Genomic DNA, 121,896 nt, shown 5'->3' with positions numbered 1-121,896 from the left:
TGCTGCAAGCACAAACAGCTAGTGAAAAGAGCTTTGTGCATAATCCAAGCCAGGTTTCTCTTAGCAGCTTCATTTTCACCAGGACATCACATATGTACGAATAGTGCAGTAAGCCCTGGGAGAACTGTTTCTTGCTCTACTGCATTCTTGGTAGCTACGAGTTAAATCTCAGCTCAGTCACTTTCATCTGTGCAAAAGAAACAGTACTTCATTACTGTTGGGAATAAAATGCTTAAATACTATAAGGAAGCCACAGGAAAACTTCAATAGTGCACACTTGCTTTGTTAAGGATGTTTCATACTAAACTTAAACATATGGTTGTGCTGTGGAAAAATCTGCCCGAGCCACAAGTCTGAACCTCAACATCCATCAAAGGTGCCTTTTAGCAGCCCTGCCTCAGCTTTATGATAGCGTGTGCTCAAACAGAGCCATCCAGGCTTTAGATTTGCGATGGTCTGCTAAGCATCACATGCTCCTAACCAGGTCTGTCTGCCTTCAAAGAAGCAGAAGTCTGACTCTTGAGGAAGACCAGCAGAGTCAAAGCCTTTCCGTCTCAAACTGTCATTCTCTCCAAAGCCTCTACCAGGTATGCTCCCCCTTCCAATTACGCCTTTGATCAAATACTTCTGCCGATACGCAAGGTCCTCAGGAAAACACAAACTCAGAATTCAGGAACTCTCAAAGCTTCCCATGCAAGGCACATTGTGGCTGCTCACTCTGCACCATGGAATGCTCTTCCATTTTTGTTTTCACTCCCACATCAGATGCTGAACACAATCTGACTGCTAGCACATTAATCATGCCAGCCTGCCTGCTGTTCATACAGGCAGAGTTAAAATAATATCAGCCAAGCAGTTACAACACTTCTATTTTCCTACCTGTGCCCTAGCTATGTGTTGCTCCAGCCAGCATTCCAGCTCCGCAGACAGGTGGGGCTGTAGGAGGCGAATTCATTTAATTGCAAGGGTTGCCAGAAAAGGCAGAGATGTGTTTTAATGTCCCACGACTCTAGGCTGTTTCATGACTACTTTGAGGCTCACAGCTGCGATCACGATGACTCTGCCTACTGTCCTTTTTAAACATCTTCTGCTTTGACTAGTTTGATTAGGCTCATTCTTGGCTGGCTTTCCATCAATAAAACCCCATTCAAAAGGTGGCCCCATCGCTTTTGCAGAATACAGCCTAAAATAGAACATTAACAAAAGGAAATGTAATATACAATGGAAAATTAAACAGAAATGTGTACTTTATTCTTAATACTCTTGAACCTCTCCAATCATTTATTAACACTTATTTAGTTTTACACTACCTTCCTCCCAACAACAGCTTCAGCAACTGTGAGCTCCCCGCATACTCAACTATTTTGAGACTGTTTATAAGCAAAAGTTATACGGAAACGTGGCTCTAGCAAGGGTTGCACCCTCTTACACGAGGTTAAAGCTGGACTTTTAAACTGTAAGACACTCCGTTACAGTTAAATAACGACACAAAGCAAAGATATACTCCATAAAACATTAATATTTTAATGAAAAATCTTAGCTTCATGTTTCTATCCAAAGACACTCAAAACTAGTTTTTCTCCCCCCTTAATTTTGACCTATAATGGGACCAGTTTGGAGATTATTTTTTTTTGTATTTTAGAACATTTTTTTTTAAAGATTAAACAACCAGGCTAGCAAAAAGGTACCCAATACATACTTTTCTTATATCAAACAAGCTAGTATTTCAATACAATGTAACTATACAGAATATATACATTACACATATGATCACAAAGCAAACACTACAGGCTCAGAACAGATTTGAAAAAACATGGTATTCACATTGATTACAATAACTCTAAAAATGATTGTAACGTTGAAACGGCACTTAGTTTACAAAAAAAGTCACAAAAATATATATAGCCACCAAGAACTATGCTTCCTGAAAAATACTAATAGCCAGATAGTATTATATAAAATGTGAAGTGTATTTAAACATCGTATACATTAAAAAACAAAACCAAAACCAAAAACCAATTCTGTTAAGTCAATAAACATGCCAAGTAATCTAGCTGTGGCCAGCATCAACAAGAGAAGCTGTACTGTGGATGAGATGACAACTGGATATACGGCTGGTGACCGGAGACTGGCACAGTTAAGGGGGTTTCACTGTTACTAAAATGCACAAAGAAGCCCAACAATAATTTAATTCACATTTTTTTTCCTCCAGCTTACTCTTTTCCCTCTGCAGGGTGTCACCACAGGGCAGCACCTAGAGCGAAGGCACTGCAGGAACAGGGCAAAGAAGCTGCTCAAGAACTTTGTGTAGCCAGGGCGAGAAGTCAGAATATCAAAAGCATGCATCAGCTAAACAAATGGTGAAACGAAATCACTCCTCTGGGGACTTCAGGAACCCTCAAGGAAGACTGTAGGTACAGTTGCCACACAGGCTGGCAGCACCAGAAACTGATTCGGTTTTTTTTTAGTGCAACCAGGTTTGTAGTTGAGATCTGCGGGACATTGAATTATCGTGATAGCCCACATCGAGTTAACAAAAGTCCAGAGCAGAAGTACTGGTGCAGTAAAAGTATTCACATTTGGTTTTTTATGGTATATTTCCTCAAGCAGTTGGAACCAACTCTATTTACTGGAGACCTCTGATGTGGCCGAGGCACTCTCCGGCCTTGAACCCGCTTATCTGTCATCGAGATGCTATGGAATTATAGTATGTCCATAACTAGAGATGAGAACCCTCCAAAACCGGGTTTTACCTTGTAAGCAAAACTCAAACTTAATTGATCTGAATGAAAATTAGCTGTTTTCCATATTCTGATGGTGTGGAAGTTGCAGTGGATGTAGGAGCAACAGGTGCTCCTGCATCTGCATTTTCTCCATCCCTGCAGGGCGTGCAAAACTCCCGCTCTATTTGCATATAAAATGCTTCACGGTTTGTCTCAGAGAGAGACCAGCGATAGTCTCAGTGCTCTTACGTCCTGGGGCTGGAGGGGAACGCCGACAACCAAGAAGCGACTGAAGCCCTCATACAAAAACTTTAAACCATAGCTTAAAAACAATAAAATTTTATCCCGTAAGGGACATATAGGGATCATAGTCTTACAAAATATATTTTACTGCATTGGCAGCTATTACTTTTTAAAAAAGTTTAAATTCACACCTTTTAGACTCAAGATACACATGAACCCAGAACCATTTTCAATAACCTAGTCTACTAATCTCTCAGTATGAGAGACTTAACCATAGTATCTGCGAGCCTGACAACTGAACTCAAACTGTAGTAAGACAGACAAACCCATCAGGAACACACATCTTTTTGTAACGTGGTGTAAGAACAGTGACAACCAGTTCTGACAGGGAGCTAAATTTGCTGAGTGTGTAGGCATCCCCATGGATTTCCAGGGGCGTTGTGCTATGTGTCTGCACCAAAAAACAGAACAAACTCCTACAACTTGGCCAAATCTCCCACAAAGCTAAAACTTCACTTCTTTTTCTCTGCAGGGAAATAGGAAGCTGCCAATTTTTTCCCCTCTCCCAAAACACCATGTTAAGTCAGAAAACCCCCTGTGCTCTACACGACATGCAAGGAGTAAAGACGCTGCACAGACTCTGAGAATCCAGGTCCCTTGCACCTGGCAGAATCTTGCAAGTCCTGTGGCAGTGAAGGCACTCTGCTTGCAAAATAAATGGGTGAGGAAAGGATTTTCCACTGAGTGCAAAGATTGGTGCCAAATGGGAGAAGGATATGCAAAAGCAACACTCAAATAACTTTCTGAATGAATTTAGAGAGTACTCATCGATGCAAGAACTGCTGCAAGGGGTTGTACAGGTACATGTAGCTATTTGAAAGAAATTCTGAACAACTAACCTAGAAGGTGATGGAAGGACCAGAGCATCTGCCAGACCAGCAGAGAGAGGTCAAACTGTTTTGCCGAGAGAAGAGAAGGCTTATAGGGACCTTATCAACATTAGAACTACCAGATAGAAGGGTGTAAAGAAGATGGAGTCAGACTTTTGTCAGTGGGCACAAAAAGAAATACAAGAAGTCCCATCTTAACATACTAAAACCTTTTCTACAGTGATGGCAATCAAACACTGGAACAAGTTTCCCAGAGAAGTTGGGGATTCTCCATCTTTGCAGATACTCAAAATCTGACTGGACTGAGCAGCCTGTTCTTGCTGGCTCTGCTTAGAGTATGGGGGCTGAAGAGATCACCCCCAGAGCTCTCTCCAACCTCAATTATTCTGTGCTCCTTGTCAAGTAGAAATTTAAATCCTAACGAAATAATTGAAGGGGGAGGGGAAAAGAAAGAAAAGATGAAATGCAGTCCAGAGCTCAAACCCCTGTGATAATGTATTGAAAGAAACTTATTTAAGTTTAATCCCAATAGTACTTTAAAGTTTCTTCCATCTTACTTAGATTTCTATCTAGCTCAATTTGGAATCTAAACACACTAGCAACAGAGATTGTTTTAAGATGTCTTATGTTTTTACGTCCCTCCTGTGAAGAACACTAGTGTTTCAAAGAACTGAACACTTCCAACAAGTTAGGGAGCAGATATAAAATCATATTTGTATTTAATCTGTGCTCACTTCCACAGAGAAAAGAGATACTAACAAGAAACAATTACCAACAGGAAAATTAACAAGTAAACCAAATAAACACAAAAAAATCCTGTAAGAACTCTATTATTCCTGCAGCTGAATCAAACTGAAAAGTAAGAACTAAAAGATGTTACAGAGAGATTACAGGGTTGAAAGGATAACGTGTAATAGTGCACTGAACAAAGAAACTCAGGACTTGCCTTGTGCCAAGGTGTTAGCAGTTAATGACACTTTCTTTTTCAAGGAAGAACAGACTAGAGTTACAAAGGCTTTTTAACTTTTCTTCCCCCTTCTCTTTGGCATTCAGAACACAGTTTGCCTTCTGACACAAAATTTTAAGTCTTAAAAATCTAAAATCCAGATATGTCTATTCTGTATTTGCACATCCCCATACTGATAAACTGCTTAGCAAAATAGCCAACGGGTGAAAATTATCAGGTTCTAACAGAAGATTGTGCCCAATTCTATTTAACCACCTTTTATTGTTACAGTCTGAAAATATGTTTCTGTGAAGTACCTTTTTCTACATGAATCACAGAGGATTCTAATAAACCTGCAAAGTGGAGTAACACTTATCAGGAAAAAAAGAAAATAATGTATTTGAGTTCAGTGTCATAGCCCTATAATTCAGGACAAAAGTCAGCAAAATGCATTTTCTTCTCTCACTGACTTCCCAGTTATAGAAATTGGAAGTGGAAGAGAACTGGTCTTTAAATTCAGCCCATCAGCAGACACTGGACTAATTCACAGTACAGCATCTCAAAGCAAGAACCTCTCCTTCAAGCCCTTTTAAGACAACTTACAAAGGTAGACATACAAGACTGAATTGCAGCAGAAAACTAATTTGCAGCATGATTCTAGAACACCCTTTGGATATGGAGGAGAAACTTCATACCAGTAACTTGGAAAGGACTTAGTTCTCAACTGTTTTAGTTCTCTTTAACTATAATCTGTCTTTTTTTTTTTTACTTAAAACACAGCAGAGAAAAATTGTTAAAGTCACTGAAACCCTTTAAGCTCTTTCCAAAGGGCAATAAACTTTTTTTCCTAAAAAAGCTGGCTCTTAGTAGAAACAACTCAGACCCACAGACTATCAAGGCTGCCTAAGCTAACCGAATACAAATGGATCTTGCAATATAATACAACTTTTGTGTCTTCTGTTCCTTCTGGAGCAACCTTTCTCTATTGGTTTCATTTCCTCCTCACGTTTGCATAAAACAAATCCGGCCAAAACCCAACAGTTTAAAAAAAAACAAGATTCAAAACTAAGGGAGCATATCATGCCTTCGGAATACTAAGATCAAGTAATACCTACTCGCTCAGCATGTCATCTGTAGGCAATAGGCATTTGGCATCAAACACTGAGTTAACTTCAGAAGCAATAAGAAATATCACAAACCTCCTAATGGATTTCCTAATTTAGGTTTCAAAGCAGTGCTATAGCCCAAACAGCCTTGACAAAACAAGACTCACTGCTCTGAAAATCCCACACCCTAAGTTTGCAGCTTTTTCTAAATACGGAAAAATGAAATTGCAGACCTTTCCATTTATTGCTTACTTGAGCTGTGTACGTAGCTGGAGTAATGGCCTTTAATAAACCGAGTTGGCAAGGATTTAAAATGTTTTGAACAGGAAAAATTCATCATTGCTATATAGGCTTTTTGTAAACAACCCCCTGTTGGGTTAGAAAGTTGGCCTCTGAAGAGAATAAATTGCTTATTTTGTCCAAAACAGACTAATAAAAATCTCAGAAACTATACATGCATATGTATAAACAAAAAAATGTGCAATAATGCACAAAAGAGCTCATTTTTCCCCATCTGTAAACTCCCTCTAGCTAGCTTTTGGAGATCAGTAAAAATACAGTATATACGATAGGGGGAGGTGACCAGAACTGCAAACAATCTGGCCGTGATTTAAGAATTTCAGCTTGGGAAATCCTTCATTTTCATATGTCGTTCCCCTTCTACAGCAAGACACAGTCATGAGATGTTTGTCAGGCTTGCATGGGTATCCCTATCACTCTTAATTCATTATGCACCATAAAGCTGTAGCATTTCCATGTCTAACCTCAGATGAGCAAATCTGGACCGGCTATTTGATCAAGCGGTTTCTAAAAGGACTGGACTATAATAAGTAGGAATACCTGGCATGACATCACTCGGTTTGTCCAAACGGATTCATCTGAGATGAAAAGGGACAATGTGTTTTTAAAAAGCGTGTGACTGTTAGTTTCAAAAATGCTTACAGTCTCCAAGAAAAGGGTTACAGTAAGCGCTTTGAAAAACAGCAGGCACAGAGATAGGAAGTGTCATTTTTGTATGCAGAAGATTAAAGCATCCACTCAAAACTAGTCACAACTGTTCAATAACGACTTCCAATGCATCCTTTTGTTTGTCCTTTTAAAAAGGTTTCCTCTGATTTCTTTTCCTTAACCAGAGGGTCTGCAGAAGCAAGAGAACCTTAATGAGCTGCTCTAACTGTGGAAGAAGAAACAGTTAAAAGTGATCTGAATCAGTTGTTCTTCTTTAGAAGTGTATCACAGCTTCCATGATGTTCTGACAAGATCTTTTTGTGCATTCAGTCTTAAATATTTTCACAGAAGTGATCATTCAGTCATGAAAAATAATGTAACATCTGTTGCAGTTTTCTGTTTAAAGCATAGCTTACAAAGTAAAAAGGGAAAATCTCCCCACTTTTGTTTAAAAAAATTAAATTAAAATGTACAGGACCAAACACAGGCACTTTCCAAAGAACAAAAATTAAACCAAACCATGAATTATTCAATAGTAATCGATGACAGCTCCGGTTTCGGAGGGTCACCTGCGGCTGCCTCAGCAGTGGCGTTAGTCTTTGGCTGCTCTGGCACATCTTCTTCCTTCTCTGCCAACCCACCCAGAGACCCCAAGGGGAAAGTGCTTTCACAATTCTGAGTTGACGAGACCTGCGAAATGACAGGCATTTGGACAGAAGAGTTGCTTTCAAAGCCATGCTCCCCTAGCTCATACTGCCCGAGGGTCTCCTCTTGTTCCTGGTTTAAGTAGTCCGGTACTAGGAAGTCACTAGAAGAGGGGCAAAGGACAGAAGAGAAATGTCATTTCTCACACAAACATCAGCGGTATCAGTTTCTTTCTATCAGTTACATCACACAAGCTACATATGCATCGCATAGAGAGCAAAGACACTCATTTCACATTGCTCCAAGACCATCATGGTGACATACTTCACGTAGCACTATAGCCTGATGCTCATTTAAACACAGAGAATTTATCCAAAAGCATCTACTTTGCATTGTTGTGCAATCGTATTTCCTACACAGCAACTTATTATTATTTAGATTGGATCACCTTGATGAGAATGAAAGTTAATGTCTGGAACGTCATATGGCACTGAAAACCTCACTGAAAAAAGGGAGCACTCAACCTTTAAAACCAGAAACAGACATGAGTTCGTGGGCCTTTTCCACCAGTGAGACAAGACCCAAGGACCAGCAGCAGCACTCCTCCGAGCAGACAGGCTGTAAACAGAAGCACGAGGGGAGAAGGCAAGGGTTCTGCTGAGGCTGCCAACCGCAGTGGTGTTTTGTGATGTTGATGTGTATCACACTGCCGTGAAAAGACTGGAATTGCATTTCCTTCCTGTGCCAGTCCTTTCTGGACAACAGTTCTGTAACTCACTCTGACCAACTGATGGCTGAGCGTATCCAAAGAAAATCTACCAAACCCTCCAACAGTTCTTCAGAGCATGAGCACATCGGCAAAATAACACTTCTTTACAAACTTTCAGCACAAGATGTGAGTTTGTACTTGAAACAAGATTAGGTATTGTGCTTGTAATCCATTTAAAAGCAGTAATTTTCTTTAATGACAGGAGCATTCACTGCTTCAAATCCAAATTTGCAATCAACTACGCTAAGCCTAGGGTGTATCAAGTCAAACTAAAGGAGGGGCTATAGACAACAGGAATCATATACTTCAATCTGACTTTAATTTGATGACCACAATCACAGCATCATCCCTTAAAGAGTTTTCGCTCTACTTTTGGCACAAGTGCTAAGAACAAGAACTGCGTAAACCCACAGATACGAAGCACTTGTACTTTTAAACAATATTCTGTTGGAAAAACAGTGACTGGCTTTCCTGGTTTGTTTTGCAATTTTTTCATCCTACGTCACTTCTGAGATAATCACAGAGAGTGCAAAATGCTGAAACGTTTTGTAGTGAAAAACAATGTCTAGAAATCATGAGGGACGGTACTGTAGATGCTGTAACATTTACAATACATTTCTTCTGCATTTCTCAAGACAGATGACTTGTATGCACCAACCAGCACCCTCTATAGATTTAAGAGCTGACAGACCTATCTCCCTCCAATTTCCCTCAGCCACTTTTGTATTTTTCTATCTCAAGTTCCAACACTTACAAACATTTCTTTCAAAATGAGAGCACAGTGCTAGCCTAATGCCTCTGAACCCTTTTAATAGTCTTTAGTGAAGTGCATTTGTGAGATTTGCCAAGTCCCTTGTGCCCCGACAGACCAGGAATGTCCAACTGGCCCTTACTATTTCAACCCTATTGAGTCTGATCATTTAGTAAATTTATTACCTAGAAAATGAAAACAGAAGGTATGGAGTTATGCAATCTTCCCACAATATCCACCATCCAGCAAGTACGTAAAACAAAGTCACAGATCTATTCTCTGTGTAAGTGAACAGGCTACGTACAAGGTTTGGATAACAAACTCCACAGACACTACGGCACAGAACGCTATGGCTTAACACCACCAGCCTGTCCACAGATACTACAGAAAAAAGAAATTTAGTAGCCCAGAAGCAGCATCTGCATATCACTCGATTCTTCAGTGCCCTCCTGTATAGCTTACATGCTGTAAGACAGACCAGATACAACAGATAGTGGCACAAGAATGAATTTGTCTGGAATTAGCTGGCAACCTGATAAGAGGCACAGCAGGCTGCCCTGAAAGCAGGAAAAGATGATTTAGGAAAAAAAAAAAAAAAGCAAGTTTCCCTGTTAAGTTTTTGCTGTGCACCTCACCTGCTCTGGAAGTAGTTTGCTAGCTCTGACGCTTCATGGTTCAAGCTCCTCAGGTGAACGATTAAATTTCCAGAGTTGGTGAACATGGCGCCACATGTTTTGCACTCGTAAATCCGAGGCTTGCGGATAATATGCCGGGAAACCCGCATGTGGTGTTTATATTCCCCGAAGGAAGTGAAAGTGGCACTACATATCTGGCACCGGAAACAGCGTTTACCTTCGTGCTTCAGGCGATGCATCTTTAGCGAGTAAGCTCGGGTGAACTTTTTCCCACAGCGGTCACACTGAAATGGTTTAATGCCTGCAGAAAAGAGAGCAAAAACATTCACCTTTTGTAATGAGAGATCACTGGCAAAACCCTTCCAGATTTCTAAGAGCAGAAGGACAGCAGCTGCAGCCATTCACAGCAAGGCACTGCTCTAGGAAGAAATTCTCCAGTTAACTGTAGAACGGCAGGAACAATTAGAACAGAGCTACACTTTCTCAGAACCAACGGCCAACAAATTTCATAATAACGTGACCTGTCCGTAATGCTTACACGTCTTCCTCCCCACAGTTTGAAATGAACATAAGCCTCCATGGATTATACTACGGTTAAGATCCTAAGCCACAGCCAAAAAGTATCCGATGCAGCAGTCATCTCTAAACATCTTTGAACTCCTTTGATCTCAGGAGATTCTTGTACCAGACTGGTTCCCAACAATGCAATTATCAGACTACCCTTAATTGCAATGGGTTTTTCTGGCTGCCTTTCGCCTCAGAGCAGTGGTCTGGCAGGGGGACTGTGTTCACAAGGATGCCCCTGTAATGCAGCAGGAATGGTGATAAAAGGGTGAAGTAGCAGCCTTTATGCTGTGTGGGAACCTTTCTATACAAGGATTGTTGGCAACTTTGCAGGACAGATACCTCTCTAAGACATTTAAGTTCATGCCTCTCATATTTTTCTTGTATTAATTTAGATATTCTGTTGCTAGTTTATTTTTCATTTATTACAGGCACTAATAAAACCCTTAAAGCATAGGAACTCTGCAAGAGTCGCACTGGCTGAGAGTACGCAATCACACCCAAACAGAACTATTACAACATAAAAGACTGGATCATCAAAAAGCGAAGATTTAATAAAAAGTCTGAACTCCACAAAGTGTGGAAATGCAAACACGAGGCCAAGAATCTGGAATATGGAGCTCTATTCATAATGGGGCTGTCAAGGAATAAAAAAGGTTTTTTTCAAAAGGCTGAATGTGCATCAGTCCAGGCTGTTAATTCCATCGTCTTTCACTCTGCTTTCCTTATGTTCAAAGCAGGAGCTGAACTCTTAATTGGGGCTTTTATACAGAGAAAGCTGTAGTTAAGGTTACACTGAAACTCCTCGTTAGGCATGTGAAAACAAGTTAACACCCTAGAATATCGTCTGGTGGACCTAAAACTTTTCACACTTTCATACTGTCCAAGGGCATCTATTTCCTCTGATAGTTTGAGGAAAACCTCTTCAGACATTTTGCTTATGTGAAAACATTTTCAACATTTACAAGTTTTGAGAGTTTCTCCTCTGGGCTGATTACGTTAGAACAGCGATTCAAACCTCTCCCAACTTTGCTCTAGGGTTACCAGTCAACAGGTCAGCCCTAGATGCTTTGGTGAAGCCAGTTTCCTGTCAATTCACGCTTTAGCAACCAGCTAGGGATAACTTCATGCCAAATATGCCCACCAAGTTTGCTGTTTGAAGCATTAAACACAGATTATTACTGCTGGCCTAAACACAGTATGGTCATTTTGCTAGAAGGGATTTGAGAAATAATTGTTGACATCTTGACAATTGTGGTTGCTCTGCCCAAATCCAGTGCAGCGTTTGCCTGAGGTAGGAGTCAAGCTCAGACCAGGGGATGCCAAACCATTAGTCTCAGGGCTCAACTGCAACAGCCCTTCAGCACTCCTTTCATTCACTCAACTGCCAATGCTAGTGCCAGGCAGCGCTGACAAGTCTTCAAAAACACCGATAGCAAAGATACTAGGAGTTCATACTTCAGTTACAAATCAAAATGAATGCAACAGCTTGGGGACTGAGACTCAGAGGAGGCATTCAACAAACCTTTTGCTACATGTACTATCTGTGTTAGCTAAACTGATTATCAAACCAATTCAGTTGTCCTGCAATCCCTTCAAAACTGGCTGCGAGTCTCCTCTAAAACACAGCAGAAAATTACAACATGCAAGAGGAAAAATTTCAATCTAAATTACTTCTTTTGTATAATAAAAAAGCCAAGTATACGTTATTTCATATCCAATCTTTATCATGAAAGTGGTTTATTCTGATGAGTTAAGCAATCAGATTTGTTTCAGTCCACACAAATGCTAATCACCCACGAGTAGAGCTCTCAATCAGATCTGAGGTATCAAAACAAGCATTCAATGAGACATACCTCTACCCAATCTCTCTGAAATCGTTACACAAGCACTTGGCAGGTGATTAAAAAAGAACCGCATTATTACATTTGAGCACAGTGAGCAAACCTCTGCGAGTCTAGAAATTAGTAATTCTTGGATGCAGTAAGGTGTCTTACCTGAGTGGATAAGCATGTGTTGTTTTAAGTTCTGAATGCGAGTGAACCGGACCCCACAGGTTGGACACTGAAAAGGTCTGTCTGGACCGTTTGGGCTGGGTCTCTCTGTGCTGCTGGTAGAAGGAGCAATGTAGAGTTGGTAGGGATACTGAACGTTCTCCAAACTACAAAGAAAAAATTCACTGATTTACAAGCAAGCTAGAGGGAAAAAATAAGAAGTCTTGCCCATGGAAATCAGAATCTTGAACACGTTTGTCTAAGAAGAAAAAGTGATTTTCGCATTTCTGTTAAGATCTGTGTCTACAGCAACCTGCACCTGAAAACTTAGAGCCACTAACTTTGCCCTCTGAACAGAACCAGAGAATAACCTCCCGCTTCTGTTTCTTTGGGCAACAGGTCTGAGCACTAGCTGCAAACTGAACTTTATTTTGCAAGCGTGGGCATTTTCTCAAGCGTATCGATGATTTACAATCAGCAAACAGGCCCTGAGGAGGAATTTAAAGAACTGAGCAAATTGGAAAGCAAAAAGAGTAGTTTGCGGCTTCAGTGATATTTACAAATGAAATTCAAGCTGATTCATTTTCACTTCAGTCCAAGTTCAATGAAAAATCATTAGTATCTACAATTACACATTTCTATGTTTAAAATATTAATCTAATTTATCAATACTTGCTCCTTGTCTGATTCAATTGACTCTACGAGAATAGCTCAAGCGCTGTATTTAAAAAGCAGCTCACAGACTGTAATAAAGCAACAATTTAACTTTCAAAGCAATTTATTTAAAACTGACTAATTGCTCCTACATAGCCTCTAGCTGCAAACTGTTTAAGGGAACTACAGTGTTATAATCCAAGTCCTCTGGCAAGGAACTCGCTTCACTAAAGGGCAGAGTGAAATAAAAACAAATCTGCTGGTACAAAATAATAATGATGGGAGTTTGTACTTACCCGAGGCTCCCCTTTTCTGAGCATTAAAGTTTCTATTTTTTGTTGAAATAGACATTTCAGCTTGCTCACAGCCTGATGGCAGATCAGACGTCACTGGCAGCAGGGGACTGCTCTGACCCTGACTATTCCATGGTCTGAACAATGCAATTATAGTTCTACTGAACTGTAATGCCTGAAACGTATTGAGGAAAAAAACGATGACTCCCATTATACATAGAAAGCCTCCCTAACTGAACAAATCCTTTTGCTGATCTGCTTCTATCTCCAGCCCAGATGGTTGGTTTCATGGTTAGGCTGAATTTGGGGACTTCTAATATGCACTTTGCACAAATACATTTTCTTATGCATCATACAAAAGATCCAGACCAGATTAGCACAGGAGGACAAGAACTAGAATCATATCTTCAAAATCAATATCTTTATTGTCTTTCTATGCTCTGGAAATGGACATCAACACAACTATGAGAGCTGGGGATCTGAATACTGAGTACAGAGATAGGTCTCAGTGGCAACAGTTTCAGGAATAAAATTTATCTGGAGAGATAGCACTAGGCATCTCTCGATATACATGAGACGAGTCTACAGGCACTTAGTATCAATCAGTCACAAAACTAATACGGATTTCTGGTCTCACATGGAACTGGAATAATATTTGCTCTAAGGAAGAGGTTTTATTGTCATTCACTTCTTTTTGTACACAGTAGGGTCCTAGGGAGGTGTGGAGAAGACAGATGCTGACAGATTTGTTGATTTTCACATGAGAGAAGTTACTAGCTCATGTCCCAGGCCTGGCAAAATCTAGACTCACTTATGGGTCTACAAAAGCCTGCAGCTGGTTTACCAAATGCATCTGACATAAATGAGGGCATTTTTAAACATAGGCCCTGATTTGTCTAACCAAATTCCTGATGAACTGGCACTCCCATTCCTCTTTGTGAGCAGATTACTATTGTAAAGAACAGATTTGACTCTACTCAGGTGTGGAAACATTGGTTTTATCTCTGAAGTTGGTATGGTCATGCAATTTCCAGTTTACCAGTGAAAACTCCCTCAACCCAGACGAACAGACAGGTCTGTCATCCAAAAGCAAAGAAGCATAGAGCATAGAAGTCCCAGTGCTTTAGCAGCCTAATACACAAACAGCCAAACTGGTTTAAGCCCAGGATGGACAACCTGCCCCTTACCTGCTACCTGGCAAATGTCACGCAGTCTGGCTAAGGGGCAAACCTGCAGAAAAGGTTTCCTTGTGCTCAGCTGACTGGAGAATTCACAATTTCAGTTTTCACAGCTATGTGCAGCCAAGGAGACAGCTGCAGTGCAGGATGACAACAGTCCTCCTGTTCTTGGATATACAAATGTAGTGTGCTCAAGGAAGAATTACATTTGTGTTTTGCAACAACATTTAACTTCCTTTACAGAGAACTTCATCTTCTAGTAAGATGTTTCTTAGGTCCTCGTTCCCTCATTCCTGTGTTAGGGGATTGTGAAGAAGCAAAAATGCATTCTGTTCCTAAAGCTTTCTAAAAATACTTAAAATTTCCTACATAAAAACTTCACAATGAGAAAGGCTGGTTAAAGCAGATAAAATGAGGCTCTCCAGCTACCAGCATGTCCTTCTCCATTCTTACACTGCAAGCAGGCTGAAATGCATATTGGTGACAACTGAGGGCCAGGGCACAATGAAGAAATTACATGTGAAACAACCATACGTTCTCTCATTTGCTTCTTTTTCCCACATATACTAGATTTTTCAATTTCACTAGATTTGGCAATTTGTGATAAGTGGCATCACAGCTGAGATTCGTCTAACATCTCAGAGAATTTCTGTAATGACTAGGTAAAGAGATAGGCTTAAAATGTTTTCAACTGTAGCGCTAAAATATTCTACTTGCAATTTTTTCACCAAGAGCTCATATATACTTAACTATGTAGAACTAAACTCCGATAAATGGGAATGCCAAAATGCTCAGTGAGCCTGGAAATGTTCTCTATTTACAAATAACAATTAGTTTAGAAAAATGGAGGTTCTCATTATAATGGATTAGAGAAATCCTTTATAACTGAGCCTTCGCAACTCCTTTTTAAACACAGCCACAGGCTGACACCGACATCATTAAACCAGCCAAGGCTGAATGACAGATTCACGTTAGCAAAGTTAGTACAATCCACATGTGAAATACAGAGAAAGAATACATCAGACTTCTCACAGTGAAACAGTAGTTCCAATACTTAACAGACTCCTGTGTGTCTATTAAACTGACAATTACCTGTGACCTGCTGATTGTGAAACACTGATTATGGAGGAGGACCAATTAATGATGTTAATTATTTAACACACAAACTCAACACAAGACATTTTAAATTTTGAAATATTTATGCTTGTTTCCACAGGGCTAAGGATATAATACTGACAGACCCTTAGATGGACTCATCTCTTGCTTTATTTTAAGAACATAAATATAATATATACTTACTAAAAAGTATATTTTTTTAAATATACATTTGCACTGTCCACTCAACTGATTCCGACAATTTGAGAATCGCTATTAATAAATTGATGTACAACCTGGACTTAAACTAATGGTGCACTAAAAAAAAAAAAAGTGAACAAAAAGCAAAAGAAGTTTTCTGTATCTGTATGACTTATTGATCATGTTTTCATTTGGTTCAGTTAGAGATAGATGTTTTAAATTATTTGGAGTTCTGTGCACCCAGAGCTCTTGTGCGTAAATTGCTGCACAGTGAATGACAGGCCAGACTTTTTTTGCGATGTGCCCATCCAGTGCTTGAAATGGGAATTTAAAAGTTCAGTGCTCAAAGGGCTGTCACAGCGTATCTGAATGCACCGTCCCCTCCTGACAGGCATAATCACGCATAAATGTAAATGAAAACTTCTTAGGACTTGAATGCATCTTACACATTGAACTGATTCACAGAGTAAGTGCAGTCTTGGCACTTCCATTTTAATTTATAAAATAAATCACCTGTTGAAAATTTTAGTTCTTAAGTCTAAAATTCTCATAAACTCCCATAACTATTAATTCCCTTATTGTTACGTAAACAATGTGCAAATTCTTGCTCATTTTGCTGATGCTTCTGTTACTCTGAGACTAATTATTTTCAAACTTGGGCATAAACTAAGGCAAATATTCTTCCCTTCTCTGCACGGAAGAGATGTTTTAGTGTGAATTTTCAGTGTGTTTAAAGGGGTTTATGTATTTTCAATTTTCTATGCAGTTTGTACCGAGGCTCTGCAATTTTATAGGAAATCTCTGAAATAATCCACTGCTGAAAATGCCACTTGACTTTAGAATTATAGCTTTAAAGACCTGGATTAGTTCGAATGCAACATGTGTTCCTACTATCAATTCAAACTGCAAGTGCTGGGTATTATTTTTATACTGAGGTTTGTTAGTGTATAGATAAAATCTTCTGTCATACACAAAGTCTTATCTAGGCAGTTATTTTCCCTTCAGATCTAATCCCACAATGGGATAGATTTTAGATGGAAATGGCAGGGAAGATTTCAAGAGCTATGAAAATGCAGCTTTTGATGGTTATCTCTACAGGGAGTTTCACTTGACACAGTTTCTGGAATGACTCCCAAAGGTTCACACTTCTTCCTCAGACCTGCTTGTCTAACAAAACAGTGTGCAAAAGCTACCTTGCCAATAATTTTGCTTGGAAAGGGACGGAGCATCTTGGTAAGAAGCTCCATGCAGGAAGTTTGGGAGACAAAATGTAAGGCTGCTCTGTGGTTTATGTTAGTAGCAAAGTCTGCTGAAGACAAGACCGGATACCTCCTTTTCAGTTTGCTGCTTTTGCAGCTTTACCACGCATAAAACTACCACCTTTGTTTCACAGTGAAGATTAATTTTGAGCTATTAATAAAGAGCTGTGATGAAGAAACAGCAAAAAAATCAGTATCTTTCTTCAGCAGCCTTGTCTGGAAATAGACAGTAAACGAAAGGCAACAAGGTAAGCAACTTTCATCACCTACATTCTTCTAAAGCTTCTGAACCCTCAGGCACTGATTGTACTTCGATCAACAGAGAGAAGGAGATGTAGGAACAGCTCAGCATTCCGGGATTAAGGCTGGGTAGGTTAATTACAGCACAGCATTTGCTGCAGAAGAGTTTGCACACTACATTGGTACGTACCGATCGTCATCATCTGCGTGAGCGTTAGTGCTGGAGGTACTTTGGAGTGTGGGTAATCCCTCCGTAACCCCCTCATCTATAGAGCCTAGGCAGAGAAAAAGGGCAGTTTAATGCAAATAAGTGTTCAAAAAGGGTTTGGGGGACAGGTAAATACACATAAAGCTCTCTTTCTCAAATCTGGTTCCTGGGTGAGAAGATACTAGAATTGTCATAGGAAAAACATTTAGAAAACTCAGAAGCAACGTGTTCCAAATCGGCTTCTCCTCTGCACACTATTTAGCAAAAGGACAACTCAAAGGGCAAATACTTGGCACACCTGGAAAATGGAAAGAATCTGTGTTAAACAGAGTTCTCAAAACACATCCAGTACTGACATTACAAGACAGAAACGTTACCTTCACCCAAAAGGACTGTTTTTATCAATTCTCAAGACATCTTGAGCAATAAAGAGTTCAATGCTGCTACACTACGTTACATCCATATATATACATTCCTTGATAATGCCTTTGTTTATTGATAAGATGTTGATACAGAAAAAGCCCTCTGAGAAATCGGAAATGCAACCCAAAAGATACCAAACATCTGTTTGCAAGAGAAACTTACACACAAAACCATTCCACAGCTTTGTTCAGTGCACCAACGTTAAAGCAAATGTAGCTCAAGTAGGGTTTGGAAACAGAATCAAAGATAAATGCAGCACTAAAACAAAGCCATGACTTCATTCACCTGACGTGGCTGTTGCTCAGATGGGCCTCCCTCATCACCACTTGGAGCATGGTGTTCAATCCCTGTTCAGGCACATTAGGCAAGGTTATTCTGGCCTGATGTCACTGTACTGGGGGGGAATTGGCAGTGCGGTGCTGAAATAAATTGAAGAGCTAGTACCCACCCACTGCCAACCACAGCCCGTGATAAACATCCTATGGTGTGGTTAAGTCTGACCATTTAGATAGGCCATGCTTCATTCCCTCTTTAAGCTGTGTGTAGGGAGCAGACTGAATCTCCTTGCACACCTCCTTTTCCTTTGATGGTTATGGATGCAATGGGAGACGATAAAGATGAACAAATGAACTCTGCCAAGTTTCAAAAGGACCAGAATTGCTGTCATTCCTCTCCAAAACAGGGGCTTCCAAACCAGGACATATGTGTGATCAGTAGCATGAAAAGTCATTGGGAAGTGGTGCAGAAGTCATTCTGTTTTGCCTCCTTTTCCTTCTGTTGAGACTGAACACTAAGCATCACTTGAACTTCTCTGGACAGTCAAGCAGCCTGTGGGTCTCTACCACTGAATCCATCTGACACAGGAACAGAGGAGCAAATGAAGTTTCTCCCCCTCCACTTGCACCTTGAGAACAAACAAAGCTTAGGACATTGCTAGGAGTTGTTCTTGCCCCTGTCATAAAAATAATTCTGCTTTCTAAGAGCACGGCATGTGAGCAATCTGAATTTGGGACCCCTTCTCCAAAGCACACTAGGAAAATCCAGTATCGTTCGGTCTGCCGTGACAAGTGTCAGACAAAATGGAAAACAAAAAAGAAGGAACCAAGACATGGAAAGAGAAGAAGAAAATGTGCTTATTTTATCAAACGGATTGAGAGTCCTGGTTCCAAAGGAGGCTGTCCCCATAAAGGACAGCATGTTCTACAAAACCATACTGAAGTGAAAGATGATTGTCTTAATGTGACCTTACATTATGGGGCAGCGGTGGGAGGAAACTCTCATGTCCAGCAGTTTCACAGTAACACCATGGCAATCACAATTCTTTTGTTGCGAGCTAACAAACTCTGTTCGTGAAATTCAGCAACTGTGCAATCTATAACATTACGGAAGTTAATCCCGTTTTGATTTCTTTCTTTCATAGGAAATACTTAACCATAAGTCTACTGATAAGTAAGTCCAATTGCTCTGCGGTTTAATTTTCTGCCTTCACCTCTCAAATGAAAACGGTGTTGAGTTATGAAAACCTCTTCTCAGACACAGCTACTGTTGTGACCATAATGACTTATTTATCAAGGCCCTGTTTCATGCCTCCTTCCGTATTACAAAGTGCTTCCAAATATAATAAATTGCAAATGAACAATTTTTGAAATTGCTCAATGAATGAATAAGAGCTATTTGCAATATCAGAAAGAGAGGCAGGAACGATTTTATAAATGCACTATAAAACACTGAGATAAATATATGCAATTATATGAGGAAAACGCATTCAGGGAAGAGGAAGCTGTACTCTAACATATTTTGCTGTCTCCATCTACAATAGGCTATATTACTGCAAAAGGAAATACAGCTTTGGGATGTAAAAAGTGTGTTCTACCTACAAAGCCTGCCTTATCACATATTAGGTACCTGTGAACTGTGCTAGGAAGCACGAGCACTATTTCTCTTTATAGCAAAACGTGAATAAAATCTATTATGAGTTCAGCTAATAATGTTATGCAAAGACTACTAAATATTAATTCAAACCTAACCTAATCAAGGACAAAGAACAGTTTTGTACTTTGCAGGTTCAAGGCAAGTGTATTTTTCTTCCTCTCTGTAGCCGCCTTAAGGAAGAACATGCTGTACAAATATCCTCAATTACAGACATTAATTTTAATCATTATTATCACTGAAGCCTAGGATCCCCTGCCCTCATGCCATACAAGCAGTCAGGTATGTGATCTCAGGGATACAAAACCTAGAATAGGAAACATAAAATGGAAAGCTTTCCCAAAACATCACACGGCTTCAAAGCAGAGAGGTTTCTGAGAGGGATGTGCAAAGTTGCCTGTTAAAAGAAATCATTTCACGCAACTGGCTAAAGCAAGAGCAGGATTCAGCAAGGTGGTTGACTATTGGAGTATGTTTTGAGGTGATTTTTTGATTAACACTCAGACTGTCCTAGAAAAGGAAATTTTATAGCACGCAGTGGCACCTCCCTCTACGATTCAGTCACAGGCTCACATTCCCATGTCCCAATTCATTCAAGTCTCTTTTGAGGATGCAATTTTTCTGATATTTCCAGCTCTAAGAGATGTCCTCTGAAACCTCTCAGATGCTTCTCATCTGCAGCCTGGAGTTTATCCCCAGTTTGTCCTTTTACACTGCTTGGGAATGATATTTATAGTTGGTAAAACTCCCTTTCACTTGATATGCTATTTTTAACTTTTCCTAACTTTTCATTACTTCTACTTATTCTATTTTGTCTATGATGGGACAATGATGCTGATGAAATAAATCACATTTCCTGCGACCTGGCAAGGCCTTTCCAAAGTTCCGACTATGAGTTAAAAACTGAGCCAAACTAAACCTGTCTTGAACAGGACCACTTTTCCTGGAGTCTACTCAGCAAGCAAATTGATTCTTTTATTTTTTTAATCTACGCATCACTTTGGCAAACTACATTTCAAGATTTATATTTAAACTCATATTAAGCCTGCTTCTCAGAAAAGCTAAACAGCCTTGTCTCCAGTAAATAAAGCATTTTCATTCGGAAAAAGCATCATGATCTAAAATATCAACGCACGAGCTACACAAAGCAACAAACAAAAATAATAACAAAGTCTTGAAGCATGGGAATGGAAAATATTTTTGTTTCACTTTAGTGAGCATAACCTGAATGGTTTAACAACACTGACTATAAACTGCAATCCTGGAATGGTCAGGCTGATCTCTCGCTCACTTTCTTCAGAGAATGGACAGTGTTGTGCTGACCAAACAAAACAAATAATGCAGGCTACTAGACTACTTTTATTTACTTTATTGTAGTTTATTTAAGTAACCAAAGCAGCCTTTCACATATACATTACTTGAATGAAGCAGGCCAGCACATTCACCGTTCTTATAGTCTTCAAACAAAACAGGCTTTATTAAAAATCTTTCAGTAAACAAACTCTGTTGAGCACAGGTCAAGCCAGTTAACTAAAAGAAAAAGAGCTGACTTTGGCAAAAATTTGGTAATTAAACTAGAAATATTGCAACCCTGCTATCTTCTGACTTACTAAAAGCCATTCAATGCAAAGAGGATTGCTTCAGTACCCTTCAAGTATTAGCTATTAATAAACCACAGACTGCTAGAAGAACCCAAAACTGGCTTCAAATTCTCTTTCACGGAAAAAAGGTTTCTCTCAGCATCTGGCAGTATTTGAAGAAGCAATTCAAGAACCAGATCCCACAGAAATGGAAAGATTCGCAATATTATGACTGTGTGGTTTTGTTTGCGTCTGGGGCATTAAGATGACAGTGCTGCACCTCTTATTTTGTAAATCTTCTTACAAAGGCTGTCATGATTGTACAAGATTTTGTATCTGATGCAAAGTATCATTCTATCCCTCTGTGGCCACAGACAAGTCTTAAATTTGGCATGGCAGCTCAGCTGAGATCATGCATTTTGGCACTACTGAAACCACAATTATTTTCCCCAGTCAAGCAACTGGAGATAAAAAGGGGTTATCGATCTCTCCCTTACCTTTCTTAGCTCCCTATGCACAGTTGTTTAAAGAGCTCCAAGTCTTATCTCCCCACCAGGAGTTTATAGGTGGCACTTCATAAAACAAGAAACAAAATGCAGTTTTTTCACAAAAGTAATGCATGAGAAAACACAAAGCAGACTTCCTCCAACAAAATCGCAAGTGCACACATCCTATCTGTACAGAGATCTAAACCCAGAAATGGCCATACCTATAGAGGAAGACTGTGGGCTGATCAAGAGATCTTCCTGCACTTGCTCGCTTCCTGGGACCGTCTGTTGGTCGCTCAGAGAGCTCTGGGATGCGCTAACAGGCTGCGACACTTCCTCGTGAACTTCCTCGTCGCTTAACCTTTCCACTTTGACACGCACGTCTTCTTCAATCACGAGAGGAGAATTGGCTTTTGTGCTCTCACAAGTCACGTAATCTGCAATTCGTCTGTTGGACTCAGAGGGCCCAGGCATTTCCAAAGTCCTAGAGTTCTCAGCCTGCTTCACTTTCTCAGACTGAAGTCTTCGATCAATTCCAAAAGGAAAAGTCCAGGGAAAAGCTAAGGACGAGTCCACAGGCTGATTTCTGGACTCAGGGTAAGAGGTTGAAGGATTCAGCACTTGGGGGGAACTGGTTTGTGTGTTACATTTAAGAGGGCTCTCTGGAGACATCACGATGTAGCTTTTGCGCTTTCGTCGCGACTCTCGGCACACGGGAATGGTTCTTTCCACTACGCTGCACTCGGAAGAAACTGGAGAAAGGCTGCCGTCTCGAGAAGTAAAGTTGCAGTTTGCATTGTTCTCCTGTCCCGCATCCAGCACCTTCTCCTGCTGGCTGTTGGGCGTATTCCACAAAATGCTGGACTTCATGAATTCCGAGCACGTGCTAGCAACGCTGAACATCTGCATGTAGCTGGCAGCAGCTAACACATCAATAATGTTTTCTGTATTAATAGACAGCGTTGCTGTGTAAGCGTATTCCAGGAGAGGTATAAACCCAGTCACTGTCACATGGTGCAGGTCTAACACGCTCTTGCTCTCGTCTTCTGCTTGGCCAACGAGTTTGGAGCGGAAGAAGTCGCTGCAGGCTGCCAAAACCACCTTGTGCGCCCTGAAGATTTTGTCCTGGACGCGGATGGTGATATCACAAAAATGTCCGTCGTTGCGGAGCATGTTCAGCTTTCCCAGCATCTCCTGACTGTGAGCAGGAGAATTATGAGTGAATGTTTTAACACCCATTTTTTCACCTTTCTGCTTTCTTTCCACATACGAGAGATGACAGATATCCTAAAAAAAAAGAAAAAAAAAAAAGAGGAAAACTGTCATTTCCATCTCTGAAAGCAGAAGTGTAGTGGCTTCACGATTAAAAGCCTCTGTATGACCATCAGGATTCTCCAGGATCATTTTTTCTAGGATCCAGACTAAGCAATGGACTAACTCTTAACAGAAACTCAATAACCTACCTGTGATTTTCAAAAACACAGACCAAACAATTTGCAGTCTATCACTGATACCACCTTCCACATTTCTACTACTGCCCACTCAAAACAAATTCCTAACACAGTGTAGAGATGCCTGTAACACTAAAAAGAAAGCATTTTTTAAACTATTATCTGTGTAAGAAACCTGTAATTTTTCTTTCTGGCCTCAGGAAACTAATGCTCATGGTTCTTCAACCTGACAGACTTTGTCCAACGTTTCCTTTAAGCGGAAGAGACATTACCGTGGGTCCACTTACAAGTGTGCAGGAGCAATCAGAACTTCCAGAGAAGGTATTTAATATCAGAAAAGCTTTAGAGAATTTACTGCCTGAGTTTTAAGAGTTCAAGCTAGTAAACATAAAACAAAAGTTGGCAATAGCTCTGCTCTCCTGCTATAGCACAGGTTCAGTTCGCCTAAAGCTGCTTTTAATAATAGTTTAGGACTAGGATGAGAAGTTACTGAAAATTTCTTCAAAAACTCAATGGATTATAAACCTCCAGGGAAAGTTTAGGTTTAAAGAAAACACATAAAAATTGATTTTATATGCATGATAAATAACACAAGGAGGGCAACTTCTTTCTTCTGAGAAAGAGCGAATTGCCTTCTTGGGGAAGGGTTCTCTACTATGCATGGGAGCAAATCATGTTTTCAGTGCAGGGTGCTGAAGCAGAAGGGGGTGCGTGGCCCACACTCTGTGCACGGGTTAAGGCTGCAGCAATATCTAGATACTAAATGCCTCTGACATGTGGGAGACGAAGATGATTGACGATTCCCTCCCTCTGCAGCATGGAGGGGAAGAGACACTGCGTCAGGCTAGGTGCGGGTAGCCTGGGCATTCTCTGTCTCTGCAGAGAAGCTTCAGTGGCCACCAAGGTTGCCTCTACTCACAGAGACTGGAGCATCTCCAAACAAGGAAAATCAGTTCCTGGGTTTGCTCCAGTTATTTCAATTATTTAATTGTAAAGGAAACCTAAGCCACCATGTTTCACCCTCTCAAACTTCAATGAAAAGTCTTCTGTGCTCCACATGACCTGGAATTAACACAATACGGAAATATAACCACCAGCTTTACTAGGGCGAAACACCAACAACGTAATTGGGTTTGATTATTTCCCAGAGTCAGGCAGCTTTCTTCACATCACCCTTCTCTTTTCCCTTACGCATATGCAAAAACACACCACGCTTGCAAATTGCTCATGTGGAGCTTCACAGATCCAGAGAGCACTGCATGTTTGGAACAACTCACCACAAATCTCCTCAGTCTCAGCACATATTGATATGGCAGCTGTCAGAGCCTACCTTCTTCCACAGACATTTACACTTGGCTGCTCCTTGTTCTTACGATTTCACTTTTGATACTGCAAACCCTTTCAGACAGAAGAAAAACCTCTATTTGAGAGAACAGATTAACTAACACTTAACAATATATATATATAAAGTCTGAGTGAAACTATAAGGGCCATTTGGGTTTAAAATGAAATTTCACACTGCTGCAGAGGAAGAAGTTAAGTGCAAGCAAAACACTCCCTTCAGTGAAAGAAAACACATTGACCTCCAGAGGGATCTGAAGTTCCAGACTCTTTGTTCTCCAGCAGGAATCAAATGAAAAGCATCTTTAATTGATCTCAGACCAAAACACTACAGTAAAATCTTGTAACAGCATATTCTAAAATGGCCTTGGGATACCCTTCCTTCTGAATTCCCAGTCGCTGCAGCAATTCCTTGGCACATCAGAAGTCCAGAAGTACTTCTGTTCAGCAACTGGCTACAAAAAGAATAATTCATTTACAAGGACTATCAACAGTATATCTGGCATTTAGAAATAGTATCAATACTTAATTATAAACAAGGAAGAAAATCTAAGCAAGCACTGCTCCTAACTCTTCCACGCACTGAAGACTAACCCATTTTCCTTCTCTGTTCATCTGAAGGAGTAGAGTAACGCTCATCTCTCCAGTCTCTAAGACAGAGCGCTCTGTTCTGCTCACCTCCTTCAAACCCTGCTCTGAACCATTCCTTGTCCTCCTTCCCCCTTCCTACACGCCTCTCCCCTCTTCTGGCTTCCTTTCCCCTTCTCCTTTCATCTTTTGCTTCCTTGACCTTGATCTCGTTACAGAATTTCAAATAAAATAGCGGAAGTCAGTGATGTGCAATAAATGGATTTAAATTTATTACAGGAGCAGCGTGCCTGCCATCAATGCGGGATATCACTCTGTTAACCCCCTTCTGTAAAACAACCTTCTGCCTCGCTGCCCCAACATCACCGTTTGAACAAGTGGCTCCTACACCAGCTTCAGTGTGCACAAAGGATGGATGCACATGCCTGCTATTTTCAGAAAAACCAAAGGGGTGGATTGAGGAAGGGGAACAAGGTCCGTTAATGAGGTAGTAAAAATGTCAAGCATTTTTAGAAGGCAATTTAAACAATATGAAAATGTTTTCCACATGAAAAGCATGCTAAAGCTCAGCCAGATTATAAAATGGTTATAAAGAATTCTCTTTGTTAATCTTTCAGTGGCACAGGGCACTTCTACAGCTGCACTAAGTCACGGTGATGGAAGAGAGTAAAGGGTACGGCGTTACAAACTCACTTCAAGTCTAACTTCTCCAGATCATCACCATTTCGCAGTGACGTTCTGTCACGTCTCACCACTGACAGCAGCTGTCAGACCACAACGTATGGAGTGCTACACCCGGGAGTGAGGAAGAACCATGGACTAGAACTAAATATACACAGTACCTTGGGAGTGTCTGGGGTGGGAAGATCAAGGTGCGCACATAAACTAAGTGACAAGTGGGCTGGAGCTGGAAAAGTTGTTCATCTTTGAGCCACAAACCATCAGCGATTCTGTAAGCAGGGACAAGGGCGGCTTGCTTTTCCTTCCTCAGCCCTACCATCCCCATGCACATACTTATACCCTTGGCCCACAACACTTTAGAGTATTACAAAGATCCAGAGAAACATGGTGAAGTTTTAAGACACTTTCAAAAGTCTAAAAAAGATTCTCAGCAGCACACTTCAGTCCATATTTAATGAGCTGTATTTAAGCTTGCTGCAGACACAGTTTAAGAGAATGTTTTTTCCAGCATGCATTCCTACACTGGAAACATGTGGGGATTCACCACCTTGCCAAAGCACACACCCCCGGGCAAGGTGAGAATTAAAATGCAAGCACTTCAGGACTTCCAGGGCAAGGAGAACTTTCTCCACTAACAGTCAAAACCAACCTGAAGGTAATTGCTACTGCACCAAACAGTGCATTTTTTTAGTGCATTTAAATTTAGTTCTTTTATTTTTCCAATCCTAGCAGCAGTCATGTAGACCTGACCTTTAAGCAGTTCAAAGTAAATTAGCTCATTCTTACTGTTTCAAGGCTACTGAAAAACAAGTTTTAACAGTAGTTACCCATTCACATCCAGTGTTTTGGGACAAGGATTAAACACATGTCATGTTTCTGTGCTTAGAAACAGTAAAGGTGAAGCGTGCACTTTTGTATAAACGGAAAAAAAACCTAATAGAACTGAAAAATACTGCTTATGTGACCTGCTGACTCCCATGCACCCCAAAGTTAGCTCCTTATTCACCCTCTGCCTAACGTTATGATTCAAATCACTGGTTTTGAAACACAGCACCTATAACAATCAACACCTATCTGGAAGGGTGAATCCGACTCACAAAGCTGTACGCATGCAGTTTCTCACTTAGCTGCATCGTTTTACAACAGAAGTGAATAATTTTTTAGCACCACAAAACTACCACCCACTCTTAACCTCTCTGTGGCAACTTACCCATCATCACAAAACCATTAACTTTTCTGAATACTAAACCCAACAGACTTCCAATACATGAATACCACATTGACTCTGGTGCCCAAAAAGCTTAGGAAAATTCCCTGTCTTTGTGCCCACCCACCCTTCAATTCTCACAAGCATTAGGCGACGTGAGGCCAATCAGATCCCTACAGTGATCGTTACGGAAATTCATTTCTAATCCAGACCACTCCTTGGGCACTGGGCACAGCACCAGCCCAGGCACAGAAACACCTTCTGTATGACCTAGAAAGTCCTCAAACAGCTGAACTAGGAACGATGTACAGCTACACCCTTAGCAGAAGTACTAATCTGATAACTTTGACAACATACCTCATCTCAAACTATTCCTTTAAAGGATAATAACAGGCTACTCAGAGGCAGAGGAGAAAAAACACCTCACTGCAGGTACCAGCACCCCTTGCTTACTCAAACTGTCTAACTACTTAGTATAATCATGTTTATAATTGAATTAGAACAACTGCTCTTACTGTGTACTTAATTTCAAGTTTGCTATTTCTATTGCAGACTCGAAACACTTCTCCATCTAAACACACATCTGTTTTCTCCAGCACCAGCTGGCCTAATAAAAGGTACTATCGCCCACTGCAAATCTTGCCTTGCTCCACTTGAAAAAAACTCCTGGCTGGAGCTGCCAAGCTGTTCTCATTTAAAACGAATCAACAGCACTTTCTAAACCTTCTTTAAAGCCATACTTTAAGTTAGGTCAGTAAAACTAGTTTGAACTCAGCCTACCATTGCCAAGCCTGATGGTATTTATGAAAAGAAAGCAAACACAAGGTATCTTTGCTCAAAATTACGTCGATTTTCGTGTACTGGAATCCGTGGAATGCAAACCTGTAACCTTTAGCTGCAGTGGGTGACTGGACCAGGGAAATGAACCATCCAGATAAGTATGCAGTGTTTCAGAACTTCAATTTCCTCTCGGACAGCACACTTCAAACTGGAAGTGCACAAAGGAGCCAGTGTTAACCTAGCTACTTCGTAAACACCGTTAGGTTAAAACCCAAAATAGATGGTGAGCTGCAGGCCGTAAATGGAGGCTGAGGTGACACTGTACCCCACAAAAACACAAGAGCATTCAGTGCTGGGGCTGACCTGGTCCTTGGTCTCTCAGTTCAGGAACCAGACTTGTATCCTCCAAGTTACTCCCACTGGACTATCCCCAGACACAAATTGCTCCTGTGTCCCTTTCCTCATAGCTTCAAAGAGGAGCAAAACCTTCAGGTATTCTCTGTCTTAAAGAGTTTGTATGAGGGAGGTTGTTCTTAGACAGGGATCTCAAGCTGCAGGCTGTACAGTCCTGCGACTGCCCAGGAAGGAGTCCCTGACAGCGAGAGAACTCCAGAGAACTCCTCTTCGTAGCTTTAATGGCAGAGCAATTCCACACCGCAAGCTGAAGACTTCAAATATTATTATACATCAATATATTACTAGCAGTAATGTTCCCTTTCACAGTAGAAGGCCTATAAAAGAGCGTTTTGCTTTTCACACATACTCCAGCACTGCATTTGATAAGATAAGACCATTTATTCTGTAAAAATGGGGGCTTTGGCACACCACTTTTAACAAGTTCACGTGCCAGAGCCTTTTGAGGCCATTGACTCCATCTACCATTAGCATGGCTCGCAAACAGCAAGTGGCAGCTTCTCTGTACTCGTGCACAAGTTTGTTCCTATGTTCACCACTTAATTTACTTTCCAGGGCCGCTACAGTGGCAAACTGCTTCACAGCCACCTCTTCCTCTGAAAAACTGCTGCTAAAAAGGCTCTCCCAAAAGAAGACCTTCCTGAATTTTCAGAACAGACCAGCAGAAGCTACCACAGAAGAGTGGCAGGCAGTATTTCAGAGAGTTAAGCTTCAGAGAGGCAGACCAAAACACAGTCAGGAAGCAGCTACTGTTTCAAATGAGTAAGTGCACACGAATAATGCTGACTGATCCAGGTCTGTGTGCAAAGCATACATAATTTTCAGATGAAAGATTAATTCTGTGCACTGAGACCTCTATAACTGCTTAACACTTGTGAAAACTGCATTGTGGCAATAAGCTCCCTCAATTTTAAATGAATCTGTAAGGGTCTAGCCAACCTCCTCGTGACTGCGATAGCAGCTGAGATTTACAAAGTCAAAGCACCAAGGCTGCAACCCTCCACAAAAAATTGCTGAAAAGACCCGTGCCCCTGGAAATCCTGAGCTGTGCCAGGGTCCACGATAACATTATTTGCTTGGTACCAACTCAGGCAAACCTCTGTGGTACAGGAAACAGGGGCAGGTGCAAACCCACACATTATTCCTTCACTCAGAGTTCTCCGACAAACCTGGAATAGTGTTTATCTGCTAAGGACAAGAAGAAAAAGCATTCAACAGTTCCTCTTCCAAAATATTAATGATTACTCAGCAACTAGGAAGGTACAGAGTGTCCATGGAATACCTGTTTCATATTCCTAACACATCTCTTATGTTTCCCAAAAACTGAACCCCATAATAGAAAGGAAAAGCTTTAACTGTAACATGCCATGAGAAGAAAGACTACACGTGAGGGCATGGCAAAGTCCTAACAGAGTTACACCATTGACTCACATTATCACTGCTACTGAAAACATTAATATGAATAGGAAAAGAACACCTCAGATGACAGAAAAGTGGATTTGCATGACATAAGTCTGGTAGGTGCATTTTAATTCTCAGAATTGGTGAAAGCATTCAGACAAATTTAGGGACGTCAAAACCAGCAATTTATTCTATAAAATGGCTTTATAGTAAATTGAGACAGCAGGGCAGCTGCAACAGAATACTTCTGAAAGCAAAAAGCTCGAAAGCATATGTACATTTTAAAGGGAAGTTCAGGGTGCAATTGTTGCAGTAACAACACAGTTCTTTCCCCTCATAGAAGAGTACAGACTGTCTTAGACTGGTTTCCATGACTGGAACCTCAGCTGAGTGTTGAGTACAGAGGGAGCTGATACTCCCTCTCTTCGATAAGCCATGGCTCCCAGCCACTTATCACCATATAAAACCCAGGGACTGGTTTTGGCAACTGTGCCTTAAATCACGGTTGTGTTTTATGGAAGAAGTGCATCTAATTAACTTCTTGAAGTGTATTTCTATACAAAGGATAGCAAAAAAAAATTACTTATTCCAGCTTTCAGAATAGGTGTTATTAGCGTTAAGGTGTAAGCTTTGGTCACAAACCAGTGCTGCAGCTGAATGCCCTGAACTTGAGCTCTCCACATGCTGGAACACGTGTCTCACTCAGCACTAAGAGAACTGATACGTACCAGGTCTGAGTCTGATGAAAGAGCTCCCGTTTCTCTGCAAATTCCTAAAAACAGTTACAAAATTTCTCATCTCTCTCCTCAGCTTTTGTCACAATGAGCCCAGCACCTGCTCATCAAAACCATTTAGTCATCCTCATTCATCACCTTGAAGTGGGTGCCACAGTTGTGACCTAACGGAGCGTGCTCCTGGCTGGCAATCTCAGAACTCCAGCAGCCCCATCCCTCAACTGCCAGCGCCCGCCCGGCACGCAGGGCACGAAACAGCCACTTAGTGCAGCTGTCTTGGCTCAGAGCTCATCTGAGCAGAACTGAAGGGGCCTGTATGAAGCCAAAGATCTTGTTAAGAGATCCTAGTAAGAACACGTTACCTAATGTCCACTGCGAGGTAGGACAGGGAGAGGCACTGCTCTCAAAACCCAGTTCTGCACATTCCTGCTGCTTGATTTTGATTCTCTTCACCTAAAGATGGATGGTACCTCAGCTTGCTCTTCTATACTCTCCTTGGTTTTGCAGAATCTTTTTTATTTTTTTTTTACACCACTGATATTAAACACAAACAACACAATACCCAGTGTAAAAGCAACACAGACCAAGAATAAATCAGAAATAATTGCTTAGTTCCAAATGTCTCGGTTGCACTGGTTCTAAACTATAAAGCTCCAAATAAAAAGTGTACCGATTCCAGTGAGAGGACCAAAGTCCTCATGCTACAAGACTGCTTGCTGCATAAATTAAAACAGCAATATTTACTGTAATGAAAGAAGGAAACACGTCTACTACTTTTAAGTTACAATGTTCAAACCGACATAAAACATATCACAGATCTGCTGTTCTGGTACCATGAGATCATAAAGACAAAGCTGTAAACCATTTGTTAAACCATTGCTATTTTTCAGGAGTTGCTGTTTCTACATAAACCGAGTCTTTAGGCTTTGTTTTGTTTTCCTGATTAGTCATTTGCATGGAGACAAAGAAGTCTGATGTAAAAATTCAGCAGTCATGTTCTGAGAGCACGGCAGGAGATGCTAAAGATATAGAGAGCCTGGGTGCAGGCTGACAGGCAGAAGTATTACAGCCTAACAAGGAGTCTACATTGGAATGCAGCACAGAGCAGAGAGGATGGAAATGTGTGTACCCAAACCACTGTTGAGAACAGTGTCTCCACAAACCTTTGAAAACTGCCCAGTGATTGAAGACAGCAAGACAGGGAACCTGCCAGGTGGGACTGATGGATCCTCCAGCGTGTCTTGTGCAGACTGTATCTGTTTGAAACCCCAAGCATGTCCTGGAACTCAGAAAGGAGCGTTTCCAACCCCTGCATCTGGCAGAATTAAGAAGTCATCTGCCTGACTGTAACAGATTACAGTTGCCAAGGCCACACTCATTAACTTCACCAGCAGCCACATACTTGCAGCAGACTCTCCTGCAGCTCTGGCTTGTCATTTCCTCGTGAAAGTGACACTTGTGGATTTATTCTTCTCCCTTATCATCCAGTATATTTGGAAGCTGCCTCCAAGACTTTCTTCTGGTCAATCTCAAAGCAGCAAGGGAATTTAACCCTACTGTACACCCTTCTTTTTAATTACTGTTGTAGGAACCGCATACCGCTTATATCTCGAGCACATAAGAGACAAACCAGAGTTTTTGTCTCTGCAGCTGACAAACTCACAGCTGCCATGAGGCAGCTCTGCGGCAGACAATCAATTCAAAGATAAATCGGGGAATTATTAACCGTGGAAGTGTTACAGAGTTACGACTCAGGTCATGCATCACAAAATTTAACCTGCTAAATGGTGCCATTGACTTCTGGGCAACGGAAACGAGTCTGTAATGCACTGTAAAGGGCCTTAGCCAAGAGCAGACCCTTCTGACTGAAGGGAGAAGCTGAGAGCTGACAACAGCTTGTAACCAAAAAGGCTTGGGAACCACTGGCAGATAACTGAGAGCTCCGCATGCAGGCACTGAGTGTGCCAGATTAATACAGCAAGGAGATTAAAGCATAGCAACAACTCCTAGTCTAGATAAAGCTTCAAGATTAAAGATCACGTTGTAGGTGTGTAAAACATGTCAGCACTCCTCTTATTAGAAGTCAATCTAAACATGTTTCCATCAGACACTGCTGTGATTACAAACACACAAACTGGTATTTTAATCCTCCAGGAAAAGGTGCTAGTGTCCCAGGAAAAGAGGCAGGACTGTTCAAAGGCCTTCTGGCAGGTGTGTACCACAAAATAAGAGTTTGGCAACATTAACACCATGTTAATTTCATCTCTCAAATGTTTCCTACAGAAGCTCTAATTATTTAAAAATACAGAAAAGTTTTCATCTCTCAAAGATACACAATTATAGGTGTTTGTATAAAGCTGCAGAAGTGTGGCTAACTGAAAACAACCTGAAGAAAAGAAGGAAGAAAAAGAAAACAAACAGAAAACAGGACACCACCTGTGTTTACTGAAGCTGAAGTACATCCAACTGACTTGATAACGTATGTTTCCAGAAAAAAGGAAATGCCACATATGATGAAAACATCACTGAAATGTTTGACTAGCATGACATACAGAGTTATTCGAGAAAACAAGGAGATGAATAGACAAGCTGCAGCTATGGAGCCAGCTGAAAAGAAGCAATTCCTGTATATGAAATGTCAGGTTGAAGAATTTACCTGTGAACTGCCATGAGGACTTGTTTTAGCAATGATCTCTTGAGTGGTTCCCTAGAGACGCTGGCTCAAAAAATGCTGATGAAGAGGTTAAGGTGTATCGTCCACACAACGCATAAAAACAAGGGACAGAGAACTGGTGTCCTAGGAACAGAACAGAACTCATGGGAAATGCAACAATATGAACTTAAAAACTTGACAAGATGTACTAGGGAGCTAATAAAAGACTTGAGCTATCATCTGGAAGCTAATTAGTTAAAAGACACTTTGGAGCCAGATCTCTGTACTATTAAATTAAATTGAACAGCAAACTGAAAGGCCCACAGAACCACCAGCCAATTTTAATACCTCATTTTCCCCCCAATGTTTTCCAGTATCTATTTAACCTCCAGAAAGGTTCAAGAGGGTTTTTTTGGTGTGCTTCTCTTCTCCGTACGGCTCCCCCTTAACCTGCCTTTAAGTAAACTATGCTTTCAGAGCATCTGACTTACCCAGATATTTCAGCTAGAAACATGTGCTAACTAGAACTGATAGGGCACACATTAAGTGCACTGAAAAGCAAGACAGTGCTTAATCTCAGGATCTAATTAACAGAAGAGATTACAATAATCAGGGCAGTGCAGTAGTGTGTGCCATATGTAAATTGCTGATCTGACACCACTGACTTCTTATGCAACAGCTGGAAGACAAGATTCTTCTTGAAACCATTTACAGACACACAAAGACAACAGACTTCATTTTCTTAAATGACTCTGTACTTCTCTACAAGAGGTCCGCTGGCTCTAACAAACTCCATGTCTCATGCAACAACTGAACTCTTTAAGATTTATCTGAGAAGAACTTAAAACAGTAACTGCACCATTCGAACGCAATCAGGTACATCGATCTGGCTACTCTTTATTCCTAACAACATGCAAGAAACTCCACACATTTCCACAGCCTTGCCCCCATCTAGTTCTCCCTAGCCATGACATTTCAAGTTCTGGTGTGATCATTTGAAGTCAGCTTTTTCACAGAACAGAATGTTGCCATTCACTACTTCAAAGGACCCAGATTTTACTTGTTGCCTTTTTGAAGCTGCAGTGCAAAGTATAAACTTTATGTGCCCAATACAGCTTTCACATGGTTGAATAAGCAAACTAGATAAATGCCACCTCTCAGCCTTCAGCACTTTGAACTTTCCACTGTAGGAATCTCACTTTAGTGTTCCATGTAACACATAAAAGTAAATCTTCAGATAGTACTCAGAACTGAAGCTCATTTAACAGTACAGGCAGTAACTGCTAAAAGCTCTCATTATATACTGAATTACATTTATTCTCATAATAAAAATATGTGAACTTCACTAGAGAGACTGTATTGAGATATTTCGTGACAGATTCACCGCCCTGCAGTGCCTGTTTTCCAGCAGTTCTCTGAAAAAGCATACGAACTATCAGATTGCTCGTTTAACCACGGTTTGCCCTGAAAGCGCATGCTAGAGATGCTTCTGCTGCCAATATACAAGAAAATCTCCTTTTTTTTTTTTACTAAAGCAACAAGTGAATTTACAGTTCTCCTTGTATCCTCATGCATGTAAGTCCCACAAAACACAATCAGATTATACTGGAGAGACACGTGCCACATCCCTGAGGCTCATATTCAAATTTAACCACTCTTTCCACGACAGTGTTCATGCATAATTTTTGTGTGATCTAAATGCCTTCTTTATACCTTTGCTGTGTGCAAATTCAGGTTAAATTTTCCCCAATTTTCTCAGCCCAGACAAGCCATTACACGACTATTTCCCCCTCGGTGTAATAGAAAGTGAGGCTTCAGTTTTATACTCTTCAGTCTTTAAAAGCAATGCAAAAGAACGACAAAAATCCCCAACAAATAGAACACTCAACTCTTCTAAGTGCTGCAAATTGCCAAAAACAATCCACGAAGTATTTTTGTCACGTGGCAGCAACCTCCTAGTTTACACTCACTCCAGAAAGCTATTGTTTCTTATTTTACCATGGCTACCCATAGCATTTCAGTCTTCATTTTCAGAAGCTCTGCAAGCAAATCAACACAAACTTATGGAAGACCTACATCAAAAAAGAGTACTCAAGCCAACCTCCTGAACCACTAACAAAAGCAAAAAGCTCCAAGCTCTTCTTTGGTGGTACCACGTGAAAGAAATGTCTTTGCATCTGTATGCCAAAATATTCTAGTGCAGTTCAAGATTTTCTTGGTAGCACTACTGCATTAGATCCATGAAGGAATCAAAAGGAGAAAAGGACTGTCTGTGCTTCCCTCACACACGTGCATGCCTGTTTACAGAATCACACCCTGTCCTACTGCCTGGCTTTGAAGAGAGGAAAGGGCACGCAGCTTCTGTTTTCAGACAGGAGAGGGTCCATTGCAGAGATCTTTTTAACTGATAGCACAGTGAAAACCATGCTTGGAAAAGTTCCTTCTTCATTTCCTACAAGGAAAAATTAGGGTCTAACCAGGTGCCTTATGCTACAAGAGCTTCCAGTGGCAACCACACTGAGGAATCTCTCCTTCTGCTACCACCCCAAGCTGTGCCTCCTCAGTGTGCACAAGGCTTTCATTTTTGCCACTTAGAAATGACATACCTGTCTCCTGATTTCACAGAAACAAGTGACTGTAACCACATATCACAATCATTATGCTTGTGACAGCCAAATTCAGCTAAGTGCTAGTTTTCACTAGCTTGGCACAAAGCTTACATGTCAACCGATCTGTTGTTTGAAGTATTCAGGTTTATTATAAAAACGACAGTCTTCCTTCTCTCACTTTTATTCCAGATTAGCAAGGAAGTGTTACACCTTAATGAAATCCATGTTAACTACAATTCCCTTCTGAAGTTCAATGCAAATCTTGCATCTCCCTGAAGAACGCTGACCCCACTAACACCTGAAGTACTGGAAGCCTGCACTGGCAAGCAACACCACAGAAAAACCCGCTTAAAGAGCAAAGGGGAGAGATCAAGGCCAAGTCCCACATTGTGTACAATCTGAAGAGGCAAAAAGGCATCCCTAATCCAGACAGCATGGACCGAGGCCAGCTAATCAAGGTGTCACAGACACATAAACAAGCAGCCACCTTTGAAACGGAAACAGCTATAAAGAATCCTGAACAAGTTTAAGCAAGGCAGGAATGTGGTTGTGTCATCACCCTTTTAGCACTATGTGTACACTTTATTTTCCTAATGACTCATTTATGCAGATAAACTGAAATGCCTAAAAGGAGTTCCTTCTTGGCCCCGAAAACTAAAAATGTTGTTATTTATCCACATATCATGTTACCAGGTGAGCAGCAACTACATGGGCTTTCTAACTTCCTCCCCTTGGACAGCCAGTCCCGGACTGGCAGAACGATATCCATGGTTCAGGCTGGGGAAAAGGAGAGTTTTGCAGGTTTTTTTTAAACCTCTAGCATCTTTACTAACACTTCACAGAAACTTCTCAGCACGGCTCTTTCTTAGCAGGGGGATTCATCCACTTAAAAAACCCAAGATGCCGAAAGAAAACTGCAGAAACTGTCGGACCCAGGGAGCTCCAACACAGCGTAAATACCTGTCTTTAACAGCGAACCAACTTGCCCCTTGAATCACTAGTTATTTCTAAACCCAGTAGCGATTTCTGGGGCTCTTGGGTCTCCATGGGACATGACATCTTCATGCATTCAAAATCTGCCAGGAGACTGAATGCTGGCAAGTACCCACCATAATTGCAGCTTTTCCATAAAGCACTCCTGGTAATATCCAAATACAAAATGCCGAATCAACTACCATCTGTAGCTAGATTTGTAAACCAGGATCTTTTTGAGAATCTGTATTTCCACTAAAACAGCTACAATTCCACTATAATTATAATGTTCATTTGTACTTTTGCATATAAGACATGACACACGCGAGTAACCACAGATGAGCTACACAGTATCCTTTTATTAGAAAGCAGCTCTTAATGCTCCAAAAAACCTGCCCTTATTCAAGCCTTCTTGGGTAAAGCAAGCACATAAATGTTGTGGTCAAATTACTTCAAAACAATACAGAAGAGCTCAAAACCACAAAAAAAATGTTATGCCAAACAGCCTCCACAAGCAGATGTCCGATGGGACAATACAGCTTGGAAAACAAAAAAAAACTTGAAGAGAGAGCTGAGAACACAGGGGTATAAATCTGCAAATGAGGTGGTGACTGGAGAAAGATTCCTTATCCTTTCTCATACTATAAGAACTAGGAGGCATTCAATGAGATTACCGTTCATCGGGTTTAAAACAAAAGCAACCAAAAAGCCAGGAAATTGGTTTTGCAGAATTCATCACACACGTACTGCAGAAGCTACAGGTACAAACTGTTCAAGGGGTGCAGGCAAAGCCACACACGACAGGTCCAACAGGCACCATTAAGCACAAATGCTAGCACGTACCCTCCAGCCCAGGCCACATCCAAACCCTTCATCTTCAGCAGATGCACCAGGAAATAATGACTGAGCCGTCGATGTAAGCTCTCCCACCTTCCCACTAATGACTTACTTCTGGCCACTGCCACACACCACATGCTGAGCTCCAACACATTCTGCAGTCCTGATTATCCCATCATTCACATCCTCCAATGAAACCCTTCATGCCAAATAATTATTTCCCCAGCTCTAAACGGCAATACATTAAAAACACACTATCTACAAATAACGCACAGGTTAAGTCACTTACTTAACTTGATCAAGCAGAATGTAAGAATTAAATGAAATGCTGAGCATTTACAACTCCTCTCTTCCCATCCACACATGAGAATGCCATTTTATCGGGTTTGCAGTTTGTTCCCTATCACCACCATTTCATTTAGGCACCTTTTACAAAGCAGTACTAGGCATTTGTTTTCATCCAGTGAAACCATTAGAAGATTCAATTTGATCTCCAAGGCAAGTTAAGAGTAATGGACTCCTCTGTTTACTGAGCAATAAGTACACAATGATTTAATTAGATCTATATGCTGTAAACTGCAACTTTCGAGGCAACAGCAGCAGCCACACAGAGTGAGACGTTTCAACTTCTTAAGTAAATCAGTTTTCAGTCCTTTTCTTCCTACTTTCAACCGCTGAAATGCTAACCACCTACTTCCACATCACACTATCACAGGTGGAGGCACCTCTCCCACCTAGTTTTGTTCCTGCCATCTCACACAGCACTTTTTCAAAGAAACAAGCAATTAAGATGCTGCCCCTTTTCAGCCACATGCAATTCCAAGATTGATGTCATATTTCAAGCGACAGACTGTGAACGCGCTCAGCAACCGTAGCATTTAATTTAGAAGTCAGCACTTGACACATCGAAGTATTTGGAATTCCTGAAGTCTGGCTGTCTGCACGGTTGCATAATCTGAGCGGGGACAACCTACTTATATCCAGGCTAGTTAGAAGAATGTCAACAGACAATCCCTTCTACGTCAAGGGACATCTCCTTCCTCGTCACGCACCAGCAGAAGCATCACTGCTTGGTCACAGTTTCACTTGCTTGTCTTTTATGCAAGTGGATAACAATACCTAAAATGAGTGAAAGTACAGATCATCTCACAGAAATATGCTCAAATGCTCTCAAAGCCCATTGAAAAAGACATTTACCAGATGGAAGAGAAAATGCCAGATGTGAAGCAACCAATACAAGCTCAAATTCCCCAAGACCTCCTCCTTATCAGCAACCAGTCACACACTGTTCACCTCACAGCGCAGGCATCACACATCCATTCACAAGAGGGACAAAAATAAAAAGCCTCCTTCAAGCGAGTCACGGGATACAACCAAAAATAACGTTCAGACGCTTGTGCAACTTCACACACGGGGGAAGCTGTATTTGCTTTTGATCCTCTTAGCAAACAGCTGACCAGACCCTCCGAACAGCGCACACTTGCTACAGACACCACAGAAGGAAACCACCCCTTTTAAAAGTTGCCAGAGTTTATGATTAACCTCCTGTTGCAACAAACATGGCAAGGATTCAGTTTCACTTGCTGACTACTTCTCTTACGTATTAGAGAAGAAATATATAAGGACACTCCCCCACTCCAAACCTCACAATCACAAGGACAGGAATTCTCTCACCCTGTAAACAAAACCAGCGTGAAACTTTCTGTGTGTGAAAGCAAGCATAATCCTCTCTCCTGACAAGTCAGCATCCGTGCAATATCCACCTGGGGAGACTGAAGTAGGGCTGGAAAATCCCTTCCCCTGGAAAGGGACTGCTTGGAGTGTTCACACCAATTAAAGTTTCGGATTAAAAACAGCTGTTTAAATAGAAGTAGTCCCTAGGGAGAGACACTTAGAGCATTGTAACTGGTTTCTGGTATAAACAGTTCTACATCAATGGAGGCATTTATACCAGTAGGGCTGTGTCTAAGCTAGCAGGTTAACACTTGTTCAGCTCCGTCTCCTTAAATAGATGCACTTAAACCCAGGCAAGGCCTCCAGGTGCATCACACCTTGGATCTGCATTACACACAGACATCAAGCTGAAGTGAGAGACCCCAATAGCAGAAGAAAATCACATCACACTCAGAATATCCTAAAAGACTCTCGGATGCCAGTCAGTGACCTGCCTGTACTGAGGCTTTTCCCACGCAGTGTCACCTTGCAGAGTCCGCAGAGCAGGGCTGCAGGCGTGCCCAGCACATGATAAACAACACGTCACTTGGTCTACAAAAACACACAGCTAGGAGCTGGGACTGAACTCAGAAGGTGAGCTGGGCAATCTCTACCTCAGTAAAAGCTGAGTGTACTGAAGACCCCAAGGATAAATAAAATATAAATTAAAAAAGGGGGAAAGGACAAGCCTCACATCAGGCAGAAGCAAAAAGAGAGAAAGCAGGGGCAAACATAACTGGGAAACCTGACAAATTCCCCACAGAGGGATGGCAAAGCAAGGACCTCGCGTGAGGAAAACAATGAAAGCAGGAGACTTCTGCAAACATCAGAATAGATCCTGGGCTGCAAAAATTATGTATATCACTGTAAAAGAGAAAGTGAATTAATTTCAGACCTGTGGTTTTCAACATGGGACCTGCAGATACCTAGGAAGCACGCAGACTACTTCATTTTACTCTAGCAGACTGCTCAGAGTCGAAAAACTGGAAGTTGAAGGAAAAAAACACAGTAAGCTTAACCTGACTGTATCACACCGCAGCATCAAGGCACATGAAGGGGTTGAAAGTCACAGTCATGAAAGATGTAACAGGCAGCCATGAAGCACAGCCAAGAAGAAACAAGAAATTGGTAAGAACGGGTGACCTCTCTGGCACGTGTCGTGAGGAAGCACTACAGTCTGGGGGCAGGCACTGGAACAGCTGCCGCTGGGTGTCTGTGGGAACATGCAGGACACGAAAGGACATGCAGTGGAAACCTCCCTGGAAGTATGGAGGAGAAATGCCTGCCTCCCAAAGGCTGCCGGAGAAGCGCCACCGGTGAAGCGCCACCTGCGCCTTTCCTGATGTGTACAAACACGCACAATGTGGGATGCACCAGCTTTTGGTAGGCAAGTCAGCGGGATAACCCTGGTGGGTGCATAGATATGTAGGGCACAAGCTCCACCGCACAAAGGAGCTGGGCTGGAGCAGTCATCCTTTAGGCTTTGGTGGAAGGTATCTGGATGTCTACTTGGGCAGAAAAAAAAACTCTGCAGCTTTCCACAAAGAGGAAGGGGCCTCCTGGGGTGCATGTATTTAAAAAGCTGTGGTGGTCAAGCGTGGAGGCGCTCCCCAGCACACATGTGAGAGGAGTGGAGCAGACTTTGGAAGGCAGCGGCACCCTTGCCCTGTGTGTCTGAAGGGAGGCAACAGGCTCTTGACAAGCAAAAAGGCGACTGTATCGCCCCCCCCGCCAAGCATCTGCCAGTGTTTATGTTTGCATATAGGAAAACAACCCCGCATACATGGAAGGAGAGCAGAGAAACACGTAACAGATCTTGGCAGATGAGCACTACGACATCCTCATTGCGCGTGGACATGGGTGTGAGCAGAGGCGGCACAGCAGACCCTAGCAGATGGGCAGTAAAGAATACGCAAAAAGGGGTGTTGGAGGGAAAAACAACAACAAAGGGAGAGCAGCTCTGCCTAACAGCTAGTGGGAATCCCTCTTCTCCTCCCATCAGCCTGCACTGGAAAAGGGAGGCAGCAGGTATCCCGCTGGGATGCAGGCGACAACACAACTCCTCCCCCCTCCCCAAAACTCCATGCTGGCATGTGCCTGGGCAGTCAAGTGCACCCACCGAAAACCTCGGGATGCAGAAACACTGCAGAGTTGGGGCTGCATCCACCCCCCGGGACTGCAAAGAGAGGGGGATCCCTCCCTGCCCCAGGAACCCGCCCGGGGCACACGCAGTCCCTCGGGGAAGGTGGGGGGTGTCACGGTCCCTCGGGGGACACATATGCTGGAGGGACACGTCCCAGTGGGGGTTGGGATCCCTCGAGGGGAACACACATGCAGGGGGATGGACTGGAGCGCTCGGGACTGGGGGCACGACAGGGTCCCTCGGGAGAGGAGGAAACAGCGAGTGGGAAAGGGTACACAGTTCCTCGGTGGAGAGGAGGGGGACACACGGCCCCTGGAGGAAAGGGGGGACACACGTGCAGAGGGGTTGGCCAAGGTCCCTGAGGGGATGGGGAGGGGACACATGCGGGAATGATGATGACAGGGTCCCTGCGTGGGGACACGGATAGGTACGAGGGGGGACACACGGTCCCTTGGGGGGAGGGGGGAAAACACGTGCAAGGGGGGAGCGACAGGATCCCTCGGGGCACGCGGGGAGACAGAGTAGGGTGTAAAGGGTACATGGTCCCTCGGTGGACGGGGACACAAAGTCCCTCTGAGGGGATGGAGACAGGTGGGGGGAAAGAGTACAGGGTCCCTCTGTGGAGGTGAGGGGGACACATGGTCCCTCGGAGGAAGGGAGAGGACACACACGTGAAGGGGTGGAGAGGGTCCCTCAGGGGACAAGGACGACAGACATAGCTCCTCGAACACACACGTGCGGGGGCGGGTGCATGGTGCCTGGGGGTGAGGGGAGCAGGGACCCTCGGGGGGGGCGGGACATGATCCCTAGGGGGGCGGATACACACCGTACCTCGTTGGAGGGGAACGCACGCGTGGGGGGAGCGAACAGGGTTCCTCGAGGGGGGAACACACAGGGTTCCCTTGGAGAAGGGTGGACACAGTCCCTTGAGGGCGGACACAGACGGACGTGAGGGGGAAATGTGGGTCCTCGGGGGGAGGGGGACACAACATGGTCCCTTAAGGGGACACAACATTGTCCCTTGAGAGGGACACACACATACACCTCAGGGAGACACCCACAGAGTCCCTCGGGGGGACACACATAACTCTGTCCCTCAGAAGGAGGGGGGACACAACACTGTCCCTCAGAAGAAGGGGGGGGGACACAACACTGTCCCTCAGAAGAAGGGGGGGACAACACCGTCCCTCAGAAGAAAGAGGGGGACACAACACTGTCCCTCAGAACAAAGAGGGGGACACAACACTGTCCCTCAGAAGAAGGGGGCGACAACACCGTCCCTCAGAAGAAGGGGGGGACAACACTGTCCCTCAGAAGAAGGAGGTGGGGGGACAACACTGTCCCTCAGAAGAAGGAGGTGGGGGGACAACACTGTCCCTCAGAAGAAGGGGGGGCAGGGACACCAAACACAACACTGTCCCTCGGAGGGTGGAAGCATAACATTGCCCCTTGGGATACACACACAGAGTCCCTCAGAGGAACACACACTGAGTCCCTTGGGGGGAGGGGGGTGACAACACGGCCCCCTGGGGGGGACACGGTCCCTCGGGGGGGCAGGGTGGCACAGTCAGGCACGGGGGACAACACACACTGTCCCTTGGAGGGGGGCACAGTCCTCTGGGAGGGGACACAGACAGGCACGGGACACACATACACGCACGGGGAGTGGAACACGGCCCCCAGGGGCAGACACAGGCCCGAAGAGGGGACACACACACACATACACGTGGGGGTGGGACATCCCTTCACCGCAGCCCCTCCCCCAGCGGAACCCGCGTGCACAGAGCGGAATATACAGGTGCGGCGCCTCCCCCCCCCCCCCAAGGGGAACCCGCGCCTCCCCAACCCCCAGGCCCGTCCCCCATTACCTGCGCTCGGCGCGGCCCGGCGCGGGCGGGAGGCCGAAGCCCCCTATCTGTGGCCGCGGCGGGGCCCTGCCGGGGCCATGACGGCGGGGCGGGAGGCGGCGGAGGGCGACGACGACGAGGAGGAGGAAGGCGAGGAGGAAGGCGAGGCGGCCGCCGCCTCCCCCTCAGGCGCGCGACCCCCCCGGGGGCGGGGGGGGTGGGGGGGGAGGGGGCGCGGGGCGGCGCGCGCGAGGGGAGGGGCCGGAGCGAGGGGCCGCGCGCCGCGCCGCCCGCCCGGGCACTTTGTTTGTGTCCCACAATGCACCGCGGCGAAGGGGGGCGGGGCCGGGAGGGGGTGGCGGGGGGTGGGTCGCAGCCGAGAGGGAGCGCGAGCGCGCGCGAGGCGCCGCGCCGGCTCGGGAGGTTTATTTGTGTCCCACAATGCACCGCGGCGGGGAGGGCGGGAGGGGGCGTGGCCAAAAGGGAGGGGGCGGGGCCAATAGGGCGCGCTCGCCGCCGGGCGCTGTGTGTCCCACAATGCACCGCGGCGGAGAGGCCGGGGGGCGTGGCCAAGGGGAGGAGCCCAATAGGGCGCTCTTTGTTTGTGTCCCACAATGCACCGCGGCGGAGGGGCGGGAGGGGGCGTGGCTAAAGGGGAGGGGCTAACGGAGAGCGCGGGGCGGAGGGCGCTTTATTTGTGTCCCATAATGCACCGCGGCAGGGGAGAGGGGGAGATGGGGGCCCGCGCGGGCTCCCCGGCCGGGGGGGTTTGTCTCCCACAATGCATCGCGGCGCGGGAGGGGCCTCCAGGAGGGGCGGGGCCGGGGGTGGGGAGGGGGTGTCCCGCGGGCCGGGGTTGTCCCACAATGCACCGCGGCGGCGGGGCCTCCCCCTCCCTTCCCGGCGGGGATTCCCAGCGGAGCGAGCGGCCGGGCTCTCTGTTTGTGTCCCACAATGCACCGCGGCCGGGGCTGCGGGAGAGGGGAGCGCATGCGCAGTGCGGCGTGGTGGGTGGGAGGGAGCGCGCGGTCCTAGTGCCCGCCGGCTGGGATGCTCCGTGCGCCCCAAACCCCCGGGGGCTCCGGTGCCTGCACCCCCGGGGCTAGGGCCGAGCACCTGGCACCTCGGTGCTGAGCCAGGACCGCGCACGGCGTTCATCCCGACCCCCCCCGCTGGGCTGTGGTGCCTGCATCCCGTGCATCCAAACCCCACACACGGTGCTCCCGTGCGTGCGCTCCCGGGGCAGGGCGATGCATCCCGATCCCCGGGGCTTCGGTGCCTGCACCTCGTGCATTTCAACCTCCCGGGGCTCAGGACGGAGCACCTAACCCTCCAGGGCTCCAGTGCCTGCACCCCGTTCATCCCAACCCCGTGGTGATCCGGTGCCTGCATCCCGTGCATCCCAGCCCTTGGGGCGCCAGCGCTTGCACCTCATGCATCCCAAACTCCCAGGGCTCAGGGTGGAGTAACCCATGTATCACAACCCTTGGGGCTCCAGTGACTGCACCTCATGCATCCCAAACTCCCAGGGCTCCGATGCCTGCACCGTGTTCATCCCAGTCCCACAGTGATCTGGTGCCTGCGCCTCATTCATCCCAACCCTTGGGGCTCCAGCGCTTGCACCTCATGCATCCCAACCTCCTGGAGCTCAGGATGGAGCACCCCGTGCCTCCCAACCATTGGGGCTCCAGTGCCTGCACCTCATGCATCCCAAACTCCTGGGGCTACAGAGCCTGCATCCCATGCATCCCAACCTCCTGGGGCTGCGAATGGAGCACCCTACACCTCCCAACCCTTGGGGCTCCAGCACTTGCGCCTCATGCATCTCAAACTCCTGGGGCTCAGGACAGAGCACCCCGTGTATCCCAACCCTCCAGGGCTCCAGTGCCTGCAGCCCGTTAGTCCCAACCCTTGTGGCTCTGGTGCCTGCACCCCATGCATCCCAACCTCCTGGGGCTCAGGACCGAGCACCCCATGCCTCCCAACCCGTGGGGCTCCAGGTCCTGCACCCCGTTCATCCTAACCCCATGGTGATCCAGTGCCTGCACCCCATTCATCCTAACCCCTTGGAGCTCCGGTGCCTGCACCTTGTGCATCCCACACTCCTGGGGCCAGAGCCTGCACCCCATGTATCCCAACCTCCCGGGGCTCAGGACCAAGCACACCGTGCATTCCAACCCCACGGTGATCCGGTGCTTGCCCCCCATGCATCCTAGGCCCCCCGATGCTCCAGTGCCTGCACCCTGTGCATCCCAACTACCCCTGCCTAGAGCTCCGGTGCAGCCCCGGGGCTGGGATCCTGCATCCCATTAATCCCACCACCCCGTCGGTGCGTCTCTCCCAGGGCCAGGACCGAGCATCCCCACATCCTAAGCCCTGGTGCTCCGGTGCCTGCACCCCCGAAACCAGGACTGTGCAAACTGCACTGCTCCAGTCTGCATCCATCCCCATCAAATATAGAGTTAACGAGTCTCTAATTAATCCACCCCTGTAATTTGGACCAAATCTGCTCTGACTCTGGGTAAGCGCAGCTTAATTCGATGTGATTAGCGCAGCCATTTGCTCCGTGACTTCTTTTACGGTGGTTTTTCTTATTGTTGGGTTTTTTCTTGCAATGAGCACTCAGTATATTGAAGCAGGAAAGAGACTGAAAGCCTGCCATCCAAAAATTGTTAATCAGCAGCAAAAAAAAATTAAAAACTGGCCCCTGGATAGCACCACACTGCTAAAAAATAAACCCTAGGCGGAACGCCCTGCTCTGTCATGAAAACCCTGGGACCTTTTTAGGTGATTTCTTGCAAAACTGGGGAGAAAACCAGAGCCCCAGCAATCTCAAGGGTTGGACTCTCTGCTGCTTAATTCACCTTTCACTTCCTCCTATACTGGTTTTTTATTTGCGGGAGCTGTATTGCAACCCACATGCATGATTGCCTGCTGCTGTGATCTACCCCTGGGCAAAGCAGGAGTGAATTAGCACTGGTTTCAGCACATTTCTTGTGTGCACAGGTTGCTCCTGCTTTAATAAGACACAAGGTGCAAGGCAAGGAAAAGTCTGCTCCTACCCATGGCACCTCCCAACTCACAGAGGATTAATAAAAAAAAAAAATCAACTAGGGCTGCTATCCCTCACCTTCAAAATCATGCTCCAAAAAGTGTGGAGCTGGGGGTGTTTATGACCAAACTGTTGTGGATCGAGTGATTTTTAGTCAACCCACAGTCATACCCTGCTTGAGACTTGCTCTGAGCTGGTCGTGAGCTTTGCATGGGAGGGAAATAAGGTCCAGACTCCCAAATTCATAGCTGGATGACAGCAAAAGTCATTGTGGTCTGTGTCCTTGTTACTCTTTAGCAAAATAACACAACCTTCCAAGTAAAACATTTAAACCAACAGCATTTAAACCTGCTCCACGTGGCCTGGAAAGAAGCCACTTTCTTTTTTTAGGGCACATAAACACTCCGAGGATGGAGCACGTCCCCAGCGTCAGGCCAGGGGTACGGCTGCTGGGAGCTGACTGGGATGCCCAGGCTTCTCCTGGAGCAAAGCTGAGCACGGGATGCTTGGCTGGGACAAATCAGGTTGGATTTGCCTCCAAATCAATATCATTTTTCTGATAGGAAAGCCAGTTGCCTCGCAGAAGGCAGGATCTGGCCCATGCCATGCATTGATTTCCCCCGAAAATCATGTCTTCAGCAATTCAAACCCATCCCTGTTTTTAAAAAAAGCCCTTTATTTCATCTCTTCCTCCTTCAACCCCTTCCTTACAACCTCCTGCGATGATACACCCGCTCCTGGCTGCCGTCTCTGCGCGGCTCGTTAGGTTTCCAATTAACAGAGGGGCATTTTGGTGCAGGAAGCTGATAGGTTTGGGATGTAGAGCACTCTGCACATCTCACAGAGGAGCACATGAGCCTCCCCAGCCTGACTCAGATATGAATTCCTTCCCACTCCACCAGAAGAGGCTGTTTTATTAATAACAATTTATTAGCCCTCGGTACCTGACGAGGTTCTCCAGCAATTCCCGGAGCCACATCATTTGCTGGAGTAAATCTGGGAGCGAGCCGCATTGATTTATGCCTGCTTGGGTTTCCTAAGCTACCAGGTCAGCCTTTATTGTGGTTCGCTTTTGTTGCGGAGTTGGATGAGGTGTCATGATGAATTGCCAAAATACTGACTCCCGGTGAGGGCGTTTGCTCGTACGCACATTTTATAACATCTCGATTCATGGACATCGATGAAGCAACACGGATATAAACCCTTGAGTAATTCAGTGGTAAATATTATCTGTGCATCTATAGAGAATGAGCCTGCACTCATTTGTAGAGACCTGCAGGGACCTGTGGCTGAACCAGCTGGAATCTGATGGGTCTAAAACACTGGTGGGAAAATGAGGAGAAAGCTTTCAAAGGGTAGCTTGCAGCCTCCACCTTCGGCTTTTAAATGGGATGCAAGCTGCTGGATCCAGGGATGCTTAGCAGAGTGGTCCCACATCGCTTTCAGGGCACGCTGCCAGCAGCTGCTGCGAGGAAGGGGGTCCTGTCAGACACGACCAGAGGCTGTGCTGTCCCCTTAAAGCCTCCTTTGTCTGCCTGAAGAGAAATTGTGGTTTCCCATCCACCCAGAAGACACCCAGCCATGTCTGCTGTCCATCGGTGTGGTCTGGCCCCTCGCTGTAATACCTGAATCTCTCCCTTGCTAACCCCGTTCAAGCAACCAGAACGTGCAATTCTGGGCTGGAGGCTGGTTTACCCTCTTTTTTTGCAGCCTGTGGGATACGTTTTCCTTCGCTTCAGCGGCTCTTGGAGCAGATCCCATGCTGCTAGGAGCCTGCTTGCCTGCTCCTGGCAGGATGCATCTATTAACACTGAAAGTAAATGACATCCCTCATGCACAGCCTCCCCCCACTCTGAGCTCAGCAGCTCTGGAAGGAAAACCTCTTTTCTCCCACCTCGAGTACTCACCGCCTGCTCCTTCATTCAGCACCCATGTGCAGGAGCCCTCTCCTCCTCTTCCTCTGCCTGTTATAGTCTCCAGGGCTCGGTTAATGTAGCTCAATCCTGCTGACTTCTCTCTTTAGCAATCCCTAATTTTCTCCTGGCATCAGGTGGGTTTTGGGTTTATGTCTTCTCCAGACCTGGGAGCACTTTGCCTGGTCATCAGCGAGTGCAGTGCCAGGGGTTAAAGCAGCCCAGTTGGTAGGAGAGGAGGCTGAAGAGGGCATTGAGGAGAGGAGCCTGTTTTCTCCATGCTCTGAATTGCAAGGGTCCCTCTGAATCATAGAATCATAGAATAACCAGGTTGGAAAAGACCCCACCAGATCATCAAGTCCAACCATTCCCATCAATCACTAAACCATGTCCCTCAGCACCTCGTCCACCCGTCCCTTAAACCCCTCCAGGGAAGGTGACTCAACCCCCTCCCTGGGCAGCCTCTGCCAGTGCCCAATCACCCTTTCCGTGAAAAATTTTTTCCTAATGTTCAGCCTGACCCTCCCCTGGTGGAGCTTGAGGCCATTCCCTCTCGTCCTGTCCCCTGTCCCTTGGGAGAAGAGCCCAGCTCCCTCCTCTCCACAACCTCCTTTCAGGTAGTTCTAGAGAGCAATGAGGTCTCCCCTCAGCCTCCTCTTCTCCAGGATAAACACCCCCAGCTCTCTCAGCTGTTCCTCATAAGGCCTGTTCTCCAGCCCCCTCACCAGCTTCGTTGCTCTTCTCTGGACTCGCTCCAGAGCCTCAACATCCTTCTTGTGGTGAGGGGCCCAGAACTGACCCGAAGATTCGAGGAGCGGTCTCACCAGTGCCGAGTCCAGAGGGAGAAGAACCTCCCTGGACCTGCTGGCCACGCCGTTTCTGATCCAAGCCAAGATGCCATTGGCCTTCTTGGCCCCCTGGGCCACTGCTGGCTCATGTTCAGTCGCTGTCAACCAACACCCCCAGGTCCTTCTCCTCCAGGCAGTTTCCAGCCAGACTTCTCCTAGTCTGGAGCTGCTCAGGGTTGTTGTGCCCCAAGTGCAGGACCCGGCATTTGGCCTTGTTAAACCTCATCGTGTTGGTCTCAGCCCAGCTGAAGTGCTGTCATCCAGGAGCTCTGGGAACCAGACCACTTGCTTGGGTGACTGAGGATGAATTTAACAGGTATCTGTACGGAAGAAGAGAAAGCCGGAAAAGCAGAAGGGTCATAAGACCGGGATGGGTGAACTGAGCAGAAGATAATGGCAGAAAAGAGACATCATGGTCCTAGGACATGGCAGGAAGGATGTTTCCATCAGGAATAAGGAAGGATTCCTGGCTGGAACACCACGTGCTGGTGTGAGCTTGTTGGGACGCTGTGATCACCTCTGTCTGGAGACAATATGTTCAGATTTTATAACCCGAGCCTACAAGTCTAAGGAAATGAGCCTTGAAGAGGGTGCAACTCCTGTCTACAAATGCACAGGAGGGTAAAAACAAAAGAAAGAGAGAGAGAAAAACTATTAAACTAAAGAGCAGTGACAAGGGGGAGCAGTTATCCAGGAATAACTGGGGTTGGAGATGTGGAGAGTCCAGCCCTTGGTGGGGGGAGGCTCAGGAACAAAGGAGCAAACCACTATTTCAACAGGTACCTGGTGATGCTCCTGCATGGGTGAGGAGCCTGTGTCATCGTATGTCTTCTGAGAGTGCTGTAGATGAGGAACCACGCCAATAAAATATAATGGGTTGACCCTAATAATTTCCCCTTGATGGAACCACGAAGATACATCTCTCTGCCTGGTGGTCCCCCTTGTCTCTGGTTAACCATCATGGGTACAGTGTCAGAGAAGTTCTCATAAGGTTTATTTTGTTATCCCACTACTCTTTTTTAGAAGTTAAATTCCGATGGTTACATTACTACGATTAATTAAGGGCTTTTTCTCCTTCTCAGTAATATCTTGAAGCCTTTGGCATCGTTTGAAATTCCAGTTATTCTACACAAACCCAGTGACGACAAAAAAGAAAGGTGGGGGAAAAGCCGGGGCCGGCTCAGCCTTAATGAGCTGAAACCCAGGACCTGGCTGTACGGGAGCCAAGAGGAGTCATCTAAAATGAATGTCACACCTGGTTATAAATAGGGTGGCATGCGTTGCTGTGCCCATTAACGCAGTGACACGTCCCTCAGCGATAGGTTAACCCTTTCCCTTGGAGCTAAATGGGTAGCCTCTGCCTGGCTGTAGGAGCATCCTTTTCAAGCCCATGGGTAGATGGAAATCACCAATACACAGAAATTAAACCACAGCTGCTATTCAACAGAAGGCTGTGCTTTCACCTTGGACCTGGAGCGAGTCCAGAGAAGAGCAACAAAGCCGGTGAGGGGGCTGGAGAGCAGGCCTTATGAGGAACGGCTGAGAGAGCTGGGGGTGTTTAGCCTGGAGAAGAGGAGGCTGAGGGGAGACCTCATTGCTCTCTCCAACTCCCTGAAAGGAGGTTGTGGAGAGGAAGGAGCTGGGCTCTTCTCCCAAGTGACAGGGGACAGGACGAGAGGGAATGGCCTCAAGCTCCACCAGGGGTGGTTTAGGCTGGACATTAGGAAAAAACTTTTCACAGAAAGGGTGATTGGGCACTGGCAGAGGCTGCCCAGGGAGAGGGTTGAGTCACCTTCCCTGGAGGGGTTTAAGGGACAGGTGGATGAGGTGCTGAGGGACATGGTTTAGTGTTTGATAGGAATGGTTGGACTCGATGATCTGGTGCTTGGTTGGAAATTGCTTGGTTGGAAAAGGCCTTTGAGATCATCAATCCAGCCGTTCCTGTCCACTGCTAAACCAGATCCCTAAGCACTTCACCTGATGAATCAAAATTGCTGGGGAATAACTTTAGCTCCCTGGGTTTTGTTTACTCTGTCATGTAACGTTCTGGTTTAGCATCTCAAAAGTGAGTTAACCACTTATTTATAGCTGAATAAGGGAAAAGGGAGATTTATAGTATTGCTCGTGGGACAGAGATAAAAAAAACTATATATCCTGAGAAAAATGCAAATAGAAACAAATTCAAAGAGATAAGAGGCAGGAAATCCTTTATTGAAGGGGCAAAGGCAGACTCACAAACAGACTGTTTTCAAAGTTAAAACCAAATACAAACAAAAGGCTAAACCCCAGAAAATTATAATTCCCCACCCCCTTAAAATGAAAGTCCAAAGCCTGATTTGGGTTGGGTTTGTTATGCTTACACAGCTCGGCTGGAAATCACACCCTGATCTGGGTGCTCCAGGGAGGAGGGGAGACACCAGCCACACATCCGAGTGGTTAAATGAGCAGAGACGTCCCCTCTCCAACCCCACTGCAGGTTTTGGAGCGAGGAGGTGGGAGCAGCACATTAAAACACAGAGAGTCTTTTTTTTGTTGTTGTTTCTTTTTTTTTTTTTTCTTCTTGTTTCATCCTCTCCTTTCCAGACAGCTACTGTACAAAACAAACCAGAAATTTATAATAAATATCTAACACAAGAGGCTCAGTATGTTGCTACAATCCTTCACTGAAGGGAAACATATATATACACATATATATATCCTAATACATAACCTCTTTGACTTACATCAGCGTAAAGGCTACGTGTTTCTACGGGAAGGCGAGGGCAGAAATCCCACTTTGCATCACCCAGACCCCACACCTCAACCGAGCATCAACGCTGCAGTCACCCTGCTCCAGCGAGGTCCCCAGCCTCCTCCTGGCTGGAAAAGCAGCAGGATTTGCCTGTGGCAGGGAGGTTTTTGCATCTAGGAAGGGAGATTTTTGCATCTAGGAAGCTCCAGCTAAGCGACCGCGCAGTGAATATAAAAAAAAAAAAACTGGAAGAGCCCCTTGGCGTGCACGACTCCTGTGTGATAAATACAGATGTTTTCCTTGGCACTGTCTCAGCCTGAGATTTCTGACCCATCCTAAATGCTGCTTAAAATGCTGGAGAGGAAACACGCGCTGGCCTTTGAGTTAAAACCCTCGCAGACTCAAAGAGGAAAAAAGAAAATAACCCTGCAAGGCTGCATGACTATAGCATCCAGCTATTTGTTAGAGGGAGAGAGGGCTTAAATTCCTGGAGATTAATTAGCAGACGCAGAACATTGCCCGAAGGTAGGTCTGAACCACAGCCCAAACAGCTCCACATCCAAACTCTGAAGCTGGCCTTTATGTTTTTTTCTTTCCTAAATAAAAGGAGCTAAGCCCTCGGTGTTCTCAGACCTTGGCTGTAGCCCCCTTGGTTTCAATAGGAATCACCTACAGGAGATAAAAGCTGAGTATCCTGGGGTTTCTGGCACAGCTCTGGGGGGCAACTCACCCCGCAGTCCCATCCCAGACCCAGCAAGAAAAGGGTCTCATGGGAGCTTAGCTCTGGCAAGAGAGAAAAGAAAGGGTCTGCTCTGCAACTGCAAACAGGGGAACTCAGACAACACAAATTCAAGTCCTCTTCCTCCAGCTCTTCTCCCTATGAGAAACAGGCTGTTCCCACTGGAAATTCAATGTATTGCTGCTAAAAGGGGACCTGAGGCAGGGTACAGGTGCCCCCAGGGAAGCAGCAAGGGGCACCGCGAGGAGCCTGGAAAAGCCAAATCGCTCATTCAGCGATGGCAAAACCTTCCCAAATTCCATCCCTGCTCCCCAGGCACTGGCTGCTGCCAGCACATGGACGGCGATCGCTTTGAAAAGGGGAAAGTTCAGGGCCTGAGCAGCCACCTACGCTGGGGCCAGGGAGTGCTGGGCTGGGGAGAGGGACCCTGGCTCTTCTCCACCAGGAAGAAAGAACTCCAGCCTTGCCAGGCTCTGTTTAAGACTGAGAATTGCTCAAGCAAGGCTGGAGCGCAGCAGCAGGTCCAAGCATCTTCATATAAGCCAGGAAAACACAAGCGAAAAGCTTCCCTGGTCACCATCGTGGGCTGGGGAGAAGCTCGGCATCTGCAGATGTTGGGGTCATCCCTGCTGCGAGCCAAATCAGCTCCAAAAATTAAAGCAGAGTTGATAAAATGAACACGCAAGGGGACTGAAAGCCAAGGACGGGAGAGGAAAAGGCTGGTGCATCCAAGTGCCCGTTCCCGAGGGTGCATGGGGTATCGCAGAAGGCACTTCACAGGCAGGGCACGACAGAATTAGCAATTAATTAAACCTCACAGCAGCCCTGCGAGCCAGATCAGGTATAATTAAGCCTCAGTTTGATAGCTGGGGAAACCAAGGCATGGGGTTGCAGCCCTGGGAATAACTGTGAAGATGCTGGGGGTGTTTGGAGGCAGTTTTTTCACCTCGCAAATTATAAAACTGGAAGAAACAACCGGGACCATCTCTCCGTCCTCCAACCCACCAAGTGCCAGGATCCAGCCCTTGGTTCCGTCCCGCTCCCAGCCAAACAAGCAAGTTATCTCCCAGGCTAACCCCACAGTGCTCCTCGTGCTCAAGGACAACCACGCTGCGGCAGGGAGGAGACGGCAACGTGATCCAAGCCTTTTGCAAAGGGATCTCGATTTTACCACCAAAGCCACCCATCCTGGACCTCCTCAACCTGGGATGCAGTGATGGCAAAGGCAGCTCCGCATCTTGCTGCATCCCCAGCAAATATTACAAACAGAGCCTTCAACTACATTTAACAACTCTTTGGAAACACCCTACGGACACTCTTATTTTTCCTCTTAGATTACAACTTGCCTGCGAGCTGCCAGCCAGCAAGAAAAGAAGAAAGAAAGGAAAAGAAGTGATTCCTCCCCATTTCGCTGCTGTTAATGCCCCACTCTGAGGTAGACATTGATGGGGTGGGGATGAACCGCTGGAGAGTGGTTGTTCTTCTGGCAAGCGAGCCCGCGGCATCCTCTGCGCTGGCGTTGCTGGCGTGGTGCCTGTCCCCTCGGCTCAGCACTGTCGCAGCACGCAGGAGGTGGTGGCTGTTGGTGGCCCCGGCGAGCTGCACTTCTCCGGGGAGGTGATTTTACCGGCGTAATCAATGCAAGAAGCATTGCGTGTCCGCACACCCTCGCCGCATGTTTGGGAGCAGGGGGACCAGGGACCCAGGCGCCAGAGAGGGCAAGGGATGTCTCCACAGGGCTTGATGTCCTCCGGCTTGAGGGTTCTGTCGCAAGCAGAGGAGGTTTGACCCTCCACGTCCCGGCAATCCACCGTCCGCCTCTGCCAGCCGGAGCCACACGTTTTGGAGCACTCGGACCAGTCACCCAGGACCCACTGGGAAGTCAGCATGGGTTGGATGATGTTGGCTGACTTCTTCTCTTTGCCTTTCTGCTTGCTGAAAGGGACATCCTTGGGGATGAAGAAGGTGTACTTGACTTTCGGTGGGTAGGTCGCGCCGGCAAAGGTCAGCAGCTGGACGGTCAGGGGCTCCGGGAGCTGCCGGAAGCTCTGCAGCCTCTCCAAGGTCGTCATGGAGCCGCTGTATTTCAGGATGGTCCCCTTCACGAGGATGTCCTGCTCCATGGCTGAGATGGCAAAGTCCCCGTTCAGCAGGTACTTGCCCTCAAGGGTCCTCAGAGCCAGGTAATTCCCATCGTGACGGACCCCCCGGTGGCTGCGCTGTTTGATGTCGATGTTGGTTGCCCCGGCAGGGATGGTGACAATGTCATTGTACCCGTATCTGTATGGGGCAAAGGGACACGGTTACATATTGAGAGGAGACCCATGCAGAGCATGGCACTCGACAAGTGGGATTGTGGCTCTGAAGCCATCACACAGAGCACTCAAGAGCTGGAAATCCTGCAGTTGTGCCAGATGTGTGCCTGCCTGGAAGATTTTGACTGAATTACATGCAAAAGTGAACGATGCAGTCAAACAAACAGCCCCACGGTTACCAGCCATGGTGGGAAACTCCCCTCACTCCTTTTCTGTTGAAATGGGTGAAGTGTTTGGCACTAAAAGCCCAGCTCTGCTCCGTGATGCTGAAGGATAGCATCAGCTGTAGGTGACACACCTAGGACAGCAGAACAGGAGAGAGTCTGCATGCTGCTGGCATCGTACACACAGGAAATATAGAATCATAGAATCATAGAATAACCAGGTTGGAAGAGATCCAACGGATCATTGAGTCCAACCATTCCTATCAAACACTAAACCATGTTGCTCAGCACATTGGCCAGACATTGCCAGCAGTTAAACAGTTAATCCAACAGACATCTCACTGGAGATTATACGAACTCAAATGCCTTTCCTAGAAGACAGCAAGCACCTATGAAAGCCTTTTCAAGAAGACAGCACATACTGTCGCAGCAAAACCACCCCGATCCATGGGCAGGTGTCTCTGCAACCCAGACTCATCTTTGGGAGGGTATTGCAGCCACCACTACGATGTCAAACAACGCCTGTTGGAGGGCTTGGACCATATTCATAGAATCATAGAATCATAGAATCACCAGGTTGGAAAAGACCCACCAGATCATTGAGTCCAACCATTCCCATCAATCACTAAACCATGTCCCTCAGCACCTCGTCCACCCGTCCCTTAAACCCCTCCAGGGAAGGGGACTCAACACCCTCCCTGGGCAGCCTCTGCCAGTGCCCAATCAACTTTCTGTGAAAAAATTTTGTCCTAATGTTCAGCTGAACCTCCCCTGGTGGAGCTTGAGGCCATTCCCTCTTGTCCTGTCCCCTGTCACTTGGGAGAAGAGCCCAGCTCCCTCCTCTCCACAACCTCCTTTCAGGCAGTTGGAGAGAGCAATGAGGTCTCCCCTCAGCCTCCTCTTCTCCAGGCTAAACACCCCCAGCTCTCTCAGCCGTTCCTCATAAGGCCTGTTCTCCAGCCCCCTCACCAGCTTCGTTGCTCTTCTCCGGACTCGCTCCAGAGCCTCAACATCCTTCTTGTGGTGAGGGGCCCAGAACTGAACACAGGATTCGAGGAGCGGTCTCACCAGTGCTGAGTCCAGAGGGAGAAGAACCTCCCTGGACCTGCTGGTCACACCGTTTCTGATCCAAGCCAAGATGCCATTGGCCTTCTTGGCCCCCTGGGCCCCTGCTGGCTCATGGTCAGTCGCTGTCAACCAACCCCCCCAGGTCCTTCTCCTCCAGGCAGCTTTCCAGCCAGACTTCTCCTAGTCTGTAGCCTGCAAAGCTAGCCAGAGCCTATCCCTGGAACACCACAGCTCCTGGGACATAACCAGGAAGGCTTTGGAACTGGAGCCCTCCGCACCCTGTACTAAGATAATTACTTGCTGCTATAATAAATGCCACCCTGGCGCGATTCACACCATGGGGCTGGCAGGATTGCTCTCCATGCGTCCCCACAGTTGATGCTGCAATGAGTAATTAATTAGGTTTAGAGAATTTTGGAACAAAGCCTTTGGGTCAAATCCTGTTCTCAGTCACCCTGGCCTCCCCAACCCTGATCTTAATGGGATCTCTTCTTGGCTGTAGCTACCACACTAATCTCTCTTTAGTCAACCACAAACAATTCATAGGAGAGTGGAAGCCCCATTTCTGCTGGCTCCCTGGAAGGAAACCATTTAGGAAATCTAATTTGACTGCGTGAGTCACCTCGCTGCATGGAATTGGACGCGTTGGCCTTTTGTTACGATCTTTTCAACAAAAGCCTTAAATCAGCTCTTTGGCAAAGCAACGGAGATCTTGGGTGAGGGAAACGGCTGCCTCGATGCCCGTGTCACATGCCTGAAATTCACTTCTAAGCCCAGGGAAAACTTAATGAACTACTTAAAACCCACATCAGCCTCCAAAATGTGTCCAACTCACTGCATTGGGGCAGGATCATAGAATTGTTTCGGTTGGAAGGGACCTCAAAGCACATCTGGTTCCAACTGCCTGCCATGGGCATGGACACCTCCCACTGGATCAGCGGCTCCAAGCCCCATCCAACCTGGCCTTGAACCCCTCCAGGGATGGGGCAGCCACCACTGCTCTGGGCAACCTGGGCCAGGGCCTCCCCACCCTCACAGCAAAACATTTCTTCCCAAGATCTCATCTCTATATCCCCTCTTTCAGCTGAAAACCTTTCCACCTTGTCCTCTCCCTGCCCTCCCTGATCTAGAGCCCCTCCCCAGCTTTCTCCTTTCAGTACTGGAAGATGCTCTAAGGTCTCCCCGCAGCCTTCTCTCCTCCAGGCTGGACAACCCCAGCCCGTCCTCCTGTAGAAGGTTCTCCAGCCCTCTGATCACCTTCATGGCCCTATTGTAAACTCCTTGAGGCTGCAGATTTATTTGTAGTGACACACTGAGCCCACCATCAGTGTCATCACCAGCTATTATTTTAGGAAATACGCTCCGCTTGGCTTGCATATTGCTGCCCCAAAATAAACTTTGCCTAAGTCTGGGGTGGAGACCAAGCCGTTGCAAGGCCACCCGGCTGCGGGTGTTTGCATGGCTGTGAGCCCAGGTCGAAGCTCAGAGGGGAAGCCAAGAACTCCTCGAGTCTGGCTGGTGCAGACAAGGTCTGCAGCGAGGTGCAATGCTCTCGGCAAAGAAAGCAAACTGGCTTTAGACCTAGGTGGCTGCCTCATCCCTGGAGGGGTTCAGGGCCAGGTTGGATGGGGCTTGGAGCCCCTGATCCAGTGGGAGGTGTCCCTGCCCATGGCAGGGGCGTTGGAATTAGATGGTCTTCAAGGTCCCTTCCAACTCAAACCATTCTATGACTCTATGACCTCTGCAAACTCCTCCTCCCCTTACTTGGATCGGTTGAGTGAGCCGGATATTTTCCTGCAGGTAGAGCCGTTGCCGCCGCACACCCCACACTTGTCCAGCTTCTTGGAGGACCCGACTACGTGGTCGCAGCCAGCCTTGATGCACTGCCCGTGGACACAGATGGAGAGGGTCTCCGGTCCACACAGCGTCCCATCGATCACCTAGGAAAGGAGGGCATACAGAGGAGCAATTAGGGCGTTTGATCTGAAATGAGGTAAAAAGGGGCGCTGAGCATCACCAGGAATCTTACTTTGGCCTCGAAGACTTTAAATTCGCTCCTCCCTCTGGCTCTGCAGAAAAGCTTGCATCGGTCTCGGGGTGACACCCCCGCGTACTTGGGGACCCACTCCAGGCGATTCCCTTCCAGATCTGTGAAGTTGTAGCTGTTGTACTTCTCACACTGCTGCTCCCGAAAGCTTTTCCCTGCAAGGAAATTTGAAAAGTGACTCAGACCATGGCAGGAACTGCTGTCCTCCTCAGCCATCGTGGAGATGCGGGTGTGAGCCAAGGATAGTCTGAAGAAGAGGAGGCTGAGGGGAGACCTCATTGCTCTCTCCAACTCCCTGAAAGGAGGTTGTGGAGAGGAGGGAGCTGGGCTCTTCTCCCAAGGGACAGGGGACAGGACGAGAGGGAATGGCCTCAAGCTCCACCAGGGGAGGTTCAGGCTGGACATTAGGAAAAATATTTTCACAGGAAGGGTCATTGGGCTCTGGCAGAGGCTGCCCAGGGAGGGGGTTGAGTCACCTTCCCTGGAGGGGTTTAAGGAACAGGTGGATGAGATGCTCAGGGACATGGTTTAATGATTGATAGGAATGGTTGGACTCGATGATCTAAGAGGTCTTTTCCAACCTAGTGGTTCTGTGATTGCAGGAGCGTGCGGTGAGCTTGCAAGCAGAGGAGGACACGCACCTCACACCCAGCCGGAGGGACCACAACACCCAGCAGAAAGCTATTGCCCCCTATAATATGAATAATGAAGGAAGAGTGGAGCAACCCGTGGAGGAAAGGGGGGCAGGAGGTGAGTGTGCACTTGCGCATCGGATCCTTCTGCTGTGCGGCCGGGTGTCTTTGCAGAGCTGGGCTTACCCCCGGGCGGGCACTCGTCGGTGTGGCACGACTGGTACTTGGCGCGCTGCCCCTCGCAGTACTTGCCGCCGTGCTGGGGCTTGGGGCTGTCGCAGTGGCGGTACGAGAACTGCACGCCGCCGCCGCAGCTCCGCGAGCAGGAGCCCCAGGGGCTCCAAGGGCCCCAACCGCCGTCCACTGCTGGCTGCGAGAGGCCGTGAGAAGCTGTTAGATCCGTCATCAAACCCGTCCATCCCTCCCTGGTTGCTCAGTCCCAGAGCAAACTGGGTTATAATCCACCCCCAGCTTCTTTTTCTGGTCCAGAAAGCACTTAAGCACATACATCACGTGAAGTTATTACTGACTGCCACCGGTGCTTAAAGTTAAGCTTGGGTTTAAGTACTTTGCTGACTGACTCAGAAATCACCGCTAATTCCCCTGGCAGGGCAAAAAGCCGTGATTTAATTGCAGAGCTGCGGCTGCTTGCTCTGGTTCAGACCAGCCCAAGGCCTTGGCGAAAGGCACAGCAGCGTTTGTGTACGAGTAATAAAGACTAATAAAAGGTGCTGCTGAGAGAGCTGGGGGTGTTCAGCCTGGAGAAGAGGAGGCTGAGGGGAGACCTCATTGCTCTCTCCAACTACCAGAAACGAGGTTGTGGAGAGGAGGGAGCTGGGCTCTTCTCCCAAGTGACAGGGGACAGGACGAGAGGGAATGGCCTCAAGCTCCACCAGGGGAGGTTCAGGCTGGACATTAGGAAAGAATTTTTCACAGGAAGGGTCACTGGGCACTGGCAGAGGCTGCCCAGGGAGGGGGTTCAGTCACCATCCCAAGAGGTGTTTAAGGAACAAGGTGCTCAAGGACATGGTTTAGTGATTGATGGGAATGGTTGGACTCAATGATCCAGTGGGTCTTTTCCAACCTGATGATTCTAAGATTCTAAGGAGAGACATCCAGAAAACAAATCAGGCAAACCCACGAGATGGGTGAGAGCTTTAGGAATCCCAGAGGGTTGAGCCCCAGTCTGTCGGTCCCCGATCCCCCCACTTACCTGTGGTTTCAGGGTGTCCTGTGGCACGCAGCGGCTGTCCCAGCAGAGCCCCCCGGTTTTGCAAGGGGTGCCATCCGCCCACGGCAAGCTGCCATTCTTGGTGTGGCAAAGGGGCTCCCCGCTGCTGGTCCTGCACCAGAGCTGGGCGCAGATGTCCTCCTCCGTGGTGTTGGGGCAGTGCTGGAAGCCCTTGCCGAAGATCTGCTGGCATTGCTGGTCCAGGCTGTAGAGGGCTCCTCGGCCGGGCAGCTCGGCAGGGAGGGCGAGGGGATCGGCTGGAGCGTCCAGCAAGCAGTCGCCTGGGCGAGGCAGGGAGGCATCAAGGCTTGATGCCTTAGGTTGCATCCCAAACGTCTCTCTGCCACCTGATTTGAACACCCTTCACCCCTCATGCCCCTCAAGGCACTGCAAAGAGCCTGAGCAATTAAGGATAATTGAACAATGAGGCTCCTTACCGTGCCCTCCATCCAGGAACTCGGTGAGGTACATGGCACTGCAAGGGGACCAGGGCTGGGTCTTGTTCAAGTGGATGAAACGAGGGGCCATCATATGGTGCTTGCCAAGGGGCCCAAAGAGCCGCTCGCAGGTCTTGGAGTCATCGTGGGGCATGCTGAGCACGTGGCCTGGGGAGCAGAGAGCATCGGTGAGCTCAGCCTCCCAGCTCCAGCTCTGCTGCAGAGGGGCCGGGGAGCATCTCGAAGTCATCAGGCAGTCCTTTCAGCTGCCAAAGCTATTTGCTTTGATAAATCAGAAGTAATAAACAACACAGTAACGTGCCTGCTGGATCTCAATGGTGCACGCAGGGCAGAGCAGCCCAAATTAGCGCATCTCTAAGAGCAGCAAACCAAGGGGGAGAAGCACTTGGTCCTGTGCTTTAGCTCATCACATCAGGCAAATGCACCGATTCACACCAACTCAGAGACTTCTAAGCACGTTTGCTGGTGCAAATCAGCTCCTGCCAGTGCCAGAAGCTCCTTGGTGATGCCCCAGGCTTGGTGGGACAGGAGATGCGGGTGCTGGGCTGCCCCACATCCCCTCCCAGCAGTGAGGTTGGCCAATGGTGGATTGAAGAAGCAGAACCCCCTTGGGAAGGGACGCATTACCCAGTTCATGAGCCAGGGTGTAGGCTGCCTGCAGGCCCTCGTCCTCGATCACCGAGCAGCTTTTGTTGCGGTCGCACATGGTGCCGATATCTGCCACTCCCAGCGTGTCGCAGCTTTCGTGGCCGCAGAAGTCCTGTTTGTGAGGGGCACCAAGGTGAGGTGGGGTGAAGGGGGTCTCGCATCGGGCAGCCTCAACACCTTTGAGCAGAGTAGGGCAACCCACCGGGGCTCTGCACCCCAAATGCAACCACCTCCCACCCCACATCACTTCAAGCTCCGTCCTTTGCCTGGTGGGGGATCCCTCCTCTCCCTCCACGGGACACCTCGACCTCCTACCCCACAAAGCATCCCCAGGAGACCCTTCACACCTGTCTCGTCAGCAGGATGGCAGTGTCGTAGTGCTCGGGGTGCCGGTCGCTCGGGGGGTTGAACTTCTGCTGCCAGCTACAGAAGTTGCGCAAGGTGAGCCCCCCGTTGTCAGACACCTCCGGCCCCTCTGCCTCCTCACCCACCACCAGCACCTTCACCACCACCAGGTTGATGGAGTTCTTCAGGCTGGGGTGCTTGTAGATGCGAGCTGCCATGGACATCAGGGTCAGGACGTGGTTCTGGGAGGAGAAGAGAGTGGGGCAGGTCAAGTCTTGGAGAAGAGGAGGCTGAGGGGAGACCTCATTGCTCTCTCCAACTCCCTGGAAGGAGGTTGTGGAGAGGAGGGAGCTGGGCTCTTCTCCCAAGTGACAGGGGACAGGACGAGAGGGAATGGCCTCAAGCTCCACCAGGTGAGGTTCAGGCTGAACATTAGGAAAAAATATTTCACGGAAAGGGTCATTGGGCACTGGCAGAGGCTGCCCAGGGAGGGGGTTGAGTCCCCTTCCCTGGAGGGGTTTAAGGGTCGGGTGGACGAGGTGCTGAGGGACATGGGTTAGTGATTGATGGGAATGGTTGGACTCGATGATCCAGTGGGTCTTTTCCAACCTGGTGATTCTATGATTCTGTGAAACCTTTGCCATGGGATTGTTTGCTTGGTTAGGAAAGAAGAAATCAGATTCATTTATGACGCCGACCACAGCCAGACGGACTCAGGCAGCCACCTGGGTTGCTGGACCGCTGCCTTCTCTGTATGTGACACCCTGTGCTGGCTGGAAGGACGGACAGAACAGGCCACCCCTGCATCCCCTTCTCCAGCTGCCACGTTCCACCTGCCATGAACCCTTTACACCCAGAAACACTTGGAGAAAACCCACAGTGAGTGCCCTTGCATATTCCTGAAGCAACAACCCTGTTCTCACTGCCCTGGGGCAGGAACCACCTCACACATCATCTTGTTGGATCACACATCATCATGGTTGGACTTGATGATCCGGTGGGTCTCTTCCAACCTGGTGATTCTATGATTCTATGATCTCGCTGGTGCAAAACCACCCCTGCATTCCTGTAAAACTCCAGCCTGTGGTGGCTGGCAGTGTTTTAACCCAACACCCTCAGCAACAAACAAGAGCCAAAGCACTTTGACAGCCGAGCCTTCATCCAGCAGCATCCCCTGCTCGGGCGACTGGGATGACCAGGGATTACTTAATATGTCAAACGCGCCAGCAGTGTTTAGGCTGATGTAAACATCTTATCGGAGCATCAGAATTCCTCTTCTGCTTGGCACCCGCTCATAGTCTCGGAGTCAGGGGAAAAAAAATGCAGCTATTACACAATATCATGTTGGGAAAGAGAAAGTGGCTTCTCTCCTCCCCAGACAAATTACACCTCGCAGTCTCACTTCATTGCCACTGCTTAATTAAACTGGAAGGGCTCGGTGGAGCCCTCCCCCGACAGCTGTTTCACCCCAAACACCCGTTTCCCGAATGGAGCCAGGTCCTTGCACTCATCCATCGCGACGCTGCTGGGACAGTCACATGCACAAAATGCTGTTTTCTTAGCAAATGAGGGAGATGCTGACCATGACTGAACATGAGCCAGCAGGGGCCCAGGTGGCCAGGAAGGCCAATGGCATCTTGGCTTGGATCAGAAACGGCGTGGCCAGCAGGTCCAGGGAGGTTCTTCTCCCTCTGGATTCGGCACTGGTGAGACCGCTCCTCGAATCCTGCGTTCAGTTCTGGGCCCCTCACCACAAGAAGGATGTTGAGGCTCTGGAGCGAGTCCAGAGAAGAGCAACGAAGCTGGTGAGGGGGCTGGAGAACAAGAGTAGCGGCTGAGAGAGCTGCGGGTGTTTATCCTGGAGAAGAGGAGGCTGAGGGGAGACCTCATTGCTCTCTCCAACTGCCTGAAAGGAGGTTGTGGAGAGGAGGGAGCTGGGCTCTTCTCCCAAGGGACAGGGGACAGGACGAGAGGGAATGGCCTCAAGCTCCACCAGGGGAGGTTCAGGCTGGACATTAGGAAAAAATTTTTCACGGAAAGGGTCATTGGGCACTGGCAGAGGCTGCCCAGGGAGGGGGTTGAGTCACCTTCCCTGGAGGGGTTTAAGGGACGGGTGGATGAGGTGCTGAGGGACATGGTTTAGTGATTGATGGGAATGGTTGGACTCGATGATCCGGTGGGTCTTTCCCAACCTGGTGATTCTATGATTCTATGTTTAGCGGGATCTCACAGTGACAGCGTGTTTGCTGCACTGAGAGCCACTTGCCCAGGGCCATAGTGGCTATTTTTGATTATTCTGCTGTGTTTTATCCCACTGCTGGCAGCTCCTCGCAAACAGATGTCTCACCTCTGCAAGATGTATCTCAAGTCCTCCCCGGCTCATTATTGGAGGGCAGGCCCTAGTAAAGCTGATGGGAGCACTGAATAGACTGGTTTATTTAGACTGGCCAGATCTCCATGAGATGACTCACATCCCAGCCCAAAGCACGCAACAAATGTCACAGAGAAGTCACCACCGAGGCAAGAAACCATGGCAAGATCACCGTGAACGGCTGCTCCAAGGGATCAGGGGAATTGTTTACCCGACCTGGGAACCTTCCTAAAAATATCACAAAGCCCTCCTAAAACGACATGTGTGAAGATCTAGAAGGATGCTCTGTGCTGGAGCATCATCTCTCACTTCCAAGGAAGCAAATCCTGCCCCATCATTTCTAACACACTCCAGGATTGTCTCCACCCTGCCAGTTGTTACCTGGGAGCTCTCAGTCCCTACTGAAAACGCCCTGGGATGCCAACCCTCCCATCCTCAGGGTTGCATCCAGCCAAGAAACTCTTTGAGCAGCAGGAACTTGGAAAACATCTGTCCATCTTCCCTTCATCTGGAAGATGGAAAGAGAACCAAACAAACAGCTATTTAGTGCAGATTAAAAGGTCAAATTCACTTGTTCCACCATCTGGTGTCTATTTATACCCATCCCTGGTTCGTGTGGGAGTCGGATGGGTTTTGGATGGACCCTGACTGATCCAGGGAGAGCAGAAATCCACCTGCAGCTCCTCGGCTCAGCCAAGGATTTGGACCTGGGGCCAAAAGTAAATTACAATATCCCTTGGAAGAGCCCAAAGCCAGGCACGTAAGGAACCAAGGAACCACCAGCACTGCCCAACACAAGCAAACAGCACGTGCAGAGGGTTAGCAATGGGAAAAACAGGTTGAAATCAAAGCATGGGCAACTGAAATGGTTTGTTTTCAACTGACCACGTTGAAGGATTTTGCTTTCTGCTACAGGCTCTTGCAAAACCTCAGCTTACATTCTCCTTCATGGGAACCGCTCAGAAGGCGAAGCCTGCAGAAATCCCCAAACTGTTTTGTTTGGGGTTTTTTTTATTAATTATTTTTAAGGGGGGGGGAGAAACAGCTCTTCCACAGCCACTAACTATTATTGTGGTATGCACATAATGATCTCATAGCTCCGGACCCACCCAGTGCAGGAGGATAGCAGGGAGCACGACTCGCCTCCCTCCAACTTGCTTCCCAGCTCGTGGAGATGAACGCTCAACCCGACCTGGGGCTTGTTTTTTTTTTATCCCCCCCCCCACCTCCTTTCTCCCTAGGAGCCAACATTTCTGTAGGGAGGGAGAGGGGGATGAAAAGAAACGCTGAGATTTCTGAAGCGTAGACAGATGGAAGGAAGCAAACACGGGGTCAGATGCGAGGGCTGCCCAGCTTTTAGAAAACAACTGGTAAAAAACATATCCCAGCCTGTTTCTCTCCCCCAAAGCGATGTCTGTGCGCTGGCCCCCAGCACAGATTCTCGCCGCAGCCAACCTGCCAGCCTCCTCCTGCTGGTTGAAGCCCAGGTCATGAATTACTGGGTGAAAATATGGGAAGCAGCCAAGGGAAACAGAACAAGGGGGACACTGGCCAGCCTGCTGGTGTGCCCAGCTGCCCTCCTGCCCCTTCCCAGCTCCCTGCCCCATCTCTTTACTGTTTGCCACTTGGTTTTTTTCCCCTTTCCCTCCATGCTGGATGTTTGGGGCTGCAAGAGAAGTGATTCCGCTTCGCAGGGGAAACTGAGGCACGCACAGGGCAGCCACCGCCTCTTTGCAGGAGCGGATGAACGCAAAGCAAAGCCCCATCCTGAGAGCATCCCGAGAGCGCTGCAGTTGGCGATTGCTCGCAGGCTGCTTTGGTGGGAGCTGGCTCCCCTCCGTGCTGCGCCTTTCATACCGAAGCCCTGGATAATCAGCGGTCACCGCGCCAGCACCGAAACACAGCAGCTGTTTAACATCGCGGGGGATCATAGAACCATAGAACCACTAGGTTGGAAAGGACCCATTGGATCATGGTTTAGTGATCAATGGGAATGGTTGGACTCGATGACCCGGTGGGTCTCATCCAACCTGGTGATTCTATGAGTCCAACCATCCCTTGCACCCAAGCGGATGCAGGCTCGGGGTCACAAATCCCAAAGGAAAAGCACCAGCGATGCTGCCCGATGGCAACATCAGCCCCACGTCCCCCTTTGCTTTGCAAAGATCTCCTTTAATCCCATCCCGGCTGCCTCTAGGATGGGCTCAGGAGGGGCCAGCTCCTTTTGTCAAGGGATTAAGCAAACTCATCCGCTCAAGCTGCAAAATATCCTGAAGCAGAGCCCAGGAGCCGGACATGGGGAGACCTGAGGCTCCAGGGTGGCTTTGGCTTTATCTCCAATGTCACTTTGATCCAGGTGTGGGAGAGCTGGCAGTGGGACCCCTGCAGTGCCCCGTGCCGCCCTCTCCAGCACTTGAGGGAAGGGATTGCAACAGCACTTCTCAAAACCTCATAAATCTGCCTGGAAAACCCACAGAAGTCAGGCAAGGAATCCCGCCTTAATCTGATTTTGCCGTGGTCCTCGGTCCTCGCCAGCTCTTGGAGTCGGGGATGGCAGATTCCCCGCTTGCAAGAGCAAGGAAGAGGAAAAAAAGGGGGGATCGCAGCCATGGTGTTTGCAGAGGAAAGCTTGGAAATGCATCTCATCTGCACCGAGAGACTGGAGAAATCCCACCGCAGGAATCCGGTTCTGCTGCCAGCTGGCTGGGGACGCCACGGACGGTTTCTGTAACCGCTTGTTGCTTTAAGTGTCTCAGAAAACATCCCCTGAGACTTGCAGAGCATCTCCTCAAGTGCAGGCTGCGCCGCAGGTGCTCAGCACAGATGCCCTTTCTCCTGCACATCGGAACGAAAAGCCCCTACCCTGCCTTCTGCCTCAGTTTCCCATACTCAGAACCCCTCCTTAACTCAGTTTGTGATGCTCTGCGCCTTTTCTCCCCCACCTCCAAGCATTCTGGGTCCTCTGCAGGAAAAACAAACACGAAGGATAACTCCCACCCATCCCTGTAGAGAGGGGCTTGTCCTCATCTCACTGCAGGTCTCATCCTGCCAAGCCCCTCACGGTGCTCAGCCCTGTCCTGCCGCTGATGCCCCCTCGTCTCCTGCAAGCATCAAGCCAGAAGACTGATTAACCCCCAAATTTCACGTCTGGTTCTGCTCTCATTTAATTATTTCCTGGCTTACATACATGAGCGTGGAAGGAGGAAAAATTAAGCTCTTGTTATCTAAATTACATTAACAGCTGAGCTAGAACAGCTGAGATCAGTTAGAAATAAATCATTAATATCATTTTCCTAATAACAGTATGACATTGATTATAACTCGCAGCGCTGGAGGGCATCGTATGATGACTCCCTTCTACTTGAGCTCCTACAGCTTATGCAAGGAGATAACTAAGAATACCAGCAACGTTGTGACCTTTAATAAATATTTGGTAATTTAAGTGCGGTTACAGGAAAAGTCACTACATCAATATGGTTTCTTCTGACTCAACATTGCTGCTCCCTGGGCATCTCCTTCTCAGCTCTCTCACGTCTCACCAGCACGAGCAAGCTATCACTTTTTTTTTTGTTTTGGTTCACAAAATGTAGTTTTTTAGGGAGAAGCAAGGTAGCTGCTTGTTGTTCTGGCTTAGCAGCAACCGTGCTTCTCCTTGCAGTTTTGTTGCTGAGAACAAAAGACGCAGAAACCCAGCAGGTGGCTTTTTTTTCCACTGCTACAGCAGAGCTGGGAGAAGCTTCCTCCTAAATACTTAAATAGGCTATTGCTATGAGATCATTAAAGGCTTCCTCCCCATCAAGAAACACCCTGAGAGGTGATGGAAAGGTATTTTCTTGGGGGACAAAGAGGAGATGATGGAGCCAAGCAGACTGGAAACTCCTGGAGGACTGAGGGAGCTGCCACGTACCCACCAGGCAGCATCACCCACCCTCAGCGCTGGTGTCTCAGCACCCTGGTAGCATCTACCTGCAGCTCCACAGCCTCCTGCCTCCAAGAGCTGCCACAGTGCTGATTTACCTAGAGGGTTATTGCTTTTTTCCCCAGCTCAAGCTGGCCATCACCAGGATTTGCCCCCAATGTACATCACCTTTTTTGTAGCAGGAGACAGACCCTCAGGCTTGTTTTAAAACCACTCGAGTGACCTGTTGGCTGCAGAAGAAGCAGTGGAGCGTTCTCCCTGCTCTCTTGGGGAAGGTTTGCATCACTGAGGGAGTAATTTCCACCACTTTCTACATGCCTGTGGCTTAAAAATTCAGGTTACTCCACTGCAAACTCTATTTTTGACTGCTGTGAGCTCCGGAGGAGCTGTCTCCAAGCACAGCATCCATCGCTTCTTGACCCTCTGCTACCTGGCTTGGTGGCGTGCAAGCAAAACCACGCAAGGGGTGAAACCTGAGTGATACTGAGCAGCTGAAATCAGCTGGAGCTCCAAGGTTTAGCATTTCTCATGGTCCGGCCCCACCGGAGCAGGGCTGGAATTAAAACGATAATTTATCAGGAGTGGAGGAGCTGGATGAAGCCCCCAGGGGAACGATAAAGTGGGTAGAAATGGCAAAGCCAGGCTGCCAAAGCACAGCTCCTGGTTTCAGCTGCCTGAGTGCTCCCCAGCCTTCAGGACTCCTCTAGCAACCCCCAACCCAAGCAGCCCACGCACACGACGAGCAGCTTCGATGCCTCGCAAAGATTCAAGTGTGTTTCAGACCATTCCAACCTGAATTTGGACCCGAGGACCCAAACAACTGCAGGGAGCGTGGCAGCGGGGAGCTGGTCTTCAAAGAGACACGAAAAATGACCCCGTGCGGATGAAAGCAACGGGTCAGCAGCCCTGGAGATGGGTGTTGGGGGGCTATGAGACCAGGATCTCTGCTCTTGGGGTCTCTGCAAAGCCTGGCCATGGGCAGAGAATCCACAGCCGGAGCCCCTTGGAGGAGGGAAGAGAGTTTCTGGCAGTGGTGGCCGGGGAAAGGGCTGCTGGAGCATCTGTGCGGCTGCTAACAGGTGGCTCAGGAGCTGGACTGCGCGTTGCTCTGTTATTTACTGGCTGGCCCCAGCTCCTATCTGGAAGGGAGCTAAGCCCAGCGCTTTCCTTGGAGGAAGAAAGGCACTAAACCCACTCTGTCCCTCATCTATGGGGACACCGGACTGGTGGGACATCACAGTGTCCATCCTGTGCAGCCACTGGCTCCCTGGGATGGATGGTGGGTCTGGGGAAGGGTTCCAAACGCTGACTGAACCCTCTGCAGTCTCTGCCCCAGGAATTTACGGTCCCTGCATGGCAAGGAAAGGTGGGGACGGAGCCAAGGTCCCCCCTGCGCTGTCCCCAGCTCTCTACTCGCTCATCTGAGGTGGTCCCTGATGTCCCAGGACCCCTTGTCCCTGCAGGGGTGGTGGCAGAGCCAGCAGGCTGGGACACAGCAGGGGAAAGGAGGGGATGGAGGAGAAGAGGTAGGAGGAGGTGGAGAGGCAGCGGGGATGGGGATGGAGGGATGGAGGGGACAAGAGGGATGGAAGGCACGGAGGGATGGAAGGGATGGAGGGATGGAAGGGACGGAGAGGACGGAGGGGATGGAGAGGATGGAAGGGACAAGAGGGCAGAAGCATGGAAGGGACGGAGGAGACAGAGGGATGGAAGGGACGGAGGAGACAGAAGGGCAGGAGGGATGCTGGGGCAGGGGGAATGGGATGGAAGGGGAAAAAGGAGGGATGGAGGGGGAAAAAGGAGGGATGGAGGGGCAAGGTGAGAGGGTGCAGAGAGGAAGGAGGGAGGGAGGGGATGGAGGGGACAGAAGGATGGAGGGGACAGAGGGATGCCGGGCAGGGGAAAAAGGAGGGATGGAGGGGGGAAAAGAAGGAGGGATGTGGGGGGAAGAAGGAGAGATGGAGGCGGGGGAAGAAGGAGAGATGAAGGAGTGACAGGGCATGGAGGGACAAGGAGGGGACAGATGGGCAAGGTGAGAGGGCACAGATAGGATGGAGGAATGGAGGAGACAGAGAGGATAGAGGGATGGAAGGGATGGAGGGGGAAAAAGGAGGGATGTAGGGGTGACAGAGCACGGAGGGGCAAGGAGGGGATGGAGGGGCAAGGTGAGGGGGTGCAGAGGGGAAGGAGGGATGGAGCAGACAGAGGGATGGAGGGGGGAAAAAGGAAGGATGGAAGGGGAAAAAGGAGGGATGGAGGGGGAAAAAGGAGGGATAGAGGGGGAAAAAGGAGGGATGGGGGAAGAAAGAGAGATGTAGGGGGAAGAAGGAGGGATGGAGGGATGGAGGGGGAGAAGAAGGAGAGATGGAAGAGTGACAGGGCATGGAGGGACAAGGAGGGGATGGATGGGCAAGGTGAGAGGGCGCAGATGGGAAGGAGGGATGGAGCAGACAGAGGGATGGAGGGGACGGAGGGGACAGAAGGATGGAGGGGTAAGAGAGGACAGAGGGGTGGAGGGGAAGGAGGGATGGAGGGGGAAAAGGAGGGATGGAGGGGGAAAAGGAGGGATGGAGGGGGAAGAAGGAGGGATGGAGGGGGAAGAAGGAGGGATGGAGGGGGAAGAGAAGGAGGGATGGAGGGGGAAGAGAAGGAGGGATGGAGGGGGAAGAGAAGGAGGGATGGAGGGGGAAGAAGGAGGGATGGAGGGGGAAGAGAAGGAGGGATGGAGGGGGAAGAGAAGGAAGGATGGAGGGGGAAGAGAAGGAGGGATGGAGGGGGAAAAGGAGGGATGGAGGGGGAAAAGGAGGGATGGAGGGGGAAGAAGGAGGGATGGAGGGGGAAGAGAAGGAGGGATGGAGGGGGAAGAGAAGGAGGGATGGAGGGGGAAGAAGGAGGGATGGAGGGGGAAGAAGGAGGGATGGAGGGGGAAGAAGGAGGGATGGAGGGGGAAGAGAAGGAGGGATGGAGGGGGAAAAGGAGGGATGTCGGGGGAAGAAGGAGGATGGATGGAGGGGGAAAAGGAGGATGGACGGAGGGGGAAGAAGGAGGGATGGATGGAGGGGGAAGCAGAGGTCTGCCGGGTGCGCAGGGCGAGCCCTTACCTCCACGTCGTCCCCGTAGAAGCGCACCATGGAGGCATCGGCCACCAGCAGCGCCTCCACGAACCGCGGCTGCGAGACGAGGCGCGGGGCGCGGCGGGGCCGGGCCGGGGGGCGGCCGGCGGGGTCCCCCCCGGGGGGGATGGCGGCTCCGGGGCTGCCGGAGCACGAGAAGCATCCCCAGGCGTGGCAGAGCAGCAGCAGCGGGATGGGCGCCGGGAGGCCGCCCCCCAGCAGCCCCATCGCTCGCCCCGGTGGCCCCGCCGCTCCCCGTGCTATTTATACCCCTCGCCCCCCCCCCCCCCCCCCCGGGCTTTGACATAAGAGGTTTATTTTTGAGCCCTCGCCGCTCACACCCACCCCCCCCCCCCAACACGGTCCCCTCCCCTGCCAGACGGAGGCTGGGGGAGGCGGAGAAGGGGGGGGGGAGAAGAAGGAGGGGAAAAAAAAAAGAAAGAAAAAGAAATAAAAAAAAAAAAGAAGAAGAAGGAGAAGAAAAAGAAAGAAGAAGGAGAAAAAGGAAAGAAGAAGAAGGGGAAAAGAAAGAAGAAGAAGGAGAAAAAACAAAGAAGAAGAAGGAGAAAAAAAGACAGAAGAAGAAGGAGAAAAAAGAAAGAAGAAGGAGAAAAAAGAAAGAAGGAGAAAAAGAAACAATAAGAGGAAAAAAGAAGAAGAAGGCGAGAAAAAGAGAAGAAGGAGAAGAAAAAAGAAGAAGGAGAAGAAAAAGAAAGAAGAAAAAAGAAAGAAGAAGAAGGAGAAAAAGGAAAGAAGAAGAAGAAAAAGAAGGAAAGAAGAAGAAGAAGGAGAAAAAAGAAGAAGAAGGAGAAGAAAAAAGAAGAGAAAAGAAGAAAAAGAAGAAAAAAGAAGAAAAAAGAAGAAAAAAGAAGAAGAAAAATAGAAGAAAGAAAGAAGAAAAAAAGAAGAAAAAAGAAGAAAAAAGAAGAAGAAAAATAGAAGAAAGAAAGAAGAAAAAAAGAAGAAAAATAAGGAAAAAAGAAGAAAAAAGTAAATGAGGAAAAAAGAAGGAAAAAAGAATAAGAGAAAAAAGAAGAAAAAAGAAGAAAAAAGACGAAAAAGAAGAAAAAAGACGAAAAAAGAAAAAAGACGAAAAAAGAAAAAAAGACCAAAAAAGAATGAAAGAAAAATAAGGAAATATAGAGAAAAAAAGAAGGAAAAAAGAAGAAAAAATAAAAAGAAAGAAGAAAAGATGGGGGGGGAAAAAGAAGGGAAAAAAAGAAGAAAAAAAAAGAGGGGGAAAAAAAAGAAAAAAAAAACCAAGAAAAAAACCCGAAAAAAAAACCCAAGGGAAAAAAAACGAAGAAAAAAAAAAACCCCAGCCCACTTTTGGATGGGGTTTGAGGCCAATCAGGCGCCGGGAGCCCCGCCTGCCTCCAAGTGTCAACTGCAGCCTGTTGCCTCCCAGCGTTAACCCCTTCACCGACCCGGGGCTGATCCTGCCCTCGGGGCTGCGGTTTGGCACCCGGTCCCCTCGCCCCTCACCTCGGGGGGAGTTCAGTTCCTCTCCATCTCCCACCATGGGAAGGATATTCCCCCATCCCTCCTCATCTCCCCATTGCCCCCGGGACTGATTCTTCCCCCTTTTCCCCACTGTGCGAGGGATTGAGGGACATGGGTTAGTGTTTGATAGGGATGGTTGGACTCGATGATCTGGTGGGACTCTTCCAACCTGGTGATTCCATGATTCTATGACTCTGTGGTCTCAGGCTGCGAAGCAGAAGGTGCCTCGGGAGGTTTCGCCTGCAAACCAGGGACAGGGAGGGCTTTGGGCCCCAGGGAAAGCTCCAACAGTAACAAATACAAGGAGGTTTCCGTGCCCTGAACAAACAGCTGGGTCCGCATGGGGTTTCCTCCAGCTGGAATAAGGCAGTGGGATAAATCAGCCTGGTGGAAAACACCTATGAGAGCAGAACAGCGCAGCCAGCTCCTCCTGTCACTTTTTGAGGGGTTAGGATGTGCGACTTTTTCATTTAAACCCCTGATCTCCCCTTTTCAGATTAAGGGCTTTTTTTTTCCCCTCATGTTGTAAGAAGAATGCACAAAACCTTGGAGAACTGTATTAACTATAATATCTTTTATATCTGCATATTTTTCGAATAAGCAGATCATCTTTCTGTCCTAGTGATGTCCAGAGAAGAGCAACGAAGCTGGTGAAGGGGCTGGAGAACAAGTTTTAAGAGGAGCGGCTGAGAGAGCTGGGGGTGTTTAGCCTGGAGAAGAGGAGGCTGAGGGGAGACCTCATTGCTCTCTCCAACTCCCTGAAAGGAGGTTGTGGAGAGGAGGGAGCTGGGCTCTTCTCCCAAGGGACAGGGGACAGGACGAGAGGGAATGGCCTCAAGCTCCACCAGGGGAGGTTCAGGCTGGACATTAGGAAAAAAATTTTCACAGAAAGGGTGACTGGGCACTGGCAGAGGCTGCCCAGGGAGGGGGTTGAGTCCCCTTCCCTGGAGGGGTTTAAGGGACAGGTGGACGAGGTGCTGAGGGACATGGTTTAGTGTTTGATAGGAATGGTTGGACTCGATGATCCGGTGGGTCTTTTCCAACCTGGTGATTCTATGATTCTATGATAAGTGAAGATCCCTCAGGAGTACAGGAATCTGTAAAACCAGGTAGCTGCTGTCTTATACTCAGCGGTGGCAAAGCTCAGGAGATGGGCATCCACGCGCTGTCCCTGGCTGGGAACCCGCTCGGCACCAGGGATAATGGAGAAAGGGAAATTACACCTTACACATTACTCCTTCTTTCCTCTTAAACCCTCCTTCCGCATTAGTTCATAAGATTCCTGGCCTTTGGAATGCCCTTTGTCCCACACTGGATCCTATCCAGCTTCATACCCTGGTTTTTAGCCTTTCACGGGGAGCAGCACACGCTCAGGACGAGTTTTGTGCTCTAACCTTGCAGTGGATACAAACCCAAGGACCAACTCCCCCCTTTGGGGGCTTGTTTTCCCACTTAGCCTGATGCTAAAAAGACCTGGAAGGGAAAAGCTCCTCAGGATTCCTGGGAAACCAGAATCCAGCCACGGCTGAGAGCGGGACACAGGGTTAAAGGCTGCTCTCCCTTTCTGTGGGGATGTATTTACATCTGCCTCTCTATTATTATCTCCACTTAAAAGCCACATCCCTACCTATATAGTAAACACAGAGCCCTGGCTCTAAATAGCAGCGCTGCCCAGGGGCCAAGGCTCTGGTTACTCCCTCTTTTTAAAGTGTTGTTTTTGTGACCCTAGGAAGGAAGGAAATCATAATTAACCCCCCCAGAAATCCCAGGCACGGTGCGGTTTGGGCTGGGACATCTCTCCAGGGCTGCGTATCGAGCGGGTCTGACACCCAGTGCCTTGGCTGCTCTCTTCTCCTGGCAGGGACCTGCAGCTGGAGCAGCTTCTGCTTCACTGCCAGGGTGGGTTTGCCTCCCTCTGCAGCTTGGCTGTGAAATCGAAAAAAAAAAAAAAGAAAAAAGAAAAAAGCACAGTTTGCATTTTAAAAATCAGCTGAAAAGCTCAGAGGCAGGACCAGAAGCCTAAAGCGAGTGCTGGCTCGGCCTCCTCCAGCCCCAAACCCCACGGATGGTGCCTGCACAGGGGGGCATCTCACCATCTCTCCATCCCACCATCTTTCTATCTCTCCATCCCACCATCTCTCCATCTCTCTATCCCACCATCCCACTATCTCACCATCTCTCCATGTCTCCACCCCACCATCTCTCCATCCCACCACCTCTCCATCCCATCATCTTTCTATCTCTCCATCCCATCATCTCTCCATCTCTCCACCTCTCCATCCCACCATCTCTCCATCTCTCCATGTCTCCATCCCACCATCTCTCCATCTCACCATCCCTCCAGGCTTTGCTCTGCCAGGCGAGGGTGGGCAAGGAGAGGTGGTGCCCCTGCTCTGAGCTAGGACAGGTAAGGCTGCAGGCGACACCCGGGGCACGTCTCTCCGACAGGATGCAATTTATTCCCGGCTTTCCGCTCTCTGAGATGCATCTTTGATCTCGGAGGACACGCCTGCATCTTAGCTTGAAGGCACTGCCGGTTTTCATTAGTGGCTCTGCTCTGCAAACAGTAGCTGGAATTCCTCGTAGCCTATATGAGCCTCTCTGGGCTTGTTATGAACCAGCTCAGAGGCTCGCTGGAGACAGCAAAACCCTCACCTGGCTGCCCCTCTGCACCTCCTCCCTGCACCCCAAGGCTTTTCCCTTGCAGGACACGCTGCCACCAAGGCTTACCTGGCACCTGGAGCTTCGGTTCTCATTTCTATGGGGCTGCCTGGGCATGTGAAAGTGTGATTTACGTATCCTTTGGGGGTCAAGCACCTTGTTTGCCCTTCTCCCCTCTGCCTGTCAGCTCTGCAAAGCTCCTGAACTCACCTGGGAGGGCAAATCCCTGCTCTCCTGCCCCTGGCCCCCATCTCTCAGGGGTCTTTGGGCTGCTAGGATGTGCCCCTCACTGTCCCCGCTCCTTCAGAGTGAGATTGCTCCACTTCAAGGGTCTCTGGGATGCTCTGCTGGGCCCTCCTCCCCCTGCAAAGCTGCTTGCATCCAATTTCTAGTGCCAGGCTGGTGTTTTACCCACTCTCCTGTTTGCTTTGCCCTCCGCCCAGGGAAAACAATGATTTGAGCGACCCACAAAGCTGCTACAATCTCAAAAACCCCATTACCACTAGATGTCAGTGCCTCCTTACACTGTGAGGTGGGAAAACTTAAATCCCCTCCTGTGAGTTTGCTGCCACCGAGCAGACCCTGCAGCAGCAACAGGGACCTGGAGGGGTCCTGCAGCAAAAAAAAAACAAAAAAACCCCCATGTGATGTCAATGTGAGCAATTCCATCAGTTTTCCACTTAAAGGAAGCAGGTGGGACTGAATTTCTCCCAGAAAAGCAGCTCAGCTTTAAATCAGAGCCCTGCCCTTGTGTCCCCCTGGGTTGTCCTCAGTGAAACCATCTTATTTTAGCAAGGGAGGTTCAGAGAGACTGAGAGATTAGGACTTGATCCGGAGTGAGCGGATGTGAATTAAGTAGCAAAGTGAATTAGGTAGCAAAACAAGTGAATTAAGCAGCACAAGTGAATTAAGTAGCAAAACGCGCCATCCGACTTTAAATCTGTAATTGCAGCCTTGAAGTTCAGCTGCATGAGCCACGAGAGGGCCCCCCTGCCTTACAAGTGGTGCATATTTTGCATTTGGTACCTTAAAACCCTCCTTATCTCATAAAAAAAGCAGGTTTGACCTCCCTGGTGCATCAGTCCATCTCTGGAGACCGTGCACCAGCTGCAGGGGCAGAGAGAGGGATGCTCGGGAAAAACTGGCATTCCTACCAGGTCCCTTAAACGTGGGGAAATCAGATTTCTTCAGGTTTTATAGGAAAGGGCAGGGACAGCCAGGATTCTTGGTGCCACGGATGCAGATGCATCGAGAGCCAAGAGCCACGGTTGTGATTTGACTTCGATTTGCTTTGAAAGGTCTCCAGCTTAAATCGCTGAAGCATCTTTAAGCATCTCCGTATTTACTCTCTGTTTTCAACTGCAGGTTGATTTGTGATGCCATTCATTGCATCCAAATGCATTTCATACCTTGATTTGCAGAGGGAGAAAGGGTCACCAGAGGGCAATGGTATTTCAGGGTGGGTTTGGAGCTCCAGCTGAGTGCAGGTGTGGCTGTAAGGGAAGCAAAAACCTTTATGCCTTTCCAAAATCAAGGACTAAATCCTATCTCCAGCTCTGCATCCTCCTCCCAGGCTTTGTGCTCCTTGAAGAGCTGCTTCTCGGCTTCCTGGCTGGGGTTTGAGGCTTGCAAGGTGTCCTGAGACCAGGACATAAGTGAGAAGAGCCTCCAGGGATCACCTGGTCCTTCGCCATGCCTCTTGCCAAGCCGTGTCTGAGCCGGAGTTAAAAACCTCCAAGTTTGACCTGCTTTTCCCATGAATCAGCCCTTAACCAGTGCTAAAGAAATACAGCAAGTTATAACGAAAATATTCCTCTCTAAGAAAGAAAAAGCCACACATATGGATCCCTCTCTGTTCCAGTGTCGCAAGGTTTATGGGCTGATGAAAACAAATGGACTTCATGGTTTGCCTGAGGGACGAGCATCCTCAGCAGCTGCTGGGTTGAGTTGCCCTCATCCCAGGTTTATTCCAGATGTGCATCAATTTTCAGCCTTTCGGGCTTACCCAGATCAGCAGTTTTGCTCTTTTACAAGCTCGGTGTCTTTATGTGTCTTTGGTTTATTTATTTCTATCAGGAGCATCGCATCCAGCTAATTAATCAAAGGTGAGCCCTGTCTCAGGCAGGTGGGAAGGACACAGAGCCGTGTAGTCCTGGGTCAGGAATCTTCAGCCTAAAGGTGTTTATGAATGATAATAAACACATGATACTGGGCTTGGGGGGATACGTGGGACCATTGTTTTTCTCCTCTAAATTTCCACTTATTGTTTGAGAGCATCCTGGAAGAAAGCTGCTTCTTTCTTCCTTTAAACAGGAGAGAGCCTTAAATACCAAGGGAGGTGAACAGAGAGCGGAATTTTGGATGCTTTCAAGGTATATGAACTATCAGCAACCCCAGGACCTGCAATACCATCTGGAACCGAGGCAAAACCAAGCTCCACCGTTTATTCAACGTACTCCAGTATTCCCATATTGAATCCCTGCCAGATGCTGGAGGTGCATGATGTGTCTGGACCATGCGAGAAGGCAGCAGAGATGCTCCTGCTCCAGGAGCAAGGAGACAGGGCACAGCATCCTTCTCCTGTGCATGGGGGGAAGCAGGCTGATTTGATTTTTGTTCTGTTGCACATAGGTGCGTGCTTGAAGGTATTTGAAGAATCGATCCTCGTCTCTCACCGGGCAGGTGAAGCTGCACAGGCTGCCTGGCAAACCCAAGGTGCAGCATCCTCCCCATATCCAGTCGCTATCCCCTGATCCAGAATAAGTCTGATCGACTTCAGCATCTTTCTGGACCAAGTACAGGGCTGGTTTTAGGTTACCAAGATCTCCACGTGCTCAGGTTTCTTCTGTATCTCTCCCTCAATGACCCTACCTAGACCTAGATAGGTTGGTTTTTTTTTTTCCTCCAAGCCTCTCTTTCCTGGAAAGCCTCCTGACAACTCACTTTGACTCATCTTTGGTCCCTGGAGAGGATCCTCCTTCCTGCCCATGTGGTGGGGAGCTGGGAGAGCACAGTCTGAACTTTTGGGTGAGAGCCCAGGCCTGGGATCTGCCAACCTTTCAGCTGAAGACAAGTGATCGGCTTGCAGCGCCAGCTTTCCCCTGCCTACAACCTCTCCCCTCTGTCTTTGCTGTGGAGCTCTCAGATGGCCTATTTAAAATATTGATTTTGTGAACTGGAACATCCAGGAGACAGGTGAGGTTTGGAGTGTTTTTGTGGTTTTGTTTTTTTTTTTTTTCTTTTCTTTTATTTCTAAATTCCCACCCTTGGCATTACAATGATGAAAAAGAAGGAAGATAATAACTTGTCTTCAGTTCCCACAGGGGTTGGCATGAAGCAGGGGGAAGATGGGAGAAGGAGGGTCTACACTGCAGACCAGCTCACACTATTTCATGATCAGACCTGCAAGAGATGGGTTAAAGTTTTCTAGGCAAAAATCAAAGTAGGAGACAAATTTACCTTATGCATAATTTATCCATAGCAGTTTGGTGAGGTCCAAAGGCATCTTCCATCTCCATTCCCTACTTATTGTGTGGTCTCCTTCATCCAGCCCATTTCCATTAAATCCGGGCAAACTACAGAGAGTTTCAGCCCCAAATACCTGGGAAGACAAGCAGTGTGAGACCAAGCTGTTATGTAGGACCAGCTCCTTCCCACTGCTTTAAAGGGCTGCGGGGTGCAAGCAGCTGCCAGGAGGTCCTCACATGGACCTGCCTGCTCTCTCTTGGCCCTGAACCTCCCCTGTTGTGGCCAACTGCTCTAATCTGCCTCTTCACATTGGCAGGAGACACGATGAAGACATTCCCACCCTGGTCGAGAAGGACGTGCTGCAGAGATAGAAGCGCCCTGAGCAGACACCACAACCCTGGGACGGCTCAAGGGCTTTGTCTGGGTCCTCTCTAGTGACAGAGACTGGGAAAATCACATCATGTCCTTGAGCCAGAGGAGAAAGAAAATAAAAACATGCCTCCCTTCTTGTCTGAAGTGCTCTGAGATTCACCAGCAGCCCCTGGAGCTGCCAGTAAAGGGTGACAAGACATGCTCCATCTACCCAGCAGCTTTTCCACTCACTTAGGGAAGGAAAAGGAAGGCAGCAGACAATGTGGCTTGTGAACAAAGCTCTGTCTTTGCGTAGGTGATTCTCACCTGTTCAGAGAGAGAGTGAGGAGAAGGGAGGCTGTGAGAGAGCAGCCTGCTGACCTGTCCCTTCACTTCAACCCCAAAGATGCCGGCACCACCCTGGGACAGAGCAATTCTAGCTGAAACCCAGTGTCTGATGGGATGGAGTGAGTCTCAGCCAAAACATTCACATTTTCTGCCTGCATTTCCCCATCAGGAGACAGTCAGATGTTCTCCAGGCTGGAGGTAAAGTCCTGCCAGTTTGGTTTGACTCATCCTCTGCTGCTGGAGAAGATCTGCCAGACGTAGGGGATGGAGATCCCTTGGCAGTGGTGACTAACCCCGGCTTGATGACCTCTAGCCTGGAGTATTGGGAGCCAAGGAGCTCTCACAGCACATGCAGGGATTTTTCTGCTCCCATTCCCATCTGCTCCTCACCGGTATCTCTGCAGGGCAGGGACCCCCTGAGCTCCCTGCAGCTCACTCTCCGTGCCAGCCTGCAGCCCCTTTTGCTGTGTTTTTCCCCAGCGCTTGAACCCGAGACGCCGCCTGAGACAGTGCAAGTGCTGCTGCCCACCCACTGTATGTGAAGGCAACGGGAATTCACTGTCATAGAACCATAGAATCATAGAATCACCAGGTTGGAAAAGACCCCACTGGATCATCGAGTCCAACCATTCCCATCAAACACTAAACCATGTCCCTCAGTGCCTCGTCCACCCGTCCCTTAAACCCCTCCAGGGAAGGTGACTCAACCACCTCCCTGGGCAGCCTCTGCCAGTGCCCAATGACCCTTTCTGTGAAAAATTCTTTCCTAGTGTCCAGCTTGAACCTCCCCTGGCAGAGCTTGAGGCCATTCCCTCTCATCCCGTCCCCTGTCCTTTGGGAGAAGAGCCCAACTCCCTCCTCTCCACAACCTGCTTTCAGGTAGTTGTAGAGAGCAATGAGGTCTCCCCTCAGCCTCCTCTTCTCCAGGCTAAACACCCCCAGCTCTCTCAGGTGTTCCTCTTGTTCTCCAGCCCCTTCCCCAGCTTTGTTGCTCTTCTCTGGACTCACTCCAGAGCCTCAACATCCTTCTTGTGGTGAGGGGCCCAGAACTGAACACAGGATTCGAGGAGCGGTCTCCCCAGTGCCGAGTCCAGAGGGAGAAGAACCTCCCTGGACCTGCTGGTCACGCCGTTTCTGATCCAAGCCAAGATGCCATTGGCCTTCTTGGCCCCCTGGGCCCCTGCTGGCTCATGTTCAGTCGCTGTCAACCAACACCCCCAGGTCCCTCTCCTCCAGGCAGCTTTCTAGCCAGACTTCTCCTAGTCTGGAGCTGCTCAGGGTTGTTGTGCCCCAAGTGCAGGACCCGGCATTTGTCCTTAAAAATGAAGCCACAAAGAGCAAACAGAGCGGAGGTGAGGACAGGAGAAAGCACAACAGCCTCCTTGTCCTGCTCAGGAATACAGCATGGCTCTAAAAATAAGCTGCACTCACAAAATGTCCCTGGGAGACACGGTATCAGCCCAGAGCTGGATGCTCTGAGTCCACGTGCCACCTTGGATGCTGCTGTGGTCTCCAGGATAATCCTGTCCTGTTGAACGGGACAGTGCTGTGGGAAGATCCATCCCGGCACCTTGAGATGCCCAAGGTTGCAGCCTTTGTTGAGGCTTGAAATGACATAAATCCCAGCCTGTCTATGAGAAGGACTTAATTTTACCATTACGCCATCCTGCAGTGCTGGAAAGAGTGTGGGCTGTGAGGACATGCAGGACTTGGATGCCCAGTGATAGCTGGGAAGCATTGCTGAGACCTTCCTTCCCACTTGTGTGGACACAGAGACCCGTTGGGCATCCCTGGCCCAGCTCACCCTGATGTTGAGGTTCCTATTGCTGGCAATAAATCTTCTTTTCGGCCACTGATGGTTGCTGAGGACTCTTCATTGCCCTCCTTTTAGCTGCCCTGCTCCAAAAAATCCCACCCACGATGAGATCTTTCTACCTCCCAAGAGCTGCCCCACATCTTCCCTGGTCCCAAACGCTGTTCTGATGATTTGGTGGTTGCAGGGAGATTCCCATATCATCCATAAAGCGTGTCCCAGGGCCTCAGAAGAGGGGATATTATGGGTATTAACACTTACCAAATGCTCCCTGCGGAGGTAGAGAGGCCGAGATCTTTCTGAGAAGTGGAAATAGCTCCTTTGGGTGTTGTTTGGAGCCACTGAACTGGGCTGGGGTAGCAAGAGATGCTCTGAAAGCTGGTCCCTGCGGAGAAGAACACCAGGGTACCCTTGGTTTGGAAGCGTGGAAGGTGGGGCTGTTGGGGCGGCAGGAGGGACACAGCCCGGATCTCAGCGCTGGACTCACCTGCTCTGGGATAAACACAACGGAAGAAGTCTGAGCGCTGAACCCTCAGGTCCTCCACTCTGCTGAAGTTGTTGGAGATGACCCAGCGATGGGTCTAGAAGGCCAAGGGCTCCCTGGAATGCTTAAAGAGTGTGGTCAGCAGGGCAAAGGAGGTTCTCCTGCTCTGCCCTAGTGAGGCCCCAGCTGGACTCCTGTGTCCCGTTCCAGGCTTCCCAGCTCAGGAAAGACAAGGAATGACTGGAGAGAGTCCAGTGGGGGCCATGGAGATGAGGAGGGGACTGGAGGATCTCTCTTAGGAGAAAATGCTGAGACCTGGGTCCATTTAGCCTGGAGAAGAGAAGATGGAGAGGGGGTCCCATCGATTCTCACCAGTGTCTAAGGGGAGGAGGGGGGCAGATTTTTTCCAGTGGTGCCCAGCGACAGCACAAGAGGCAGTGGGCACAAACTGGAGCCTGGGAAGATCCACATGAACATGGGGAAAAACTTCTTTCCTGTGAGGATGATGGAGCGCTGGCACAAGCTGCCCAGGGAGGGTGCGGAGCCTTCTTCTCTGGAGAGATCCAAACCCTCCTGGATGCCATCGTGTCCTACCTGCAGGAGGTGACCCTGCTTTAGCAGGGGGTTGGATTGGCATGGAGCAGACAACCTTTCACCTCGCCTGCGCACCTCTGTCCCCCTCAGCACCCCATCCTTGTGGATTTATCCTTCCCAGGACCACAGAGCTCCATCCTCCTCCTTGAGCAGGACCCAGCAGCAGGATGGAAACCTGCAGAGGGGCGCATCCCTTGGAGGGATGCAGGATCCCCCTCTCGGGAACCTGGGAAAAGGGTATCATCCTCCCTCATCGTGATATCATCCTGGGGAGGTGGTGGCAGCCACAGGCAGAGCTCCATCCTCCCCCTGAGCAGGACCCAGCAGCAGGATGGAGCCCCGGACCCCGGGAGGAGGAGCAGGATGGAGCCCATCCCTGGTGGGCTGCCGGATCCCCTTCCCAGCACCCCAGGAGGAGGATGTCATCCCACCCCAGCCTCCCCATCACCCCCCATCGTGGTGCAGCCCCGGGCAGAGCTCCATCCTCCCCCTGAGCAGGACCCAGCAGCAGGATGGAGCCCGGGACCCCGGGAGGAGGAGCAGGATGGACCCCATCCCTGGGAGGATGCAGGATCCCCCTCTGGGGACCACAAGAGGAGCAGGATGCATCCCAGCAGAGGGGCGCATCCCTCGGAGAGATGCCAGTTTCCCCTCTGGGAATCCCGGGAGGAGGAGCAGGATGGAGCCCATCCCTGGGGGGGGATGCAGGATCCCACTCTGGACACCCCAGGAGAGCAGGATGGAACCCAGCAGAGGGGCGCATCCCTCGGAGGGATGAAAGATCCCGCTCTGGGAACCCCGGGAGGAAGAGCAGGATGGAGCCCATCCCTGGGGGGATGCAGGATCCCACTCTGGGGACCACAAGAGGAGCAGGATGGAGCCCAGCAGAGGGGCGCATCCCTCGGAGAGATGCCAGATCCCCCTCTGGGAACCCCGGGAGGAGGAGCAGGATGGAGCCCATCCCTGGGGGGATGCATGATCCTACCCTGAACACCCCAGGAGAGCAGGATGGAGCCCAGCAGAGGGGCGCATCACTCGGAGGGATGCCGATTCCCCCCTGCGCGCTCCGGGAGGAGGCTGCCCCGCTCCCCCCTCGCCCCCCATCGCGGTCCCTCCCCGGGAGGCGGTGGCAGCGGCCGCTCCGCCGTCCCCCGGCTCCGGAGTGGCTGCAGCCTCGCCCCGCCGCCCCCCCGCTCCTCTCCCTCCCCATATAAACCCCGGCAGCCCCGCTCTCCAGGTACCCGCGGGGCAGGAAGGGCCCGGAGACCTCGGGAAAGAGAAGAAGGAGGTGAAGGAGGAGGAGGAGGAGGAGGAAGGGGGGGGCCGGGTCCTGCTTCGCCCCCTCCCCGGCTCCCCCGATGCCGCCGGCCTGAGCCCCTCGGACGATGCTGCCGCTGCTGCCGCTGCTGCTGCTGGGCTCCCCGGGGCTGAGCCTGCCCTCGGGGGGTCCCCAAGGCGACAGCGCCCTGGTCACCCCCCTCCGCTTGGAGCCGGACATCAACGGGCGCCCCTACTTCGACGGCCGCCCCCGAGGGGACCAGGCGGTGGTTTTCCAGCTCTCGGCTTTCGGGGAAGACTTCTACCTCCACCTCTCCCCCGACGCCCACTTCATCGCCCCCGCTTTCGCCTCCCACCACCTCGGGGTCCCCCCGGGCTCCGCTCGCCCCCTCCCCGCCCTCCGCCGCTGCTTCTACTCGGGGGATGTCAACGGTGACGGGGAATCCTTCGCCGCCCTGAGCCTTTGCGGGGGGCTCCGAGGGGCTTTCGGGTACCGGGGGGCCGAGTACACCATCAGCCCGGTGTCGGGGGGCGCGGGGGGTCCCCACCGCCTGCAGCGCCGCAGCCCCGGCCGCCCCGTCGGGGCTGGAGCATCGCGGTGCGCGGTGGGGTCCGCGCTCACCCCGGGGGTCCTGCAGGCGCTGGACAAGTACCGGGGCAGATCTGGGGGGAAAAGGGGTCGGGCGAAGCGTTTCGCCTCGGTCCCGCGGTACGTGGAGACCTTGGTGGTGGCCGACGAGTCGATGGTGAAGTTCCACGGCGATGACCTCCAGCATTACCTGCTCACCCTCATGGCCACGGCCGCGCGGCTCTACAAGCATCCCAGCATCCGGAACCCCATCCAGATCACCGTGGTCAAGTTCCTCCTCATCGGGCAGGAGGACAAGGGGCCCAAGGTGACGGGCAACGCCGCCCTCACCCTCCGCAACTTCTGCGCCTGGCAGAAGAAATGGAACAAGGTCAGCGACAAGCACCCCGAGTACTGGGACACGGCCATCCTCTTCACCAAGCAGGTGGGTGCAGGGGGGAAGACCCGGAGGGGCTGTCCCCACTTTCATGGGATCATCACTAGGTTGGAAAGGACCCACTGGATCATCAAGTCCAACCGTTCCTATCAAACACTAAACCATGTCCCTCAGCACCTCGTCCACCTGTCCTTTAAACACCTCCAGGGATGGTGATTCAACTACCTCCCTGGGCAAAAGGAGCCCTGCACTGTGCTAGGTCCCCCGACACCTGCACCCGATCTCTGGTGCCCGCGGGAGGAGGCTGTGCTTGTGGCCGATCCCCCTTTCCCAAGGGATCCTCCACCCGGGATGTCAGGGCAGGAGGAGGAGAGGCATGGAGCAAGCCTGCTGGAGCCAGTCCCCGCTGTCCTCTGGACAGGGTCTGGCCAGCAGCCTGGAGAAAGCCCTGCCAGGGGGTAAATGAGGCCAGGAGGAGTGTAGAGGCAGGTTGTCCCCATGAGCAGAAACCTGTGGCTCCATCCCCTGCCTGCTGGCAGGACCTTTGGCAGTGGGTGCCCCACACAGCGGCCACCACCCCAAAACATGGGGGGCCGAGCCCAGAAGTGCCGAGCGTGGCCCCAGTTTCCCCTCATCGGCTTGGGAAGAGCTCACGGTGCCACCTGCCAAGGAACAAAGCCTCTCCCTGCTTCCCCTGGGTCATGGTCCTCTTGAGAACCTGAACTTCTCCTCCATGCGGACCCGGCTCAGGGCTGGAAGCAAAAGCAGCAGAGATGCAGCCAGAGCTTGCAGCTCTTGGTGGGGGGATGCTGGCTGCATCCCTGCGGTGGGAGAGGCAACATGGGGCGATTGCTGTACCAGCATGAGCTCACCATCCTCCCATCCCGATAAAACTGGGTGACACCAAAGTGGTGATGCTGCTCCCAGAGCCTCTCCCTAGTGGAAGAATTTCTTCACCATGAGGGTGGGGAGGCCCTGGCCCAGGTTGCCCCATCCCTGGAGGGGTTCAAGGCCAGGCTGGATGGGGCTTGGAGCCCCTGATCCGGTGGGAGGTGTCCCTGCCTGTGGAACTGGATGGGCTTTGAGGTCCCTTCCAACCCAAGCCTTTCTATGATTCTATGACATGCTTCTCCTCTTCCCTGTGCTCCTGTCTCAGTGTTGAGGTCGGTGTGGTGCCCGCGCCCCCAGATCGCTGATGGGAGGGGAGGAAGATGAGCCATGTTTGAAGGGAACAGTCACATTTACCAAGCAGCAGGCTTGGCCAGCAAGAGCAACTTGCATTTTCTCCTTCCCCCATCCCTGCTCAGATGTCTTTGGATTAGGGACAGGTCGGGAACTCCCCTCAACAGCAGAGAAACCGTTCCCAGAACATCTTTCCAGGTCAGACGCTTGTGGGTGGGAAGGATCCAGCATCCAGCTTGGATCTGCCCCTAGGCTGGGGTCAGCACTGGCTGATGCTGGCTCGGACCGGGATTGATGCTGTGCAGGACGTGTGAGACCTCATCCCGCCCATTCTCCTTGTTCCCTCCATCCTGGGCAGGGACTGTGTCCTCCGGCCGGCTGTAAATCCTTTCTGGAGCACAGGCAGGGTTGAACCCCAGCCTGCTGGAGCTGCTCCTGCCTGCACACGCAGAATCACTAGGTTGGAAAAGACCCACAGGATCATCGAATCCAACCATGCACGGGGAGGCTGCAAAGAGGAGGATGCCTGCTGACACTCCTGCGGGGATGAGCCAGCTCCATCTCTGGTGGAAACCCAGTGAGGTCACCGGAGCCACACATGGGATGGATTCAGTCGCAGCAATTCGAAAGCTGCAGATCGCAGCCGGGCTGCATTTTTTTACACATTGCTAAACCATCCATTCCTGAACTCCCAAAGCAAGCTCGGTGCAAAGGCGCACGATCGAGGAGACATCTGCCGTCCTTGAGTGCATCCATCTGTGGTCCCCTGACACCTTGGAGCTTATCTCCCTGCCAAAAAGCTGTTACATAAGCCCCTGACTTAAATTTCATCCGAAGCCCGGTTGATAGGCAATTTCCAGTCGTGTCAACGAGTCGCTGATGAATGGGGCTTGTCCTTTCTCACTCGGCTTTGCTCCCTCCTGACATCGGTCGTGTTGGACTGTGGATTTGCCTTTGGGGAGGTCGGTCCTGCTCAGATGGTGGGCGCAGATCTACCAGCAACTAAAGCCACAAGACCTTCACCTTCCTACCTGAGCTGGTGCTTGTTGGAGGGTCCTGCAGAGCATCAAGCCTCCAGCCACGCTCCTGCCTCTCGGAAACGGCGAAGGGCTCAGCCGCACTTCCCACCCACCCTGAACCTTGATGTCCCACCAGCAGAACATCTTCAGCCTGCTGTAAAGCCCAAGATGCCACCAAGAAATATCTGGAGTTTGGAAATCTGTGCTCTGTAGCTCAAGGCTCAGCTTTTGGGGTTGCTTTGGAAACACGTGGGAAGCCTCCAGGGTTGCGAAAGTGCTTATGACCTGGTGTCAGAGTAGGTGAATTAAAGCAATAGCCACAACTGACCTGCACCCAACTGACCTGCGGAACGTCTCAAGAAGTTTGTGAGGGGAGAAATAAAAGCCTTGGAAGTGCCCGCAGCTGAAGGCCAGGCTGGCAGGAAAGCCCTGGAGGTGCAGGTAGCAGGTTTCTTGCAGCTCCTTGGGCACCAAGCAGTCTTTGTGCTGGCAGCAGGTGGTGGTGAGCACACCACACAGAGGCAGTGCTGGGCCTCTGCATGGTGCTTTCCCACTTTAAACATCTTGCATTTCTCTCTCGTCCCCTCTGTAGCTCCATCCTTGCATTGCCTCCCTCCTGCGCTGGCCAGACCCCCAGCAAGGCAGGAGAAGGTGGGTTTGTGGGGTCCGGACCCCTCATTAGAGCCCAGAGATGCTGCCCCTAGGAGGCTGTGGCTGGGGGGTTGTGGAAAACCCTGTTAGGAGCCGCTTGTCCGTGTGTCCCTGCAGCCGGCAGGCGAGGTTCAGAGCAAGAAGTGGGTCAGTGTGTCAGTGCAGGTGTTGGGCTGGGAGCCAGAAGCTCACTGCGCCAGCCAGGAAACTCTTCAAAGAGCTGCGAGCGGCCGCCTCTTCCTTGTGATGTTGCGTCCTCCTCCCACAACCCACCTTCACCCCAAAGCCCCAGCCCTGGGAGAGCACAGGCAGGAGGGCTTGGGCCAAGTTGCATCCCTGGGTTAGCTCAGTGTGGCGGTGGCACTGGCTCTTGGTGGCATTTTGGGACAGGGGACACTGCACTGGGACTTGTCAGCCCCATTACTCGCCCTGTGCTTGCTGGTGGTGGCCCTGCAACCAGGGATGCAGAGCTGCCACCTCCTTGTCCCCGTCAGCATTGATGCACGATGGGATCAGGGATGCACCAGGGTCCCAGCCGACAAGGAAAACTCGCGGAGCAGAGAGCTGAACTTGGTTGTATGATGGGATTTTCCACCAGCTAGGACAGCCGACCCAGACCCAGGCGTTTTCTCCTCCTCGCCTCTCCAGAGATCACGGTCTTGTCTGTGCCTCCAGGCTTTGTAGCCACAGGTCTCCTGTTAAAGCCATCTCAGCCCTGGCCGGAGCTCTCTGAAGTCATCGGGACTGTTATTTACTCACGGCTGAACCTGCCCGCGCGGGAATGCCTTCTGCTTGGAAACCTCACTGGAAATGTTGGCAGAGCTGCTCGTACGAGATTTCGAGCAACCCAGGCGCTTTGGCCGGGCAAGCGCTCAGCATGAATCACGCTTATTTATAGCATGGGAGTGCCTGGCGGGTCCTTTACATTTTCTTTTCATGTGGAGAGCTGCTCCCTGCCCCCTGCGCAAGCTCCCCTGCAGCTCCCAGCCCGGCTGGGACAGCACCGAGGGATGGGGATGATGCTCGAGCCCTCCCAAGCCACCCAGAGACTCCAGCAGAGGAAGGAGCATCTGAGGACAAGGACAGGCTGTTCAAACAGCGACTTTTCATTGGCATGAGCACCTTTGGATGCCGAAGATCTACCTATGATGGAACCCTTCCCGTCCTCTGTCCTGGCTGCATAAATGTGAGGTCCAGCAGTTCTTCTGCCGAGGGTGGAAGGCTGGGCTGGTTCCTCCTCCGTGGTTGCTCCTCAAGGCATAGCTGCAAATTGTCTTGGCAAGTCAGGAGCATTTCCCTTAGCCTTGGGAACATCTGGATCCAGTCCAGGGGCTTCCTGCTCTTAGGAAGAAGCTGAGAAATGAGGTTGAGAAAAGGCTCAGCTGTGAGCCTGAGGCCAGGTGCCTTCCTGTCCGCTTGCCTGGCTCTGGTTCTTGAGCTCGCGTTGAAGAACAGAGCCAGGCTGACCCTCTGTGCCAAAACCAGCTCCACCCTGGGCAGAGGAGCCGTTTGTTGTTGGAGGCACACGAGGATGCTACTCACAAAAAGCATCCCCGGTGCCAGGGTTAAATGGAAACACGTCCTTGCAGCCCGGTCTGTGTCAGGGTGAAGTTTCCTGTCTCCATAGCCTGGTGTGGTCCCCATCCCTCTGGGATCAGCCTTGGATCAGCTCCCCATGGGACACTGGGGACAGGGTAGGGATGGGAACTGTGATGCCTGTCCTGGCCCTGGGATTCACCCCTTCCCTCTGTGCCTTGCAGGACCTGTGCGGTGCCACCACCTGCGACACGCTGGGGATGGCAGATGTGGGCACCATGTGTGACCCCAAGCGCAGCTGCTCCGTCATCGAGGACGATGGGCTCCCCTCGGCTTTCACCACCGCACACGAGCTGGGTAAGAATCATAGAATCACCACGTTGGAAAAGGCCCCACCAGATCATTGAGTCCAACCATTCCCATCAATCACTAAACCATGTCCCTCAGCACCTTATCCACCCGTCCCTTAAACATCTCCAGGGAAGGTGACTCAACCCCCTCCCTGGGCAGCCTCTGCCAGTGCCCATTGACCCTTTCCGTGAAAATTTTTTTCCTAATGTTCAGCCTGAACCTCCCCTGGTGGAGCTTGAGGCCATTCCCTCTCGTCCTGTCCCCTGTCCCTTGGGAGAAGAGCCCAGCTCCCTCCTCTCCACAACCTCCTTTCAGGAGGGAGAGAGCAATGAGGTCTCCCCTCAGCCTCCTCTTCTCCAGGCTAAACACCCCCAGCTCTCTCAGCCGTTCCTCATTAGGCCTGTTCTCCAGCCCCTTCACCAGCTTCGTTGCTCTTCTCTGGACTCGCTCCAGAGCCTCAACATCCTTCTTGTGGTGAGGGGCCCAGAACTGACCCCAGGATTCGAGGAGCGGTCTCACCAGTGCCGAGTACAGAGGGAGAAGAACCTCCCTGGCCCTGCTGGCCACGCCGTTTCTGATCCAAGCAAAGATGCCATTGGCCTTCTTGGCCCCCTGGGCCACTGTTGGCTCATGTTCAGTCGCTGTCAACCAACACCCCCAGGTCCCTCTCCTCCAGGCAGTTTCCAGCCAGACTTCTCCTAGTCTGGAGCTGCTCAGGGTTGTTGTGCCTCAAGTGCAGGACCCGGCATTTGGCCTTGTTAAACCTCCTGCCATTGGTCTCAGCCCATGGATCCAGCCTGTTCAGATCCCTTTGGAGCCTCCTGACCCTCCAGCAGATCCACACTTCCACCCAGCTTAGTGTCATCCGCAACTTGCTCAGGGTGCACTCGATGCCTTCATCCAGGTCATTGACAAAGACATTGAACAGGGCTGGACCCAGCACTGAGCCCTGGCTCCCCGCTCTCCCCATCCTTCCTCTCGGGAGGAATGCCAGGAGCTGGCGAGGTTCAAAATAACCCTTGTTTCCACCTCCGGAAGATCAGACAACAAACGGTATCTGATGATGAGGAAACTCCACCCTGGGGCACGAGACACCCCCGAGCTTGATAGGAAAGGGCCACTGGGACAGCTTTGCTGTTGTGGTTGCTACCTCAGCCGGGTTTCCAGGATTCAGGAGTCCTGAAATAGCAGGCGGAGGGCACACCTACCCCCGGAGACACTTGTGGTGCTCTGCAGGAGGAGGAGGAGGATGGGGGTGGGCGAGTGCTGACTCTCCTTCTCTTTGCAATTTCCTTTTCCTTCTTTTCCACCAATGGCCACGCAGCCTGAACGGCTTGTTAGAAAGTGTGCTCGCTCAGGGATGCCACCGGCACAGTGGCTGGCGTGTGCAGGTCCTGCAAGCATCATCCTTCCCTGGGTGCCTCCTGGCCTGCACACACCCTTTCCAATCCTAGCAAGGTTCTGCCCCACTCTGTGCCTCAGTTTCCCCCATTGCAAGCAGCTGCGGGCGCCCTAACCTTCATTTCATAGTGGATTATTCATGGCTGTCCCCCCACATTTCCCCCCAGGCCATGTCTTCAACATGCCCCATGACAACGTGAAGGCCTGCGAGGAGGTCTTTGGCCGGCTGAAGACCAACCACATGATGTCCCCCACCCTCATCCAGATCGACCGAGCCAACCCCTGGTCAGCCTGCAGTGCTGCCATCATCACAGACTTCCTCGACAGCGGCCACGGTGAGTCCTCCTGCACCCCTCACCCTCTTACCTGTGTCCCTACCCTGCAGGAGCAGGATCTGTCCCTGGGGCTGGTTACTGGGAGAGGCTGATGGGCTGTAGAGCAACTCTATGAGCAAACTAGAAGAATGTGGAGAGTTTCATAGAATCATAGAATCACCAGGTTGGAAAAGACCCATCGGATCATCAAGTCCAACCATTCCCATCAATCACTAAACCATGTCCCTCAGCACCTTGTCCACCTGTCCCTTTTACCCCTCCAGGGAAGGTGACTCAACCCCCTCCCTGGGCAGCTGTTCCAGTGCTCAACGACCCTTTCCGTGAAAATTTTTTTCCTAAAAATTTGGTGGTGGCTCTGCACCAGCCAGGCTTCCTCAGCACCAGGGTGTCCATAGAATCTACCCCGAGGCTGCCAGTAGGGCAGCTGACCAAGAGATGGAGTCTCTTGGGTCTTGGATGTGGCCAACATCGAGGGCATCCCCAGCGTAGGACCCTCTCTCACTGGTGGCACTGGGATAGCTTTGGCCAAATTACCAGCAGCCACCGCTGTTCTCCCTCCCCGTGGTGGTCCCTGCGACTCCCCAGGCACCCCGTAAACCCCCAATCCCTGCTCCCGCAGGAGACTGCTTGCTGGACCAGCCGGCCAAGCCCATCCCGCTGCCCGAAGACCTGCCGGGCACGAGCTACAGCCTGAACCAGCAGTGCGAGCTGGCGTTCGGCGTGGGCTCCAAGCCCTGCCCGTACATGCAGTTCTGTGCCAAGCTCTGGTGCACGGGCAAGGCGCGCGGGCAGATCGTCTGCCAGACCCGGCACTTCCCCTGGGCAGACGGCACCAGCTGCGGCGAGGGACGCTTCTGCCTGAAGGGTGTCTGCGTTGAGAGGCACAACATCAGTAAGTACAGGGTGAGTACCTGCGCTGTGAGCCCCAAAACTGCTCCGCGTGGTCACAGAATCACCAGGTTGGAAAAGACCCAAGACAAGAACCCAGCTCCCTCCTCTCCACAACCTCCTTTCAGGTAGTTGGAGAGAGCAATGAGGTCTCCCCTCAGCCTCCTCTTCTCCAGGCTAAACACCCCCAGCTCTCTCAGCTGTTCCTCGTAAGACCTGCTCTCCAGCCCCTTCACCAGCTTCGTTGCTCTTCTCTGGACTCGCTCCAGAGCCTCAACATCCTTCTTGTGGTGAGGGGCCCAGAACTGAACTCAGGATTCAAGGAGCGGTCTCACCAGTGCCGAGTACAGAGGGAGAAGAACCTCCCTGGACCTGCTGGTCACGCCGTTTCTGATCCAAGCCAAGATGCCATTGGCCTTGTTGGCCACCTGGGCCACTGCTGGCTCATGTTCAGTTGCTGTCAACCAACACCCCCAGGTCCTTCTCCTCCAGGCAGTTTCCAGCCAGACTTCTCCTAGTTTGCAGCTGCTCAGGGTTGTTGTGCTCCAAGTGCAGGACCCGGCATTTGGCCTTGTTAAACCTCCTGCCATTGGTCTCAGCCCATGGATCCAGCCTGTTCAGATCCCTTTGGAGCCTCCCGACCCTCCAGCAGATCCAGCTTCCACCCAGCTTAGTGTCATCTGCAAACTCACTAAGGGTGCACTCGATGCCTTCCTCCAGGTCATTGATAAAGACATTGAACAGGGCTGGACCCAGCACTGAGCCCTGGGGACACCACTTGTCACTGGCCTCCAGCTGGAGTTAACTCCATTTCCCACCACTCTCTGGGCCCTGCCATCCAACCAGTTTTCCACCCAGTTTTCCCGTCATCCCGTGCCTGGCTGAGCTATCCTCTTCCTTCTGGTTCCAGGGAACCTGGTGGTGAAACACTGATGTGAAAAGAGATGGAGGTCCCTTAAATATTGCATATTTGTTGAGGAGGGGTGGATGCTACTGCTCCGTTTCATCATTTTGGGGCAGGCAGCAGAGGTTTTGCTTGTGAAGGGATGGCTCCAAGTCCAGAGATCCCCAACTCTATATGGAGCCAGCTGCGAAGGGGATGCAGCATCTCACCCTGCCACGTCTCCCTCTACAACTCCCTGAAAGGAGGTTGGAGCAAGGAGGATGTTGGTCTTTTCTCCCAAGTAACAAGTGATAGGATGGGAGGAAATGGCCTCAAGTTGCACCAGAGGAAGTTTAGATTGGATATTAGGAAAAATTTCTTTACTGAAAGAGTGGTGAAGGGCTGGCAGAGGCTGCCCAGGGAGGTGATTGGGTCTCCATCCCTTGTGGGGTTCAAAACCAGTGTAGATGTGGCGCTTTGGGACATGGTTTAGTCAGTGCAGTGGGGTGGAGGTGACGGTTGGACTGGATGATCTTAGTCTTTTCCAACCGTAATGATTCCACGACTCCGATTCCCGCAGGTGGACGGTGGCTGGGGGAAGTGGGCACCCTACGGGCAGTGCTCGCGGACGTGCGGCGGTGGGGTGCAGCTGGCCAGGCGCGAGTGCACCAACCCGGTGCCGGCCAACGGTGGCTCCTACTGCGAGGGCATCCGTGTCAAGTACCGCTCCTGCAACCTGGAGCCCTGCTCTGCTGCAGGTAAGGGGCTGGAGCTCATCCTCCTCGTGGTTGGGTGCATAACAACTCCATAAAACCAGTGCTAGAGGTCCAGGATGGTCCCAAATCCTATATATGTCTCTGTTTTTTTTTCCAGTGCCAGGGAAGAGCTTCCGCGAGGAGCAGTGTGAAGCTTTCAACGGCTACAGCCACAGCACCAACCGCCTCACCGCCTCCGTCTCCTGGGTCCCCAAATACTCTGGTGTCTCACCCCGGGACAAATGCAAACTCATCTGCCGAGCTAACGGCACCGGCTACTTCTACGTGCTGGCACCCAAGGTTGGTGAGGGATCCCCGGCGTCTGGGCTGCAGGATGACTCCAGCACCCCTGGAAATTAATCTGGTTTTATTGCCTGGCGAGAAGCTGATGTTGGATGAGGTTGTAGGAGGGTATGAATCAGCTGATGTATTTCAGGGCTGGAGTTGGTCCATGAAAGGTCTTCCTCTGGGTTTGTAGTGGTTCTGATGCAGGGGATAGTTCTGAAATAGAGGATAATAATTACAGCGCTGGGGAGGTGATGCACGTGCCGGACAGGACAGGCGGCCACACACGGAACCGAGTGGGGTGGTGTTAGCCGTGTCCCCAGTGCAGATTGTCCTCTTCATCTGCTGCAACGGAAAGGGCAGAAAAATAAGTAGATGTAGCAGAAAAGGGATGCGGTCTCAGAGAAGAGACCCTACAAATCCCAACCGCAAAGCAGAGCTTGAGCAAAGGGTGACTCGGTGCCTGCTACCACCTCCTCAGGACCTGGTGGATGGATTCGGGTAGCCCCAAGGTGGACGTTCGCAGCTGTGGGGTTTGTGGGTGGCGCAGGGCAATGAAACAACTTGTTTTCTTACCCTCGTGCAGGTCGTGGATGGCACCCCTTGCTCCCCAGACTCCACCTCAATCTGCGTCCAGGGCAAATGCATCAAAGCGGGTTGTGATGGGAAGCTGGGCTCCAAGAAGAAGTTTGACAAATGCAGCGTGTGTGGAGGAGACAACAAGAGCTGCAAGAAGGTCTCGGGGTTGTTCACCAAACCCATGTAAGTGCTAGATGACCATGTGCTCTTTCTTCTTTCCGAGCTCTGCTCTTTGAGGCGGATGCAGGAAGGTCATGGAGATGGTGGGGGGGGGGCTAAGTCCATCCTGAGCAGTCTCCTGCTGCTAACATACATCACCACGCGTACCTGAGCTAGCTCTGAAGGAGAAGCAGAACGTGCCTAACATGCTATCAGCTTCTGCTGATGGAGTTATCTCCAGTATGTTTGTGCTGTTGAGCCAGAGGAGCTGAAGCACCTTCTCAGTTGTGTGTAATCTCAACCTAGACAAAATTGAGCATAGGGAGGAGATTCAAAGTGATCTTCATGGATAGGAGGAAACAACGGTAGCAGTAGTAAGCAGTAAGTAGTAAGCCTGGAGAAGAGGAGGCTGAGGGGAGACCTCATTGCTCTCTACAACTACCTGAAAGGAGGTTGTGGAGAGGAGGGAGCTGGGCTCTTCTCCCAAGGGACAGGGGACAGGACGAGAGGGAATGGCCTCAAGCTCCGCCAGGGGAAGTTCAGGCTGAACATTAGGAGAAAATTTTTTCACGGAAAGGGTCACTGGGCACTGGCAGAGGCTGCCCAGGGAGGGGGTTGAGTCACTTTCCCTGGAGGGGTTTAAGGGTCGGGTGGACGAGGTGCTGAGGGACATGGGTTAGTGATTGATGGGAATGGTTGGACTCGATGATCCTGTGGGTCTTTTCCAACCTGGTGATTCTATGATCTCAGGGCTCTGGCTACAAAACTTTGGGCTAAGGCCACGTCATAGCTAGATGGTCCCCTTGCCTGATGGCCTGTCCTGCTTGCTCTTCTCTTCCAGGCACGGCTACAACTTCGTGGTGGTCATCCCTGCAGGCGCCTCCAACATCGACATCAGGCAGCGGGGCTACAAAGGGCTGATCAGCGACGACAACTACCTAGCACTGAAGAATGGGCAGGGCAAGTACCTGCTGAACGGCCACTTCATCGTCTCGGCCGTGGAGAGGGACCTGATGGTGAAGGGCAGCGTCCTGCGCTACAGCGGCACCGGCACCGCCGTCGAGAGCCTCCAAGCCTTCAAGCCCATCCAGGAACCCCTGACTCTGGAGGTGCTCTCCGTGGGGAAGATGACCCCTCCTCGGGTACGCTACTCCTTCTACCTCCCCAAGGAGAGCAAAGAGGACAAGTTGCCCTACAAGAAGGAGGGCAAGACCCCACCGGACCTCAACAACAGCGTCCTCAGCCTGTCCAACCGCTTGGACAGCGGGAGACCGAGCTACAAGCGTCCCTCCTACAAGTGGGCAGCAGGCGGTTGGGAGGCTTGCTCCGTCACCTGCGGGGATGGTTTGCAGAAGCGCTCGGTGGCTTGTCGCGACTCCTATGGCCAACCAGCCGCTGAGTGCGATGCAGCACAGCGCCCGGCCGACGTGCGGCTCTGCGGGGAGCCCTGCCCGCTCTGGGAAGCGGGACCTTGGTCTCCCTGCTCCAAGAGCTGCGGGCAGGGTTTCAAGAGACGGGCGCTGAAGTGTGCGGTGCCAGCCGGGCGCTCGCTGCCCCGGGAGAGTTGCAATTTTCGGAGGAAGCCCCAGGAGCTGGATTTTTGCACCTTGAGGCCGTGCTGAGCAGGTCAAGAGGTGTCTCTGAGGAAGGGCAAGGTGTCCCTCAGGCTGGATGCAGCCGAGCAGCAGCCAGGGGCTGGGAGAGGGAATGTCCATAGCACATATCAAACAGGGTGGGGGAAGTAAAAAAAAAGGGACCTGGGTGTGGGGACAGAGCACGCACGCCCCACACACCCAGGAGAGAGGGATTTTACCGACCAGGTCGCTCAGAGACAGAGCGGGAACGAACATCTACCTCGAAGCTGCCAAATGACACGGACACCGGCTGGTGGAGCTTGGGAGTTGAGGAGGAAACAAGAGGATGGCTGCCTGGAATGGATCCGAGGATGGGCAGGGAGATGCCTCCAAATTGCACAGTTGAAGCCTCCCTGGTCTTCCCAGGGCCAACCCTACCTCTGCCCTCCCCAGACTCCCCCAACGCTCGTGTTAAATGGGATCAAAAGCATTTACCAATGCAACAACAGCAAATTTTACTGTCCAGCCACCGGTGCCATGAGGTGTTGGTCCTGATGTCTCCAATGACTTTGCAGCCCGGAGAGCCCAGCAGTGTTGCTGGACCAGGCTGGAAGATGGTGGCTTTATTTTCGTTTTCTCCTCATGTTTATGACCTGACCAGTGCAGATTTTATGGTGCTTAACTCTGTAATTTTTTTTTTTAAACCTCCTTCCTCCCACCTTGATGGATGTAACCCTTGCGTGGTGGGGATGGTGTTATTCCCAGTGGGCTTTTCACCTGGCTGAGGTTTTCCTATGGTGCTTTGGGATGGGGCTGTGCCGGCATCCAGTGCGGAGCTGGATGCTCCTTTACACCCCGGTCCAGGGCAGGCAGTAAATCACCTGCCTGGAGTTTTTCAGGGCTAAAAGGGATCACTACGGACCTGAGATTTGAGCTGTCGTTCCAAAACAACAAGAAGCAACTGTACTGTAGTACTGCGGCACGGTGCCACACGGGGTTGGATGCAGCCCCACTAGTCGCTGGTGCTTGACTCTGCTCTGGAAATGGTGCTCGCTGCTTCATGGGACCAGAACGCTGTGCTCAGACACCCCAGTGCTCTCTGCCCCCCAACCTTTGGACCAGGCTGGGTTCTTCGAGCAGCCTGATCCAGTGGGAGGGGTCCCTGCCACGGCACGGGGTTGGAATTCGGTGATCTTTAAGGTCCCTTCTAACTCAAACCATTCTATTCATTTTCCTCTGCATTAAACCCACTGGGAGAGCCCGAGCCAAACTTTGGTGGAGCTGGGATGACATTCCTAGCATCACTTTTGAGTTGCGGGAATTCAAGATGAATTTGGGTCTTGGCTTTTTCCAGGGGAAAGGGGCTTAAGGGGGTTCAAATGCACAGGGAAAGAGTGGAGGTTGAGCCTCTTGCTGATGCAGAGCATCTACAGCAGCTTCCCCCTCCAGAGTTTGGTACAAGGGTTCATTTGGTGCCTCTGATTACAAATCGTGGTGCCAAGTGGTGATTGGAGGCTGCTGTAGCTCTCGCACCACTCACTCTCTCCAACAACCCTCTAATGCATCATTTAGGTCTCTTGCTGAGATCCCACCAGCAGGAACCATTTCACTTTTTGCTTTTCCACTGATGAAGGAAGGTGCCTCTTGATTAACAAGCTGGGACTGTGAGCAAGTCACAGTCTCTGGGTTGAGCCATGCTGTTATTTGGAGCGGCAGAAAGGGATGAGACACCCATTATGGGCTGGCAGAAGATGCCATCTCCACTATCTGAGGCTTGGAGCCCACCTTGCTCACACAGTCCCATGCAGGTGCAATGTGGAAACTCCTTGTGCCCTCTGGTCTGCTCCAAAAGGTCTCCAGCTGTGGGCAAGGCAAGAAAGGTCATAAGAAGCAGGTCTGCAGTAGCACAAGGGTTTCCTCGCTAGATCTTTCCACCAGCTCAACAAAATCCTCATGACGAGGTTTGCGGACCCACCCTCCCCGGATTTATGCAACGCCTCTTTGAGCACAATAATATTTTGAGTCTCCACACTGCTCCACAGAGCCAGGAGCAGATGTTGTGGTTGCTCTGCGCAGCAGGGGACAGGATTTAATGTTCTAGGAAATCCCTTCCAGGTCTCCATTCCCATGAACGTATCATCCAATTTCAGAGGGTTTTCCTGCCTAGCCAAGCCCACCATGCTCTCATTTGGGGATGGAGCTCCAAGGAGCTGCCCTTTAGTGTCTTGCCATCCCACAGGCAGTTTCCAAGCCACTAAGAAATTAATTGTCACCCTTGTTGATGGGGAGGGAAAGGATGGGGCAGGAGGGATTTCTTCTATTGTGGTTCTTTTGCTGAGTGCGCAGCAAGAGGACGGAGATGCCGATTGTACTGGCTGCTTTGTGTATACCATGTATACTAAACCTTGATCTCTGCTGTTTGTGCATCAATAGCAAACCCGAAATAAAACTGTATTTAAAGTTACACCTAGTTCCCTGGGGGATACGGTCGTGCCTACATCATTTAGGTGGTGGCTGCAGAGCATTTCTTGTTTTATCGCAATCCCAGCCTCTTTGAAGCCTCAACTCATTAACAGAAAGATAAAAATGTTGAAAGATTTTGCTTTTATTCAGAATATTATGGTTTCCTTCTTGTACAGGATTTATTATGGGCAAAAAGTCCAGCTTAAAGGAGCCCAGGGGTGGGTTTGTCCCTGCAAAGTGGGACATTAAATACACAAGGCTGTGGTTTGCTTTAGCCTAGAAACAGGAGGCTCTTTTGTCAGGATAACAGAGATACAGGGTTAAATGGATTAATATAAACCAGAACAGTGCTCTCACATCCTGGAACAACTGAGTCCTGGACCACCCCTTCCCGATGTGCTATTCTGGAATCACCTCTGCACGCAGGCAAAGCCTCATTCTCAGCCCTTTTTCCCACCACCTTTGGAAGAGCCAGGAAAAGCGAGGTTAGCGTTGGAGCTGAGCTCACCTGGCGTGGCTGCGGGGTTGCTGGGTGCCCAGAAAACAGTGCCCGTTCCTCCTGCCGGTTCCCAACACGCCCTCCCTGAGTCAGAACCCTCTTTCCCAGCTACGTCAGTGCCAGCGGTGAGCTAACCCCCTTCCTTTGAATAGAACATCTGCTCAGGGATGCCTGATGTCACCCTGGCTCTCAGCAGATTGCCTGGTACGTTATTTCCCCCTAGCAAACGCAATTCTTTTTCCTGCCATGCTGCAATGGTTTGGCAAGCCTAAGGTATTTTATTAGAGTATAAACTTGCTTTGCTTTAAATTGCCATAAAGAGACAAACAGACCTGACTGAGCACCTTCTCCCTTGGCAGCTCCTACAGGGAAAGGAAGGACTGATCACCTGTACCTCTCCCCACAAGAAAGTTCAGTCTCGGCTCTGATAAATCCCATGCTGCAAGGGCTCTAGGGGCCAACAGCTGTATTAGGAACAGAGAAGGAGATTTCCACTTGGCACAACACCCCACACCGTAGCTTTCCCCTTGGATATCTGTTCAGGAGAAGAAACCTTGCTCCTCTAGCACCAGGTGCCAGCCACATTTTTAACTAGATGCCCTTAAAAATCACCCAGAGACACAAAACCCCCATGCAAACCCCAAGTATTTACCTGGTGAGGAAGAGGAGAAGCAAGAAACCCCGCCAAGGGAAGGCTGCTGCTTAGCCAAGTCAGGGCTGCTTGCTCAGAGGGTTTTGCTGTAGGAAAGTCGTGGCTTTATGAGGCTGAGCCAAACTCCGACACCTGCGACCGGGTGATGTTCTGCATCCACATCATGCCAGATGCTGCAGGAAAAGGCTCCTGGTGAAGGAGAAATGATGTGGAGCATCGTATGCTGTGTCCAAGGGGAAGGGCTGGCTTTTCCCAGTGTCAGGAGATGCTGTCACTGACAGCTCTCATGTTTCCTGGTTTTCTGACGCTGAAAAATTTTGTGTTCTGCTTCCCTTCATTGTGGATTCATCATCCTTTTTGGATTCTTTGATGTCTAATAGAAGGCTGAGCCAGCTACCTTCCCCTGATGGGAAAGCACCTGCATCTTCCGGCTCTACTAAATGTGAAGGAAACCCACAACTTTGAAATCTCAGCTTTGCAGTGATTGCAACAGGGTTAGAAACAGGTAAGGAATTGAAAGAGGCAGAGTGATGGGCATGAGGCTCATTCCCTTGGGCCACGGATGGTGCTCAGGAGTCCCCATGGATCCAAGTCCTCTGCTGGAAGAAATGTATTTCCTTCCCCTGGTTACTGTGAGCAGCTCTGCAGAGAAGGACTTCGGGTACTGGTCGATGAGAAGCTCAATGTGAGCCGGCAATGTGCGCTCACAGCCCAGAAACCAACCATGACCTGGGCTGCATCCAAGGAAGAGTGGCCAGAAGCTGATTCTGCCTCTCTGTTCCTCTCTGGTGAGACCTCATCTGGGGTGTTGTGTCCAGTTCTGGAATCCTCAACATAAGAAGGAGATGGAGCTGTTGGAACAGGTCCAGAGGAGGCTACAAGGATGATTTGAGGGCTGGAGCACCTTCCATACAAGGACAGGCTGAGAGAGTTGTGGTTGTTCAACCTGGAGAAGAGAAGGCTCCAAGGAGACCTTCCAGTATCTGGAGGAGAAACAATCAAGCTGGGGAGGTGCTGTTTATAAAGGCTTGGAGTGATAGGATGAGGGGCAATGGGTATAAACCGGCGAGGGGCAGATTTACGCTGGACACAAGGAGGAATTTCTTCACTATGAGAGTGGGGAGGCCCTGGCCCAGGTTGCCCAGAGCAGAGGTGGCTGCCCCATCCCTGGAGGGGTTCAAGGCCAGGTTGGATGGGGCTTGGAGCCCCTGATCCAGTGGGAGGTGTCCCTGCCCATGGCAGGGGGTGGGACTGGATGGGCTTTGAGGTCCCTTCCAACCCAAACTATTATGTGATTCTCTCATTCTATGATTTTAGCCTCCCATCCACGTTCTTGGCCCTGTTCTTGTGCACCTCCCCAGAACCAGCTTTTGGCCACTTTTGGAGAAAGATGCTGGATTAAAGGGACCTCTGCTCCGACCCAATACATATTTTCTTACTTCTTAGGTAGTAAAAATGGAATGAAAATTGAACCTATCCCCATGGCATAGCAGCATGAGACATGGCTGGTGTCCACGATAGGACACTGAGATCTCCAGCCTCTTAAGCTCTTGCGGCAACGTGTCTAACAAGTGCAAAACTCTCTAAATGATTTAATACGCAAGGGGATTTGCTGGGAATGAAGGTCACACGCTGCTCCAGCCAAACCACCGAGTGCTTTGCTCCAACCCCATCCCTGGCTGAGCCTGAGCATTGAAGATCCTTGGGCAGCGCGTACGGAATCGCCTTTATGAACTGAAAACCTGATCCTGCGTCTGGGACTGCCTGCAAACCTGTTTGTTTTCATTTGCCTTAAGCTGAAACCTAAGAAGCTGGAAAAAAATGGAGGTTTTTTTGCTTAAAAAAGGGGTTACCTGAAGTGTAACATCGGGAAGAGAAACCACGGAGAGGGAGGGCAGCGCTCTCTTTCTGGTCAAGGGCTTTGATGTGGCTGCGGATCTCTTCTCTGAGGCTGGGATGCTGCTTTCCCATTATTATTATTATTATTATTATTATTATTATTATTATTATTATTAATTTTATTTTTATTATTGTGGTGATGATGGATGAAGATGATGATGATGATTATTATTATTATCATTATTATTATGTTTTGCCAAGAGACAAAAGCAGAACCAGATGTGGACTGAACAAATGGACCCAACTGATAACAAACACGCCGCAGAAAAGCTCTCCCCGGGGTGTAAGAAAACCTGCAAAGGGGAAAACAGGGATGTTGATGCAAGGGCAGGGATATAAAATGCGATGACGACGTGCAGCAGGGATGAGAGCCCTCGTCTCCTCTCCCTGCCTTTCCCCAGCACCTCTCCTGGTGCTGGTGATGCGCTGTGCTCGTTATGCTTGTTCTCCAAGCAGAAAAGGCTTTACTCCCATTCTGCAGCTCTGAGGATGTGTCACTGAGCCTAACCTGGGGCAGGCACTCGTAGAAAGCCCATACAGCTTTTCCACAGCCAGGAGATGATGGAGCTGAGCTCCAGCACCTCAGTATCGCAGGGTACCGAGGAGGGATGCCAACCCCCCCAGTGATGCTGACCCTTGCCAGCTCCTTGCAGCAGACTAAACTTCCCCCCCCATTCTCTCCAGCCAGCAATCCGACACGTTCCCACAAGCTTTTCTGCTGTTTTTTTTTCTTTTTAATATTTTTTTTCTAATTATACAGTGCAGTCGGTGCCAAATTCGTCTGGCTAACGCTAATCTGGGAAGCAGATCTCATGGATTTATGGCAAGCAAGCTCCCACCTCCTTATTGACCAGTGGAAGGAGCAGAATGTTCTCTTTTTGGAGGTCTCCATCTCATCCTTTCCCTCCTAGAAATGCATAATCCTTGAAGAAGTGATGGGAGAAGGAACAGAAAGATGGTGTCTATCATTAGCATCTCTGAGGGAGCGAGCTGAGTAAATCAGGCAGCTGTTAAAGATTATGATCCTTAACTAGGTAAAACCCTTGGAAACCGCAGCCATGGGGTGAGCGGTGAGAGCTTTCCAGCCGACTCCTGGGGAAGGTGCTGTGTTTGGATTTAGCTTAATTAATATCAAGTGCAGCCAAGCAAACCCGGGAGGTGGATGCTCTCCCAAAAGGTTATTTAACGTGGCTTGATTATTTCTTTCCTAAAGCACTCCTTTGCCACCGCACTCCTCCTCAAAAATTAATTTAGCGCTGGTGAGAGGTGTTGGATTGACAGCGCTGGGAATATAAACCCTCAAGGAAAAGTATTTTGGAGTCGTGGAACACTACATAACTGAGGTATACAGGCAATTATTTGCAGTAACAGCTGCTTTTCGCTCTAAAATGAAAAATTAGAGCGGGGGGATTTGACAGCACCCGAGACACTTTCAGGTGGCTGGAGCATTGGGCACAGCAAGAAATCCCCAAGCAAGACACTCTGTCCCAGAGCCACCGAGACACCCAGAGCCACATTTCATAGACTCATAGAATGGTTTGAGTCGGAAGGGGCCTTAAAGATCATGCAATTCCAACACCTCCCACTGGATCAGGGGCTCCAAGCCCCATCGAACCACTCTCCTAGTGAAGAAATTCCTCCTTACGTCTAGTCTAAACCAGTCCCTCCCCAATTTAAAGCCATTCCCCCTCATCCCATCACTCCATAATTTTATAAACAGTCCCTCCCCAGCTTTCCTGGAGCCCCTTTCAGCACTGGAAGCTGCTCTAAGGTCTCCTCGGAGCCTTCTCTTCTCCAGGCTGAACAACCCCAACTCTCTCAGTCTGTCAAATTCAGTGCTTAATTGCTATTCACGTTTAAATACCACACATTTTTCTAAGTCCTTAAGCCTGTTCTTAATTTTAAGCAGGCACTTCAGCACCTCCCTGCTCAGTACAGCCTGTAAACTTCACACACAGGATGCAAGTTTACACCGAGGCTGAGTCAAAGCCTTCAGGGTGTAGAGAGCTGAGAAAATAGTCTAAATATATCCATCCCCACATCACAGAACAGGCCTTTCTTTTTCTTGCTTCGGCCTTTTCTGCTATTCTGTATTGTCTGGAATAGTTTCAAAGTGCAGGCTCTGGGAACGCATGATTCCTGAGGGAGGGGTTTCTCTGCTTGTGTGAGACCTGGAGTCCTGTGTCCAGTTCTGGAGTCCTCAACATGAGAAGGAGATGGAACCGTTGGAACAGGTTCAGAGGAGGCCACAAATAGGGCTGGAGCATCTCTGCTATGAGGACAGGCTGAGAGAGTTGGGATTGTTCAGCCTGGAGAAGAGAAGACTTTGGGGAAACATCAGAGCAGCTTCCAGTGCTGAAAGGGGCTCCAGGAAAGCTGGGGAGGGGCTCTGGATCAGGGAGTGCAGGGAAAGGATGAGGAGGAACAGTTTTCATCTGAAAGAGGGGACATTGAGATGAGATGAGATCTTAGGCAGAAATGTTTTCCTGTGAGGGTGGCGAGGCCCTGGCCCAGGTTGCCCAGAGCAGTGGTGGCTGCCCCATCCCTGGAGGGGTTCAAGGCCGGGTTGGATGGGGCTTGGAGCCCCTGATCCAGTGGGAGGTGATCCTGCCCAAGGCAGGGGGTGGGACTGGATGGACTTTGAGATCCCTTTCAACCCAAACCATTCTATGATTCTACAGGGACCACATTATCGTGACAGAGGTGATGGAGGCTCTCTGTGTTCTTGATGATGTATGTTGTCCAGAAGAAGCCCCATATGGTATAGAAACACAGGCGTGAGAAGCAGGGGAAGGACATCTGGACAAGCGATGGAGGGGAAGGTGCGGCGAGATGATGGCTAAAACGTAGACTGAGTCTACCCAAGCCTGGTCTATCTGGGCATCCTCAAAAATCATAGAATTATAGAATCACCAGGTTGGAAGAGACCCACCGGATCATTGAGTCCAACCATTTCCATCAAACACTAAACCATGTCCCTCAGCACCTCGTCCACCCATCCCCTAAACCCCTCCAGGGAAGGTGACTCAAACCCCTCCCTGGGCAGCCTCTGCCAGTGTCCAATGACCCTTTCCGTGAAAAATTTTTTCCTAATGTCCAGCCTGACCCTCCCCTGGTGGAGCTTGAGGCCATTCCCTCTCGTCCTGTCCCCTGTCACTTGGGAGAAGAGCCCAGCTCCCTCCTCTCCACAACCTCCTTTCAGGTAGTTGTAGAGAGCAGTGAGGTCTCCCCTCAGCCTCCTCTTGGGAAAAAAAGTCCAATATTCCCGTGCTAGATGTTAAGGGAAATTAAGGAGACTAGAGGACATGTCTCCATCCATCTTTAGGTACTTCCAGCATTTAGGGGGAGGTGTGATCTGGGTTTAGGGGTCTTCCTCGAGGTCGTGCAGGATCACTGGGGCGAGGTAAGGCCTTGATCAGAGTTTTCCCAAGTTGCCCATTAACCCGCTGGCTTCAACACTTCCTTTGGAGGTGAGGATACATTACATGGAAAAACAAACACAGAGGAAAACGGGCACTGAAAGACAGGGAGAACCTGGGCTGTGTTCTTGTCTCCCACAGGCAGGAGAAAAAGGAGCGAGTGGAGAGAAAAGGAAACGAGGAGAAAGAAGCGAAACAAGGGAAGCCTCAAGAGGGAGATGCTAATGCAAAGCAGCTGTGATCCCACCTGAATCCCAGGGGTTTGAGCTTCTTTGCTTCCCTGGAATATCACAGAAGAGCCGCAGCCCCTCCATGAGTCTGTGACTGCTGTGCTACCCCATCCCTAGAGGGGATGGTAAAACCCAGCTGCCTAAAGGTGACGGGGAGGAAAATCCCATCCAGGTTGCTCACAGTGAGGTTGTTTTGCGCTGTATAAAACCATTTAGAATGTGTGTCCTTTTTAGAAGGAAATCTTTGGCTCCTTCCCTTTGAAACTTATTATTTTCTGCTTTTGAAGAGGAGAAACAGAAGTGATAAGATATGTGTCCTCCTTCCAGCCCTTAGGACCATTTTTTTATGGAGCAGGGATCTGACATGGTGAAGAAAATGGGAAGCACGTGATTTTAAAGCATTTAAGCTGCTAATTAAAAAAACCCCAAACATCTTCAGTATAAATGATGCTGAATAATTGATAGAATTATAGAATCATGGAATGGTTTGCGTTGGAAGGGACCTCAAAGCTCATCCAGTTCCAACTGGGACACCTCCCACTGGATCAGGGGCTCCAAGCCCCATCCAAGCTGGCCTTGAACCCCTCCAGGGATGGGGCAGCCACCACTGCTCTGGGCAACCTGGGCTACTGCATCACCACCCTCTCAGGAAAACATTCTTCCTAAGATCTCATCTCAATCTTTCCTCTTAATTTCCTTCCTTCCTTTCTTCCTTCTGTCCTTCCTTCCTTGGCAAATGCAATTAGAAAGGCTTTAGGGATTTTATTTTCTGTGCTGGGGCTCCTTGGTCCCCCAATGATGCTAAGCATCCTACGTGCCAGATGAGAGCCCCTCACCTCTACACCCAGACCTGGATATTATCCACCAGATCCAACTGGGATTCACTCCTAAAAATACCATCAGAGGTTTTTTGTTTTTTTTTTGATGGAGGGGCGAGAAGAAAAATAGCCCTGCCCTTTGCTTTGCCCCAGGTACCAGACTGCAGGATTTTTCTCTGAGACTCCTCTTTCTGCATTATTGCTGCTGGTGGGAAGCCAAAAGCACCAGGGAACCTGTTTCTGATCCATCCTTTTTCTCTTCCTCACTCCTGGGAGCTTTCAGCCCCCTCTGTGGTGCGAAGACGTGGCTCCGGCAAGGGTTAACTCTTCCACTCGCCTTTTCACATTTTTCCTTTTTAATATCGCCACTGAAGAAACAAACAGAGGCGAATCCCACCCTCTCCCTGGAGATGCTTTCTTGGCTTGTGCCAGAGAACATGCAAATAATCATTATTTGTCCTATATTTTCTTTTTCGGTGCCTCAATTCAGCAGCCTTGGGGATTGAGTAAACGAAATGACAAAACGAACAAGGAAAGCAATAAACCCAAATAAATAAATAACTGATAAAACTGGAGTGGGAAGGAGATAAAAAACCCTGACAACATTCCCCTTGTGGCACGGAGCGTCGGGGCTGAACGTGTCGATAAACCAAACAAGGCGGTGGGACAGATGGACAGGGGCTGAGGGCTCCACTGATAGGGTGGGGTGGGAGAGAGGCAAGCAGAGATGTCTAGGAAAAAGGTCCTAAATCCTTCTTATTCTAGGTAGTGAGTCCAAAGCTTTGGGGATAAATCCTTGGCGGAGCAGTGGTGCGATATTTCAGTGCCTACATTTGCTCTTGTGGTGGGACCTTCTGGTTCTTCTTCCCACGTGCTTCTATTTCCACTCCTCCAAGCTTTTCTGCACCTTTTAGTCTTTTCCACGGGGCTTTTTCATCCCTCAGACTGGGTCATTTTTATATCTACCTTCTCTTCTCCCATGACTGCAGGGTGCTGGGCCAAACGACCTCTGGAGCTGGAAGCAATCTCCAGCTCTTGCTCAAATCCGGGCTGCAGAGGCTCCATCTGCACTCAAGCCAAGGGCGAGGAAGAGATGTGGAAGGCGTTTTGCACTAGACAAAGGGGAATTAGCAAGAACTCATATTGCTTTGCCGCATCAGAGTCCTTCTGGCTGCAGGAGATATGTAAGACTCCTCTCTTTCCCCACTCACTCCTTCACTCTGCTGCTTCGCTTTTGTCCCAGGATCAACTTCAGTTTCTGTGGGCGGCTCCCGAAAAAAGCAGGTCCTGCTGTACAAACAGAATAAAAATATCAAGTTGATGGGTGCAACCCAAGATGCTGTGAAACTCCCGCAGTCTTAATGCACCAAATCTTCCCTGACAGGCTGCAGGTCCTGGTTCTGTCTGTGCTGTGCAGGCTGGAGACACCGGTGCCCTATACATCAGAGAATGATGGAATGGTTTGAGTTGGAAAGGACCTCAAAGTGCATCCAGTCCCATCCCCTGCCATGGGCAGGGACACCTCCCACTGGATCAGGGGCTCCAAGCCCCATCCAACCTGGCCTTGAACCCCTCCAGGGATGGGGCAGCCACCCCTGCTCTGGGCAACCTGGGCCAGGGCCTCCCCACCCTCACAGCAAAATATTTCTTCCTAAGATCTCATCTCAGTCTCCCCTCTTTCAGCTGAAAATGGTTCCCTCTCATCCTATCCCCACCCTCCCTGATCCAGAGCCCCTCCCCAGCTTTCCTGGAGCCCCTTCAAGCACTGGAAGCTGCTCTGATGTATCCCCAAAGCCTTCTCTTCTCCAAGCTGAACAACCCCAACTCTCTCAGCCTGTCCTCGTATGGGAGGTGCTCCAGCCCTCAGATCATCTTTGCAGCCTCCTCTGGACCTGTTCCAACAGTTCCATCTCCTTCTCATATTGAGGACTGCAGAACTGGACACGGGGCTCCAGGTGGGGTCTCACAGAGTGGAGCAGAGGGGCAGAATCCCCTCCCTCCCTGCTGCTCCCACGGCTCTGGATGCAGCCCAGGACACGGTTGGTTTCTGGGCTGCGAGTGCCCATTGTCAGCTCACGTGGACCTTCTCCTCCCCCAGCCCCCCAAGTCCTTCTCCTCAGGGCTGCTCCCAATCCACGCTCTGCCCAGCCTGTAACTGTGTTTGGGATATACAAGAAGCCAATATTGTGCTTCTCCAAGTAGAAATATTTGGGGGTTGCTCAAAATATTGAGAAAAACAAGGCAAGGGATATAGTGAAATGAAGAAACGGGAGGAGGGGAGGTGTCTCAGGTGTGGAGTTTCTCCTTTATGTCAGATTTTCTTCGCTAAAGCAACGCTGGCAGCTGCTCATAGCCCACATCAGGTCCCCCCCATCGTGGGTTTTCGCTCTCTGATTTCACATCTGGATGCAGCCAGTATTTCCAAGGCATTTTCATATCTCACTGAAGAGAGATCCCCTGTTTTTCTTTCCTGGAGCAGTGGATTTCTTTGCCTTCCTCCCTAATCTCTCATCTCCAAACTCCTCGGAGCCGATAATGAAAAACTTCCCGCAGCGTTGGGACTGCTGCTTTGCTAGATTAAGAAATGCTCCTCATGGAATCCGACAACCATAACAAAACCATTTGCTAAGACAACATTATTCCAGGATCACGGCTGCTTTCCTACACGTGCTGCAGCTCGGCTCCTACGGATTCTAAACAACCCTGACCAACAAACCCTCCTAAAACCCTGCAGCAGAGGGGACATCCATCCCGGCACATCCCAGAGATTATTTGAGTTGCATGCTGGGGCTGAATAGGAGGTACCAGGCTCGTTCAAGGGTTCCAGGGATGCTCCCGGCTGCATCCCTGCCTCCTGCATTTGACTGCCTGCTGCTCCATGGGTCTCATCCACCTAGAAGGTCTCATCCACCCACCTCTCCCTCCTCACCCACTGTGGAAGGCAACCCTCTTGGCACATCCCTGCCTGCTAAACATTAACATCTGCTGAGTATAAACTGGTTAGCCGGGAGTGTTTGTACAGCCTTTGCAATCTGCGCTTCCATGTTTACTCACATCGGGCTTGTTTAAAGCTGATTTGACAGGAAAATGAATGCGTGTGGTTTTATTATGACCCGGGGCAATCTGACATCTCCCCCCAGGCCTGACATCACCTTGTTTCAGGGACAGCAAACCCCAATCCACAGCTCGCTGCTGCGCAAGGAGAGCTTTCGGTGGTGCTTGAATAGGGGGGTAAATAAAATAAAGAAAATGAATGGTGCAGGTGGGTATTATATGTATTTTATTGCAAAGGAAGCACAGGCATGTCATTCCCAATTGATGTCACCACCATTTACAGCCAGTGGTGATGAGACCTCTCCCATCTCAGGGTTGGGAAGGTGGATGAGAGCGGCAATAATGCTCGAAGAATCAGCTGTTGGGACTGGGTAAAAAAAGGTGCTCAGCATCCCTTTCCCTTTGGAAAGCAACATCCACAAGTCTTCCTAGATAAGGCTGTTTGCCTATAAAGGTGAAAGCGAGGATGTTGGAGAGAGGCAGGATGGAAAGAAATATTAATGGAGATGTTCTAGACATACAACCAGAAACTGGGATGAGAGTAGCGGAGCTCAAGAAATACACCATATCCTACATCGCACGAACCACATCCCAACAAACCCTATAAATGCCCCGTGGATGAAGGAAGAAGGGGCCTGATTGTGTCTGATGGCAACGGGTGGTTTCCCAGCAGGAGGCTCCTTGGGACAGAAGGGTGGTGGGAAGAGCCACCATCGCGTGTGGTTGGATGATTCGGCCTCAGAAGGGAGGTTCCCCAGGGAAGAGGGAAACAGGACCCTCAAAGTAGGGAGAAATTCTTCCTCGTTTGCTGCTTTCTTCAGAAATCCGAATACCACAAATAGCCTGAGAAGGAGGCAGCTCAGCAGCTGGATGTGGGCCCTTTCGGGAAGTTTTCTGTTTCTGCCGCTGGGAATCCATCATGGGAATCTGATCTCAGGAGGCTGCAAACTGCAAACCCAGGAGGCTCGGGTAGCTTGAGAAATTCAGAGTTATGCCTTGCCTTGAACCTTGGACTGGAGCCCAGCTCTGATCTCAGCCCATTTAAGCCGTGCCACTAAGCCCCTTCCCCAGCCTGCGTCTCTAGACCTTGCCCTGCTAAGTCCAGCTCTGCAAGGCCACCCCAAGCCCCACAGCCCGGAGCCGGACAGAGTAAACAGCCCCAACCACCCAGCGAAAGCCACTTGCTGTCCCAAAACCACGTCCTCAGCCCCTTGCTTCTTCAAAGGACTCTGGCATCCAAGCCAACATCACATTTGCTCGCATCAAAGCCTTTCCCAGTGTCCTTTCCTGGCACTGCTGACTTCCTCCAGCCTTTTCTGGATGTCCCCTTTCCCGAGGACATCTTGCACTCATCAGCACGATCCCAGCCTTCCTGCTTATTGCGCAACCTGAGGCGAACGCTGAGACCCGGGAAGCCCATGGCATTTCTCGCAGGGCTGCTCCAAACGATCCTTGTGGGCAACGTATTTATCTCCTTGTGCAATTTGTATAAAACCAGGGTGCTGGCCTCCAGCAAAGCAAAGGGAAACACTCTGGCTGCTCAGATTTCCCCAAATCTCAATGTTTTTACTTGGAAAAAAAGAGGGGGAGTGTGAATTTTCCATCTATTTTGGGGAAATCGGATGAAGGCAGTGGGGATTCTCTGATCAAAGCTGGGATGGGACAATGGAGAGATGTCCTTTGGCGCTAGCTAAGGCAGCAGGAAAGCTGAGGGAGAGGGGTGAGGCTGAATCAAAGGAGATTCCCACTGGAGTTTTAAACTGTAGAGTTCATAAGCTTTATTTTCTAACTCCCTGATATCTAAGCAGAAAGACAGCACCTCATCAGCGCAGGATCCAGGCACCACCAGGTCCAAGAGTCAGCAAAGCATCCTTGGCTACAGCATCGCCTGCACAGCATCTGGCAAAAGCCTGAGAGATCTAATGACAAGGCTGAGAGTTTGCCAAGCCGTGTGACGTCCTGGGGATGCTGCAACCCAGTGAGCTCTGGCCAGCTCAGTCCTTTGGGTTCACTTTGACATAATCGCAGTTTAGCGCCTGCTTCGCAAAGCTTTGCCTCCTCCCAGCTCCCCGTGAAGGAGGGAAGCAGGGGTTGGCTTGAGCATTTGTTGGGTCGCAAACTCACAACATGGGGTCCAGACAGAGGTGCTAAAGTAAGGGCATAGAATCACAGAATCATAGAATCATAGAATCACCAGGTTGGAAGAGACCCACCGGATCATCGAGTCCAACCATTCCTATCAAACACACAGTTTGGGGTTGTGCTTTAAGCACCTCTGGATGAAGAGGAATGTGGCTTGCCCCTACAGCGGAGCCTCCCCAGAGCATTGCTTTTCACTCTTGAGTGCTTAATGGCTTGTGTTTATGAGAGCTAAAAATATTTACTTGGGGAAGAAGGGGCAGGGAGAGGGGACATCGCTTGGAGGTTTGATGGGTCTTGTTTGGGAAAGAGGCTTACGTAAAAATAATGTGGTATTAAAGATCAAAAACAAAGTGTGAGCAAACAACCACCCAGCTCAGAGCAGAATGAAGTCTCTGCAGGACTGTGAGGGTGGGGAGGCCCCTGCCCAGGTTGCCCAGAGCAGTGGTGGCGGCCCCATCCCTGGAGGGGTTCCAGGCCAGGTTGGATGGGGCTTGGAGCGCCTGATCCAGTGGGAGGTGTCCCTGCTCATGGCAGGGGTGGGACTGAATGGGCTTTGAGGTCCCTTCCAACCCAGCCCATTTCATGATTCCATGATTCTATGGCTCTGAGGTTGGTGCTGGATGATGGAACCCTCAACAGGAGCTCCTGCTTGGAGGCCTTGCCCACATTTCATGGCTCATGTGGTGATTTCATAGGATCATAGAATCATCAGGTTGGAAAAGACCCACCGGATCATTGAGTCCAACCGTTCCCATCAATCACTAAACCATGTCCCTCAGCACCTCATCCACCCGTCCCTTAAACCCCTCCAGGGAAGGTGACTCAAACCCCTCCCTGGGCAGCCTCTGCCAGGGACCAATGACCCTTTCCATGAAAAATTTTTTCCTAATGTCCAGCCTGACCCTCCCCTGGTGGAGCTTGAGGCCATTCCCTCTCATCCTGTCCCCTGTCACCTGGGAGAAGAGCCCAGCTCCCTCCTCTCCACAACCTCCTTTCAGGGAGTTGGAGAGAGCAATGAGGTCTCCCCTCAGCCTCCTCTTCTCCAGGCTAAACAACCCCAGCTCTCTCAGCCATTCCTCATAAGGCCTGTTCTCCAGCCCCTTCCCCAGCTTCGTTGCTCTTCTCTGGACTCGCTCCAGAGCCTCAACATCCTTCTTGTGGTGAGGGATCCAGCTCTCCTCAGTGTTTCACTCAACCTTTTACAAGTCCTGACCCTTACACCTCGCATTCTCTTTCACCACCTGCTAACAGCAGCTCCTGGGCAGACCCAGGGGTGACCCTGCCAAAGGCGATGCCGGCACCTCTCCAGGGAAAAGGGCTCAGATGAAACCCAACTGGGTGCACTGGCAAAAAGCAAGAGGAATTTCGGCACGGACAGCAGCAGCCTGGACGCCGGCCAGCCAGGCGCTCGCTCCTGACTTGCCTGTTGGAAATATGAAGTGCTAATTCCCTTCTCCCAGGGGCCTGGGCGAGCATGAGCCGGGGTTATCGGCACGGGCAGGGCACCCTACAGCAAAGGCCACGCAGGGGGGGACCGGCAAAGGCACAGCCAGTTCAGCTCTTTCGCTTTATTTTTAAAGGGCATTTTGTTTCCAGCGAGAAAAGGGAATAAATCAGTGCCGTTCATTGCCCTGAGAAAGGAACGCTCGTACCCCGCCGCCCTGAGACCCTCTTTGTGCATCCAGTGAGATCGCATGGGTGCTGCGACGCGCCGACGTACACAGTCTGTGCATTGTGCGAGGCATTTCCAAGGGCGGATCAGGACCCCGCGACATGGCAGAGCATCAGGACAACCCTGTTCCTTGGCATCGGCTCCTCAAGCCATCAATGGGATATTGTCTGCTGAGAGCAAGGAGCAGCTCGGAGCAGTGGCAGAGGGGTCAAGAACATCAAGATGACCCAACGGTCTCTCCCTTGTGCTTTTTAACATTACACATCTTGCTTCACACCTTGTGTTTATGGGTCGCTAAGCACCGATAGCAAAGCCCAAGCAGACCTAACAAAGGAGCTCAGTGTGCAGGAGACATCATCGAGCACAGGAGCAGCTCTGTCTCCAGGGTGGCAAATGGCAGACGAGGCACAGGGCAGGCAGAGCTCGCATTGCTGCTCCCTCGGAGAGGGATGAGCGTGGTGGAAGAAACAACGTGGTGCTCCAGGACTCGGAGTGCTGCCAACTCCTTTGTTTGGGACCAAGACTCATAGTTGGTTTGCAGGAAGGGACATTACTGGGAACAACTTGTCAACTTGGTTGACAGCGAATGAACGTGAGCCAGCAGTGGCCCAGGTGGCCAAGAAGGCCAATGGCATCTTGGCTTGGATCAGAAACAGCGTGGCCAGCAGGTCCAGGGAGGTTCTTCTCCCTCTGGACTCGGCACTGGTGAGACCGCTCCTCGAATCCTGTGTTCAGTTCTGGGCCCCTCACCACAAGAAGGATGTTGAGGCTCTGGAGTGAGTCCAGAGAAGAGCAACAAAGCTGGTGAGGGGGCTGGAGAACAGGCCTTATGAGGAACGGCTGAGAGAGCTGGGGGTGTTTATCCTGGAGGAGAGGAGGCTGAGGGGAGACCTCATTGCTCTCTACAACTCCCTGAAAGGAGGTTGTGGAGAGGAGGGAGCTGGGCTCTTCTCCCAAGTGACAGGGGACAGGACGAGAGGGAATGGCCTCAAGCTCCGCCAGGGGAGGTTCAGGCTGGACGTTAGGAAAAAATTTTTCATGGAAAGGGTCATTGGGCACTGGCAGAGGCTGCCCAGGGAGGGGGTTGAGTCACCTTCCCTGGAGGGGTTTAAGGGACGGGTGGATGAGGTGCTGAGGGACATGGTTTAGTGATTGATGGGAATGGTTGGACTCGATGATCCTGTGGTTCTTTTCCAACCTGGTGATTCTATGATTCTATGAACTCTGCATTGCAGCTCAGAGCCTACAGTCTGATGTGAATATTGCTATTTCGTCCTTGTTTCTGTCCAGAGCTGAACCCAAACTTGGGACTGAGACAAGGCCGAAAGTGCAGAGAGGTTAGAAACCTGGAGCCACATTCACATCTACCATTTCCAGCTCACACTTAAGTCTTTCGAAGGATCATTAGTACTGAGGATGAAAAAGCAAGAGCAAGCCTGAAGGCTTGGGAGCTGAAAAATAACCTCTGTTTGGAAATGGAGCAAGTTTTCATCTGGGACAATGAGTACAGGATGTCCCTTTCTGCAGCCAGGACCAGGAGAAGCCACTGCTCAAGTCTCACACTAAAGCCAAGCCTCAGCCTCAGGGAAGCCGCACGCGACTGCACTCCATCCTGGCTTTGCAAATCAAGTTAGATCGTGGAATCACCAACATGGGCTTTGGCAGCCAGCCAGGCTCTGCCAAATTACTCGCTATGTGCCAGCATCCATTCACCAGTGATGCTGGATTTGCTGCTGCATGTTCACATGCAGATGGAAGGAGCGAGTGCAAGGCGTGGGGTACAGCAGTGCATGGAGACAACAGACTCCTTGGTTATTGAGGAGCCTCGTGCCAGCAGGCTTCAGGAGAATCGCTGACAGCAGCTGCATTTGTTGAATCTTCTGGTGTTTCGCTAGCCAGGAGCATGGTGAAGTCAATGGAACCTCCTGCAAGTTTTAACGGGGATGCAGTTGAGGCCTGAAGTAATTTGAAATCTGAACACTCGCAGACCCTGTGGACACCTGGACATGCACCTGACCTTCTCTGGGTCCTCCTTGTTGCAGACGAGGAGTGGGTTCATTCAGGAAAACCCTACCTGGCCTTATGGAGTGATTGCACCAGGAGAGCATCTGTCATGGGGACAATCATGGGGAGCTGCTCCATCCCTGAAGGTGTTCAAGGCCAGGTTGGATGGGTCTTGGAGCCCCTGATCCAGTGGGAGGTGTCCCTGCCTGTGGCAGGGGTTAGAATTGGATAGGCTTTGAGGTCCCTTCCAACCCAAACCATTCTGTGATTCTATGATTCTATGATTTTATGATCTGATCATGTGCAGTGATGATGGCATCGCCAAGAAGTATGACTGGATGCCATGCTTGGCCTCTAAAAGAAGCAAGCCCGGGTTGCTGAGGTGGATGAGATCCCCAGATACTCCACCACTGAGCTTGGGGGTGTCTGATTAAAGGATGGGCTCCTCAGTAGATAACTACGAGCAGAAGGAGGCAATGTTGGTGCTGAACAGCTTTGTTCTCAAATTCCTGCTTCCTCCACATGGTATGATTTTCCCTGCTTGAATTCCTCACATCTATTCAAACCACATCTGACTTCTATCTCCAGCACGTCTGGATAATTGGTTAGAGAAAACAAAAGTTGGGAGGATGGAGATAAGGTTTCTGACACTGGCAATATGTTTCTCCCCCCCGTCCTGGGTGCAATCTGTGGCACATAAGAAATGCTCTATGAAAAATCACGGGTTTCTCCAAGACTCCCAGGAAAACTTTGCTTCCCTGCCTATCTCACAACACATTGATGCTTTGCAGACTAAAACTCCCTCCGTGCCCAGCACAGCTGATTTTTTTGTGTGTGTCTCGGCCCCACCAAAGGGTCGTGAAACGCTGCCATAAACAATGAGTCAGCTAATCCAAACCACACGGCTGTAAAACGCTGGAGGTCAACCCAGTGCACGGTCCTGATCTTGAAAAGCATAATTGCATCTTGAGCAAAACCAGTAATAATCAGACATTGGTGGAGGAACACCCTCGTGCTTGTGTGGCAGGAGAGCTGAGGCCTCGGAATGAGTGGAACAGTCCCCGGTGTCACCAAGTACGGGTGCCATCAGACCTGGGAGATGGTCCCCAGGGAAGTGCTGGCTTTCCCCATGGCCTGGACTGCCTTGCTTTGCAGATGCTTCCTGCTATGCAGCCTTTGATGAACATCTCCACTCCCTTGCTGCTCCATTCATCCTCCTTTGGGGGTTATTTCCATCCCCTTTTTGCTGGGCTCCACTTTCTTTTGTTTCCCCCCTTCTCATCTTTCTCTCTTCAAACGACCTGGCTTGGCCACACTCACACAGAGAAAAAAATCACCTCCCACCAGCTGCCAGCTCTGCCTTTGGCCTGTTGCTCCGGTTTCATGTTTGACTCTAATTCCACAATTTATACAGTGGAGAGCTCTGGGCCAAACCGAATGTCTCAGGAACCTGCCAGAAACCTCAGCTTTTCCTAAGCCCTATAAACAGTTTCCTGCCTCCATCCCTGCACCTGCTGCCTGTGCTGTGGGATGCTGGTCTCACCGGGGTTGGGATGCTCCTGGGATGCCCCCCGCTGCCCTATCTCACCTTCTTCCCTGGGTTCTTGGTGCTGCAAACTCTTTGCTTGCATCAAAACCAGCTGCTCCCCGCACTGATGGGAAATGAGCTAATGATACTGCTCCCCTGGGACAACACTGTTGTTCCTGGCAGGCTGGGCACCAGCCCTGTCCAAAAAGTCCATGCATTCCTGCTCTAAGGAATTTTTCATCACACAGCACATCACAGGCTGGAGCATCCTTTGAGGGCTTAGTGCCCACAGGGCTGGTATCGGGTCCCTGACCCCAGAGGAGGTCTCGGTCTAGAGGAGGATTTGTTATCACTGGTCCCTTCCTGCAACATCTGCAAGTTGTGAAATGCTCATTTGAGGCTGAAGCAGTGAAGAAATTCAGTGCCAGGAGTGGAATTGCAGGACCTCGGGACAATGTGGGAGGAAGCGTGCAAGGAGCTGGTTCTGGGAAGCAAGGAGGAAGCGGGGACAGGGACACGTGTGCAGGTGTCCCAGGCAAAGGGACATCCAGGAAAGCAAGAGCATGCAAGCCATGGGACAAGAAGAAAGGAAAATGCTCAACTCCTGCCTCCGAGGCCACTTGCTGATCCGATCCATCGTGTTTCATACATTTCCATTTCCACATCAGAAAAACCAAAGCTCCAGCAGTTTAGCGATGGAAGTGCAACAGCCAAGGGAGATTAAGTGAATGATATGATCAGGAGTTTTATCTTCCCAGGGCACCAAGAGATTCCTTTGAAAGTGAATTGCAATGTCTTTTTTCATGTTATTTTTCCCTCCCCTCTATGTTTTCTGAACAAACAAAGCCCCAGTGATGCAAACAAGCAGCAGGATCAGGGTCTGAGGAGCTTGTGTTGGGCTGCAATAAAAAGGTCCTTTCCTTGTTAATGCCTCGATGTGTTTGAAATGAAGTTAGCACACTGCAAAAAACTCACCTTGCTCTGCTTGCCGCTGTATTTTTGGTGCAACAAATGCTTTGTGAGCCTTTTGCTGGGCAGGGACCACTTCATCCCAACAAGGATGCTGCGAATTATTGAGCACCATCTGCTGGCACCTTATTTATTCACTCTACGTGCTGGTGAGGGACACGGGATGTCCTTTCCCTAACAGACCTGGCTCTGCTTTGCTGAACAGCCAAATCGTGCCTCTTGCTCATCACTGCAGCATCCGTGCACTGAGGTTCTTTGTGGGCATCAGTCAAGAGCAGAAGCTAAAACAGAAGTAAAAGGTGGGATAAGGAAAACTGATGGGCAGCATATGCTGGGGAAAATCATAGAATCATAGAATAACCAGGTTGGAAGAGACCCACCGGATCATCGAGTCCAACCGTTCAAACACTAAACCATGCCCCTTAGCACCTCGTCCACCTGTGCCTTAAACACCTCCAGGGAAGGTGACTCAACCACCTCCCTGGGCAGCCTGTTCCAGTGCCCAATGAAATGTTGCTTGGCAGAAGATTTGGGCAAAATCTCCCACCGAGGGCAGGGCTTCACCCATAATCTCATCAAATTGGTGAGCTCAGAGCCTAAATTCATTAAATTGGCAGTGTCCCTTCCCCAGTGTGGGATCAAACCCAGGAGATTTTGCAGGTCTTTATTGGCAGGGCTTGGGAATTCAGCTGAAATGGACATAAAGCTGTCTCCTCCGGTATAAATCACCTGAATATTTTAGCTCACTCTGAGGCTTAAACCAACGATTTCAGACTCGAGTTTGCTGCTTGGTAATTCCTCCTGGCAGCTGGCTCCATCGCTCTCCAGCACAGGCACGTAACTCAAGCCCCTGACAAGTGCTGATTTACGGCTCCGGCTGGTAAATCAGCAGAAAATCACTGCAGAGCTTGCTAATATTTTTCCAAGCGAAGCTTTCTCACGTGCAAGGCGAAAGGTCCTGGGACCCAGTGCAGCAGCCCTCACACTCATTTTAGAAAACAAACTACAGGTTGTTCTCACCTGTCTGCTAGGACCTCCAGTCAAGGCTCCCATCCTCACTGCAAAGGGGATGTCTGAAACAAATCCCTAGGACGTGGGGGATGGAGATGCTGGGAAATGGATGCAAGGGTGTTTTGTGCTGTGGAAGCAATTTGTGCATGCGCTAAGTTGGCTTTGCACCGCTCTGGGAGGGGAGAGTGGACCTGCAGGGAGCTTCAGTGGCCTGGATGCAGGATTATTATAGGGATTTAGGCACGGGAGTGGTGGTCCTGAGGGCTCCCCTGAAAGCCAGGACCAGGTCATAGAATCACAGAATCGTTAAAGTTGGTAAAGATCTCTAAACTCATCCAGCTCAACCCATTGTGCCTACTAAACCATGTCCCGAAGTGCCACGTCTACATGTCCCTCCAGGTCTGGTGACTCCACCACTGCCCTGGGCAGCCTCTGCCAGGGCTTCATGACTCTTTCAGTAAAGAAATTTTTCATAATATCCAATCTAAACTTCCTCTGGTGCAAATTGAGGCCATTTCCTCTTGTCTTACCACTTTTTACTTGGGAGAAGAGACCAGCACCCACCTTGCTACAACCTCCTCTCCTCCAGAGGATGTGTAAATCCCTGTGAGATCCATCTCTTTGTGCAGAGGAAGCAGAGGGCAATGATGTCCTTTAGGTGAATTAACTGAGTGTGCAATCTTATACGGGATGACGCTGGAGCAGTGTAAACGAGCCAGGCTCTGTGTTTCCCAGCATGTACGTCTCTCCTGTTCTGCTGGCAGTAAGGGAATGTGAAATTTTCACGACTTCAAAGCCCCTCTTCCAGTCTGGGCTGTGTGATCCGAGCCAAAGTGCGGCCCTAATCCATCATCCAAAAAAAGAGAGATGTTTGTATATTTGTGTAAAATGACAGATTGGAGAGACCCAGAGCTGGAAACCAGATGCTTTCCCAAGAAACTTAAAGGGCAAAGGATTTAGAAATGCAGGAACACCGAAAGAGCCTGCGAAGAAAATATCACTGTGGCTACTGTCTTTAAAATTACTAATCCTTGGCTTCCCGTGGGTCTGTTGGGCTGGAAATGGCAGCATCTCCATGAGCATCACAGGCCATATTTTATGGAGGCAAGGGGGATGAGAGGACATGACTAAGGCCACACAGTCAGTGCGAGAGTGGGAAGCAGCCCCAGTCATCCCTCCAGACCAGAGGAGGTTCTCCTGCTTCAGTTCCCAACCGTTTCACCAGAAATGAGTAAACTCTTCATGAGGCCAGCAAGACAAAGAGTTCAAAGAAACTGCAGAAGTCAACACTGGCCATTATTTAGAGCTCACTCTATTTCCAAAGAAATATCCATCAGTAAGGGTGGATGCCTGATGAAAAAGCTGGTGTCTCTAAACAGAGTCTTCATCCCAGTTCCTCCCCCATCGAAAGTGAAAGGCAAAAGACAGCAAGGCTGAGCCCCATCCTGAAGCCCTACCAAGCTAGGAAAGTACACGGTGATTTCGTTCCTGGCTTGAGTTTCTTTCTATCTCTTTTTTTTTTTTTTTCTGTCGTTTGGATTTGGTCATAAGCCGGAAAAGCTGATCTCATTACAGCTGAAAATCCCTCGTGAGAACCAGAGCTGTGAGATCTGATGTCAGGCTGTGCAGGTGGAAAGGAAATCTTACGCGTGAGAGCAAGAAGGTGGCAGCTCCTGCTGTCCTCCAGCATCTCATGGGCACAAGCCAAAGCCATTTGTGCCCTCTGTTGAAAGCTACTCGAGGTAGATTCAAATCCATCTATGCATTTCTGCGGGGTCTTAATAGACCTCAAAGAGCTTCTGGGAGGAGAGGTGTCACCAGCTCATAGAATCATAGAATCATTTAGGTTGGAAAAGCCATCTAAGATCATCAAGTTAGCCCAACCCCACTGTGCCTACTAAACCAAGTGGAATGGTAACATGGTTTTTAAACCCCTCCAGGGCTGAAGACTCTACCACTAGCCTGGGCAGGTCCATCTGCATGGGATACGTTAGGAGAAAGCATTTCCATCAGTGATTCAGCAAAGGATTCTGCTCTGGCCGTGGCTGGGGACATGTACTAGTGGAGTGGCAACTGACAGCCCAGTGGGATGTGACTAGCTTGACAAAGCTGCTCGAGATGTGCGCACAGGAGGCTGGCACACAGGCTGAGTCCATAAAAATCAAGATCAGTCCCCAAGCCCCCTACAGGAATGCAGGAAATTGCTTTTTTTCAGGGTGTTTTGGAAGTGCTGAGAAGATTCTCAGCCACCAGGGTGGGATCAGCTGCCAGCTCCTGGGTCCTGATGGTCCACGGGCACTGGAAAACCAGCAGGATTTGTTGCTCTGCCTTGTGCCGTGCACTGAAAAAGGGGTTTCTGCATCGATGTGCCCAGTGGTGAAGAACAATGTGTTGTTCCTAAAAGCCCATGCAAAGAATCCTATTTCATTTTATACGCTTCAATCAGCCACATGTATGACAGGGTTGACCACTGGTATGCGTGGCAATGCCAGAAATAAATGAAACTCCTCCCTGGGGCAAAGGGTCAATTGCTTTTGGCTGCAAAATTTGCGAAATTTTCATTATTTTTTCCAAAATGCCTCCTTGGAAAACGCCTCTGGAGTTTGATTCAAAGCAAAACAAGCCCACGCTTTTTGATTGTGCAAGACAAAAAAAGAAAACTCATTTATATTTTTGAAAGCTGGATAATTTTAGCCAAGCATGGGGAACGCAGTTGAACGTGATCCATGGCCATTGGAAGGGCTTAAGAGAGCTTCCAAGAGCCTGCTGACAGGGGAGTATTAGGCTGTTGACACCTTTCAGATGCAATGTGTTGAGCGAAAGGTGCTGTGAAAGCATGGATCCAGAAGCCCAACCCAGCATTAGTGGTGGTCAACAGATCCATGTCCACTGGAGATCCATGACATGTGGTGTCCCTCAGGTCTGTACTGGGACCAGTGCTGTTTAATATTTTCACTGATGATGCAGACAGCGAGATTAAGGGCACCCTCAGCAAGTTTGAAGATGACATCAAGCTGAGTGGTGCACTTGTCATGCCAGAAGGATGGGATGGCAGCCAGAACGACCCAGAGAAGCTGGAGAAGTGGGGTCGCTCAGGGAGGTTGCAGAGTCACCTTCCCTGGAGGAGTTTAAGGGACGGGTGGACGAGGTGCTGAGGGACATGGTTTAGTGATGGATAGGAATGGTTGGACTCGATGATCTGGTGGGTGATTTTCCAACCTGGTGATTTTATGATTCTATGATTCATGAGGTTCTACAAGGCCAAGTACAAGGTTATGCACCTGGGTCAGGGTAATCCATGGTTTCATTACAGGCTGGGGGATGATGTGATTGAGAGCAGCTCTGAGGAGAAGGACTTGGGGTGCTGGGGCAGGAGTTGCTCAACATGAGCCTGCAACGTGCGCTCACAGCCCAGAAAGCCAAACCATGTCCTGGGCTGCATCCAAAGCACTGGGACCAGCAAGATGAAGGAGAGGACTCTGCCCCTTTAATACACTCTGGTGAGACCCCACCTGGAGCCCCGCGTCCAGTTCTGGAATCCCCAACATAAGAAGGGGATGGAACTGTTGGAACAGGTCCAGAGGAGAACACAGAGATGATCCCAGGGCTGGAGCACCTCTGCTATGAGGACAGGCTGAAAGTTGAGGTTGCTCAGTCTGGAGAAGAGAAGGCTTTGGGGAGATCTTAGAGCAGTTTCCAGTGCTGAAAGGGGCTCCAGGAAAGCTGGGGAGGGGCTCTTGATCAGG

General features: G+C 49.6%; 3 protein-coding genes and 1 long non-coding RNA gene across 8 annotated transcripts; 1 reads left to right on the top strand and 3 right to left on the bottom strand.

Annotated features, from left to right (window-relative positions):
- Positions 1 to 880: 880 nt before the first annotated feature.
- ZBTB44 (zinc finger and BTB domain containing 44) lies at positions 881 to 43,355 on the bottom strand. 5 transcript variants are annotated; one of them, XM_069876516.1, is made up of 6 exons: positions 43,155 to 43,355; positions 21,984 to 23,049; positions 17,325 to 17,409; positions 12,218 to 12,381; positions 9,874 to 9,957; positions 881 to 1,183 (listed from the first exon to the last, which is right to left on the bottom strand). In XM_069876516.1, exons 2-6 carry the CDS (start codon positions 22,999 to 23,001, stop codon positions 1,077 to 1,079), a joined length of 1,458 nt encoding a protein of 485 aa, XP_069732617.1. In that variant the 5' UTR covers positions 23,002 to 23,049; positions 43,155 to 43,355; the 3' UTR covers positions 881 to 1,076. The 5 variants fall into 5 exon arrangements, with proteins under 5 accessions (XP_069732617.1, XP_069732615.1, XP_069732616.1 ...); XM_069876514.1 differs by lacking the exon at positions 881 to 1,183 and adding an exon at positions 1,502 to 7,664 and having other exon boundaries at positions 9,657 to 9,957; positions 12,218 to 12,330; positions 43,155 to 43,354; XM_069876515.1 differs by lacking the exon at positions 881 to 1,183 and adding an exon at positions 1,502 to 7,664 and having other exon boundaries at positions 9,657 to 9,957; positions 12,218 to 12,327; positions 43,155 to 43,354.
- A 10,310-nt stretch (positions 43,356 to 53,665) lies between these two features.
- ADAMTS8 (ADAM metallopeptidase with thrombospondin type 1 motif 8) lies at positions 53,666 to 70,955 on the bottom strand. The gene is made up of 9 exons (XM_069876264.1): positions 70,716 to 70,955; positions 61,327 to 61,566; positions 60,959 to 61,091; positions 60,311 to 60,478; positions 59,856 to 60,154; positions 58,829 to 59,012; positions 57,993 to 58,165; positions 57,728 to 57,903; positions 53,666 to 54,696 (listed from the first exon to the last, which is right to left on the bottom strand). The coding sequence occupies exons 1-9, from the start codon at positions 70,953 to 70,955 to the stop codon at positions 53,964 to 53,966; spliced, it is 2,346 nt and encodes a 781-aa protein (XP_069732365.1). The 3' UTR covers positions 53,666 to 53,963.
- A 12,247-nt stretch (positions 70,956 to 83,202) lies between these two features.
- ADAMTS15 (ADAM metallopeptidase with thrombospondin type 1 motif 15) lies at positions 83,203 to 98,254 on the top strand. Its single transcript, XM_069876478.1, has 8 exons — positions 83,203 to 84,240; positions 88,805 to 88,937; positions 90,500 to 90,667; positions 91,287 to 91,570; positions 93,019 to 93,196; positions 93,312 to 93,493; positions 94,065 to 94,240; positions 95,058 to 98,254. The coding sequence occupies exons 1-8, from the start codon at positions 83,335 to 83,337 to the stop codon at positions 95,836 to 95,838; spliced, it is 2,808 nt and encodes a 935-aa protein (XP_069732579.1). The 5' UTR covers positions 83,203 to 83,334; the 3' UTR covers positions 95,839 to 98,254.
- A 10,797-nt stretch (positions 98,255 to 109,051) lies between these two features.
- LOC138730923 (uncharacterized) lies at positions 109,052 to 118,924 on the bottom strand. The gene is made up of 3 exons (XR_011339119.1): positions 118,715 to 118,924; positions 117,146 to 117,420; positions 109,052 to 109,270 (listed from the first exon to the last, which is right to left on the bottom strand). It is a non-coding gene; the product is annotated as an uncharacterized lncRNA (long non-coding RNA).
- Positions 118,925 to 121,896: the final 2,972 nt, after the last annotated feature.

The sequence above is a fragment of the Phaenicophaeus curvirostris genome, chromosome 25 (assembly GCF_032191515.1).
Source record: "Phaenicophaeus curvirostris isolate KB17595 chromosome 25, BPBGC_Pcur_1.0, whole genome shotgun sequence".
Classification (NCBI taxonomy): Eukaryota; Metazoa; Chordata; class Aves; order Cuculiformes; family Cuculidae; genus Phaenicophaeus; species Phaenicophaeus curvirostris.
The sequence above is the reverse complement of the archived record's forward strand: the minus strand, read 5'-3'. Positions and strand labels throughout refer to the sequence as shown.

What these genes read in the sequence shown, in the direction of transcription:
- ZBTB44 (XM_069876513.1), bottom strand. Translation starts at nt 23,001, where the DNA reads ATGGGTGTTAAAACATTCACTCATAATTCTCCTGCTCACAGTCAGGAG. An exon ending in ACACATGCTTATCCACTCAG is followed by an intron (nt 9,958 to 12,217) that starts GTAAGACACCTT and finishes TCTTTTCTGCAG; the next exon opens with GCATTAAACCATTTCAGTGT. An exon ending in GCAAACTACTTCCAGAGCAG is followed by an intron (nt 7,665 to 9,656) that starts GTGAGGTGCACA and finishes CCCCTCTTCTAG; the next exon opens with TGACTTCCTAGTACCGGACT.
- ADAMTS8 (XM_069876264.1), bottom strand. Translation starts at nt 70,955, where the DNA reads ATGGGGCTGCTGGGGGGCGGCCTCCCGGCGCCCATCCCGCTGCTGCTG. An exon ending in CCATCCTGCTGACGAGACAG is followed by an intron (nt 61,092 to 61,326) that starts GTGTGAAGGGTC and finishes CCTCACAAACAG; the next exon opens with GACTTCTGCGGCCACGAAAG. An exon ending in GGCTCACTCAACCGATCCAA is followed by an intron (nt 54,697 to 57,727) that starts GTAAGGGGAGGA and finishes TGCCCCATACAG; the next exon opens with ATACGGGTACAATGACATTG.
- ADAMTS15 (XM_069876478.1), top strand. Translation starts at nt 83,335, where the DNA reads ATGCTGCCGCTGCTGCCGCTGCTGCTGCTGGGCTCCCCGGGGCTGAGC. An exon ending in CCATCCTCTTCACCAAGCAG is followed by an intron (nt 84,241 to 88,804) that starts GTGGGTGCAGGG and finishes TGTGCCTTGCAG; the next exon opens with GACCTGTGCGGTGCCACCAC. An exon ending in GGGTTGTTCACCAAACCCAT is followed by an intron (nt 94,241 to 95,057) that starts GTAAGTGCTAGA and finishes CTTCTCTTCCAG; the next exon opens with GCACGGCTACAACTTCGTGG.